At 35.8% G+C, this 120534-nt stretch overlaps 7 protein-coding genes across 7 annotated transcripts; 5 read left to right on the forward strand and 2 right to left on the reverse strand.

The window, feature by feature from the left end:
• The first annotated feature begins 2472 nt into the window (after nucleotides 1–2472).
• Nucleotides 2473–10653, forward strand: LOC123523199 (cytochrome c oxidase subunit 5A, mitochondrial-like). Its single transcript, XM_045300896.1, has 5 exons — nucleotides 2473–2635; nucleotides 2823–2980; nucleotides 4894–4998; nucleotides 8307–8461; nucleotides 10474–10653. Exons 1-4 carry the CDS (start codon nucleotides 2557–2559, stop codon nucleotides 8454–8456), a joined length of 492 nt encoding a protein of 163 aa, XP_045156831.1. The 5' UTR covers nucleotides 2473–2556; the 3' UTR covers nucleotides 8457–8461; nucleotides 10474–10653.
• An 8695-nt stretch (nucleotides 10654–19348) lies between these two features.
• LOC123523197 (DIS3-like exonuclease 1) lies at nucleotides 19349–54446 on the reverse strand. The gene is made up of 24 exons (XM_045300894.2): nucleotides 54416–54446; nucleotides 50843–51016; nucleotides 49607–49740; nucleotides 47593–47744; nucleotides 47037–47118; nucleotides 46224–46368; nucleotides 45699–45828; nucleotides 45424–45575; nucleotides 44632–44753; nucleotides 41773–41885; nucleotides 40566–40719; nucleotides 38960–39108; nucleotides 34533–34724; nucleotides 33611–33713; nucleotides 33159–33253; nucleotides 29969–30125; nucleotides 28127–28222; nucleotides 25774–25926; nucleotides 24988–25137; nucleotides 23841–23945; nucleotides 23404–23546; nucleotides 21786–21957; nucleotides 20753–20887; nucleotides 19349–20234 (listed from the first exon to the last, which is right to left on the reverse strand). Exons 2-24 carry the CDS (start codon nucleotides 50982–50984, stop codon nucleotides 20076–20078), a joined length of 3135 nt encoding a protein of 1044 aa, XP_045156829.2. The 5' UTR covers nucleotides 50985–51016; nucleotides 54416–54446; the 3' UTR covers nucleotides 19349–20075.
• On the forward strand, nucleotides 54421–65224 carry LOC123523198 (ATP synthase subunit s, mitochondrial-like). The gene is made up of 5 exons (XM_045300895.2): nucleotides 54421–54536; nucleotides 55869–55969; nucleotides 59799–60010; nucleotides 61858–62020; nucleotides 63692–65224. Exons 1-5 carry the CDS (start codon nucleotides 54501–54503, stop codon nucleotides 63813–63815), a joined length of 636 nt encoding a protein of 211 aa, XP_045156830.2. The 5' UTR covers nucleotides 54421–54500; the 3' UTR covers nucleotides 63816–65224.
• A 5583-nt stretch (nucleotides 65225–70807) lies between these two features.
• On the forward strand, nucleotides 70808–79599 carry LOC123523196 (ceroid-lipofuscinosis neuronal protein 6 homolog). The gene is made up of 7 exons (XM_045300893.2): nucleotides 70808–71658; nucleotides 72195–72288; nucleotides 74289–74387; nucleotides 76004–76192; nucleotides 76899–76954; nucleotides 77414–77542; nucleotides 78607–79599. Exons 1-7 carry the CDS (start codon nucleotides 71573–71575, stop codon nucleotides 78866–78868), a joined length of 915 nt encoding a protein of 304 aa, XP_045156828.1. The 5' UTR covers nucleotides 70808–71572; the 3' UTR covers nucleotides 78869–79599.
• Nucleotides 79600–87235: 7636 nt separating this feature from the next.
• Nucleotides 87236–93219, forward strand: LOC123565895 (uncharacterized). Its single transcript, XM_045359663.2, has 2 exons — nucleotides 87236–87520; nucleotides 88763–93219. The coding sequence occupies exons 1-2, from the start codon at nucleotides 87467–87469 to the stop codon at nucleotides 89735–89737; spliced, it is 1029 nt and encodes a 342-aa protein (XP_045215598.2). The 5' UTR covers nucleotides 87236–87466; the 3' UTR covers nucleotides 89738–93219.
• Nucleotides 93220–94084: 865 nt separating this feature from the next.
• On the reverse strand, nucleotides 94085–105636 carry LOC123565552 (tripartite motif-containing protein 59-like). The gene is made up of 3 exons (XM_053549245.1): nucleotides 105472–105636; nucleotides 99030–99160; nucleotides 94085–98173 (listed from the first exon to the last, which is right to left on the reverse strand). Exons 2-3 carry the CDS (start codon nucleotides 99100–99102, stop codon nucleotides 97149–97151), a joined length of 1098 nt encoding a protein of 365 aa, XP_053405220.1. The 5' UTR covers nucleotides 99103–99160; nucleotides 105472–105636; the 3' UTR covers nucleotides 94085–97148.
• A 1176-nt stretch (nucleotides 105637–106812) lies between these two features.
• On the forward strand, nucleotides 106813–116016 carry LOC123523195 (tripartite motif-containing protein 2-like). Its single transcript, XM_045300892.2, has 4 exons — nucleotides 106813–106969; nucleotides 109053–109165; nucleotides 109565–109685; nucleotides 114645–116016. Exons 2-4 carry the CDS (start codon nucleotides 109084–109086, stop codon nucleotides 115675–115677), a joined length of 1236 nt encoding a protein of 411 aa, XP_045156827.1. The 5' UTR covers nucleotides 106813–106969; nucleotides 109053–109083; the 3' UTR covers nucleotides 115678–116016.
• The last annotated feature ends 4518 nt before the right edge of the window (nucleotides 116017–120534 follow it).

The raw sequence follows: 120534 nt of genomic DNA on the forward strand, positions 1-120534 counted from the left end.
AACATGGAGAAACTTACTCCGCGTAATGATAAGCTAGTTTTATTTGAGAAATAGAATAGTTATGACTAAAAAGATTTTAAGAATTTTGTTCATTGTTGAGAATAATTACTGCTGTTATTGAGTAATTAAAGTTCAAAATCTTTTTGTTGCTAAACAGCATAGTAAAGAGTTGGCAAATAAATCCACTATTAGAAGTAGAATTATTTCATGTGAGGAAGCCATCCGACTGATATGAGGAAAGTCGTTATACATATGCCCAGGTGTCCATCCGTGCCAAAAAAAAATCACCTAGGGTCTTTTTCCACCATGAAAAGCTTATAATTTGCAATATGGCCTATACCTGCGTCAGTTTGACGACAACCAAAGTAAAAACAAAACCAGTCCTCCTGGAAATTCAAAATGAGTACAGTTCATTCGAAATTCATTGCCCTGATTTCAATATAATAAGTCCAATTTTGTAATTTCATAGTGCTCCATCTCCCAGAGCAATACAACTTTAACATTTTTTTTAACTTTTGTCAATTTCGCTCTATCTCCAAAGTGAAAAATGTATAATTGCAAAAAAGTTAAATTGAATAGTATTAGAAAGCATTATAGTCAGAATAAACTTAATGTATGGAACAAGTAGATATAGTTATTATCGTTTTCGCCCAGAAATAAAGAAACTAGACATGTGTTAAACTTCGGAAGCGATTTTCTCCACGTTCAAAAAATGGTAGATAGAGCATCGTTCCACTCAGGCGATCGACGACAGATATTTTCAATCGAGGCAGTTTACCTCGATTAAAGTGTTACAAACGCTTAAAATTCGACTTCCATCGTAAACAGTAGTAAAAGCAATTAATTCTCATGTGTTTCCTTAACATATAGTCTGTCAGTATTGAATAATTTTCAAAGCATTCTTAAGAAATATAGCATTAATTCCCAGATATTTGAAAATGTCTTTATTTTCTTGTCGGACGATCTGGAGGCCAGTGCCGTCTACATCTACATCTACATCTATTGTGTACTGCCCAACAATCAATTCTGATTATAACTGGGAGGCGCTTGTCTGGGACAGACTGTTAAAAGATGAGCAAGCTCATTAGGTGCAAAGTTAAAAAGAACTACAATTACTAAGATAAAAACATAGATACAGATTAGAGGGTTACAGTTGCCAGCCTCTCAGTGAATAGAATCAAACTTGGGCTGGACTGTATGTGTAGGGGGAGACCATTCCAGGAACGAATTGTTCTTGGAAAAAAAGAGTTAAAATGGCATTGCGTATGAGATTGTGGGATCAAGTAGTTCAGGTTCTTTGTAGCAGGGGTGTAGGGACGATTTGAGCATTTGGGCGGCGGAGGGGGTGGGTGGGTTTGGGAGGGGCATACCCCCTCCTATCCCCCTCCCATGAATTGGGGTCCGGGGTGGCCCTGTGAAAATTTTGCATATAGCTAGAGTAAAAAGTTTGAGCTGGCGACTTCTTGGACTGCTCAGTAGCCGATTTGCGTTTGTGCTTTACTCAATCGGCAGAATTTGAGACACAACATTAATTGCAAGTGTCTATAATGCAATTAAATACGATTGACTTTCATTAATTAATGTATCGCCTATAATCTGAGTCTGCGGGGTGTGAAAATACAATGAATTGTGGATTATCGATTTTGTACAATACCCTGTCAACATGGTGATCTAGCAAGGTGTCAGCAATACAAGTACAATATTCTGTGTACATATCAGTCGCCGATGCACTTCGTGATAAATTGACAATTGGGAAGACCGCTGTATTATTCTCAATTACGTTTTCTAGCTTTTTCAAAAATTACAAGTTCGGCATTTCACTACTCCTCAAAATATTGTTTGCCGCTCCAGCTCGTACGCCCTTGTGTAGGTGTGAGGTGGTTATGGTCAACTGCAAAAAGACTGTACTTTATTTTTTAAAATATAATAAGGGAATTTTTAATGCGGCATTGTTCAAGGGATTGCCAGTTGAGATCTTTAAGCATTTGGGTAACGCTGCTTGTTTGACCATAGTTGTTACATACGTATCAAGCTGCAGATCCTTGAACTCGTTCAATTTTGTATGTGAGGGATTTTTGCCAAGGGCCGGTGCCATATAGTGGAACAGTATTCAAGCTGTGGGCGGACATAGGTGTTGTAAGCTGTTTCTTTTACTTTTTTGTTGTTTGTTTTGACATTTCTTTTGATGAATCTAAGTGAATTATTTGCTTTTGATGTGATGTTATCAATGTGTTTTGACCAACTGAGATCTTTACAAGTTAGTGTAACGCCTAGGTATTTAGCAGCTTCTGTAGTTTTAGAGGTATAATTGTAGATGATAGGTTTTTTCTTTCGAGTAATCCTCAGCACCTCACACTTATCCGGACTGAACTCCATTTACCAGTCCTTTTCCCAGGCTTCTAGGGAATAGGTGCCTAGCAGAACATTGTCCCAAATTCATGGAACGTTATTCCAGGATTCTGTTCGAACACCGAATCAAATCCGCCCGGCAGCTGGATGCGCGTGCGCGACACAGAGTAAAATAAGACCTTGAAATCGAAAGAAATAAAGACAAAAATGTTGCGGTTCGTGGCATCAAGGGTTGTTGCAGTGGCAAAGACAACATCAAAAACACAGTTGTTGAAAAGTTTACCAGGTACACGCGGTCTTTACTTGCTTCTATTATTCAAAGTCATCTAGATTCTATTTACAATGTAGTGGGTGGGGTACATGGGACTGACTGAGCAAGTCGTCACGTATCATGTGTACGAAATGGTAAGTGCGGGGACAAGCTAACATTAACATTTACAGACAATAAATATTTTGTGCTTGAATATTTTCAGTGGTTGGTGTACAGAGAAACTGCCATACGCTAGATCTACCAGTCCGGTTACCAGAAGAGGTGAAGGAGGGAACAAATGCTGAAGAAAGTTTTCTGAATCTTTTGAAATCGGACCAACTCACTGGTTATGATATCCGTTCAGTAATGAATCAGATCCAGGTAAATCAACATTTATGATCAGGCCATTTTGCTAGGGCTGTTTTTTTATGTCAGCTAACTAGGTGGAAAAACTTTTGTATGTGGTTTTACGGAAATATTATAGTTTGCCACGAACACTTGTTGCGATCATGCCGCGAAGATCAGGCAAACATGCCGCGAACATTTGATACAATTGATATAATGTTAGCGGGATGTTCGTTTGATTTTCACTTTTCACATGCAAATTAATTTTGCCACAAACTTCCCGCGACAGTTGCTGTGGTCATCCCGTGAACGTAGTTGCTGCAAACATCCCGCGAGGTAGTTGCTGCGAACATGCCGCGAACTGGCTGAAAACCATGACTACTAAGCAGAACCAGGCCAGATATTGTGCACAGAAAAATGCAAAAACAAAGAAATTAATAGGAATCAGGGGTATAAATTTATTGAATAAACTTGAGTACTCAGGCTGTAAAAAATTCAAATTGTCAGTGTCTGAGCTTTTTCATATCCTTTTTGGTGCATTTTGAACTTTAATGAAATACACTTGAATTTTAACTGTTAATTGTATTTATTCAGTAACAACTGGTGTCTCAGTGCATGTATTTATTTCATTCCAATGTTTTTTCTTCACACTGCTTACAAGTTATATGTATGACTACAAATCTGTCATAGTTTTACATGTTATTGTTAATTATAAAACTAATGAAGCTTAGAAATTGTCATAATTAGTTCTATATTTATTTTTAGATAATCTGTTTCAGCTCTGCAAAAGTTTAAGCATTTATTTCATTTTCAAAATTCCTCATGTTTATCCAGATATATGAGTATAGATATTAAACATAAATACTCTGACTTACAAATAAAAATATATTCCTATCATCCTTTAAGATTCACCATTCACTTATTTATAAATGATAAAGGTCTGTAATGCATACAGATTCCCTCAAAACCTGTCCAAAATATCTGGTTGTAATTTAGTTATCAGACTCATACTGTGGCCTTACAGATAATGTTACAAATTAATTGATCTACAGTTACCTGCTCTTATCAAAGCCCTTCATAACAGTTTACCAAAAGGTTATAATCTTCTAAGTTCTTCTTGCGAACATGCCGCGATCATTGGTCTTCCTGCGAGTATCCCGCGAACTAGTATCAAATCAGTCGCGGCATGACCGAGGGTAGCAGCGAATGTCTTGCGAATACTTCCTGAGAATAGGTATGTTCGTGGCATGTTCGCAGCTTTTTGACCATTTCGTAAGGGTAGATGGAAAAGCTTTTGTATGTAAGCTGGTATTAGTTGGAAAAGGCTTTTGTATGTAAGCTGGTATTAGTTTGAAAGGGTTTTTATATGCTGTACCAGTTTTGAGACCAGCATACCCCATAGATGTTGTCATGGGACGACTGTTTGTAATTAAGTACTCTTTATCTGTTACCAACACAACTACCAAATGTATTTTGAGAACTTGCAGTAATAAGGTCATAAATAAAGTCTGCAAGAAGAGGGGCTTAAAAAGGACCTACCCTTTACAACAGAGCCCAAAATCATCCTACAGGTATGTAAGCTGGTATTTGTTGGAAAAGGGTTTTGTATGTAAGTTAGTATTAGTTGGAAAAGACTTTTGTATGTAAGCTGGTATTAGTTGGAAAAGGCTTAAATTGTAAGTTGGTATTAGTTGGAAAAGGCTTTTGTACAAGTATGTAAATTGGTATTAGGTGGAAAGCTTCAAGTAGTTGAGCGCACTCATGAAACAGCTGTTATAAAGTAATCTTAAGATTCTTATACAAGGCAACTTACCTCATAAAAGGTGCAAATTATATATGTATTAGGGAAACATTACAAGCTTGAGATCGGTATTTTATTTTTGTGTTATTAATTTTTTTCATGAACATTTTCTTTTAAACTATCTTAACATTTTCTTTTTCGTTAACAGGGTTATGACGAAATTCCATCTCCAGATGTTTTAGATGCATTGATGCATGCATGTCGAAGAGTAAATGACTATGCTCTTGCTGTCCGCATCTTGGAAGCTGTCAGTGTGAGTGAAAAAAAATTCTGTTCTATTAGCTACTTAATGACTTGTTTTCTCCTCCTAAACCACTATGTCAGTTTCAGACAAACTTCACAGGATATTCCTTGGGTAGTCTTCATTTAGATTCCCTCAAATCTAGAAGAATTCTGGTTTGCTGTGGCAACCAAATGGAAAGAACTGTCCCAGATTTAAAATACTTTCACAGAAATATTCCTTGGATGATTGTTTAGCAAATTCCCTCAAACTCTGTTTTGTTGAAAAACATTGCCGCCAGGGTGAGGGACTAGTTTTCCCTGTATAACTTTATGGAAAAGTTTGAATGTCCTGATCTGAAAGTGCTGTCCCGATTTAAAATAATTTTACAGCAATGTTGCTAGGATGACACTGGTCCAGATTCATTCAGATTATTCTGATTTATTAAAAAGCAGCTGCCGGGGATGGGGGACTGGCCTTTCATATATGGCTGTATGAAAAAATTAAAAAATATTTGTCGCTGAAACTCTTGGCCCAATTTTAAAATAATTATAATGGAAAGTGACTACCAAATTCCCTCAAATAATTATTTTTTGTTGTAAAACCAGATCTCTAGTGGGCAAGATAGTTTGCTTTTAAAAGGTAACTGTATGGAAAACTTTAAACATCTTCTGTGAAAGCAGTGTTCTTTGGTAACCACTACATTCATTCATATAGAAAAACTAAAAAAAATTGCAGAATTATTTGACTGCATTGTTCTTTAAATGGGACAGTTTACTTATTATGAGTCACCCTCTGTCAGATTCATTTTGGCCATGTTCATTTGTCAGAAAGTCTAAAATAAACATGTAGTATTATTGTCTATAATATAGTAAAATAAAAGTTGAAGCTTTATGTACTTACTTTTAGCTATTCTACTCACCCTGGTGTCGGCATCATACCTTGGTAAAAGTTTTGCATGCAAGTACGTATCGCTATCATTTAAAGGCTTATAGCTTTGAAACTTACTTTTTCTAAGCTAAGAACCAACCTCACTGGGTCAAGTCCCATAACTCTGACATGTATTTTGGCCAAATTATGCCCCCTTTTGGACTACAAAAATCCTGGTTAAAGTTTTGCATTCAAGTTACTGTCTCCAAATCTAATGCAGATAATGATTTGATACTTACAGTTGTCTTTCGGGTTATAAAACTAGGTGATAGCACAAATTCCCATAACTCTGACATGCATTTTGGCCAAATTATGCCCCCTTTTGGACTTCCTGGAAAATTCTGGTGAAAGTTTTGCATGCAAGTACATATAGGTATTACTAAACAGCATGTAGCTTTGAAACTTATTTTTATGCCCCCAAAGGGAGGCATATAGTTTTTGAACCGTCTGTCTGTCTGTCGGTCTGTTCGCAATTTTCGTGTCCGGTCCATATCTTTGTCATCGATGGATGGATTTTCAAATAACTTGGCTTGAATGTGTACCACAGTAAGACGACGTGCAGTGCACAAGACCCAGGTCCGTAGCTCAAAGGTCAAGGTCACACTTAGACGTTAAAGGATAGTGCATTGATGGGCGTGTCCGGTCCATATCTTTGTCATCGATGGATGGTTTTTCAAATAACTTGGCATGAATGTGTACCACAGTAAGATGACATGCAGTGCGCAAGACCCAGGTCCGTAGCTCAAAGGTCAAGGTCACACTTAGACGTTAAAGGATAGTGCATTGATGGGCGTGTCCGGTCCATATCTTTGTCATCGATGGATGGATTTTCAAATAGCTTGGCATGAATGTGTACCACAGTAAGACGACGTGCAGTGCGCAAGACCCTGGTCTGTAGCTCAAAGGTCAAGGTCACACTTAGACATTAAAGGATAGTGCATTGATGGGCGTGTCCGGTCCATATCTTTGTCATCGATGGATGGATTTTCAAATAACTTGGCATTAATGTGTACCACAGTAAGACGACGTGTCCTGCGCAAGACCCAGGTTCGTAGCTCAAAGGTCAAGGTCACACTTAGATGTTAAAGGATAGTGCATTGATGGGCGTGTCCGGTCCATATCTTTGTCATCGATGGATGGATTTTCAAATAACTTGGCATGAATGTGTACCACAATAAGACGACGTGTCACACGCAAAACCCAGGTCTGTAGCTCAAAGGTCAAGGTCACACTTAGACGTTAAAGATCATTTTTCATGATAGTGCATTGATGGGTATGTCCGGTCCATATCTTTGTCATTCATGCATGGATTTTAAAATAACTATGCATGAATGTTTGACACAGAAAGACGATGTGTCGTGCGCAAGACCCAGCTCCGTAGGTCAAAGGTCCTATACTCTAACATCGGCCATAACTATTCATTCAAAGTGCCATCGGGGGCATGTGTCATCCTACGGAGACAGCTCTTGTTTTCTTTTTATCAGCCAATAACAAACCTCACAGGATCAAGTCCCATAACTGATTTGTATATTGGGCAAATTGTACCCCGCTTTAGAAAATCCTGGTTAAAAGTTTGCGTGCAAGTTACTAGCTCCACAACTAATGCAGATATTTATTTGAAACATCACATGTCTTAAGGGTTATAAAACTAGGTGACAGCATCAAGTCCTATAACTCTGACATGCATTTTGACCAAATTATGTCCCCTTTTGAACATAAAGTTTTGCATGCAAGTTACTATCGCCAAAACTAATGCAGGAGCGTTGGTCTAGTGGATAAGGTGCCGGCCGCTCAATCCAGAGGTCATGGGTTCGAGCCCCACTGGGGTCACGACAATGACTTCTCATATGACACCAGTACTGGTTTTTCCAGGAAGCGGACTCGAGAGTGGTTACAATAAGCATGAAGCTTTCATCACAATCGAGCGAAAACAAATTAGTATGAACTAAAACTAATGCAGATACTGCACGGACTTGCAGGCTGATCATGAACTACACTGGTCGCAAAGGCAGAATCAAACATATGTAGCATGATAAGGATAATAAATAAAACTAAATTCCATCAGATAAGATTTTCCATTTCTTACACATTTTGTACTGAAAAATAATGAATATTTGTGTGTGGATGGGGGTAGATTTCATAGTTGTGTTAGTACACAGAATTGAATTCAAACAAACAGAGGTTTCAGCCAGAATCAGAAATTGTTATGCTAATGAAATGAAATCAACAAACTGAAATTTACAGGTATTCATGTTTGTATAAGTTGATTTTTTTGGTTAAAGTAAAGTTTTATGCACATGAAATTAAGGAATTACACAGTATCCTGTTTAACCTGGTTGCTGTCATTTCTCTTTCTTTTTGTGTCTGTTTTAGAAATACATGTACTATTGTTTGGATGATATTGTTTTCAGTTTAAATGTGGCAAATCAGATGACACCTTTTCACAACTGATGCAAGCCATACGACCAACACTGGATAAACTAGGAATTCTTACTCCAGAGCAAATGGGATATGATAAACCAGAGCTTTATTTGAAGAGTGTATTTGATATACATAAATAGTTCAGGTGAGGAACTACTTTACATTTACCTGCCAAAATGAACAGTATTTCCCTTCCCAGTAAAAGCTCATGGATGATATGCAACCATGTATAACCTTTACCCTAATGAACTTGTCCATCTTCCAATTTTGACAGTACAATTATTATTTATTGACTGTTAAAAGGGGAGTACAATTAACTGTTAAAAGGGGTGCTTACCAAAAAGATACTGACTGAATGGCGAATAGTGCAGTGTAGAAAACATTTTAACAGTTGATCATGAACCACTTGATGTATCTTTGTCAAACTTGGCACATGAGCCCCAGAGACTGCTAGCACTAAAAATAGAAATGCATTTAAACAATTTCTTTTTGCGAACCACTTGAAAGATCCTCAGCAATCATAGTAAGACTGTCTCCCAATATTGTTTAAGAAGAGGAACTTGGCTCCCTAAGGAGCTGTTAACTCTAAACAAGTACGTCTAAACAACTTGTTCTCAAATAGCTTGATAGATCTTCATCAAACTTAGTCTGTAGCATCATTATCAGCTCCTCTAATGCTTGAACTTTGCCTCTTCTTAGAGCCAATAGGGCTAAAATTAGCAATAATATTTTTTGTCTTGTTTGATGGATCTTCAAAACTTGGTCTATAGCATTGTCATAAATGTCTCTGTTAAATTTCTTCAAAAATGAGCACTTTGCCCTTTAAGTGGACACTGGAGCTAAAAATAGAAATACATCTGTTTACTTTTTCTTCTGCATTTCTTCAGGGATCTTCATTAACTTGGTCTCTAGCATCCTTGTAAGGTCCTTTCTCAATTTTAATCAAATGGGAATAGTTGACTTGCTTTATTTTTTTTTAAAAACAAAAAAGTTGTTACCATTCATGATTCAATGTCACACATATATTCAAGGTCAAATATTCCAGATCAGGTGGTGCTGCCCGCTTGGCTCAAAAGGGAGAGTGCAGATCTACAGAAAGAAGGGTCGCGAGTTCGAGGCGGCCCGTACCCTTTGACAAAAGACACTGTGTCTGAAATCATTTGTCCTCCAACTCGGATTTATGGTTACGAAAAACAGGTTCCTACTGGTACAGAATCCAGGAACACTTGGTTAGGTTAACTGCCCGGCATTACATAAGTGAAATACTGTTGAGAAATGGCATTAACCCCCCACCCCACCACACACACTGTACTGAAGTCAGTAGGTCAAAGTCACAGTGACCCGGAATAGTTAAACGGTTTCCGGATGATAACTCGAGAATGCTTGGGCCTAGGATCATGAAAGTTGATAGACAGGTTGATCATGACCAGCAAATGACCCCTATTGATTTTGGGATCAGTAGCTCAAAGGTAACTGTGACCCATAACAGTTAAACAGTTTCTGGATGATAACTCAAGAATGCTTGGGCCTAGGATCATGAAAGTTGATAGACAGGTTGATCATGACCAGCAGATGACCCCTATTGATTTTCAGGTCAGTAGGTCAAAGGTCAAGGTCACATTGACCTGGAACAGTTAAATCGTTTCTGGACGATAACTTGAGACTTCTTGGGCCTAGAAAGGGAGATTGATCATGACCAGCAGATGACACCTAACGATTTTGAGATCAGTATGTCAAAGGTCAAGGTCACAGTGACCCAGAACAGTTAAACTGTTTCCAGATGATAACTTGAGAACGCTTGTGCCTAGGATAGCGAAACTTGATAGGGAGGTGGATTATGATCAGATGACCCCTATTGATTGGTGTACAGTGACAAAATAATTTCTGTTTCTTTTGCAATTACTGAATGCATCAAGGGGGCATTTCGTGTTCTACGAGCTCTTGTTATTTTCTGATTCTTTGAGTCCATCCAGTGTGATTGTAAGGAGTTCAGCATACATGTAAGCTGGTACTAGGGGGCATGGAGTGCAATATACATATTTCATTACCTTTCGTGATTCATGAATAGAATTTAATCAAGCAGAGTTTATTATTTTGTGTGGTTGCATTCTATTGTGTGAATTGCCATATTAAACAAATGTTTTTTGTTATTTTCAGATTGTTTCAGACTCATGAAGACAGTTTTTAACACACTACAGACATTAGGAGAAGATGATTTCAGGACTTTATCAAAAGAACTTAAAATTCAATTAATTATTGTGTCGTCTTACCGAGTGCTAAAGAAATGTGTTTGTAATTGATCAGGTTTCTTTACATATAAATTATATTGAAGATGTTGGTGTAAGTTAACTTGTTATTGCTTCCTATTTCCAGTTTGAGTTATCTGCAGCAGGCTTTTACAGCTACTTGCCCAGTTTTGGTTAAATTTTTCAACATGTTCATTTCCACCCAAGTTTGGCATAAAATGTATATATGACACTGAAAAGTAATAATGTGGGTGAATATAAAAGTAATATTGGTAATAATGTAAGAAGAATGTACATTTTGAAAGCGTTGCAACAGTTTACTACTCCTCTTCGTCCCTATTTGGTTGTTTTGTATGTAAGCTGGCATCTCCGGAACCACTTGTGGGATTGGATAAAAACTTCAAAAACATCTTCACGGTGATAAACTGACTTTCATTGCATATGTTTCATACCTCTATTTTGCTTATGTCCCTTTTTGGCGCAACTATTCGGAGAATATGGGTGCTATTCTACTCACGTTGGCGTCGACGTGAGCTTTCTTGGTTAAACCTTTGTTTTTCTGTCATATCTTTGTTACTATTGCTTTTATCTTGCTGTAAGTTCACATAAACATTGTCCAGCATACAAACAAAGTACGAGCCCATTATACCCAAGGTCAAGATCTCCAAGGTGTTATTTTTAAGGTAAAGTTTTTCGGCAACCTTTGTTTTTCTGTCATATCTTTGTTACTATAGCTTATATCTTACTTTAACTTCATATAAACATTGTCCAGCATACAAACAAAATATGTGCAGGGGCTGGGCCCATTATATCCAAGGTCAAGATCACAAAATTTACTTGGAATTATTTTCATATTAAATTTTTTCGAAACCTTCGTTTATAGACATATCTTTGGTACTTTTAAAAGATTATGACTTGAAATTTAAAATATTTCTTTATAAGCATCATCTGCATGTGTGGTTACAATCCCCATAACTCTTAATTGTATTTTTGACAGAATTATTCCCCTTTCATACTTAATTCTTTTGGCAATCTTTGCTTTCTGGATATAACTTTAGTACAATATAAGATAAAGATGTAAGATAAAGACTTGAAACTTAAAATCTTTCTTTATCATCATCATCTGCATGTGTGGTAACAATCCCCATAACTTTGATTTATATTTCTGACGAAATTATTCCCATTTCATACTTTAATTTTATGACAAACTTCGTTTTCTGGACATAACTTTGGTACTATACAAGATAATGACTTGAAACTCAAAATATATCTTTACCATCATCCAAATAACTCTTAATTTGTGTTCTTGACAGAATTATGCCCCTTGGTGCATCTTCCTTTTAAAGAAGAGGTCTCTTATTGAGACATATATTCATTTTACTGTCAGATCGCCGAATAGTGGAGCGCGCTATCTTATGGACAGCTCTTGTTAACTTTTTAGCTCACCTGACCGCTTGATGTCCGTCGTGCGTCAACAGTTTCTAAAAAAACCTTGAAAACCACTGGGCAGAATTACACCAAACTTCACAGGAATGATCCTTGGGTGGCCCCCTTTCAAAATTATTCAAAGAATTGAATTCCATGCAGACCTCTGGCCATGGCAACCGAAAGGAAAAACTTTAAAAATCTTCTTGTCCAAAACCATAGGGCCTAGGGCTTTGATACCTGGTGTGTAGCATCATCTAGTGGTCCTCTACCAAAATTGTTCATATCCCCCTAGGGTCAAATATGGCCCGCCCCGTGGGTTACATGGTTTATATAGACTTGTATAGGGAAAACTTTGAAAATATTCTTGTACAAAACCACATGGCCTAGGGCTTTGATATTTGGTATGTAGCATATCTAGTGGTCCTCGTACCAAGATTGTTCAAATTAATCCCCTGGATCAAATATGGCCCGCCACGGGGGTCCAAGTTTTATAGACATATATAGGAAAGAAAAGTTTAAAATCTTTTGTCTGAAACCACACTTTAAGACCTTTGATATTTAGTTTGCAGCATCGTTCTTATGGTCCTCAACCAAAATTGTTCAAATTGTACACCCTTGGGTGAAAAGGCCTGCCTGGGGTCCCAAGTGTTATATAGACTTACATAGGAAAAGCTTTAAAAATCTTTGTCTGAAACATACGACCTAGCTTTTTATTTGGTATGATACATTGTCTAGTAGTCCTACAAAATTGTTCACATTATGCCCTTGGTAAAGAGGCCCCACACTCTGTGGTCATATTATTTTGTGAACTGTATATAGGACAAAATACTTAAAAAAGATGTTCCATAGGATACACATGCCCCCCAGGGCCACGCTGTCGTTCCCCAACTCGAAGCCATTTGGCGAATCTGCGATAAAGTGGACGAAGAAAAATCGCGAGTGGCGAAAATGAAAAAAATGTTCGTAATTGGACGCCATTTGTTTCAGAGTTCAAATGTAACCTCGAGAAATTATGTTAAAAACAGTTGACACTGGTTCCGATAACTTTACCTTATAAAATTAACTTGATTTCGGAAAATAGTACACCCAGTCTGCTTTACTTTAACATATACAATGTGTAATAACATCTTGACACGGAGAAGATGCAATTGCAATCAGTAGCAACGATTATCGGGTAATAATCTTTTTGTTTCGTTGTCATACGGCAGATTAATGATTGATGCCTTTAATTTCCATGATGAATATATTAATAATAATATCGGCAAAATTATGAATGTTTGTTTGAATTTTTTAACGATGTCGCCACGTCAGACAGTATCTTAGTCACAGCACGGGTCCAGTTATTTTTTGTTTAATAAAAATCCTTTTTTCAACAAAAATATTTATTATATGTTGTCCAATGAAAAAAAAAATTGATGACAAAAATTCTGTCAAAACATAACGACACTGTGACGGATTTTGTATACTTTTTGTTTTTTCTATTTGACTACAAGAATGCATATTGTGGAAAAAAGGTTGTTTTTTTTATATTAATAAAAAATAAATACACGTGGAACTGTCTGATATCTTAGTAATAATTAGTAAGGTGTTGCCAACTTTTATGTGTCATTAAAGTTAGAAGATTTTGAAATGTAATCCCGTCAGGGTAGATTCGAAGACAGAGCACCAGAACCACAGCCCGGGCCATGATTTACATAGTAGGCCACAAACAAAAAGAAGCTTTATGGAAAAAATTATTTGACAGTTGTTCAAACATCCCACAACATTTTAAATTACCAAAACCTGCTTTAGAGGTATACCCACTTTCATTCATAGAAAGCCCCTATAAGCTAGAAACTACCCATTTGCTATTTGGGAATGTAACAAAAATTTTCAAACGCCCGCTGAGGTAAACCTCTCCACACCTCTCCTACGTTCGAGAAAAAAGGTCTCCAACTTTTTCACCCAGTGTGGGCACTGGCCCCCGATGGCACTTTGAATGAATAGTTATGGCCGATGTCAGAGTTTAGGACCTTTGACCTACGGAGCTGGGTCTTGGCGCGACACGTCGTCTTACTGTGCCACACATTCATGCGTAGTTATTTTAAAATCCATGCATGAATGACAAAGATATGGACCGGACACGCCCATCAATGCACTATCATGAAAAATGACCTTTAACGTCTAAGTGTGACCTTGACCTCTGAGCTACGGACCTGGGTCTTGCGCGCGACACGTCGTCTTACTGTGGTACACATTCATGCCAAGTTATTTGAAAATCCATCCATGGATGACAAAGATATGGACCGGACACTCCCATCAATGCACTATCCTTTAACGTCTAAGTGTGACCTTGACCTTTGAGCTACGGACCTGGGTCTTGCGCGCGACACGTCGTCTTACTGTTGTACACATTCATGCCAAGTTATTTGAGAATCCATCCATGGATGACAAAGATATGGACCGGACATGCCCATCAATGCACTATCCTTTAACGTCTAAGTGTGACCTTGACCTTTGAGCTACGGACCTGGGTCTTGCTCGCGACACGTCGTCTTACTGTGGTACACATTCATGCCAAGTTATTTGAAAATCCATCCATGGATGACAAAGATATGGACCGGACACGCCCATCAATGCACTATCCTTTAACGTCTAAGTGTGACCTTGACCTTCGACCTACGGACCTGGGTCTTGCGCGCGACACGTCGTCTTACTGTGGTACACATTCATGCCAAGTTATTTGAAAATCCATCCATCGATGACAAAGATATGGACCGGACACGAAAATTGCGGACAGACCAACAGACGGTTCAAAAACTATATGCCTCCCTTCTGGGGCATAAAAATCATCTGATCCTATTTCCAACTGTTTGATTATAATTACCTGATGACCCCAAGTAATATGATGTCACTTGACTGTGACCTTGACCTACTTTCTTGTTTTTTAAGAGACAGCCTTGAAATTTTGATGACATACACAGTTTTGCACACAAATCGTAAAACTGAATTTCATTGACCATGAATGTGACCTACTGACTTTCTAATTATTTTATCATCAGTTTGACATTTGAAACATGTAGCTCATATTACTCAGGTGAGCGATCCAGGGTCATCATGACCCTCTTATTTTGGTTAAGTTTTTGACACATAAAGTCCTTCAAGGTAGAACTTTCTGTTAGGTGGAACAAGTTCAAGTTTATTCAAGCAAATGTTAAGTCCCACTTATGTGGGCAGCATTAACAGCATATAATATATACAAATACATACATTTAACAAACAGTGACACATTGGAAAACGGCCATTGTTAATGTCTTCCATAATTTTTTTAACTCTAATTCGATAATACATCTATAATGAGTAATAAATGAAAATTTTAAACTACATGTATAACAGTTACTGGAGAACAGTAGCAATGAAAATTACTGTTCAGTATGATTAAAGGAAACATATTGCTGGAGAACAGTAGCAATGAACATTACTGTTATAAGTATGATTAAAGGAAACATGTTGCTGGAGAACAGTAGCAATGAAAAGTACTGTTCAGTATGATTAAAGGAAACATGTTACTGGAGAACAGTAGCAATGAAAATTACTGTAATAAGTATGATTAAAGAAAACATGTTGCAAGAGAACAGTATCAGTGAAAATTACTTTTATAAATATGATTAAAGGAAACATCAGATGAGTTTTTATAACAGTTTGTGTTTTTCACAATACTGATTAATGGTTAGAAACTGTAGAGTTTTAAATATGGAATATATTGTGAACTTTTAATGGAGAGAGATATCATTTAACATAAAACTCTGGTGAAACATTACTTAACTCTGATTAAGGAGAACTTACTCTGGCAAGACAGAACTTACTCTAGCAAGGCGGATCTTACAACCTTTTGAGGTGGAACTTTAAACTCTGGCAAGGCTTCAGTTCCACTGTGTTCATACAACACTTGCAATCAGTGACAACCCTATGTTAAAATTTATCACTTTTTTGGTATCACCCTTATATAAATCCTTTTTTTTTTTTGGTTGGGTTTAACGTCGCACCGACACAATTACAGGTCATATGGCGACTTTCCAGCTTTTGATGATGGGGGAAGACCCCAGGTGCCCCTCCGTGCATCACGAACGGGTATCTGGGTAGAACCACCGACCTTCTGTAAGCCAGCTGGATGCAGGGGTCACACTGGGAATTTTTTTCTTTGAGCCACTGCTTTTTCCTTAGATAAAATTATGAGGTCAACAACGGCGAAGCGCATAGCATTGACATTCTTGTAGGACTACATTATATGTACCAAAGTACTCATACTACTCAAGAAATTAATGTAGTTAAACTGTTATTACATATTTCTTAGTAACCCTTTAAAAAGCTATTTAGAAAATCAATTTGTGTTAATTTCTAAAATTATCATTTTTATAAACATCTGCCATTTATAAAAAAAATTCTGAAAATCACATTTAAAATAAAGATGTCAAAAAAGAAAAAAAATTGTTTAAAAAAAAACAGTGTCTTATTTGCACATCTGCTGTAAGTGGGTGGGGTTCGATGCCTTTGCAGTTTATTCTCGAAATCATACTTCAAATATAGAGTCCTTTTGCAACAGTTTTCATTTTTTTTCTAAATGTAGACTTTTATTGGCTTTTTATTAGTTCACGTCACAAAGTGACAAGGTGTTTCTTTTTGTGATCCGTGGGTCCGTCGTCCGTCCGTTGGTCTGTGCGTATGCGTGCGTAACTTTTGATTGTGACCATCTAGAGGTCACATTTTTCACGGGATCTTATGAAATTGGTCAGAATTCATTTTGATGATATTCAGGTCAAGTTCGAAACTGGGTCACGTGCGATCAAAACTAGTCGTAGATTAAAAATAGAAAAAACCTTGTGACTCTTAGAGCATATTTTTCAAGATTTCATGAAAATTGTCAGATGTTCACCTTGATGATATCTAGGTCAAGTTCGAAAATGGATCACGTGGGGTCAAAAACTAGTCAGTAGTCTAAAATAGAAAACCTTTGTGACTCTTAAGAGGGCATATTTCCTAATGGATCTTCATGAAAATGGTCAGAACGTTCACTTGAAGATATCTAGGTCAGTCGAAACTGGATCACGTGGGTCAAAAACTAGGTCAGTAGATCTAAAATAGAAAAAAACCTTGTGACCTCTCTAGGGGCATATTTTTCATAAAATCTTGATGAAAATTGGGCAGAATGTTCAACTTGATGATATCTAGGTCAAGTTCGAAAACTTGTCTAATGTGGGGTTCAAAAACTAGGTCAGTAGGTCTAAAAATGAGAAACCTTGTGACCTCTCTAGTGGCATTTTCTCAATGGATCTTCATGAAAATTGGTCAGAATGTTACCTTGGGTATACTAGGGAAGTTTGAAATGGGTCACGTGGGTTTAAAAACAGGTCAGAGTTAAAATATAAAAAACATTGTTGACCTCCTCTATGAGGCATATTTTCATGAGTCTTCATGAAAATTGGTCAGAATGTTTCCTTGATGATATCTAGGTCAATTCGAAACTGGGTCAGTGGGGTCAAAACTAGGTCAGTAGGTCTAAAAATAGAAAAACCTTGTGACCTCTTAGAGGCTATATTTATCAATGGATCTTCATAAAATTGGTCAGAATTCACCTTGATGATATCTGGTCAGTTTGAAATGGTCACAGTGCGGTCAAAACTAGTCAGTAGGTCTGAAAATAGAAAAACTTTGTGAACTCTCTAGAGGCCATATTTTTCATATGATCTTTATGAAAATTGGTCAGAATGTTCACCTTGTGATACCAGGGCAGGTTCGAAACTTGTCACGTGCGGTTCAATAACAAGTCAGTAGATCTAAAATAGAAAACTTGTGACCTCTCTAGAGGCCATATTTTCAAGAGTCTTGATGAAGATTGGTCAGATGTTCATCTGATGATATCTAGGTCAAATTCAAAACTGGTCACGTGCGGTCAAAAACTAGGTCATAGGTCTAAAAATTGAAAATATTGTGATGTCTGAGCCAATTTCTCATGGATCTGATGAAGTTGTGCGAATGTTCAGTTGATGATATCTAGGTCAAGTTCAGAACTGGACATGTGCGGTCAAAAACTAGGTCAGTAGTCGAAAAATAGAAAAACTTGTGACCTCTAGAGGCATATTTTTCACGAGATCTTCATGAAATTATGGAATGTTCACACGTTGATATTAGTCAAGTTTAAAAGTGGGTCACGTGCTTGAAAACTAGGTCATTAGTCAAATAAAAGAGAAACCTTGTGACCTCTTAGAGGTCAATTTATTTTTTCAATGGATCTTCATGAAAAATTGGTCAGAATTTTTATCTTGATGATTCTAGTCAATATGCTCAAAAACTAGGTCACTTTGTCAAATATAGTAAATACGACGTCATACTCGGTTCAACACTGGGTCATGTGGGGATAGGTGAGCGATTCAGGACCATCATGGTCCTCTTGTTAAGATTGCACTAAAAAATCTCGTCAGAAATGACAGAAATATCCGAAAATTACGGTCGTGAAAACGGGTGACAAATTCGGAAAACGTAAGTTAGAATTAAATATTTGATAAAAATACCTATGTTTTATTGCTTTTCTATCATCATAGCTATTCAATACTTACAATTTCTGCTTGTCTAAAGCATTTTAATTTGTTTTTGCCCAAACTATACCCTCGGCAATCATAGAAAATTTGTCTAACGGCCGACTGTTCATAAAATCGTATCAAGTGCACAAAAATGATGATTATAATTATCCAGTTTGTTATTCAATAATCTTATTATCGCCAATTAACTGCCTGATCAAATAAAAAATTTGCAAATTGGCTCTCTCAATAACGGATGTTGTGTCTTACACAGATTATCGATTTTCACACCTTTTGGTTCGTAAAACTGGCAATATTCGTAGTTTTGCAGACAGACATAGCTTCGGGCCATTTTCGCCAATTAGAAAATTTCGGAGCCACATTTAATTTTTTGTCGCAAATGGCTCAAGTGGCGATCGACAGCGTGACCCCTGTGGATGGCTTCATCACATGAAGAATTCAACACCCCGAGTGAGGCTCGAACATGTAACATTTGGTTACTGGATGGCTTCCTCACAAGTCAGCGACCTTAACCATTTATGAGCATAGCTAATGGTTCAACAATATCATACACCAAGCTTCACAACTTCCATCAATATCCACATGTAACATTTGGTTACAGGATGGCTTCCTCACATGAAGAATTTAACACCCAGATAGAGGCTCGAACATGTAACATTTGGTTACAGGATGGCTTCCTCACATGAAGAATTCAACACCCCGAGTGAGGCTCGAACCCACATCGATGAGGGACAAGTGATTTGAAGTCAGCGACCTTAACCACGGAGGCCCCTCTAATATAAATCAGGGTACAAATTTGATTTATTAACACTTCAATTACGAAAGTCTTCATTTATGAGCACAGCTGATGGTTCAACAATATCATACACCAAGCTTCACAACTTCCATCAATATCCACATGTAACATTTGGTTATTGTCTTGTCAATGGAAATATTCATTTAAATTGCTATCATACTTCATGTCTCGAAAAATAATCAATAGTTTTTATCTGTAACTTCAAAGTTCCAACTGACACATTCTATCACCAAATGGAAGCTTTTAATTTAAATCCCTGTTTACCACAGTCACATGCTTAAATCCCAGTTTACCACAGTCTATTCACATGCTAAAATCCTAGTTTACCACAGTCTGTTCACATGCTAAAATCCAAGTATACCATAGTCTGTTCACATGCTTAAATCCAAGTTTACCACAGTCTGTTCACATGATGGATGGTTATTGCTGCATTTCTGCTAAAGTTTTGGACCAGTATTGAAGCTTAATCTGTAGACCAGTCTAAGAACTCTGGCATCTGATTGGTCAGTTCTGAACATAATTTGAAATCTACCTAAAATTTCATTATGAGACTGGTTTCCACATTTACAATCTTGGAACAAAGGATTATAAAGCTTACTATGGAAACCAGTCTTAAAAATCTTGTACACCTCCATTTGTAAATTCTTAACTTAGTCTTGAAATTGACCAACAGTAAATTTTCATGGAGATTGGACACTTTTATAACCTTTCATTTTATGTGTCACAGTTTAAAGCAGTCTGTTTAAATGATGTAAACAGATGGTACATGCTGTCTTCAGATTGTCCATACTTATGTTTGAGCTGCAGGAAGTTTTCACCAAGATCATAAGATTCTAACTGTAAACGTTTTTCTACAGCTTCTGATGATACCTCCTGGAAAAAAAGATGAAACAAGTGCTGATATTTGTGAGATTCTTTAAACACTGAAAATGGAAAGGACTTTAGGCATTTTCATATCAGTCTAATGGTGTTCAAGGGACTAATATTTAAGATTTCCTGGTTGCGCCAAGCAATGAACTTAAGTCCCAACATAGACATAAAATTCTTCTTGGTTGTTCTTTAAAAAAGAAAATATTATTTAAAGAATCACTTGACTGAACTAATTTCTATCACTTCAACAAAACAAGGCAAACATTTTATCAGTAGTGCAGACTTGCTGTGTGATTATACCATACCACAACAGAACTAGTCAACAGATAGTAAAATACAAACTCGAGTGTCTGCTCCAAACAAATTGATTTCATACTTTGATTTTAATAAGATTTTTATTATTTTTTGCAAGCATTTCTGTTCGCAGAATGTTATTCCTCAGTCCTTCACAAACTGTAACAAAAAGATTCACTTCTACAATATTCGTGTCTAAATGTATAAAAAGTAATGTCAGTATGCACCTGTATGATTGAAGCTTTCTGTTGCTTAGCAACATCTTCCATGTCAGTCAGAGGCTTTTTATGTGGTTTGTTTGACAAGAGTTCCAATCTTAGAGAGGAGGCATGTGCCCAAGAATCCTGCAGACTTAGTTTTACCTGAAACATGAATGTATGTTTACATCAAATACTCCACAGAAATAGTTAATTGAACACAGAATGCTTTATGCTTCTCTCTTGGCATGGGTAAGCAACAAAGAACCACCACAAACCTTCCAGGTGCCAGCTTGATGGTTTCTTTATATCACATAACAATACTGCACTTAAACCAACAGCTTACAAAAGGGCATTTCCGACAGTTTTACTGTGCAGTTTTACTGTGCAGTACAGGACCACAACTTTCAGCTCTGTTTTTCACTATATGGAAATTTGAATTATTTTAAGATGACATTAAACACTGTGTTAATGGAAACAAACCCCTTGTAAACTTGTTTTTGCCTGTAAAAAGCAAACGTTTCAATATAAAGAAATGGCAAATGCAATGAGTAAAGAAGAGAATGTTGGTAATATAACTACAAATGCATAAAATATTGTTTAATTCTTATTGTCTAATCCATGTTTAAGCATGATCAAGCATTCCATTAGAAACGCATGAACAAGACATTTTTTTTTAATTAGACGCCCAATGATGATAGTAGAGTTGTGGCCCCTGCCAAAAATGAATCAAACTGATACCCATGGTTTTATGGTTCATATACATAATTAACACAAAAAGGAACCAAAAACATGGTCTCTAAATAGATGTGGTCTCTCAAGCAAGTTTGAGAGACTGACCCTTTGAGCAATATTGAACCAGGTTAGCTTAAATAGCACTCACATATCCAAGTGCTGCAGACATATTACAATAGTGACAGGGGCTGTGAGGTTAAATGCCTCAAAAACAGACTATGGAAACAAGTCTGTTATCAATTTGCTTGTTTGTGTTTATGATAAAGATCTGATCTTTCAGACTTTGAAGCAATATCTTAACTACTGGTATATTTTATTAAATCATTACTGTTATATGTTGCAGTAGGCAGTATTTTTGCTGTCCGAGGGTACTATCTACAACACAGTATGTATCATGTTTTGTTACATCACCACTCGTCCATTCTGCCTCATCTGTAGCAGTTACATAGAGCACCTGCCCGTCTTTGCTCTTCAAGTATACAGGTCCCTTTATACCATATCTAAATAAAGCATGCACACACTGTTTTATGAAAACTTGAAACTAATTAACAAACGAAGAAACTGCAATAAAATATAGTTGAAACTCGTTATCTTAAATTCCAAGGGATCAAGGATTTTACTTTCAGATAACCGAAATTGGACTTAAAATGTTATTTTGTGCACATGTTTTCATGACTGGACTTGAAAATGTCTTTGGAATAGCCAGAATTTTAAGATAAGCAAGTTCGAGGTAGAGAGATTCAACTGTAGATTACATCTTGTACAATAATTTACCAGTCAAAATTCATAGGTTTCCCTAGTCTAAAACTTAATAGCAACTGCTGAACATTACAAATCAAGAGTTTGCAAATACAATGCAAGGTTGAGACAAAATTAAATGACTATTCTAACATGGCTCGAATTGATTTCCAGTTAAACAAAGAAGAAAATCTAACGCAATATATCCTGCGATAAACAACGGTTGACGCACGGACCGGTAAGACAGCATTACGACGTCAATTTTGACGTCCCGATACATTACTCCTCGCGTAAATGAATTCCAGCATAATATTTATTGAAATTATATCAACGTGCATGTCAGAATGAAAACAATCAAGGCCTTCTTGTGATTTATCGTCTAATTTACCACGGTTCATCGTTCAGATGCTTCAGTATTTAACCACTCGGGCTAACGCCCTCGTGGTTCAATTCCTACGCATCTGAACTCTGATCCGTGGTAAATTCTACGATAAACAACGCGAAGGCCTTGATTATTTATTAAACAAAGGTAATTTTCCATGAGATATTCGTCCTTCCCTATTTTCCAAGTAAAAAAGAATAATGTGAACTATGTATGATATATAGCTCCTGAAAATGATCAGAGAACAGACATAACTTAAGACAAAATACAGTTTAACTTCGTTTCCTCAAACTCGACCAGACATGCAAAATTTGTTCATATGCTTTATATAGCCTAATAGGGATTTGCTGGGGCCTCATGGTTGACTTTGAGCGAAAAGTGGCGTTTGATTAATCCAAGTTCGAGTGAATGAAGTTTGACTGAGTGTCTACTTCATCATGATGTGTAACAAGTTTTATTTGAACTGGATGAAAACTGTAGGAATTAAGTGCACAAGATGATGTGGTTGACAGCCAGCCAGATCAAACTTTATATGCTCTCCAGTTCAGGGACACTCGGGGAATAAAATCTTTACTTGAACATCAAGTGTTTGTAACACACTTTCGGTAACTCCAAGCTATTACACAACCATAATACAATCAGAACAGTGGTACACTACAACTTTCTAGGTCAGCACTAATTCTCCCACATTGACTGTACACACACACTGAATGGTACACTATAAACTAGGTAACACCTAACCCTAACCTTTAGTCAGCATATTGTACACTCGTGCATGTGTCAGTCCAATAGTGGGAATTAATGTTTGCCCAAATTCCTAACCTACCTTGGAACAAACACAAACAATCCATTTGTGCGTAGCTGGAAGATAACAGCATCTACAATACAGTTCTCATCCTCTGTTCCACGTCCACGGAAGTACAAACACTGGAATAGTTCCTGAGATTCTCTTTGGGCATACTGGGAAGACTGAAAAAGCATTACTTACTGTATTTGTTTTTGGGGTTGTAACATAAACACGTACTGGCTAATTAATAGTTTTAAGTATTTACATTGTTAATTATAAATTAACATACACTAACAAGATCAAGCTTTAATGGTGATGAACGACGATCATTTCTGGCACAGCATGGTACCTAGGTAGAATGGCCAAACTTCCAGGAGCCAGCTTGATGACTTACTCAAATGATGACCATGCAGAGGGGCAAAGGTGAGAAACCTTAATTTCTTCACAGAAGTTCACCAAACTATACATATAGTTACCCTATGTTTCTTGTTTATATGCTGACTAAGATCCTCTAGCTGTGTACAAGTTGGTAGAGATATTGTTCTGTCCTTCTTCACTGCTTCCAACAACTGTCTATGAACCTAGAAAAATATATTGCTCAATAAACATCCTTTGAGTTAGCATAAAATTAGAACACAAAAACGATCAATTAAAACAAAAAATACTATTTTAAATGTCTGACCTAACAATTTTCCTCAAATTATTTATTATCTCTAATCTGGTATACTGTCAACCTTCAATCACTCGAATTTGACAGGACCGTCAAAATTGGTTTGAATTACTGGCAGTTCAAGCTATCGAACAATATACATTATATAGGGATATTGCCGGGACTTGATGATGTGTTTGAGCAAAGGTTGGTGCTCAAATTATCCGAGTTTGAGAGAATGAAGTTTTACTATAACTATCTTTATTTTGGTTCTTTCATTCATCATATTTTCCATAAACTTTAAGTATAATATATTGTCGTTTATTTCATCCGAAATGCCATCAATATCTGAGAATCTGTCTGAAAATGTTCAGCACATCAATGTCAATATTTAACCTTTACCCTGCTTAATTTCTAAAATGGACTTGTCCATTATTCAATTTGGACAGTACCATTTATCATTCAAAGGGGTTTTCACTGAAAATTTACTGACTGAATAGCGAACAGTGCAGACCATAATCAGCCTGCATGGATGTTCAGGCTAATCATGGTCTGTACTGGTCGCAAAGGTAAAATCACTTAACTGCTGCCAGCTAGAATATTAACCCAGGGCCTTTATAATTATGGCGCATCAAGCACACTGCACCACTATGGATCCACCAACGACTGCAGTAATGACTGTTTTCAAGGGTGTATCTGTTACTATTTATAGTAATCTATGTAAAAGCAGAAATTTTCACGAGGGTTTATTTTTGCGAGGCCCTACAACTGGCAAAAAAGTAATCATCGCGTAGGTATTCACCATTAGTATAATTCAAATTCAAGTAGGATACCATTTTTACAATTCTGCGAATATTAAACCTCACGAACATATTCAAAATTTCAAATTCACAAAATTTTGACCCAGCGAAAATATGATCTTTTACAGTAATACTGACAGAATGATTACAATGAAATACTCTTGTAATACTCACTATAACATCAGCATATCTTCTTATAGGAGATGTAAAGTGTGTGTACGCATCTAGAGCTAACCCATAATGAAAGAACTGGTCACGTGGCAAACATCCTGTGCAGAAATACGCCGCATTTGACATCGCTTGTGTTGCTAGAGATCTTAGTAGCTGCAAAAACAAAATGACATGCTTATGCGAAATAACAAATAACAATAGACCTGATATCTGTAAGTTTCAACAATATTTACAAATATGTCTTTAATTCTATACAAACATAGACCTATATCACAGAAGAAGGATGTATAACAAGGCATTAAACAGTCCTGCACTTCATGGTGATCACATGTATACACTGGAATTCATTTAAAACTGTTTGAAGTAATTCGTACCACAAACAATGCACCCATGCATGATCATGTGACAGACTGTGATATGACACCTGTTTTTTTATTTTTTGCTTTTCTTGGGTTTGACATCGCATCAACACAATTTAAGGTCAAAGGTCATATGGTGACCTTCAAGCTTTGATGGTGGAGAAAGACCCCAGGTAACCGTCTTTGCATAATTTCATCACAGGCAGGCACCTCGATAGAACCAACAGCCTTCAGAAGCCAGCTACACGGCTTCCTCACATGAAGAATTCCTACACCCTGAGTGAGGCCTGAACCCACATCAGGGAGGGGCAGGTGTTTCAAAGTCAGTGACCTTAACCATTCAGTCACGGAGGCCCCGATGACACCATACACCCTTCAAACTTTCTTGCTGTACTATAAATATAAATATCCAATGTGTATGCACACCTACCTTATTTACAACAGGATCATTTGCATCCACACATCTGTCTAGAGATTCTGCAAGCTGCTTATTGCTTGATGTTTCTATATTGAAACCCCGTGATGACGCACAGCTTCTCAAGTTTCCAAACTGTTCATCTTTAGGTAACGGGTGATGTCGAAGCTGAAAATATTAATACAATCTATGTTATAACAGCAGTGTCTACATTTGTACCTGCATATACTAGTATCCAAGTGTATCAAAACAGTAACTTAGAATAAAAGGGACATAATGCATGGAATATTTCTGCATGAGTATTGCACCACAGGTCATATCATGTGAGTAATAAGATGAAACAACTAAGTTTAATTCAAACCCATATAGTAATAACTGAGATAGAACACATCAAGTGTATCACAACTTCAACCTGAAATTCTAAGTATAGGGGGCATAATTCATAAAATACTGGTACTAGAGTTACAGACCTTGTGTCCTGTGTTGTGGACAACCATTTTAATCTTGAATCAAATCAAGTTAGAAATTGGTGTGTGTGTGAAAATTCATCAAAATTAAACTGTAATTGTAGGTAAAAAGGGGACATAATTCATGTAGTATTAGTGCAGGAGTTATGAGCCTAGTATCATATAATGAGGATGATTTGCAAGAACAGTTTAAGTTTGAATCAAATCCAGTCTAAGTTTGATTCTAACCCCTTCTGTATTTTAATAACAGATATGCAGTAAAATGTAACAAAACTTTAAGTCAAAAGTGGGGATAATTCCTGAAATATTGGTGTGAGAGTTATGACCCCTATGTCATGTGATGTGGATGATGATGAGGAATAACTTTTCTAAATTTGAAGCAATCAATCAAGTAAAACAAAGATACAGTGAGAGTGTATCATTTAACCAAAGAGTGGATGAGTCATGAATGCAGATGCGGGGGGGTAGTAGGACAGCTCTCCATATACTTTGTATAGTCAAGCTAAAGGGTAGTAGTTTGTATTAAATTGAACTTAGTTATCTAACTTGGTTAATTATTGTAAGCAGTTGCTAACTGCTTGTACAATAGCTCATTGTGGACAGCTGCTAACTGCTTATACAGTAACACTGACTGTGGGAAGTTCCTAACTGACTGTAGTTACATATTTACTTTGCCTATTTGTTGTTTGTACAGTTACATTTAACTTGGCAAGTTCCTTAATATTTGTACAGTTACATTTACTGTAGCCAGTGCCTAACAGCTTGCCTGGTTACAGCCAGTTTTTTGACAAGGGTTTGAACATTTAATAATGTGAAGTTAGAAAAAGAGGGTCATGATGACCCTGAATCGCTCACCATAGTAATATGAGCTACATGGCAAACTGATGCTAAAATATTATAAAGTAGGTCAGTAGGTCAAGGTCACAGTCAAGTGAACCCTAATCGCTTGGGGTCATCAGGTAATTATAATTAAACAGTCTAGGAAATATGATCTGATAATTTTTGAAGTAATTATTCCTATATAACTCATATAACAAGTGATCCCAGGGCAGGGCCTCTTTTCACCCCAGAGGCATAATTTGAAAAAAATATTGTTAGAGATCCACTAGGTAATGCTACACACCAAATATCAAAAGCCTAGGCCTTGAACTTTCAGACAAAAAGATTTTTTTCCCTATATAAGTCTATGTTAAATTTAGGACCCCCAGGGCAGGGCCTCTTTTCACCCCAGGGGTATAATTTGAACAATTTTGGTAGAGGACCACAAGGCAATGCAACATACCAAATATCAAAAGCCTAAGCCTTGCAGTTTCAGGCAAGAAGATTTAAAAAAAAATTTCCTACATGACTATGTAAAACTTGAGACCCCCCGAGGCAGGGCCTCTTTTCACATCAGGGTTATAATTTGAACAATTTTGCTAGAGGACCACAAGGCAATGCTACATACCAAATATCAAAAGCCTAGGTCCTGTGGTTTTAGACAAGAAGATTTTTAAAGTTTTTTTCCACTATAAGTCTATGTAAAACTTGTGACCCCTGGGGTGGGGCCTCTTTTCACCCCAGGGGCACAATTTGATGATGTCACATGCCAAATAGTAAGGCTCTATGCCTTGCGGTTTTGGACAAGAAGATTTTTAAAGTTTTTCCTTTTGGTTACCAAGGCAAAACCAGAGTTCTGCATGGAATTTAATTCTTTAAACAATTTTGAAAGGGGGCTACCCAGGGATCATTCCTGTGAAATTTGGTGTAATTCTGCCCTGTGGTTTTCAAGAAGAAGATTTTTTTTAGAAAATGTTGACGGACAGACGACTGACAACACACGACAGACACTGAGCGGTCACAAAAGCTCACCATGAGCCTTTTGCTCAGGTAAGCTAAAAAGAGTACAGTAATTCACTTACAAGTGCCTGATTTGGAAACATTTCTGCTATCTTCTTGGCAACCCAATGATTGGCAAATATCATACATTCTGCAATAGTGTCATGGATCTCTAAATGCTGAAACAAATAATAACAAAACACTCTTACATCTAACGGTTAAATCTTCGATTCTTTCTTTCATCTTGAAATTCACATTAGTGCTCCATTTAAAATATGATTATATGAAGAGCTGTCTAATGACAGCATATTTGACTACTGGAAGGCTTGTCATTTTGTCATTAAAATGGATCTTGTAACTAAGAAAAAGTATATTATCCAAATTAATGTAAGAGAAACTTGATGCTATAATCTTGCTGAATTACACCTAACACCTGTGAGAAGTTTCAACCAATTACCTGCATTAGTTTTTGGAGATGGTAATTTCCATGCAAAATTTAACCTGAATTTTTTCAAGTCCTAAGGGGGCATAACTTTACAAAAATACAGTTCCCAGTTATGGGACATGCACCTTTCACTATGTTTTATCCACCTAAATGAATTGTGTAAAGTTTCAATTCAATATCTGCATTGCGTTTTGAGAAAGCAATTTTGTGACGCAAAACTTCAACCAAAATTTTCTAACTCCAAGAAGGGGCTGGGGGAATTTTATTAAAGTTCATGTTAAGAGTTATGTGACTTGATTCTGTAACTGTGTGTTTTTACCTGAAAGATGACAGTGAAGTTTTACGGTAGCATCTGCAATGGTTAAAAAAAACTGCACTGTACTCAACTAGATGAGAGTCCATAGGACACTTCCGCCCCCAGCCCTTACCCTCACTGTACATGTTTTCATGACTCTAAGTGAAATATTTTTTAAGATAAATGCAACATAATTAAATATCTTAAATAATGAATAATATATTGGACTTCATAAACAACTCTCACCCATGCAGACAAAAAATACTGCTAGGTTAATTTTTTGTTCTAACATGTCTTAATATGATGTTTTTTTGTTTTTTTTCAAGAAAGAGAGTTCTTTGTAAAACAGGTATGCCCCTCATGATGGCCTGTCAAGATCAAAGATCATGCTGATCTTGCCCTTTGACCTATTGACCCAAATTACAAAATGTGTCATCTACTGACCACAGGCAATGAAGTTTCATCCTTCTAAGTTTAGAGACAGTAGGCAAAAGCATTCTTTAGTTTTGAAACTACTTTCAGTTTCATGTTCAGGGCCACGGGCATAATAACTAGAGCTATCCCTTAATGTGATTATTACTCTGAGTTAGGGAAGGTAAAATGTTGCTATCAAGACATCTGGCCTTTAAGTATGACCTTCAACTTAAACATAGTGACCTGGGAGGTTCATGAACCTAGTCATATTATGATCGTAAACATTTATGCGTAAATATTTCAAAGTTAGAGCAATCTGACCTCTAAGTAAGACCTTGACCTTGGGACATAATTGACATGAATTTTGTGCTCTGCACACAGGCTTGAGGAGGTATTTAACCTTTCACAACCATGTGTAACTTTGACTATACATGATTTTTGTCACATAATGTGCTGTTCTTGAAAATACATCAGTATTTGGGAGATATACTTCTGGAAAAGAATACCATCAGAATTTGTTTGCTCGAATTAGATAGGACCGGCAAAATTTGTTTAAGATATAGGTAGTTTGAACAATCCAACTATATACATCATAAAGTAATTTTGCTGGGACCTGACAATGAGTTGAACGATGGGTGATGTTCGAATTACCCCAGTTCAAGTGAACATAGTTTGACTGTACATGTACAGATGAACAACCAACATGCTGAACTCCAATTCAGCCCAAATATACTATCTATCTGAGGGTATAAAAATACTGAAATAACACACCTGTTTTGGATTAAGATTTTCTATGCTCTTTGTTTCACTTAGCTGAACTTGCACTTCAACACTTTCCAGCTCCAGAGCTCCACTCTTGACACGTCTGGCCTTCAACCCTCGAGCAACGGCCATCAGTTCATCAATTGCCTCCCGCAGTCCTTGCAATCTTAAATATACCAAAAATAACCTTTCACCATACAACTCTAATCTTGAACAAGTAGTTCTGTTCTCCACATAGTCTCTTATCAAGTTTTTATATAACCCTTCAAGGGAGTAAAAATATACGAAGCAAACAGATTGCATAACTCTTGTATATTCCTTACCTGATTTTAAGCTCCTCCCTCGCCCCACAGATTGTATAACTCCTGTATATTTCCTTACCTGACTTAAAGCTGAGACTTCTCCCCAGGGCATGTATAACTCTGGTATATTCCCTACCTGACTTAAAGCCCTTCTCCCCACAGACTGTGTCATTCAGGTATATTCCCTACCACATTTCAAGCACCTCTCCCCACAGACTGTGTCACTTAGGTATATTCCCCACCTGATTTCAAACTCCTCTCTCCACAGACTGTGTCACTTAGGTATATTCCCCACCTGATTTCAAGCTCCTCTCCCCAAAGACTGTGTAACTCGGGTAAATTCCCTTCCTGATTTCAAGCTCCTCTCTCCACAGACTGTGTCACTCAGGTATATTCCCTACCTGATTTCAAGCTCCTCTCTCCACAGACTGTGTCACTCAGGTATATTCACTACCTGATTTCAAGCTCCTCTCTCCACAGACTGTGTCACTCAGGTATATTTCCTACCTGATTTCAAGCTCCTCTCTCCACAGACTGTGTCACTAGGTATATTCCCTACCTGATTTCAAGCACCTCTCCCCACAGACTGTGTCACTTAGGTATATTCCCCACCTGATTTCAAGCTCCTCTCCCCAAAGACTGGGTCACTCAGGTTTATTTCCCACCTGATTTCAAGCTCCTCTCCCCACAGACTGTGTCACTCAGGTATATTCCCCACCTGATTTCAAACTCCTCTCTCCACAGACTGTGTCACTTAGGTATATTCCCCACCTGATTTCAAGCTCCTCTCCCCAAAGACTGTGTAACTCGGGTAAATTCCCTTCCTGATTTCAAGCTCCTCTCTCCACAGACTGTGTCACTCAGGTATATTCCCTACCTGATTTCAAGCTCCTCTCTCCACAGACTGTGTCACTCAGGTATATTCACTACCTGATTTCAAGCTCCTCTCTCCACAGACTGTGTCACTCAGGTATATTTCCTACCTGATTTCAAGCTCCTCTCTCCACAGACTGTGTCACTAGGTATATTCCCTACCTGATTTCAAGCACCTCTCCCCACAGACTGTTTCAAGCTCCTCTCCCCACAGACTGTGTCACTTAGGTATATTCCCCACCTGATTTCAAACTTCTCTCTCCACAGACTGTGTCACTCAGGTATATTCCCTACCAAAGTTCAAGCTGCTCTCCCTACAGACTGTGTATTCCTTACCCGACTTCAAGCTCCTCTCCCCCACAGACTGTATTACTCTGGTATATTTCTTACCTGACTTAAAGGTGCAAAATAAAGACAAATGAATAGACATAAATCTTAAAAAAAGACTACACATTTTGAAATATAGTACTAAACATTACGATAGCCGTGCAATATTCCCTTGAAATCAACACATGTACAGAGAAACAAATGATTGTTTCTGTATTTTCTTAGACTGACATGGGGGGTCATTTTGTCCTACTTTCATGTTTATCGCTTTTCCGTAATCGGTCGGAAATTCTTCAGGATCACATGATTTTAAAATTGTTTCAAACGAATATCCATTTAAGACGCGCAACAAAATAACTGTATTTCCATGATGGTAATTATGCACGACTTGCACGAAAAATATGAGATGTACAAAATTTAAATTTAAAATTGACAGTGACATATATTAGGCCAAGACAATGTGTTTAATGTCTAAAATCTTATTAAATTAATGTAGCCATGTGTACATAAATAAGTGTATTTAGGTAAATTTCAATCATACTTTGTTTCTGCAGTGTAAGACAGTTACTCATTTATATTCTTAAAATTATACTGAAAAGAGATTAACTGAAAAAGTTTACAGACGAAGTTGTAAAAACACTTTTATTTGGGAAGGGCCTGAATTGTCCTTATGAAAACTTGTAGTATAGCTGTATGTTACCTGTATTATAAGAATGATTTTCATGAAGTTTTTGTGAGTTACAAAATTGTTGAATTCCATGTGCTAAGTTTGTAAAAATCACGTTATCGTTTGGGCATATGATATATTTTGCACCTATTTATAAATTATAGCCTCGTTTCGGAGGATTCTTCCGAAAAAGTCCGAAGATGCTCGAAGGGTTCGTAAGCAGTCTGAAAGCATACTTTCGGTTTGACATAGGCAACATTTTTTGTTTATTTGTTAGTTATTCTTGAACATATTCATGACTATTTGGTCAGAACCAATGCAGTGGGCCATATTTTCAGTAAATAGGAAGTCTCAGCTACAAACTCTGGTTTTCATATAATACTCGCTCGGGTTTTAGTAATGGACCTTTAAAGCTCTCCCCAACAGACTGTATAACTCTGGTCTATACCTGACTTCAAGATCCTCTCCCCACAGACTGCATGACTCTGGTATATTTCTTACCTGACTTCAAGCTCCTCTCCCCACAGACTGCATAACTCTGGTATATTTCTTACCTGACTTCAAGCTCCTCTCCCCACAGACTTTATAACTCAGGTCTATTCCTTACCTGACTTGAAGATCCTCTCCCACAGACTGTATGACTCTGGTATATTTCTTACCTGACTTCAAGCTCCTCTCCCCACAGACTTTATAACTCAGGTCTATTCCTTACCTGACTTGAAGATCCTCTCCCACAGACTGTATGACTCTGGTATATTTCTTACCTGACTTCAAGCTCCTCTCCCCACAGACTTTATAACTCAGGTCTATTCCTTACCTGACTTGAAGATCCTCTCCCACAGACTGTATGACTCTGGTATATTGCTTACCTGACTTAAAGCTCCTCTCCCCAACAAACTGTATAATGCTGGTCTATTCCTTACCTGACTTCAAGATCCTCTCCCCACAGACTGCATAGCTCTGGTATATTTCTTACCTGACTTAAAGCTCCTCTTCACCACAGACTGTATAACTCTGCTATAATCCTTACCTGATTTCAAGCTCCTCTCCCCACAGATCATGTAATTCTGGTATATTTCTCACTATTTCAGCATCTATGATACCCTCATGCATGGCCTGCGCAAGCTGTAAGTATATCAATAACACTGTTCAGTTTTTCAGTCAACATCATTTTTTTGTGTATCTAAGTTTATTTAAAGTTGCCATGGTAATCCATTCGGGTGTGGTGCTCTAACTCTGATTTTATAATCTGAGTCCTTCAACAGGACAACTGAGACTAAACTTGTTTACATTAAGGCTCCATGTCTGCATCATGTCTGACTGGTAAACATTTAGAAAATTTCTACTCAGTTAAACAAAATGATTACCTTTGAAACCATCAATATCTTTCTCAAATCCATCATGATGCTGCCACTAGGGTGAGTAGGATAGGTCACAATATACATTGTACAGTTGGGTTAAAAATTAACACATTAGACCAACCTCATAAAACAGTTTGTACTGTGAGCGAATAACTGTTCTTCCATACCAGACATCAACAACTTCATAACTTGGGCTAAGTTCCCAAATAACACTGACTGCATACCTAAAACATAATCATATTGTAAATGCAGTTTCATTTTATGCTAACAAAGTATTAGTTTAACCCTTACCATACTGGACACAATTGGTTTTGCCTTTGCAACCAGTGTAGATCATAATCAGCCTGCACTTCCATGCAGTCTGATCATGATCTGCACTGTTCACTTTTCAGCCAGTATCTTTTTGGTATTCACCCCTTTTAACAGTTAATGGTACTGTCGAAATTGGAAAATAGTCAAGTTCATTATAGAAATTTAGCAGGGTAAGGATTAGTCCATGCTTAAATGTAAGTAATTTCCAATGCAGATTAGAAAAAGAGTCAACTGAACTGTGCTTGATGCATGTCTCATGCCTAAATACTTAAGGTTTAATCAGTTTTTTCAGAAATTTAAACTGTACGTTCATTTGATTGTAATTGTGAATTAAAGGAAAATCAAGACAGAATAAAGCTGACTTTAAAAAGATGTCCAAAGGTATGAATATATTGTTTAAATGGACAGTACACTGAATATGGGTCAAGAGGAAAAACCGATGATCGATTCCTATTTTCAAGACAGCATAAATCCTGTATCTGGTTACCAACTCAAGACAGAATACATGCTGAATCTGGTTACCAACTCAAGACAGCATACAGCCAGTATCTGGTTACCAACTCAAAACAGAATACATGCTGAATCTGGTTACCAACTCAAGACAGCATACATCCAGTATCTGGTTACCAACTCAAGACAGATTACATGCTGAATCTGGTTACCAACAGATAAATTAAGTATTTTATACGAGAAAACTACATTCCATAAAGATAAATAGTAAGTTACTATACCTATCAACACCACTAACAAGTGAACACAGATTGGCGCTGAGTACCCCTGGCAGCATGTCATAACGTCTATCTGCCAGATACACTGTAGTGGAGCGACTCTGAGCCTCTATATCTGTCAGAGAATTGGGAGCCACAAAGTGTGTAACATCTGCTATATGAACACCAAGCTCTAGATTACCATTGTCAAGTCTCCTGTAATAATATAAATTATTTCCTTAAAATAATTTTATTCATTTATTGAGAAATAAGGTTTTTCCGTTGCTAAGGAACTGGGATTAATTTGCTTTTATCCCCGAGTTAAACTGGTTCCCGTCTTATCAATGCAGAACTGTTGTGTATGTGTAGTGAGCCGAGAACATGGCTTGCTGTTCGATATAAAAGCAAAAATCCCGTGCAAAATCTTCACTGTATTTCTACACGTCGTTCAGTAAAGTTTAACTTACCCTCCCGCCACACCCCTATAATTGCTACGCATTAATTTTGCTTTATATATCTGGTTAAAAGAAAGAGAGAAACGCCTAAACATTTAGTGTTTTTTCTTGGTATAACATGCAACATGGGTTATTTTGTATCAGTTTTGCTGCTTTTAGTATTATCCTTTCAGGATCGTTCATATTATGACATTTGTTGAAATTGTCAGTGAGCTGGTAGTGCAACGTTATGACGTCTCCGATATCCAATTACAAACACATCCAAGGAAGTTACATTAGAACATTTGGTTACACAGAAACTAAGTGTAAGGAACTTCCAGGTACTGTAAATGTTACATGGCGATGCTTGGAAATTACACATCGAGATGAATCCCGTACATGGAACTGAACTAGAGAAAGTAAGTGAATTTGTGTTTTTGACTTGTATATCAGTGTCTGTTTAATAAGTTTCTTTCCAACTTTGTGAGGATATTGGAAGTTAGATGATTACTCTAGGACGTTTTTATTCTTAAGATAAATTGAGGAAAAGAAATGATATAAACTTGTGCATTACATTTTCTTTATTATTTCATTTATGTCTAAGTTTCATTGATACGTTAAAGCTCACTGATAATAATTCTTTGTCACTTCTATCAATCAGTAATTGTTTTATTTTAATTATTAGGATTGTCGCTCAGGTAAAGTTGAGGAGATCAGGCGAAGCATCTGGTTAACGAGGGTGATAAATCTAATCGGGTTGGTTCTTTCATGGTCACGAAGTAATTTATACAGTGAATGTCGAACTATAGATAAATATAGGCATTTAGCTCCAGACATTTGTTTCGTAACTGTTCAGCCAATTTGGCATTGTCGTCTGTCAGTAATGGACATAGTCAGCTTAGTTGTGCATATGTAGGATGCGTATATAGGGGCCTATCAGTGCTATTAGGATTCCTTAACCAGTACAGCTTGCTCACGACACCAAGGGTTGTTAATTTTGAAAGATGCACATTGCTATTTAAGGTTGGTTGACCCATGTTGCTTCGGGTCACTAGGTCTCGTCCTTATAGTACTGGCGAGTCCTAGATTGCATTGCATTGCGTTGCTTGCTTGTGAAGTGCCTGTAGTGCACCACTATTGTATTTGCGAGTCTGATATTGCATTGCTTTTTTAGCAAAGTGAAGTGTCCGTAGTGCATCACTATAGTACTGGCTATCTGTAGTTCTTTTTGCGTCTTGCACAAGTGAAGTGTCTGTTGGCATCACTAGGTTATTAGTGAGGCCATTGTTGCATTGGGTTTTGTGAAGTGGTGTCTGTAAAACATCCCTTGGTGATCGTATGATAGGCCCAAACAGTCTGGTCGGTACCGGTGGTAGCCATGAGCTGTGTCACAAATATTTAATAGGTGTCGTTTCTGGTGGATAATTTTGGATCCTTCTTTTTTGTTTGAAAGCATACTTATAAGCACTAGATGTTTGGCAGTAGCTCTTGACTTATTTTGAGGTACCACTTTGGTATGAAGCCGGAGTAAGCTGAGGTCTACGGTCATGCATTCGGGTTTGGTCCGTGTAGGCTACTATATACCATTTGCAGGTTTTTCAGGATTATCGTATCGTGTATTGTTTCATGTTTACGCCTGGTTTCCTCTCGCTCAAAGATTTTTAGAGCGGCCAAAACATGCCAACTTAATCTTTCAAGTTTCTCTCACACATATCAGTTGATGCATTTACTTTGGAAATGTAAAGTTTCTCTCATATCTATTGACGCATTTACTTTTAGCAAATGTTCCTTTAAAACTAAATTTTTAAGTCATTATATGGGTTCACCATAAATTTCTTATGCATGTATTACGTTATATGCTCTTTAAATATGTAAAATATAGTAATGAGGTAAATAAAACAATGAATGTTACATGTTCTTATTTTATTTCGAATAACATGAAATAAATGAAAATCATTCTCTATTTTAAAAAAGAGAAAATCATTCCCGATACAAATAAAGTGAAAATCATCCCCTATATTACTGTTTTCAAGTGTCCTGTAATAAAGTGAAAATCATTCTCTAGAATACTTTATCAAGTCTCCCATAATAATGAGAAAATCATTCTCTAGATTTTTTTTCAAGCTTTCAAGTCTCCTATAATGAAAATCATAGGGGCCTGAACCTTGAAAATGGTTTCTGCTCAATAACTAGAAAACCACCTGACCATAGACCTTCGAACTTGGAAGCATGAATAGGCTTATGTAGATGACTTCTACTGTTTTTGGGGTCAGTAAGTCAAATGTCAAGGTCACAGGGACCCAAACCTTGGAAACAGTTTCTGCCCAATAACTTGAGAGCCACCTGAACAGGGACAAAGTAGATGACCCCTATAGTTTTTGGGGTCTATAGGTCAAAGGTTAAGATCACAGGGGTCTGGTAGTATGGTTGGACATATAAAGATAAGCTTTAATGTTTTTGGGGCCAGATTGTCAAAGGTCAAGGTTAAGTGGGTCTGAATCTTAAAAAGATTTTATGTTCAATAATTTTCATCAACTCAGAACCTTCAAACCTGATAGCATGATTGGGCTTATGAAGTAGATGACCCTATTGTTTTGGTGGTCAGTAAGTCAAAGATCAAGGTCACAGGGGTCTGAACCTTGAAAACAGTTTCTGCTCAATACTTTGAGAGCCACTCAACCAAAAACCTTCACACTTGATAGTATGATTTAGCTTATGAAGCTGATGACCTCTATTGTTTTTGGGGTCAATAATTCAAATTTCAAGATCACAGGGACATAGACATTAAACACATGACTAAGAACCTTCAAACTTGATAGCATGATCAGGTTGAATTAAGTCAAGACCCCTTTGTTTTTGGGGTCAGTCAGACAAAGGTCAAAAACTCAAGGTCACAAGGGTCTGAACCTTGAAGACAGTTTTTGCTAAAAAAAAAACCCATTGAGAACCATCTGACCCAGTATCATCAAACGCGATAGCATGACTGGGCTTATGAAGTTGAAGACCCCTACTGTTTTGGGGGTTACTAGTAGTAGGTAAAAGGTCAAGGTCGCTTTTACCACAGGACTGAAAATGGAACAACCCATGGTGGGGGGCATACATGTTTTACAAACATCTCTTGTTAACACAGCATTTCTCTGGTAAATGTAAAACAATCAATTTACTGGTGAAGAATGCCTTATCAACTGAAAGAATTATGTATATTAAATGACTATGATCACTTTTATGGTAGGTCTACAAGAAGTCTTGTCCCTTCAAATAATTTAGATAAAAAAAACTAAAAAATTGGAACATTTTAACTATGAATATATGTTAACTTAAAAGAAAACAACCTATAAACTTCAACATGAAGTAAGCAATAACTATGTATGAAACAATCATCCCAGCATATTTTAACCAAATAAATACAATGCTTTAAATTAGCCAATTTAAACTACATGTATGCAGCTGCATATCTGCGTAAAGGCAACTATGTGCCTGATTTAAACAAGAGTGCCAGACTGTCACAAAATATGCCCGTCTAAATATTCAGTTATGTAACATAAAGGTAATAAAATGTTGATGTTGTATGCCTTGTTAACCCAAAACAAGAGTAAGAAGGAATCAAGGTATTTGTGAGGTTCCATGTGGGATGAAATTGACAATCGGATCAAAACTTTTTGAATGGACAAGGCTGATTTCGCAGATTTCGAGTAATTCAAGGGCCATAACACAAGAGTGCCTAGGGCAATTTGGGTGGTTATCGAGCTTGGCTGAGATATTATCCCCACAAACACTGTCAGCAAATTTGGTGAAGATCGGATGAAAACTGTTCGACTTAAGAGAGCGGACATGCTTTTGGACTAGTGTTCACATAATACATCCCTCTCTTTCAAGAGATGGGCGTATAAGAAAGTACAAACTATCTCAAAGCCCTAGGCAATGACTGTTTTTAACAATTAACAATTCATAGCATTTATACATATTATAGCAACAGGTAATGGTTGGTAAAGCTCAGCATGCCAGTCATTGACTTACTTTACAGATAACGTATCATCAACATCTTCACAACCTTTTGGATCGATACTGAAGATGAGATGAGAATCTCTCAGATCTCGACGACTGCTAACTTCCTCTTCCGACATCTTCCAGGGGTTCTGTGTCGTGTCTTGTGGCAATTCGTTCAACTGAAATTTTGTACCTGTTATGTTATTTCAGACTAGTATAAGCCTTTCTTTTTTACAGTAACAGTAAAGAAAGCTCTCATAGCTTGCTTGGTGACTGCTTCCTTTATTTCTGAATAGTGTTTGTGCCCTGGTAAGGAACTGTTACAGTAGAGAAATCAGTCAAACTCCGCTCTCACAACTATTTGAATCCTTGACCTCCAGATCAGCAGTCTGATACTCTAAGCACCAATGTGTCTTATTTTAGAAAATTACTGTTATCAAAGTAAAACAACAAATTGATTTTTGTCAAAGGGTAGTTTTTATAAAAAGAGCAAGTAATACAATGTCGAACTTTGTTCGCTCGATCTCAAAAGGACCAGTAAAAATTTGTTAGAATTATCGGTAGTGTGAGCCATCAAAAATTCTGCATTATATACAGATTTTTCCAGGACCTAGTGATGAAATCAAGCAAAGGGTAGCGTTCAAAATATTTAAGTTCAATCAGTCAAGTAAAATGAATAAGAGTAACTGTCCTCCATGAACAGTGAACACTGTATCATAGTTTGATCCACATAATCTGTTACAGAATTCTCTCTTCTTTATTTTGCAAGAAAAACATATATACAATACATAATTCTAAAGGTCTTCCCAAGTGTAGCAGTAAAATCTTTTTGGATTTTCAAAATAACTTTAATAATGACAATTTAATGGCCAATTAATAATAACAATTTATTGCCAAAAATGGTCAAAATCAGAATTTAAAACACTTATCTTTAAGAAATTTTACAATTTCCTTTTTTGCGAAAAAAAAATCCTTTTATGCTTATTTTGATAAATTTATAAAAATCCATTCACAAATAAAGTCAAAATTTAATTTTTAAAATACAAGGTGTCAAACCTGGCTGAAAGTGGAAAATACCCCATGAAAATTGTTTCTGACAATAAATTAAAAACTAATAATAATGTTTTTAAATTTAGGAATTTCTAATCAAACACTCTCAGCATTCTTCTGAATGGTGTACAATATAAATGGTACTGTCTTATATTCAAAGAGAAATCAGGACAAACCGTTGTTGTGGAAAAGGTGGATCTAACAGTAAGCATGCTGCAGTGTTTAACAAGATCTTAATTTCAGGGTGGTTTAACAAGAGCTGTCTAATCATATCATGCCTTTTTAAAACCATAACATTGATTTTGCAGACACATTCACAAAGCAGAGTGCAAATATACTAAGTCAAAACAAGAGGATATTCTTAAAACCATCCGATGAAGTAGCCGCAAAATAGAACATCCGCTCTCTGGCCGTGTCTTACCAAATACATGTACATGGAAATTGGTACCATCTGCTTTCCTGCTTAGAGCTCAACCTTAAGTGGGAAACTTGCTTTTTTACCAAATGGTGATGAATACCATTAGGAATCAGGTATTGAGTGATTAATGTATGCTTCTTAAATAAATTAGTGTAAACTAAAACCAACCTGAGCCTCTGAGAAAGGAGGTACACGTAGATCGTTCTCAACCAGGATGGCTGCCACCTCTGCCTCAAGGTCCCCGATTTTGCCCAAACTTCGCACAAAATGACCATTGGGATAAGTAGAATCTGGTTCCCAGCTGTCAATGCGTACAATTATTCTAGAGAGAAAAATATGTACTAACATTTTACAAAATGTGAAAATGTTTTAATATTTTGGCAACAGTTATGGTTCTGGTCAAAATGGCTATTTTGTGGGGTCATGATTTTTAAGGTCTGTAACTTAAAGACAAAATGGTAAGGAGTATTAAATGAAATTTTTACATGTTTTTTGGGAGGTTTAATGTTTCATGTACCAACAAAGTTCAGGCCATATGGCAATTTTCTAGCCTTCTATCATCAAGGAAGACCACAGGTGTCCCTCCAGAGATTATTTTTGGGCATGGATAAATGGCTTCCTCACAAGATGATCTTTTCAGGCTCCAACTAAACAGGTGCAAATGATTTAAAGTCAGTGACCTTAATTATTCATCCACAGTGGCTTCTTTGTTAAGTTGTAAGTCACACTGACACACTTCGGACCATATGATTACTTTCCAGCTTATGATGATGGAGAAAACCCAAGGTGCCCCTCCAGGCAGTAGTACAGCCACGAAAGACACCAGCATCAAACCACCAACGCTCTGTAAGCTAGCTTGTTGCCTTTATCACATGATAGCCGAGGTGATATTCAAGTGATTTTAATCCAGCCATTCTATTCAATTAGCCATTAGGGGCCCATGTTATTATCAAGGCTAATTAACCTTTGGCCTGCTGGCAGCATGTGATTCTGCCTTTGTGACCAGTGCAGACCAAGATCAGTCTGATCATGGTCTGCACTATTCACAATTCAGTCAGTAAATTTTCAGTGAACACCCATTTGAATAATAAATGGTACTGCCCAAACTGAATGATGGACTAGTCCATTTTAGAAATTAAGCAGGCTAAGGGTTAAACCAGTATAAACTAACTTGTTATCAAAGTCGTCCACATTTTGTATACTTCAGTGTAGAAATTTCTTTGTATTTTATCCTGATGAAGGTCATTATATGACCGAAACCGGTAGATTTTATTAAATTAGTAAACTATACCCGGTGTTTGATGTGTTCTTCCTCTTAACTCTCATTTATAAACAGTATAAACTAAGTCAAAAAAATGGAAAGTTATTTACTTACCTATGATCTCTAAGTGCATCAACTTGACGTGTACTGATCCTGATCTTAGGAATTCTGTAATCCCATGGTATAACCAACAGTTTCCCAGCTTTCTTATCTCCCCTTCCTGTCTCCTACAGTAACACAAGCAAAACAAATCTTATACAGTGAAACACCGTTCGCTCAAGCATCGGGGCTCGCTCGAGCAATTCATGTGGTCCCGGCCAATTTCCTTCTATTTTCTATGTGAAATTACCATGGCTGAGTTGAGCATCGATAACTCGATCGCTCGAGCATGACACCTGGTCCCTGTGTATTGATTTACTCTTTGTTGCTTCTGGCTAACTCGAGCAGAGGTTTCAAAATTTTTCGCAGCTTCGGCGATCAGAATGTATCAGTTAATTAACAAGAGGACCATGATGGTCCTGAATCGCTCACCTCTTCCCACATGACCCAGTTTTGAGTATGACGTCGTTTTTTCTATTATTTGACATAGTGACCTAGTTCTTGAGGTTATGTGACCCAGTTTTGAACTTGACCTAGATATTATCAAGATAAAAATTCTGACCAACTTTTATGAAGATCCATTGAAAAATATGGTCTCTAGAGGTCACAAGGGTTTTCTATTATTTGACCTATTGACCTAGTTTTCAAAGGTACGTGACCCTGTTTGAACTTTATCTAGATATCATCAAGGTGAACATTCTCACTAATTTTCATGAAGATCTCATGAAAAATATGGCCTCTAGAGAGGTCACAAGGTTTTTCTATTTTTATATCTACTGGCCTAGTTTTTGACCGCACGTGACCCAGTTTCGAAACTGACCTAGATATCATCAAGGTGAACATTCAGATCAATTTTCATGAAGATCCATTGAAAAATATGGCCTCTAGAGAGGTCACAACGTTTTTTCATCATTTGACCTACTGACCTACTTTTTGATGGCACGTGACCCACTTTGAAGTTGACCTAGATATCATCAAGATGAACATTCTGACCAATTTTTATGGAGATCCATTCATAAGTATGGCCTCTAGAGAGGTCACAAGGTTTCTCTATTTTTAGACCTACTGACCTAGTTTTTGACCGCACATGACCCTGTTTTAAAACTGACCTAGATATCATCAACATGAACATTCAGGCCAATTTTCATACAGATCCCATGAAAAATATGGCCTTTTGAGAGGTCACAAGGTTTTTCTATTATTTGACCTACTGACCTAGTTTTTGATGGCACGTGACCCACTTTCGAATTTGACCTATATATCATCAAGATGAACATTCTGACCAATTTTCATACAGATCCCATGAAAAATATGGCCTCTAGAGAGGTCACAAGGTTTTTCCTTTATTTGACCTACTGACCTAGTTTTTGATGGCACGTGACCCACTTTCGATCTTGACCTAGATATCATCAAGGTGAACATTCTGACGAATTTCCATGAAGATCTCATGAAATATATGGCCTCTAGAGAGGTCACAAGGTTTTTCTATTTTCAGACCTACTGACCTAGTTTTTGACCGCACGTGACCCAGTTTCGAACTTGACCTAGATATTATCAAGATGAATATTCAGACCAACTTTCATACAGATCCCATGAAAAATATGGCCTTTAAAGAGGTCACAAGGTTTTTCTATTATCTGACCTACTGACCTAGTTTTTGACGGCACGTGACCCAGTTTCGAACTTGACCTAGATATCATCAAGGTGAACATTCTGACCAATTTTCATGAAGATCTTGTGAAATATATGGCCCCTAGAGAGGTCACAAGGTTTTTCTATTTTTAGACCTACTGACCTAGTTTTTGAAGGCACGTGACCCAGTTTCAAACTTGACCTAGATTTCATCAAGGTGAACATTCTGACCAATTTGCATGAAGATCTTGTGAAATATATGGCCTCTAGAGAGGTCACAAGGTTTTTCTATTTTTAGACCTACTGACCTAGTTTTTGATGGCACGTGACCCAGTTTCGAACTTGACCTAGATATCATCAAGATGAACATTCTTACCAACTTTCATAAAGATCCCACAAAAAATGTGACCTCTAGAGTGGTCACAAGCAAAAGTTTACGCACGGACGCACGCACGCACGGACGGACAACGGACGACGGACGCTGCATGATCACAAAAGCTCACCTTGTCACTATGTGACAGGTGAGCTAAAAATGTTTGCACGTCGTGAAAATTGTGTTGTCTATTCCCCTACTATCTTAAATGTTTGTTTGTCGGTATATTTGATCTGATAATGAGATTAATTATTGATGAAAGGTTAAAGAAAAGTTTTATTGATCAAATATTGATCAATTACTGTTTGCTTTAGATTAAAGCAAGTATGTTATTACTTAATACATCATAGATACGTTTTTTTTTTAAATGGCACGGGTTTGTTATTATTATGCATCGCCGTTTCCTCTGCAAATGATACTGCCGACAATTGATACAATAAAACTTCATTTTTTTCTTCATATGTTGGTCAATGTTTGGGTCGCTCGAAACCATGGATAACTCGAGCATTTTGCTCATCCCCATGCGACCTCGAGCGAGCGGTGTTTTACTGTACAATCATCTTGTCAAAACTATACTTATTATCTCAAGTTAAAGAAAGTTCTATCTTATTCTACCTTAATGGGAACAATGTGCTGAATGTCTGACTCCCTCAAAGTCTATTTCATGGGATTTAAATGCAGGAATTGAGGCAACCACAAAATATATGAAAATATGTGTCACATAAATTTTCATCATTCTAAAGTATGCTAGTTGGTATTTGTCAATTTTTTATCCAACAGGAGTATTGAATATCGAAGTATTTCCTTGATATAAACCTCATTTAGGTCAACAGCAAAAACAGTCAGTTTTGTTATGACAATGTGAATACCTCATCTTGTGAGAAGCAGGCAACATATTCCCTCCAGTTCCTCTGAAGTATGCCCACAATCTTTCCTGTAGGCATTGTATCTGCCCTGTCTGATACAGCTTTATCTCCGTCACCTTTCTCCTCTGGGAAGGGAAAAATACTCATATACAGCATAATCAAGGGAGGTAAGCTTTACAGGACTACAGTGACATTTTTTCCAGGCTTTTCTAGAGGCAGAAAATCAGCTCCATTCACCTTTCTAAAAGTATGTTCTTTCCCTCATTATTGACCAAAAAAATCTCAATATTTTTATGTAACCTGACTAAAACTCTTACCAGATTACTAGTTATATAAATTATACAATTAAAATCACAAAACAATTTGCTTTAAAGTCAATTTCTTTTGAAGTGTAACATATTTTATGGAACTACACTTTTTTGTGAATTCTCCCTATTTTAGTCATTACAGTGCGATTTTCCCTCCCAACTAGCCCTGCCACCATTATCCCAAATCTGAGAAAACACTCATTTTCTTCTTTTTTTTCAGTCTAATCACAATGTTCCCTGTTGAAATACAATATTCTAAACCCTTCTCAAAGCACAATTCTCCTAATTTTCAACGACTAAAATACAACAATCCTAACTTCTCCATCCCTGAATAAACAAAATATTTAAAATTGGCATGGAAAATAACTTCAATCTTATTTCTTTTACAATGTCTCGTACAACCATATGTAACAATTACCTCTAAGGAATACATGTTTGATGGCTTATCATTTTGTAATCTTGTAAAAATTATCCACAAGGACATTACCTGAAGCAGGATTAGATATTGTGTTTGAGCGACTCTGCCATTGAGACTTGGGTAATATTTCCACAACAACAAGGTCTCCATGGATGGCTCGGTTCCTTGCTGCCATGCCAGGGATCAGTATGTCTGAACCACTGTCCTCCGTTAGATCTACCCTGAAAATACACACATAATAATTTTTAGTTATTTTATTGTTAGGTTTAACGTCGCACTGACACAAGTATAGGTCATACGGTGACTTTCCAGCATTGATGGCAGCAAAAAAAAAGTCAACTCACTTTGTTCTCCTTATGAAGGCCTCTTGAGATGCATTACTTTTGTTCACTTGCAGAAATCCTTGCTGATACTTGCCACATTTGATACCTTTCGACAGAATCTCTAACGGAAGGTAGCCCACATAATCTGTGTCTGAAAAAAACATATAACAACACATAGAGAAATATCAAAAGTTATCCAATATCAATGTTTATTCAGAAACACATAAAAAATATCTAAGACTTATCAAAATCAGTGTTTATTAAGAATACATATGACACATAGAGAAATATCTAAGACTTATCCAGTATCAGTGTTCATTCAGAATATATATAAAACTTAACTGTGGAAATGTTTAATTTCTGTACCAGTACAATCCAATAACATAAGAGAAGTGGCCAAAAAATCATAAAATTTAATGAATAAAGGGTTATAACTCTGCTGAAAATCACAGAACTGGAAAATGCTAAAGAAATCCATAACTAGGCTTGTTAATCACAAACGATAAGGCAATAAGTAATACAGTATTATGAAACTTAATCACAAACCTTTAGTTTTATGTACCGAGACCTCTTGCAGAGACGTAAATAAATCAGTTATTCCAGGAATGATCTCTGACCAAAACCCATCAAGATAATCTCTCAGCTTCACCACAAACAAGTTCCGTGTCTTATGTCCAAAATCATACACAAACTGAAAACAATGTGAAACTTTTTTAACATTCCAATGCACTGTCTGAAAAATAAATTTGCCAGATATACAAGCAGGACGTGTTAATTCTCAACATGATACTAAACGCCATAGACTAATTACAGAATCCAAGTCATTAATACATTACAAATGGTAACAGTAATTCTTATATGAGCCGCACCATGAGAAAACCAACATTGTGCATTTGCGACCAGCATGGATCCAGACCAGCCTGCGCATCCATGCAGTCTGGTGAGGATCCATGCTGTTTGCTAACAGTTTCTCTAATTGCAACAGGCTTTGAAAGTGAACAGCATGGATCCTGACCAGACTGCGCGGATGCTGGTCACAAACGCACTTATGTTAGTTTTCTCATGGTGTGGCTCATATACAGTTGTCTATAATAAAACTAAAATCAAACGATCTGAAATGAATAAATAGTTGTGCTGGTTAATAAATAATTTCACTAATACACCAGCAATGATTTAAACTGTAGTTTCAACTACCTTACTCCACAGTTAATGTACCTAATTTACAGATCTTGGCAAAAGTTTACACATATTAAATTTTCTGATGCATTTTAATGAAATTAACCAAAAAAGCTTTTGCTTCAGATATTAGTTAACATTATAAGATATTTTTTTTTTGTTGAGAAAGGAAGACAATGATACCTGGTCTTCATCTGTAACCATGACAACAGGGATAGATGCAGCAAGATGGTTGAAATACCACTCTGCAGCTTTATATGTGGCCCTGAATACACAATAATTATATATAAGAAATAATAATAATAATTGGTACTACCAAAAGGTGTGAGAGTTTTTTTTAGTTAAGGTGTGAAAAATGTGTGAAGTATTTTTAGTTAAGGTGTGTAGTTACTGAGATACTAACTTTCCGAGAACTGAGAACAGAATTTTGTTAAAAAAATTACTTTGTATAAATATAGGCATAACTTCACCAAATGAAAGCAAGAGTAACAAAACCTATGCCTTTCAGTTTGTATTATTATAGGGAAGTGGCATGTATGAAGTCCCATTCAGTTTGGACAAGTAATAACAGAGATATCAGCTTGGTGAGAATCCTTAACAGAATGTCTACAAACAACGCTGACACCAACCCTAAGGGTATAGCAATAGCTTTAATGACATTTGTCATGGACAGCTAAAAAGCTAATGCCTAGTGGCAGAACAATCATAACAGCTGAAGGGTTTTAGAGCTACTTCTTACCTGACATGCCACTGTGCTTGTTTCTCTCCTGGCTCTCTCTCACAGTGAGCATATGTCTGAAACTCATTGTGGAATATCACTGACCCTTTCCTCCTGTCTTTTACTACAGCTTTCAGCCTATTGTATAGCCTTCTACTGCCACCGTGCTGTATCTGGAATAAGCATCAACTACCCCATTCAAACCAAATTTCCATGAATTATAACAACAAGAGGGTCATGATGACCCTGGATCGCTCACCGAAGTAATATGAGTCACATGTTCCAAATGGCAAACTGATGCTAAAGTATTAAGAAGGTAGATCAGTAGGTCACATTCATGGTAACTGAAAGTCAGTTTTAAGATTGGTGTGCAAAACTGTACATGTCATCCAAATTTCAAGGCTGTATCTTAAAAAACAAGAAAGTAGGTCAGTAGGTCAAGGTCACAGTCATGTGATTCCTAATCACTTTGGGTCATCAGGTAATTATACTTAAACAGTCTAGGAAATTTGATCTGATAATTTTTTAAGTATTTTTTCCTATATAATTCATAATTATAACAAGTGATCCCCAGGGTGGGGCCTCTATTCACTCCAGGGGCATAATTTGAATAAACCTGTTAGATATCCACCAGGCAATGCTGCATATCAAATATCAAAAACCTAGGCCTTGAACTTTCAGACAAGAAGATTTTTTTTTCCTATACAAGTCTATGTTAAATTTGGTACCCCTAGGGCAGGGCCTCTTTTCACCCTAGGGATATAATTTGAACAAATTTGGTAGAGAAACACTAGGAAACGCAACATACCTATTATCAAAAGCCTAGGCCTTGCAGTTTCAGGCAAGAAGATTTTTAAAGTTTTTTTCCTATATAAGTCTATGTAAAACTTGAGACCCCCCGGGGCAGGGCCTCTTTTCACCCAAGGGGCATAATTTGAACAATTTTGAGAGGACAACAAGGCAATGCTACATACAAAATATCAAAGGCTTAGGTCTTGTAGTTTTAGACAAGAAGATTTTTAAAGTTTTTTACTATATAAGTCTATGTAAAACTTGTGACCCCCAGGGTGGGGCTTCTTTTCATCCCTGGGGCACAATTTGTTCAATCTTGAAAGGACCATAATATGATGTTACATGCCCTTTTAGGTTGCCATGGCAACCAGAGTTCTGCATGGAATTCAATTCTTTGAAACATTTTGAAAGGGGACCACCCCAAGGATCATTCCTGTGAAGTTTGGTGTAATTCTGCCCAGTGGTTTTCAAGACGTTTTTAGAAGATGTTGATGGACGGATGACACACGACACACAACGGACTATGGACAATGGACATTGAGCGGTCACAAAAGCTCACCATGAGCCTTTGGCTCAGGTGAGCTAAAAAGCAACATGGCCATGAATTACTTTGGCAGTACATGAGACATGAATTACACATGTGCTACAGATAGGACATGAATTACACACACTACATCAATTATAAAGGCATAACAGACATGGTATAAATTACTCAGGCATTAAATTCTGGCCATGAATTACACTGGCATTACATGATGCAGGCCATGAATTAAACTGGCATTACGTGCAGGACATGAATTAAACTGGTGTTACATGCAGGACATGAATTACACTGGTGTTACATGCAGGACATGAATTACACTGGTGTTACATACAGGACATGAATTACACTGGCATTACATGCAGGATATGAATTACACTGGTGTTACATGCAGAACATGAATTACACTGGTGTTACATGCAGAACATGAATTACACTGGTGTTACATGCAGAACATGAATTACACTGGCATTACATGCAGGACATGAATTACACTGGCATTACAAATTAGACATGACTTAAATTGAAATTATATGTCTAAGAATCAGAGAAGTTCTTTCACTGTTAAAACATCTGACCTTTTACTGAAATATCTGTGAAAAGTAATTGTTGTGACAGGGACACAATTTTACAATGTTAGCAATACAAAAATCTGTTATAAAAGGATCAGAATATGCAAATATTAAGTTCACATTTACTTACACTTTGAACAGCTGTTTGTGTAAAAATGATTCCCTGAATGTGAGGATTCTCAAAGATCTCAAGGTATTCTCGTGCCGTCTGTGGGTCAGGTATAACATAATGTGTTACATTTTCTGGCAGTAATGATGATCCTTCTGAAGAAATATATAATGAAATGGTCAATATTCCCCAAAAGAAAATCAAATTTGATTTTTAAAAACTGCAGTATGACAGTGGATATGTGGGCCGCTTTAGTCAAAAGGCAATCAGATGTCATTCACAAAAACATAAACAAAATGACATTGTCAAAAGAAATCTTTCCAAAATTTCAAAAAGAACATTAAATTATAGCTAAAACTTATTCTTCTTAAGATCAAAACTGAATCAACATAACTAAGTGATATTTTCTGGATTTAAGGATATTCTACATAAAAATCAAGACCCGTATTTTCATCGGAAGGTGAATTACATGTTACAATGTTACATGGGCAGGTATTTCTACTCATATGTTTGGAAGATTGATAACCTGAAAGATAACCTGATATTAAAAGAAGCTTTAACTTGTTGAAGGTGTCAGATTGAAATATCTGGCTCGAGAGCAACTGTTAAGGTGGTAATGAGGCTCTGCCAAGTTACCACCAAACAGTTACCTGAGAATAAGATTTTTCCATCCACAACTTCAACTAGTGACAGATTCTTTTTCTTGCATAATGTATTCTTCAGTTAATAGAAGAAATAAAATTAAACAAATACTTTTCTTTTAAGCACTTTCTTATTATAGTAGCATATGAATTTACGCTTTCATTCATTAATTTCAGCACAGGAGTCATCTTACACCCGTAAGTTGAGTTTTTCCAGCACTGGCAAAAACACTGGAAAGTCCTGTCTGGCATACAAGAATTATCTTGTCGGACGGTAATTTACTGATACTCTTGGTAAGAAAACAACATTTTGGCTGCAAACTACTGTAAAAATGTAATCAAAAGACTGAATGTTATTTTTTATGCATTCAGACAGATTGAAATAATCCAGCAAGTCATCTAAGAATCACTACTGTAATTCATAGACCTGCAAGAAGTCTTGCTGCTGTTACCGGTAATACCTATCTAAATGCACAAAAATATCAATTTAACTGCTTAAAAGTTTAAAATCCTTCTTCTACAGAATAGAACTGTTAGCCAATACATGTACCATGAAAATTTATGCCTATGAAATGAAACAATTTCACTAAATTCTGACAGAAACTTTGACATGTACCTGGGCACTGCTCATTGCATTGTCCTAAACATAGCTTGCTGAGGCATGGAATGTCTTCTCTCCGATACACTTCCCTAACAACACAAACATTTTTGCCATGAACATTCTTCAGCCTTAGATGTCTGTTACTTTTTTCCAGCATGCTGGTCTGTAAATGGTCTATCTAGCGTTCAGCTGGAAAAAGAAAAATTATAATTTAGCAAGGTTGGCTCTTACTTACTCTCATTAACCCTTACCATGACATACGCTATTGATTGGTATGAGTGGAGCCCACATATAAAAAGATAGATCATGGAAAATGTAATCAAACAGTAACTTAGGAAGTGGCTAGGGGTCCGGTATCCGGAGATTTTGGTAAAATAATCTGAATTGCAGTAGTTTCCTGTAAAATGTAGATTCCATTATTTCAACTTACGCCTTTTTTATCGGATTATAGTCAAAACATACCCAAACCAAAATGTACCCACAAAGAGTCTAAATTTGACAGTATGTTTTCTGCAAAAATATATACAGAACTGAATGTTGAATGAAATAAAATATTATCAAATGCCCATTTGCTGTTTTCTAGAAGGTAACAGCATTTTACTCAAGTATCGATTTTTTCTAAGTCTTGAAAATTCCAACACATGGGTTTCTTAATTATTGCTCTCAAGTAGCTAGCTAGCTAGAAATCTATTTTGATCTGTTAAGTTGCCCCATCTATTAAATGTCATACATGTTGAAATGAACATCAAAATTATTAAACAACAGCATCAGTTGCTAAATGGGATACTAATACATTGTGTATATCATATCTGAATGTGGATTACTGTAACATTCCAACTTTTCTGGGTACATTTTGACTTTAACATGTTACCATGTGGGTACATTTTGGTTTGTGTACGTTTTTATCTGAGGAAGAGTACATAATGATTCACTAGTTACTGGACACCTAGTAGTCCAACTAATTTGATGCGATCCTAGGAAATATTGAGATAATTTTTTCATATGGGCAAATTTCCCCACTCGCGTCAAACACTCGAAAGACCAAAATAGTTGAAGCAATTTCCGATGAAAATTTCATCGCTGCCCATGCTTTACATGCTATAGGTTTAAATGTTCATTATTTCATGAATTGGCCATATATTCAAATAAAACTCACATGTATCAAAAGGGGATTCAATTCCTCATTGATTTATTGTAAAAATTATCAAGTAATATCCAAAATTACAAATTTTCTGGTGATTTAAACCTATGTGTGTACTGTACATGATTAATGTATACCATCTACAGGGCTCCGGAAATTTTGATAACTCAATCGGTCCGAAACGAAAATCCTGACATCGGCGCTACCCCACCCACCGCATTCCCAATATTACATATTTTGTAAAACGTGATAGGGTACAGAAACAAGCATGTCATGCATTAAAACTGAGTTACCAGTCACCGCGCGTTACCATACAATGAAGACAGTTATTCAGTGTTATGTGTGATCGTTACTTTGTTTAAATTTCGATGTTTTTCCGAGATAATACGAGGCATTGACACCGTGTGCGTAACTAGTCTAAAAGCCAACGCACGTGACTTCGATACCGTATACACGGCAGATACTTTGTGATGTTTCCTCATTCTTTGACGGAATTCTATAAAATACAATGCGTCAAAGTGAGTTACACGACACATATTCTCTGCTAAACAGCCTCAGTATTTAAAGAATACTCTGCCGCGGACCGAATGTGTACGTTATTTGAACGCTGAGATCGAATTTCCCGCATGTATAGTACCAAAACGTCACGCGGGTTGGCCACGGATATTTCATTTCACTTACGTTGTACTTAAGCAACTACATTTTATAAAGTTATATGTTCTCTTCTGATGTAAACAAAATTTCATTTTGAAACGTTTTTTAAAAGACCGATTTGATAAACAGTGCCACTCCGGTTTTCTTTATCATTCGTGGTTGCCCGTCCATTTTTTTCTTTTTTGTACAGTCGCGTTGCAAAGACGATTTTCTGCATTTGTTTCAACTGGAGCCCCAACAAATGAATCATGTAATTTTTTTCAAATCAAGTAATTATAAAAATTATTTTTATCGGTTTTCCATGTGATGTCTCATTAAATCAAAGACCTATAATGTACAATTATAGCTCTTTGATTAAATGCAGCGACCATTTGTTTGTTACCGTGATCAAACATAGCCTTTTGAAATAAACCGGGAGACAATCAAAATCCCCTTGATCAAAATCCCCTTCACTGAAAAATGATAGGGTGTTACAAAATCCCCTTCGTACTTTTGCAGGGGGTATCATAATCCCCTCTGTGATTTTTACTTATTTCATCAAGTTCAAATACAACTATATACAACTTAAAAGTCTGTTGCATAAAGCACGTAAATACAATGCCTTTAGCAAACATAATATAATTTGGAGCACTAATATCTATATATCTATAATGTTAATCACAGAGGGGATTATGATTCCCCCTGCAAATGTGTGAAGGGGATTTTGTAACACACAGTCATTTTTCAGTGGAGGGGATTTTGATCAAGGGGATTTTGATATACACTCGAAATAAACCATCCGTCGGATTCTAAATAAAAGAAGTGGATCCCCGTTGAAATGATTTGGATCCAGTCAGAAACGTTAGGAAACCAGTCAAAAATGTTTAATACACCGCAGTCGGCTGTCTGCAAACATTAAAGGATGTGCCGCGCGAGCACTGATTGCGTCACGCGCTAATTACGGACCGATTATCAAAGTGACAATCAGACCGATTGACACGTTTATTGATTATCTGAAGATGCGACCAACAATTTCCTACTTGGCAGGTGATCGTGTATTGAGATATCAGACCGAAATTTATACTTTTCTCCATTTTTACGGGACCGATTTTTTTCTTTTTTTCACTTCACGAATCGGTCTGAAAAGTCAAAAATCGGTCCAAAACCGACAAACCGGCAAATTTCCAAAGCCCTGACCATCTATATACGCCAATATGCGCAAGCAGTAAAACCAACAACTTTACATGACTGTACTGTGATTCATCCTCCATCATTTTGGTCCTTCAAAGTTTTGACGTTTAGATTGCCAGTCACAAATATAAAACAATCTGAATATCAAATTATTTTGACTAGGACACCTAGCCACTGCAAATAGGTGGGCTTGATTAATACAGCACCAGTCATCCTGATCACATGATCTGTGCTGATATCTCAATCGGGCTCACGTGTGTAATGAATTGATGTAGCACAACTAGCCAAACTGTACATAGTCCAACTAATTCTATGCAATACTCTCACTAGAGGTTAGGGTTAGGTTAAACATAGGTATATAGAACAGGTTGTGGTTTGAATTTGTCGCTTGTGGTTTGAAATAATTATCGTGGGCTATCCGAAAAATTGAGACTTAGTAGTCGAACTGAAACCAGTACATAATATCGGGCGAAATCGGTGAACCAAGCGAAATCGGTGAACATAATCGAGCCCACCTACAAACTAAAATAAGAACAGGGGTACACATTCCAAAAACTAGGCATGACATGTTTAAAACATATAGAATTTGTCTCATTTGTGATATAAAAAAAATCATTCTTTACCTATCCGAACATCAGTGAATTGCCGGTGTCGTGACACCGCCATGTACAGATTATCCGGGACGAAATTTCCATGAACTAAGGAAAAATGATGTTGCACAGATTTTCCCGATTTGTTCATTCAGTAAATATACAGTGAAGTAGATAATTTAGATAAGCATCAGAGACTGTTATGTTAGATAATTCAAAATATGAATTGTTTTTTTAAATTCCAAATAATTTTGAGGGTCAAAATTTTCCCAGAATGGACAGATGATTTTTTTTATTTTTCATGTAGATTCTCTACATTTGATCTGGATATTCTCATAAATTTGATTCGGCTGAAAAAGTTTAAACACTTAGTACATATGTCACAGGGTGAGAAAAATGTGCAGCCAGACTCGCCTCAGAATACCGTTCCGATGCTCTAGCTTCCAACTGAGCTACCCAATCGCCTACACTCTTCCCATTTTAATATTCAAGTTCTGTGTAACCGTGACATACTCCCATGCTATATAAAATTCATCCTCGAATTTCTAATGGGACAGAGAACAAGGTAAACATGATCTCGGAGTATTATCAGTCATGCAGGTCCCAAATTGGGCGCCAAATGTAACTTACAGGGTGAGAAAAATGTACAGACAGACCGGGACTCGAACCAGGGGCCTCAGAATACCATTCCGATGCTGTACCAACTGAGCTACCAAATCGCTTTTACACTTTCTCCCCATTTTAATATTCAAGTTCCATACTGTGACACATAATTTATTCCATTTTTAACTGCTCAAATTAACTCACTCAGCATTTCTGAATTTGGAACTGAATGAGTGTTTCACAGAATCAAAGCTACGTACAGTAAATAATTTTAATTTACTTTTACCATTACCTTTCTCCTGTGCATGGTTCTTGTTGTTTTTTTGAGGTTTTTTTTAGCTCGACTGTTAAAAAAATAAGGAGGGCTAACTGTATTTACCCTTGCACCTCTGTTGGCATCGGCATTGCATTCAGGAATATCTTCTTAAATACTGCCCCTATTTAATTATCATCAAACTAAAAATAAGGGTTGGTCTTGGTATTAAAGATGTAGTTTAAGGTAATGTTTTAGCGATACTAATTTATTTTAGGTCAGTTGTGAAATAAGTTCTACAACTTAATACATGATTAATCACTCTCGACACCTCATCCTGATAGAGTCCATTGATCGCCACAAGGGTTTTAGAGAAGAGGCCAGTTTCCCTTTTAATGCTGAGTACCAAGCAAGGGAGCTACTGGTACCATTTTTCACATCTTTGGTATGACATGGCCGGAGATAGAACCTACAGCCTTCAGTACTTGAAATGGACGCTCTACTGCTAGACTATTGGGGCGGTTAAACTACTTAATCCTAACCGTAACAGGCATCAGCTCTTCCCTATCATGGCTGTTGTCATTTATTAGTGATAGTAGACTGATCTGTCTGCCGTTTATGTGATTTCAGGCTGCACTGTTGGTAGATGTTGGGAAAATATCCTCAATTCAACCACAAACCTATCAGATCAGAAGACACTTTTTCAAATATCTAAACAGAGCTTTGAACATGTAAGAGTTTTTTTATCATTTTAACCCTTAGCCTGCTGGCAGCAAGTACATGATCAATTCTGTCTTTACAACCAGTGCAGACCAAGATCAGCCTGCACATCCATGCAGTCTGATCATGGTCTGCAATGTTTGCCATTCAGTCAGTAATTTTTGGTTAAGCACCCTTTTAACAGTTAATGGTACTGTCCAAATTGAAAGATGGACAAGTTCATTATAAATGTTTATCAGGGTAAGGGTTAACCCTTTATTTACAACTGCCGGAGAATCATGCTTAGATTCTTTACTACTTTCTAAACATTTTACAATTATTATTTAAATTCTCTCTTTCTCTCTATTCATTTCATTAAGACTATTGAATGCACTGAAATTATGATAATGCTGCTTAGTATTTACATGCCACTATTTTGTTGATGCTCGCTCATAGGCAGAGAGAATGTACCTCTGCAGATGTTGTAGTTGTTCTGTCTGATGAACAAAATAATGGGGCTGCCGACAAATGGAAAGGATATACTAGTAAATATAAGAAATGAAGTTATTTATTGCAGAATTTGTGTGACATTCAATTAAGAATATGATCAACCATGGATTCCAAGCGCAATTCATGGATTTGCCAATCTTATTCTCTTGTTCATATCACATGAAATTCACCCAATAAAAATGAATACATTTCATGAATGTATATGCTACTAAATAGCACAACATTGGGAATGGCTGAACAAGCATTGGGAATATTAGGTAATATAACTGGCCAATATATTGTTATTGACACTTTGGTTATTTGAAGCAGTTCAAGGCCTGGTGCACAGTAAAGTGCCCAATTCAGCAAAAAATCATGTACATAGCCCCATCTTTCAAACAGTACATGATAGAACTATGAAATAAAGTTTATAAGTAAGGTATGATACAGATGTAGATGTGGAGGTGAACATTTATCATGAAAATTTAGAAATAAAGTAGTGCGACAAGTTTAAGTAGGCAAAAATTAGCCATTTTTGCATGTAACGGGTTAGCATCTAAAATTTCATCATTTTTGTAAGCTGTCTCACAGAAATTCTGTTCGTTTTTACATCTTCACTATTAAATTTTGTGAAAGAAAAATATCTTTGCTTTCATTTGATATATAACAACATGTTCTTCTGTATTTCTTGTTCTGAGAATCATGGTTTGAACCAAAGTTGTATGGATGTAACGCCCTAGAAATCTGAAAATGTTATACTTAAAAATGTGAAGAAAAAAGTAGTATCTTTTGGTGCTAGAACATGTGGGATGGCCTTGAAAAGTTTGAAAAATATGTAAGTTGAAATAGTCAAAGTATCATTTCTGTACATCAAGTCTATAAATAAATATAGCCGAATATCTCGTCAAAAGTTAGTTTGTGACAAAAAATCCGTAATGTCCGTCCCCCTACCATAAACTTCATTAAGTGTTATAAAACTAGAAGTTTGCAGCACATTTTTATTACATATGATGACATGAGTAACATTTCCAAAAATTGTTGAAATCCATCAAGCAGTTTTTAGATACTGACAAAAGTGTAAAAGTTATATGTAATGTCCGTCCCCGTAATGTCCGTCCCCACTTATCATTGATTTTAAATGTTGTATATATATTGTTATTTTCTATCAAATTCAATTCCTTTTATTTCTGATTTACCAATAAGAACTGAAATTTTTAAAAAATGCATTTAAAATCAGTAAAATACATTGTTTTGTGACATTTTTTCTTAAAAACACAGTGTGTGTAAAAAAAATGTCAAAATTTGTTGAAATCTTCAGCAAAATGAATCAGTTTCATACATGAATTTTACTTTCATATAAAGAACTCATGAAAAAACATGAAAAAAGACTAATGAGTATATATATAAAGTAAAACTTTGCCAAACATTATCTATAAGCACATTTAAAGTGTTGGGGACGGACATTACATTTTTGTACTAAAACTACATGTTGAAAAAAGTAAGTAGAGTTTTAGTCATCTGTCTTCTTGAAATTTATAGTGTTGTAATTTATAAGTTTTAACATCATATCCAGAAACCTATGCCCCCCTTTTGTCCCTTAGTAATTACAAAAACGTTTTGAAATGCTACCATACTGTTTAAACACTTGATCCCCCTCCCCTAGTGCCCTACTGTATATTTCTTATCTTTTACATTTTCTCTTATATTTTCATCAACACAATAAAGGGTCATAAGATGCATCAAAATCATTCCTTAATTAAAACAACATAATTAATTAGTGACCTATTGAGATGGCAACAACATGCCATAAAACACAGGTGGCCATAGAAGATCACAAAATCACACTTTCTCAACAGGGTGCCAATATACAAGGGACCATAAAACCCCTAAACTGGATCTTAATTGATCATTATGGAATCTTTACCTAAAACAACACTCTTTGATGTAAGTGTTATAATCCAGTGTATTGTATAAAATTAAAACCCCTAGTAAGGATATATTTTGCCTTTTTTGCCAAGGACTTCCCCCTTTTAAAAAAAAAGTATTATATTAAATTAAACCGTGAAAAATAAAAGACTGGTACAAGTATACAAACAAGTATACAAAAAAAAAAAAAAAACAATGTGTTGAAGTGTTATATTTTTTCATAGACAGAACATTATTATGTTATCATTATTTCTTTTTGTACCATAAACACAGCACTGATAGAAAGCTAAACTGATACAGTAATGTTATGGTCATCTACATTTAATATGCTTGTATTCTACTGGAAAGTTGTTAGATATGGATTATTTTTATGGGAATGCATGTACTGCATGTATGTTTTTTTCTTTGAAACAGAACAGTACTTGCATACATATGATAATATGCAGTAAAGAATTGATTGTAAAGCTGATTTTGACAAATACTGCTTAATACTAGCAGAATACTTTTTGAAAATTAGTAAAAATGAAATACTTCAATCTTGCTCGCTTTTTAACTGCTATTTCAATGAATGTCTGAAATGAATTTCCTTTATCATTTAGTAAAACCATTTATTATATTTATAGACATATTACCTATTGAAATGACACAAATGTTTCCTTAGTTAAGAAATTTGAATTTCAGAGTAATATATGTTCCAAAGTAGTTATAAAAGCTGAACCAGTCATTTTATGTAATGTCCGTCCCCCGTTTCCGGCACTATTTATTTATGATATTTTCTGCTTAAATGTAATATAAATAAGGGTATTTATGTTTCTACTTTGTTGTTTGTATTAATTAATTGCTTTAAAGGTGTTTTCCTGCTGTAAATGTTCCATTTTCCAAATTTTATATTAAAGTGAATTTTACAATTAACAGAAAATAATCATAATTTCAGAGAAATTAGCTATTTTTTTAAAAAAAATGGAAAAGCAAAGAGTTAAGGCATATATTTTCGTTATCTGTGACCTCAAACTATTAGAAAATACACATAAAAGAAGTGGTTTTGCATAAAACATTTACAGTAGGAATCTAATTTGAATGACAGTGTAATGTCCGTCCCCAACCCGACATGGCAACTTAAATCCACTTTTTTGAAAAAAATTCCCAAAAAGTTATCTATTTGGGTACTGATCCTTGTGCACAACATGTTGAAGTGTAGAAAAAAGGTATTTTTCAAGGCAAAGTAAAAACTTTATTTTTTGACTTAGATGCTAACCCAATTGGGCACTTTACTGTGCACCAGGCCTCAAACAGATTTGTTCAAGGAAATTTTGGTCAAATTTATCATTATATTATATTCAATTGCTCTCAGTTGCTTCATTTAAATAACCAACCGGGTACCTTTATATAATGTATTTTCAGGCTTTAGTCATTTTTCTTTAAATTTATAATTTTACTTTTTTTCAGATTTGATCGTGAGAGGTATGAGGAAGTAGGAGGTGATAGACTGTGTGCTGAATGGGTGCTTAAGTGTGGCGGGCGACTTCGCTGGGCTGGTTCCCATTCATGGTTATCTGACTACAACAGTCTGCCATCAGAGTCAACAGAAGCAAAGCTGAATGTACAGGATGTAGATGTTTCTGGAACAGTTGTCATGAGTCAGGGGTTTGAGCATTTTTGTAAGTATATTTGGGATTGTAATTTTTAGTAGGCTTTTCAAAGAAAAACTAGAGCTATTGCACTCACCCTAGCATCGGCGTCGCCATTGGTTAAAGTTTTTGATAAAGTCAAATATCTCTATTACTATCAAAGCTTTTGACTTGAAACTTGAAATAATTATTTACTATCAAAGTCTACACCAGGAGAAACAATCGGATGAATCCCCATAACTCTGATTTGAATTTTGACAGAGTTATACCCCTTTTTAACTTAGAATTTTTTGGTTAAAGTTTTTGATAAAGTCAAATATGTCTGTTACTATCAAAGCTTTTGACTTGAAACTTAAAATAGTTATTTACTATCAAAGTCTACACCAGGAGAAACAATCTCCATAACTCTGGTTTGAATTTTTACAGAGTTATGATCCTTTTTAACTTGGAATGTTTTGGTTAAAGTTTTTGATAAAGTCAAATATCTCTTTTACTATCAAAGCTTTTGACTTGAAACCTTAAATATTTATTTACTATCAAGGTCAACACCAGGAGAAACAATGCCTGTAACTCTGATTTGAATTTTGACAGAGTTATGCTCCTTTTTAACTTAAAATGTTTTGGTTAAAGTTTTTGATAAAGTCAGATATCTCTATTACTATCAAAGCTTTTGACTTGAAACTTAAAATAGTTATTTACTATCAAGGTCTACTACAGGAGTAACAATCCCCATAACTCTGATTTGAATTTTGACAGAGTTATGCCCCTTTTTAACTTAGATTTTTTTTTGTTAAAGTTTTATAAAGTTTTTTTACTGGCAAAGCTCTAATTCAGAGTCAAGCAATGAAGTCGAGCGCGCTGTCAGCTCTTGTTATACAATACACTAAATTACTAATATTACCACAACAGAAATGTTGGCACATGAAGCCATTTCAAATATTGGCATTTAATCAGCCTGTTCTTTCAGGATCTTTTTGATCAGGGGCAGATATTTCAAAAATTAGCCCACTGACCTGCACAGTGTATTAAAACCTACCAGAGGCAGTATTTTAGTTTACTGTTGTTGGAAGTTTGTTCAAAATCTGCATTATGGAAAAAAATTTGTGCAGGTATGTCATCAAAACTGTGCACTGTGCAAGGACCTCAGTTATGAAAACTTGCTTGAGGTCCAAATATTGTAAAAGTAGAAATTTTTACTGTATTTGCGAGGCCCTACATCTCGCGAAAATTAATCCGCAAACCTATTCAAAATTTCAAATTTGCAAATTTTGACCCAGTGAAAATAGTGCTTTTACAGTAATGCATGTCAGTCAAGCAAAAAGTCTAGCACACAACCCTATCTTTTTTATTGGCTGAATTTCTTAGTATGTCTTTAAGTTTTGAAAAATCATAGTCTAATTAATATTACACTATAGACAGTAATGAACTTGCAGAACTAGCACACAGAAACAATATACAGTATTTATTACATACTCAATTATACATTCCGTTAAGTTACCGTTGAACCTGACATGTCAATATTTTTCCATATTGACGTTCAAATTTGATATCGGGTGCGTGACGTCATTTGTGACGTCAGTTTCATGCATGTCGCAACGTTTAAAAAGATTTTAACGATGATATTTTCAGTTTTACTCAGGCTAAAAACAAGTTTATATCATTTATATGATAACTACAAGAGTAGTATGTGTAATACTATGTAATAAAAAGATTATTAGATCAGCATCGAGAAATATGTACTCTTTCTTTCGCGGAATAATATTGTGCTCCTAAAGTCGTGCAATATTTCCGCTGCAGAAATCATGTTCGATACAAATCGAATAACCTATAAATGCAGATCTATGGCCATGTTCTTGTGATAAATATTTATTTTACAGGGTATGTAAAAAACCTGAAGTCGTTAAAGCTACATGACTGTAAATACGTAGATGACAACTGTTTGAAGCAGCTACAGATCACAGCTTCTACTCTAGAACATCTACAGATCAGTGCCAACAAACAGATAACAGACACTGGCTTGTTGCATCTTGTAGAACTTGTGTAAGTTAATATGGTCCATACACATGTTGTAAATACAGCTGAAACTCAGTATCTCGAACCCGCTTCTCACAAAATTTAAGCTATCCCGAATTTATTTTTGAACTCATCCTGAAAACACATGCACAAAATATCATTTTAAGTTGAATTCTGGTTATATTCAAGCAAAATGCTTGATCCCTTGGAATTTGAGATACCAAATTTCAGTTGTACTGTACCTAGAAATTTGAGGCCAGTCCTTTAAAAAGTTATGAATTTAAAGATAAGATTCACGGGTTCTTGAATGTTTCAAGACTTAGTTGTTTTTTCTTTACCAAAAGCATACTGACTTGCTTTCTTTCTAAAACTTTACATATAAGTTATGTACAAGTTCATTTGCAATCTGAAATACACTTTAGACTAGAAACATAATGTGATGAATGTAGATGAAATATACAAGTTTATATGGAAAAAGGGTTTGTAGTGTACATAATAAATGTGAGTTACTTCAGGACTGTTGATGATTTTCCATTCACAGTGCAACAAAAACGTTTGTTTTTTGGAATTATTTAAGGTATAAAATTAAGATGATAATTTATAATTGTGTTGATTTTGAATTTTTCTATACTGTATGTAATTTGTTTTAACTGAAAGGACTATTGCAATACTTATTATTGAAATACGTACAACTGTTATTGAATTAAACAAATTATTGTGATACTATATGTGCAAGGTATTGCAATACTTGCTGGCACAGTCATAAGTTGTTCCAGTATTTCACTGATCATTTCCCATTTTACAATTGGTCCATAATTACTGTAAAATCATTGATATTCGTGGGGGACTAATTTTCGTGGTTGATTCAGTCCTCAAAATTTAATCCCAACGATCATGCTCCACCTCTGATTCATGTTGGGAAGTTGGCAGTTACTTGTGGAAAACAGGTTTGTACTGGTACAGAATCCAGGACCACTGGTTAGGTTAACTGCCCGCCATTACATGACTGAAATACTGTTGAAAAATGGCGTTAAACCCAACACAAACAAACAATAATCCCAATGAAGACGTAAAGCACCCATACATTTTATGTTCAAAAGTTGAAATCCACGAATTCATATCTCCACAAATTTGCCGTTTTGACCAAAACCACGAAATTTCATGTCCACGAAATTAAATGATTTTACAGTACATGTAGTAGGTTGAAGGAATTTGTTTGTACTTCGGGTCTGCTTCCACATAGGATTTGTATGTTAAGTCATTTTATAATGAAAGCACTTAAAAAGACAGTACAGTTAAAATATTTAGGCCCTTTATGGCAGAGTGAACCCAACAAAAACAAAACATACATCTGCAGTCTTTCCATAATTCAATCTGTTGTTACACCTTTGTTTGGAATAGTATTATTACAGTGGCTTAAAGTCACTTGCTCCCCACCAATGTCTGTTCGAACATCACTCGGGCTGTTGAATTCTCCATGTGAGGTAGCCATCCAGCTGGCTTTAGGAAGGTCGGTGGTTATACTCGGGTGCCAACCTGTGATGATATACGGTAATGCCTGGAAGGGCACCATGGGTCTTCCTCCACTATGAATAGCTGGAACGTCGCCATAATGACCTAATTGTATTTGTGTAACAGAAGTATTGTGCAAAAAAGAACTTATGTTATCCTTAAATGAATACTTGTTGATGTTTTCAGATGTTTAACAGACTTACATCTCAAAGATTTACCAAAAGTTAAAGACAAGAAAGAAACTTACGAAAAGCTACAGAAAGCCTTGCCAAACTGTGATATTATGTATCCAGATCTTGAAAATGTTTAAATAATAAAGGGAGACAATATGTAAGGATTGAATAGTGCTATACAGTAGATGATTTTCTTGTATTTTAACAAAAGAGAATAAATTTCATTATACTTCCAACAGGATATATCATGTGATGGTACTGGTTGTCCCTCTGTCCGTAGATTTGTTAGAAATTTATTTTCTGATCCATAACTTAAGAATTCTTTGATACATAATTTTTATTGGCACATTACTTATGGGCAGCAAATAACCCCTATTGATTTTGAGGTAATTGAATCAAAGGTCAAGGTCAGTGGCTGGTAGTACAGTAACAGTTTCCATTCTGTATCATGAGAATGTCTTCAACTATGACCTTCAAACTTTACATGCACATCTGGTGTAATATAATATATTGCACATAGGCAATGGTCCCTGTTGATTTTGAGGTCAGTGGGTCAAAGGTCATTGTGACTGTTTTACAAAACGGTTTTTCACTCATAGCACTAAGAATACTGTGACATAGGACCTTCAAACTTTGCAGGCACATTGCTGTTAGACAGTGGATGACCTATTAATGATTTGAGGTCATTTGGTTAAGGTCACAGTGCCTGTTAGTTCAAAAGCTGTTTCCATCAATACCTTGAAAACTCCTTGACCTACTAATTTTGCAGGCAAATTGCCAACTGTTACAGTCACATTGACTGTAAGTACAAAATTGGTTTTAGCTACGTATGCCAACAGCACCTTGATGCAGGATCCTCAAACTTTACCTTCACATTGCTAATGGGCAGTGAAGACTCATTTTGATTTTGAAGTTATTGAGTCAAAGGTCAAGGTCATAGTGAATGTTAGTACAAAACGTTTTTCTGTTCATTGTCTTGAGACTGCCTTGAGTTACCATCCTCAGTTGCAGGTGCATTACCCATGAGCAGCAGATGTCTCCTATTGATTTTTAGCTCTGTGGGTCAAAGGTCAACATCACAAAAAAAATCAAAACACATTCACAATGGATCCCTTTTAATTTTGAGGTGTCTAGGTTAAAGGTCATAATCACCATTATGCTAAGTGGTCGGGTTGGCATATTATGTAATGGTGCTGGTAGTAAGTATGTTTGTTAGCAATTTAGTTTCTGCTCAATAATTTCATAATGCATTGATCTGTGATCCTCAGACTTGACAGGCTCGTTGCTATTCGCTAATTTTGTACCTCTCAGTGGTGTTTCTATAACTGAAGTTTCATTATATTGAAGAAATAAGTAGAAAAATAGGTAGCAAAGGATTAAAGTCAGTTTTTTGCAACATTTTCAGTTTAGGCATTTTGTCTTGTATCAGTGTTCAGACATTCATTATGGACATACTGCAAGATTTTCTTTGTTAACATTTTACCAGATTTTAAATTTTCATGTCGATATACATTTTTTGTATCTTGAATAAAACTCTGTTAACATATATTTATTATCTATGAAACTGATGAAATATCCAGTGTATAGGGAAATACCTGACATAACTTAGGGGGCGTTGAATTCTTCATGACTGTGAGGAAGCCATCCAGCTGGCTTACGGAAGGTTGGTGGTTCTACCCAGGTGCGGGCTTGTGATGAAATAATGCACGGAGGGGTACCTGGGGTCTTCCTCCACCATCAAAGCTGGAAAGTCGCCATATGACCTATAATTGTGTCAGAGTGACGTTAAATTCAACAAAATAAATATAAAAAAAACTGACATAATAACTTAATCAAATGGTTAAAAACAAATACATCATAAGTTGTTTGACTTCCACCGCCAATTCCACGGGCAAGTTGTTGTCAGGTACTTACTGAGAGCAGAATGCAGGAACACTAGTTAGATTAACTGAGCACTGTTATGTAACAGAAACACTTTGAAAAAATGGTGTTTAACTAAGTTTGAATAACTGTTAAAATCAAATATATTGCTTATGATATATGTATAGTATAATACTTCTGTATGATCCACACAGTGTATGTTAGTATTGAATGTTATTTTTTTTTATGTTTATACTGGTATAAACCACAGTGGAACTACTGGTATAGTGCCAGTCATGCATGAATTGCCAGAGGTGTCCCATATAAATGAAAAAAGATGGCATTCAGTATATATTTACACTTTTTATGCCTCCTTATTTATCTGGGGGGCATATAGCATTGGTGCTGCCCGTAGATACTTGCATATGTACGTCCTGAAATCTTGTGAGTCAAACTCCTCTGACACAATAAGCATGATTTGCTTCAAGCATACATGTACACAGATGAACAAGCTTGATGTGCAGATGACCATAAAGGAAGGAACTGTTTTTGTGACTATTTTTACCCCAGTATGGCCCTTTGATAGTTTTGCTTTACAGAATATAGAGAAAAATATCGTGTGTCCAATTCTTGAAACATTATTGAAAGGATATGCTTGAAAGTTTCACAGATGATGGGCCTTGATGTAAAGATGAACGAAAATTATGGACTTTATTCTTTAGCTATTTTTAGCTTGACATTTGAAAAATAGCTTTTCTATTCACCCTGGTGTTGGCATTGGTGTCACACCTTGCTAAAAGTTTTGCATGCATGTACGTATAGCTATCATTTAAAGGCACATAGCTCTGTAAGTTTTTTTTTCTAGATCAATTACCAACCTCACAGGACCAAGTCCCATAACTTGGACATGTATTTTGGGCAAATTATGCCCCCTTTTGGACTTAGGAAATCCTGGATAAAGTTTTGCATCCATTAGTTACTATCTCCAAAACTAATGCAGATATTGATTTAAAACTTCACTTGTGTCTTTGGATTATAAAACGAGGTGATAGCAGTCCAGTCACATAATTCTTACATGTATTTTGGCCAAATTATGCCCCCCTTTTCTTACTTTTACAAAATAGGCCATAGAGAAGAAATTTGGTGTGTTCAACTCCTCATACACATTTTGAAGGAATGAAATCAAGTTATTCAGATGCACAACCTTATCTGAATATGACCATAAAGGATCTGATGTGACCATTTTGACCAGTGTTATGGCCCTTTGTTAACTTCACTATATAGGGTATAGTAAAGAAATTTTGTATGTTCAACTTTTCATAATTATTCTTTGAAGGAATGGGTTCAAAGTTGCATAGGTGAAGAACTTTAATATGAAATTGCGCAGTATGTAAGGGCATCCATGTCCTACAGACACAATTCTAGTCTACAGTTTTTACTAGAGAAAAATTAGGTTTTTTTTTAAAAAATGCAAGAAAATCATAATAAATCTACAACTGTCAATTTTTACAAAAAATAAACAACAGACTGAACAGCCAAAAAAGACCCGCCTTCATTAAATTGTAAACACTGTTCCTGATTTTAATTTGAAATTTGAAAAAAAAAAATCATGTCCATTCAATAGTAATCTTTACTGGGAGAAAATGGAGTTTTAACTATTATCTAATGTTGGGATTGAAATTTTAATTGCAGATTTTTAAAGAATTTTTTTTTTCAGACAATATCATTTTGTTAAATTTTTGTGGACGATATCAGATCACTTGGGCAGTTTCGCAATATAGCACATTGAAACGATACAGAATATTATACTTTTATTTATTTATTGTCTAATTGCAGAAAAATTATACTATTTTCATCTGGCAAATTCTTATGTAAATTTGTCTTACATTAGCCGTGGAATATGTAGACAAATTGATGCACTGAATAGGTTATTTCAGTAGATATTACATAGTTATTACAAAACTCTACAAAGTCTCTAAATCATCTGTTAGTGTACTTTTAAGTTATAAAACAGAATATGTAAAGGCAGCAAGAATTATCATAACATTTTGAAATACAATAAATGGTAAGTTTTTGGTTTAAAAATAGGGAATACATTTAGACATTATTTTTTACTGTACAAATATTATTGACGCGGACTCTAGTATAGTCGAAGAAATTAGACATAAATAAAATAATAATATAACAAATATATATAATATTATATATGAAGTTAATATCTTAATGACACAAAGAGTGATACATGAATTTTATAAGCGGGAAAATATTTGACTGTGACCTTATTTTAAACTTTTGGTCATAACTTCATTATTTTCAAGAATCAAATTACTGTGAAATCATTAATATTCGTTGGGGACTAATTTTCATGGATTTTGTGGTTTGGTCAATCCACGAAATTTAATCCCAACAAACAAGTAAAATTTCCATTCATTTTATGTTCAAAAGTTCATATCCTCACGAAATTGCGGTTTTGAACAAAACCATGAAATTTCATGCCCACGAAAATAAATGATTTTACAGTATTGGCAAAATATTATCTGCATATTCACAGCCCTGTGTTTGTGTGTTTGCTGGTTCAATATTCATCATTAATGTTTCTGATATAAATTCAATATACAGTACAACTTGTTTTAGGAGACTCCCTAAGGTGAGGGCAAAAAGTAACCTCTTGACAGAAATGGTCTCTTGATAGGACATAATTTACTCTTTGTTTGATTGTTGCTTATTTTGAATTTGAGAAAGGAAATTGTAACGTCACCATGATGTTACCCTTCTGACTGCCAATATCTTGCATGCAGACTTACAGTTTTAGATATGAATGAGATTAGTATTGTGTACTGCAGACAGGAATATTTTCTAGTTTCAATTTTGATATATAGTAAATGTGTCATTAATCTTAGATCACACCACCTACTTCATACAGTCAGTCTAAAATGTGTAATCTTTTGTTATCATGTAATATAAACACTAGCTAAGCTAAACATGATGAACATTATGTAAGTCCATTTTTATCAAGTATTTAACAGTTAATGATAGAAGTAGTTGTACTGTATTTACTCTTAAATGGCACTTTAATGGGTAAGGAATGACACTGGGGCCTACCTCGATTGTCCAGCTGTCACTGCAGTGGTTGCTGTTATGGAATTAACAGTCCTTCCATGTGTAACAAGTCTGTCAATGATAATACTGGTTATTGTAAGGATTTTCAAACACAACTGGGAACAAACAACCCTGATCTGTCAGTGCCTTTGGGAAGTGCAGAACCAACATAACTTAACAACCTAACACACAAACACAGATCTGTCAGTGCCTGGGGGAAGTGTTGAACCAGCTAACACAAAAAAACTGGTCTGTCAGTGCCTGGGGGAAGTTTTGAACCAGCATAAGTTAACAAGCTAACACACAAAAACTGGTCTGTCAGTGCCTGGGGGAAGAGTTGAACCAGCTAACACACAAATGCTGATCTGTCAGTGCCTGGGGGAAGTGCGTAACCAACATAACTTAACAAGCTAACACACAAACACTGATCTGTCAGTGCCTGGGGGAAGTGTTGAACCAGCTAACACAAAAAAACTGGTCTGTCAGTGCCTGGGGGAAGTTTTGAACCAGCATAAGTTAACAAGCTAACACACAAAAACTGGTCTGTCAGTGCCAGGGGGAAGTGCGGAACCAACGTAACAAGTTAACACACAAACACTGATCTGTCAGAGCCTGAGTGAAGTGCAGAACCAGCATAAGTTAACAAGCTAACACACAAACACTGACCTGTCAGTGCCTGGGGGAAGTGCAGAACCAGCAAAAATTAACAAGCTTACACACAAAAACACTGATCTGTCAGGGCCGTGGGGAAGTGCGGAACCAACATAATTAACAAGCTAACACACAAACACTGACATGTCAGTGCCTGGGGTAAGTGCGGAACCAATATAAATTAACAAGCTAACACACAAACACTGATCTGTCAGTGCCTGGGGGAAGTGTGGAACCAGCATAAGTTAACAAGCTAACACACAAACATTGGTCTGTCAGTGCCTGAGTGAAGTGTGGAACCAGCATAAGTTAACAAGCTAACACACAAACACTGATCTGTCAGTGCCTGGGGGAAGTGCGGAACCAGCATAAGTTAACAAGCTAACACACAAACATTGGTCTGTCAGTGCCTGAGTGAAGTGTGGAACCAGCATAAGTTAACAAGCTAACACACAAACACTGATCTGTCAGTGCCTGGGGAAGTGCGGAACCAGCATAAGTTAACAAGCTAACACACAAACATTGGTCTCTCAGTGCCTGAGTGAAGTGTGGAACCAGCATAAGTTAACAAGCTAACACACAAACACTGATCTGTCAGTGCCTGGGGGAAGTGTGGAACCAGCATAAGTTAACAAGCTAACACACAAACACTGATCTGTCAGTGCCTGAGTGAAGTGCGGAACCAGCATAAGTTAACAAGCTAACACAAAAACATTGGTCTGTCAGTGCCTGAGTGAAGTGTGGAACCAGCATAAGTTAACAAGCTAACACACAAACACTGATCTGTCAGTGCCTGGGGGAAGTGCGGAACCAGCATAAGTTAACAAGCTAACACACAAACACTGATCTGTCAGTGCCTAAGTGAAGTGCGGAACCAGCATAAGTTAACAAGCTAACACACAAACATTGGTCTGTCAGTGCCTTGGGGAAGTGTGGAACCAGCATAAGTTAACAAGCTAACACACAAACATTGGTCTGTCAGTGCCTGAGTGAAGTGTGGAACCAGCATAAGTTAACAAGCTAACACACAAACATTGGTCTGTCAGTGCCTGAGTGAAGTGTGGAACCAGCATAAGTTAACAAGCTAACACACAAACACTGGTCTGTCAGTGCCTGGGGGAAGTGCGGAACCAGCATAAGTTAACAAGCTAACACACAAACATTGGTCTGTCAGTGCCTGGGGGAAGTCTGGAACCAATATAGGTTAACAACCTAACCAACACTGGTTTGCCAGCATCTTGGGGAAGTGTTGAACCAGTGTAAGTTAACAAGCCAACGCTCCAACACTGGGCTATCAGGGCCATGGGGAAGTGTCTTACCAGTGTTAGTCAACAAGCTAACACACAAACATTGGTCTAACAGTGTCTGGGGGAAGTGTTGAACCAGTGTAAGTTAACAAGCCAACGCTCCAACACTGGGCTGTCAGGGCCATGGGGAAGTGTCTTACCAGTGTTAGTCAACAAGCTAACACACAAACATTGGTCTAACAGTGTCTGGGGGAAGTGTTGAACCAGTGTAAGTTAACAAGCCAACGCTCCAACACTGGGCTGTCAGGGCCATGGGGAAGTGTCTTACCAGTGTTAGTCAACAAGCTAACACACAAACATTGGTCTAACAGTGTCTGGGGGAAGTGTTGAACCAGTGTAAGTTAACAAGCTAACACACAAACACTGGCCTGCCTGTGTCATTTGGAAGTGTTTTACCGGTGTAAATTAACAAGCTAACATAGAAACACTTGACAGTGTCTTGGGAAAGTGTGGTACCAATATAAGCTAACAAGCTAACACACAAACATTGGTCTGACAGCACATTAGGAAAGTTGATCAGTTTACAAATTTTAAAGTGTAGCCTGCATGAAGATGTAGAAAAGCTATACTTGATAAAATGCCATTTCTGCTCTCCTCTGGTGCTTTTTGTAAGGTTGCTTTTCTGTACCTTTCATAGTAGTATACTAGTACGAGTAATTTTATGTATGGAAAAACTAAGATGTGAAAGGAATAATACATTGACCTAAAGGTTTTATCAGTATGTCCAGGGGTGATTTTTATGATGCATATGACAAAAACAATGTACATGAGGATAACATACTTTGTGTTTGATAAAATAAATTTACTGTTATAATGAATGATAAAGTAATTTTGGGTAATAAGGTTAGGGTAAGGGTTTGATGAAATTTAGTATAAATCATCACTTTTGGTAATGTTATACAAAACATTTGGTTGCTGACAATTCTGTTATAAAGAAAGTTGAAAGTGAGTTATATAAAGCAAATAATTTGGAAACCATGGCGACTCGCAAGCGTCGTACAGACTACCCAGAGCCGGTTATTACAGTAGAGTCGGGATTTGATTCTGTAGCAAAACTTGATAAGTAAGTGTAATCTAAGATATTTATTCATTGAGTGCCCACATATTTAAAATGTTTGCACAACTACAAAATATATTGCTTAAAAGATAACATATAATCTATGACATTTACATACAAATGGAATAAGGAATATTTGTCATAATTTAAGCACAAAATTAATATACCTTAATTTTGCCTGTTACCAAAGCTTGAATAAAATTCATTTTTAACCCTTATTATGCTAAACACGATTGATTCTGCCTTTGCGACTAGTACAGATCATGATCAGCCTGCACATCGGTGCAGTCTGATCATGATCTGCACTGTTTGCCATTCAGTCAATATCTTTTTTGGTAAGCACCCCTTTTAACAGTTAATGGTACTGTCCAAATTGGAAGATGGACAAGTTCATTATAGAAATTTAGCAGGGTAAGGGTTAATTTGGAAACATCTGCATGAATGTATTAAGAGACAGGCGAGTCTTTTTAAATTGTTCCTTCTGAATTGCTTTCTTTTACATTATCAAGTACAAGTTTTCAGTTTTCTGTTTTTACTTTAAGAAAGTTTCATGGAGCCAACAGCTTTCACTGGGATATCTGGCTGTTCCTGGCACTTGATAACTGGATATTTGACTTTGGAAGACCTATAGCAGCTGTAAGACTTTACTTTCTATAAAACATTTCTGAACCTTTTTCATGCAGACACCATTGATTCTGCTTTTGTGACCAGTGTAGATCATAATCAGTCTGCATATCTGTGCAGTCTGATCAAGATCTGCATTCTTCACCAGTCAGTATCGTTTTGGTAAGCATCCCTTTTAGTAGTTAATGGTACTGTCCAAATTGAAAGATGGACAAGTTCATTATAGAAATTTAGCAGGGTAAGGGTTAACATAGAAGCACCCTATCAACAGGGATGTTTAAAAGTTCATGGTATGCTATTAGTATAAGTAGATTTTATGCAAACTGTGTCAGTCTTGGCTTTATATCTAGTTATTTTTTTTTTTATTCTGGCAGATAATACTTATTTCTTAAGTCTAGTGTATGAGTCTTAATATTACCTGTTCAATGTTGAGCGACTTTCTGTAATTATTTAAGAAATAATTTATAGCAAGAGTGTTTTATCACTATTTATGCACGATGGGTGGTTATAGACCGGGTGTAATAATATCACGAGGACGCAGCCCGAGTGAAATTATTTGTACGACGTATTACCGCCCGAGTGTATAAACAGTGTTAAAACATGGTTTTGCTATAAATTATTTCGATTCTAATATGCCCTTAACCTAAAACAGTGGATAAAATATATAAGCGCTCTTTCTTTGTCGCAACAAAAACTTTGACGTCACTGCACGTTAATGTGACTTTATTCTAGCGTAAGAGTGTTTTAACAGAGGCAAGCATATCAGAATATAATATAAATGTTAAAGACATGTCCTATGTAACTTTAACCTTCAGCCTGCTGGTGGCAAGTGGCTCTGCCTTTGCGACCAGTGCAGACCAAGATCAGCCTGCGCATCCGCGCAGTCAGATCATAGTCTGTACTGTTCACTATTCAGTCAGTATATTTTCAGTGAACGCCCCTTTGAATAATAAATGGTATTGTCCAAACTGAATGATGGACCAGTCCATTTTAGAAATTTAGCAGGGTAAAGGTTAATGCAACATGTGCAATACTTGATTAATTTGCCTTTCAAAGGACCACAATGGAAATAAAAAAGCTTTATGCTCTCTTTTTGTATTATCCTTGGTATTGATTATATGTCATCTACAATTGCATTTTATAGTTCACATTTATTATGTTCATGTTGAATTTTTATTTGTTTTATGATATATTGCCTATCTTACCACAATAAATTCTATCTATCTATCTAGATGATCTGTCATCTGTTGTCCATCATGCATTTAACAGTTTTATCGTTAACACAGTTTGGATCAGATTTTTGGACCAATCTTCATGAAATGTTTGTATCAATAAGATATTGGACAGGTTTGATACTGGGTCATTTGGAATCAAAAACCAAACTAGTACGTAGTATCATAAAAAACCTTACTAATTTTTGTAATGTCATAATTTTCTACCTGATTCGCATGAAATCGCATGATTTAAATATTGACAGAGTTATGCCCCTAATTAACTTAGAATTTTTTATTAAAGTTTTTGATAAACTCATATAATCTCTGTTACTATCAAAGCTTTTGACTTGAAACTTAAAACAGTTAATTACTATCAAAGACTTCACCAGGAGAAACAATCCCCAAAACTCTGATTTGAATTTTGACAGAGTAATACCCCTTTTACTGGCAAAGCTTTAATTTAGAGTCAAGCACTGGGAAAAGTTGAGCGTGCTGTCTTAAGGACAGCTCTTGTTTATTTATGAATTATGAATCAAGAGGTGGAGCACAAATGACAGACTGTTCATTGACATTATTTGTTATCTGTAATGCAGATTGAAAGCACATTGTTTCATAACCAATGTCAAACTTTAATATACCTTCCCTCACACCACTGGAAAAGGTTGATTTTTGAAGCATTTATCTCCCTTGACAGTACTGGCTAGCAAATTTTGCATCAATATTGTTGCCAGGGGAGGTAATCTGTATTATGTAAACATCTTTATAGATCAGTAATTTTGTTGTTGTTTTCTTTTTCAGTTGTTTGTACCTCTTGAATGGTCTCCCCTTAACAAACCGAGTATAGGAGATTATTTTCATATGGCTTATAACGTCATTACACCGTTTTGTATCCTTAAGGTATGTATTATCCTTAGGCCTTTAAACATAATTGAGCTGCACCATGAGAAAACCAACATGGTGGCTTTGCGACCAGCATGGATCCAGACCAGCCTGCGCATCCGCAGCGGTTTCTCTAATTGCAATAGGCTTTGAAAGCAAACAGCATGGAACCTGACCAGACTGCGCAGGCTGGTCTGGATCCATGCTGGTCGCAAAGCCACTGTTGGTTTTCTCATGGCGTGACTCAATTATGTTTTCAAGCAATCAAGTTCATTTAAGATTTTTATGTTTTCCTAGGTAAAGGATGAAGGGCACTTTTTTTTTGCCAAAATTGTTTTTCTATCCAACTGTTGGCTTGTTTTTTCAGTTTTGATATTAAGGCTTGTATTATTTACAATTGTGTTTCCTTTCTTGACATCTGTTAATCAGTTGTATGCAAGATGTATCTAGTACCCACTAACGGGAATGGATTGAAACTTCACACACTTGTTCCCTGTGATAATCTGACATGCAGTGCACAGGTTCCATAACTACATCTTTAGCTTGACTATTCAGAGAATCGGTGAGCTAGTGGACTCACCTGTGCATCGGCGTTTTAATTTTTTGTATGTAAGCTGGTATCGCAGTAACTACTTCTGGGAAAGGATTGACACTTCACACACTTATTCATTGTGATAAACTGACATTACATTGGTCCCATAAATCTGTTTTGCATTTTTACAAAATTATGCCCCTTTTTCGACTTTTATATTCATTCAATTGACAAGGCTGTTGAATAGTCCTGCGTTGCTGTCCTCTGACAGCTCTTGTTTTACTAAAATATATTTATCTATGAAAAGATTCATTAAAATCTACATTGTAGAAAATTTTCTGTTCTCAAAAATGTAATTTCCTACAGTCTCTCAGTTTGAAAACTTGCTCGAAGTCCAAATTTTCCACATCAGTCTTGCAAAAACAAATCAAGCATACTACCCTGTGTTTTTTTTTATTTTCTGAATATTCTTGGTATATACTGAAGTTTTAAAAAAATATAGGTTTAGTCAAATTCTACAATCTAGAAAAAAAATTGGTCCAAACATGCAGAACTACCTTAAGATAGGTGCTTAGCCAATATAGGATGTTTACATGTTGAGAATTGCATAGTTTCATGTTAAGTATAACGTGCAAAATATGTGTAGCCTTTATGTTTCTGAAATCTTGTATAATAAATATTGAATAAATACCTGATGAAAAATATTATTCTGCCTTGCTATAATCTGTAATTATAAACATTAGAGAATATCACGGAATCGTTTTATGTTTTATGGTTTGTTACAAGGCCTGTTTTAAAACAAAGTTTTAAGTAACTTGTGAATTTTTGCTTGATCATTGTTAAATTACAGAAAGTCATAAATATCGTGAAACTTAGCACAATGTGTCTTCTTCAGCTACTAACTAACAGCTGAGCTTATTTTCAAGGATCATTTTCCCATGTATGGAGTTTTATTGTAAATTTGAACATTTTGGGTCTAGATTTCAGAATTGTCAAAGTGATGAATGTGGGCCCAGTGTGTCCCTTCCTAATATAAGAGGGGATCCAAAATTGTGCAGATATACTTAGTAATTCTTTTGTTTCTTCAATATTTGGTTTTCAGCTGTTAGACCGGTGTCCTCGTAAGCCGTCATCTACCTTGGTATACCTGTGTATTATAACATTTGTGATGGGAGCCAGCATACATCTTGTTGGTGACAGTATAGATCATCGTTTAGTGCACCTCGGGTACCAGCTACACCTGTCTGTCAGGGACAATCCCATGATGCAGAACTTGGACCCACCAGGGCTTGTATGTTGCCTTATACTGTAAAATCTCAAATATTTTAAATATAAACCTCTATTTATTAATTGAAAAATTAATGTCTGGGGATATTGGGGTGCTTAGCACTTTTAAAACTGTGTCCTAGGCCAATTGAGAAAGCTTTGGCTGTTGTGAATGCTGATTGACACCAAGTTGGTTGATAGTTTACAATTTTATTTTTTCCATGAAGTTAAAGATATCACAATGTCAAATCTGTTCAATATCTAGTTTATAATTCTCAGTTAAGCCAAAGTCCTAAAGTTCACGAACGTTTGCATAAAGTAGATCACAAAGTTCTTGATAAATCCACACAGTTTATCACATGAACATTAACTAAAAAATCTTCTTGTCTTAAACAGTAATGCACTGAGCTTAGATATTTAGCATGTAGAATGGTGCAGTAGTTCTTTGCTCATGCCTCTGTGGTCAGAATTGGTTCTGCCTGGTGTTCACTAAATGTTTATGTATGAAAACCTTTAAAAACATTGTATTCCTGTTTGAATGAAGTCAGCGATATAGGGCCACCATGGCCCTCTTGTTTACTTTTTCATTGAAAATGAGACTATAGGATCAAAATTTATGATGGAAGTCAAAATATTGCCCTCCAATTTGAATGTTGATGGGGAGGTCCCTTGCTCATACGCCTCTGTTTGAATAAGGTAACACAAACATAGAACTTTGTTTTTTATTTCAGGTTGACTCGTTTGAGTTGTTATACTTGTATGATGAAGAAATTGGTCATCTGATGTGGTAAGTTATATTCTGAACACTTCTGATATAAAAGTACAAAATAACAGGTTTCGTTTTTGCATGTACTTTGGAGAAGTTATGAATACTTTAGTTGATTTGCCTTCAGGGCAATGCACTGAAGAGATGAATGATTTAGTGGCCCAGTTTGGAGGTAATTTTGCTTTTGCTTTTCAAGGTGTCTAGTTTAGGGTTTTGACTTTTCAGGTGAAGCCAGTTTGGAGGTTTTCAGCTTTCCAAACGTCTCAGTTTGGAGGTTCTTTGGCTTTTCAAGGTGCCCTGTTAAGAGAGGTTTTGGCTTTTCATAGGGTCCCAGTTAAGAGGGTTTCTGCTGCATTCAAAACTTTTGACAAACTTGTTTTAATTTTAAGTATTTGTTATCTATTAGCTTAACTTTTATTACCCTGTATAAATCATGTGTAATGGTAATCCATAAAACATTTACATAATTTTCTGTTGCAGGTATATTCCATTTTTTGCCAGCCTCATTTTGTACTTCTTTGGGTGTTTCCAGCCACGACATCAGACTGAGGCTGCAAAGTCTAGTCTGGCTTGGTGGCTCTTAATGGTGGTTAGTGCAGTATATTACTGGTAAGAGTTGTGTATAAATGTTTGTTTGTTTTGTGTTTAACTCCGTTTTTCAACAGTATTTCAGTTATGAAAAGACTGGAAGTTAACATAAACAGTGTTCCTGGATTCTGTACCAGCACAAACCTGTTTTCCACAAGTAAAAGTAACTGCTAACTTACCCACATGAATCAGACGTTGAGGACGAATGATTTCAGACACAATGTCTTTTATCAAATTGTCTTACCTGGGGATCAATCCAGAACCCTGCGATGCATAGATCTGCTATATCCCTTTTGAGCTGGTATGAGTACTATAAATATATAAGTTCTGAACCAGACTGTCTGGTCTAGGGAACTTGTGACTCTGTTGTGTGTGTTTGAAATGCTGACATGTTAAAATGACTTTTTGGATTTAAAAAACTTTCTGTTATTTAAAAGAGAACAAAATATTACAGAACCAAGACATTCAGAATCAATAACTTAGTGAAATTTTACCTGTTTAAAAATACCTGTTTTGGGGGAAATCCAGAGAAATAGTTCATTCAACACAATATTAGTGGCAGAACCAGTCAGTTTGATATAAAAATTTTGATGATTTTATTTGTAATTAAGTTTGTTCTGCCAAATAAAGTGCCTTGAAAGACTGTATGAGAGATGTGATAGTCACAGTGACTCAAAACATCAAACAAGTAAAGAGAGGTACATAAGATCAAGGGAGATAATTCTGATAGGACTATTTTGTTCACCATTTAGCTATGTTTTAATAAAACATAAAATTACCTGCTAATGAAGAAACAATTGCAAAATGCCAAATACTGATTGAAAGTTGTGACCCCCTATACACGGTTCAAACCGAAGACCTCAGATTTACTGATTAAAGACCCAAAAGTTTCATTCTTACTTCACTAAAATCATTACCAAGGATTAACGAGGAGGATAAGTACTAAATTGTTTCAGTTATAGGAAAAATTGAGAACCTTTTTTTGTGTTAAATGTAATGAAAAAATTTTATTTTCCATTTGAAGCTTTTAAAGTAACAAGTAACATAGTTGTAGTTATTTTATGTTTTCTGTATATATATTTCAGGTACCTGGTGACTGAAGGCCAGATATTTATAGTGTATTTTATTACATGTGTAGCCATGTTTGTGATAGTTCTGGTGAAAAAGTCCAGAAAACTTGTACTAGACATTAATGGAAGATTTCTGTTCTATACCTTCCTGGCTACAATGTTGTTAACTATTGTGTGGGTAGCAGTGTTGTGGAATGATTCTGTACTAAGGAAAAAATACCCGGGTGTAATATATGTACCGGAACCATGGGCTTTCTATACATTGTATTTGAAATAAGGTGAAATAGAGTCAGTAGGGGTTTCAATACATTTAATTCGAGCTAAGGTGAGATAGTGTTTCCTGTACATTTTATTTCAGGTAAGGTGAAATATTAAAGGGTCTAACCCACACATTTTGGGCGAAAAATAATTAGAAGATAAATAACTGTTGCAATGCTTTTGAAATAATGCAGACAATTTACATTCTTCTTGCATTTTTACCAATATCTGACTTTTATTTTCACCCACTTTATCATGTTTCAGTGTCATAATGTACATTCTATATCAAACTTTGTGGAAATGAACATGTTTAAAACTTTCATCTAAACTGTGGGCGAGTAGCTTTAATAATGTAATTTTCTTTACAGTTAAATCATTTCACGGGCATGAAATTTTACGGTTTGATCCAGAATGGTTATTTCATTGAGAATTAAATTCATTTATATTTCAACTTCAAGAGACAAAATGAATAAAAATTTAGTGTATTCCTTGTTCATGAATTGATGCAGTTGTGAAAACGCACAAAAAGAAGTCTGCCATGAATATTTATGATTTCACAGTATATTATGTTTTTACATTTAAGTAAAAAATGGAATTGTAGTTTATACTGTAAGCACAAGAGTACGTACACCTGTAATTTTGGATATTGAGCTGTGTGTGTGTTTGTAATTAGTAAGGTTGAAAATCAGTGATTACTAATACATGTTATAAAATTTAATGTACTTGAATGAATTAAATTTTTGTAATGTTGTTTGATCTTATTTATTTTCAAATCCCTAAACGTCTTGACTGCTGTTTGGTTATTCAGGCAGGCTTTGCTAGGGCCATGTGAAAAAATAAACATTTGCTTATTTTAACTCACTTAAACTTTGTTCAGGAACGCTAAAAGTAAAGATGGCTGGTCCTGCGCCTGCGGATCATCGTCCTGCATCAACAATTTTACTGTAATATTTTCTTCTCTGAAACTATTGGTCAGAATTATACCAAATTTGGTCATCTGCAGCATCCTGCCATGGACTTTTATAAATGTTATTAAAACCGTTCAGTTTAGCTCCTTTTAGGGGCTGCCAGAGCTAAAAATAGAATTTTTGTAAAATAACTTCTTAGAAAGGGCTAGATGGATCTTAAAAGAATGACTGCTTCATGGATTTTCATCAAATTTGGTCTATTGCATCATTTTTAGGTCCTGTCCTAATTTTGTTCATGTAGTTGCTGCTAGAAACACATTTAAACAATTTCTTCCCATTATCTGTTTGACGGATCTCCATCAAACTTGGTCATTAGCATCAATATCAGATTTTATCTTAAATTTATCCAAATGGAGGAACTTGGCCCTTAGAGCAGCCACTAGAGTTAAAAACAAAAATACCTTCAAACAACTTCGCATGAACCACTTGATTGATCTTCACCAAAACTGGTCTGTAGCATGATTTTAAGGTCCTCTCTCAAATTTAATCAAATTGGGGAACATGGCCCCTTTTTGGGCCAAAAGAGCTAAAAATAGAAATTTCCTTTAATCAACTTCTTCTCGTGAACACCTGGATGGGTCTTGATCAAACTTGCTTTGCAGCATCATTACAAGGCCCTCACCCAACTTTGTTCAACTTTGGGCGCTCGGCCCATTTTAGAGGCCACTGAAGCTAAAAATAGAAATACGTTTGAACAATTTCTTTTAATGAATCCCTTGATGGATCTTAATCAAACTTTGTCTGTAGCACAATAATAAGGTCCTCTCCCATTTTTGTTTTCAAATCAAGGCACTTAGCCCCTTTTAGGGGCAGCTAAAGCTAAAAATAGAAATACATTTAAATGACTTATTTTCATGAAACCCTTGATGGAGTTTCATCAAACTTGGTCTGTAGCATCATTATAACTTGTCTTCTCCCAAATTTATTCAGACAGAGGCACTTGACTTAAATTGAAAAAAAATCTTGCAACTTTTCTTCTCATTTACTACGTCATTTTGTCTTGGAACTAAATAATTTTTTTATAGAATTTGTATCTCTATACAAAACCAAGGCCAGGTTTGATAACCAGCCAGATCGGATAAGTATCTCCATAGTTACGACCCTTGAATTTATCAATGTCAGCTCAGTTACTATAGATTTGTTTTCTTTGATCTCGATCATAATTATACAGAATGAGTAAATTTGAGAAATGTGACCATTTGTCTGCTTATTAATCTCTTGCCATTAGTGGTGGGGGTTATAGGATGGTCTCTGTCCGTCCTTCCGTCTGTCCATCCGTAACATTTCGTGTCCACTCTCTGTCTCCTAAACCCCTTGAAAGATTTTCATGAAACTTGGGTCAAATGATCACCTCATTAAAACAATAAGCAGAACCCATGAGTCAGCCATGTCGGCTCAAGGTCAAGGTCAACTCGAGGTCAAAGGTTTGAGCCTTCCATTTCGTGTCCGCTCTGTATCTCGTAAACCCCTTGAAGGATAATCAAGAAACTTGGGTCAAATGATCACCTCATCAAGACGATGTGCAGAACCCATGAGTCAGCCATGTCCACTCAAGGTCAAGGTCACAACTCAAGGTCAAAGATTTGAGCCTTCCATTTTGTGTCCACTCTGTATCTCCTTAACCCCTTGAAGGATAATCAGAACCCATGAGTCAGCCATGTCGACTTAAGGTCAAGGTCACTACTCGAGGTCAAATGTTTGAGCCTTCCATTTCGTGTCCGCTCTGTGTCTCCTAAACCCCTTGAAGGATTTTCATGAAACTTGGGTCAAATGATCACCTTATCAAGAGGATGTACAGAACCTATGTGTCAGCCATTTCGGCTCAATGTCATGGTCACAACTCGGGGTCAAATGTTTGAGTCCTTCCATTTTGTGTCCGCTCTGTATCTCCTAAACCCCTTGAAGGAATTTCAAGAAACTTTGGTCAAATGATCAACTCATCTAGACGATGTTCAGATATTACGAGTCAGCTTAAGGTCAAGGTCACAACTCGGGGTCAGATGTTTGAGCCTTCCATTTTGTGTCCGCTCTGTATCCTTAACCTCTTGAAGAATTTAATGAAACTTGGATCAATTGATCACCTTAACAAGACGATGTGCAGAACTCACGAGTCAGCCATGTTGGCTCAAGGTCAAGGTCACAACTCAAGGTCAAAGATTTGAGCGTTTCATTTTATGTCTGCTCTGTATCTCCTAAACCCCTTGAAGGATTTTAATATGACTTGGCTGTAATATTTCCCTTATCAAGACAATGTGCAGAATTCAATATTCACCCCTGCTAGCTTAAGGTCAAGTTTTCAACTCAAATGTTTAATGCTTCCACCCAATACCATCAACCCTTTCACTATCCATAACAGTGGTAGGGGATATAGCTGTCTTTAAGACTGCTTATGAAGTAGAGTATTGTAATTCTTTTAAAAGTTGCTAAGCTCAGTAAGGAGTAATCAGATCTATGGATCTTGCGTTCGATCCCCGAGTGAGGCGCATGTTCCCTGTAGCACTTTGATTGAAGACATTATCTCTAAAATTATGAAATTATTGTCCTTCACCTTCATGCGGAGAAGCTGGCAGTTACTTGGGGTGAATATATAACTAAGATACTGTTGAAAAAAACTGTGTTTACCTTGGCACCTTCCCGCCCCCAACACACAAACACTCCACAAAAAAGTGAATATTGTAACAAAATGTTTGAAAAATATTATCCCATTTATGAACTTTGAAGGTTTTCAGTTCATATAGGTAAATTATTTGCTCAAAACTAGAGAAAAAGTCTGCTTTGTGTGTGTTGGGGGAGCAGTGGTCATAGTTTAAAAAAAAGAGGACGGTTTTCAGGAGATTGCACTGTACATGAAGCGATTAGACAGGAATGGATGATATGATCATGTCCTTGCATTCCCAAAGATTGGAGTGATGACACTCGAGTAATGATATACATGTAATAAAGACGACAGAGTCATGGACACTCCTTATTTTATCTTCCATTTCTTTTATTATAGTTCTTGTTATCTTTGTACATTCAGATTAATTTGCCTGTTCAGTTTATCTAAAAGGTCATGATTTCTACCGGGAGAAAAACTTATTCCCTGTATTGTTTATTTTTCTGGTCTTTTTTTCTACAGAACAAGACTTTCAAGACTGTCAATGGAATACATGAATCCACCAAACATATACACAAGGAAATTTGATTTTGTTTAAAGAAACTTTAGAATCACAAAGTAAGCAAAATAACTTGATAAATATTAGCTATAAGTTTTAGATGGACCTTTTTAGCTCACCTGAGCATAAATATTGTTGTCGCCCGGCATCCAGCAGCATCCTTCATGTGTCATCTGTCTTCACTTGTCAACAATTTGATGTTAACACTCTAGAGGTCACAATTTTAGCCAAGTCTAAATGTAACTTGCTCGGAATGTTACTCTCGATTAAAACCTTGGACATGTTTGTTAATGGGTCATCTGGGGGTGTAAAATAAGTAGGTCACTAGGTCAATTCATAGGAGAATCTTGTTGACTCTGTAAAAATCTAGGTCTCATTTGAAACTTGATTACCTGAAGTCCTAAACTAGGTCATTAGGTCAGATCATATAAAAACCATGTTAACATTCTAGAGGCAACACTTTCTAAAATTATCATAATTTGTTTTCAGAATGTTTGTCTCCATAAAATATAGAATCAAGTAAGTTGGTTTACCCCAGATAAAAAGCTAGGTCACTATGTCAATCATAGAAGACCTTGTTAATACTGTAGAGGCCACATTTTTCATTTGATCTTCTTAAAACTTTGTCAGAAGGTTTATCTCTATAAATTCTGGTTTAAGATTAAAAGTGCTTTACCTGAGGTAGAAAACTAGGTCACTAGGTCAAATCATTGAAAAAATCTTGTTAACCTCTAGAGGCCACATTTTCCATTCATCTTCATTAAAAGATTGTCAGAATGTATGTCTGTGAAATATAGGTTAAGTTTAAAACTGGGTTATCTGAGATCTTAAACCAGGTCGCTAGGTCAAATCATAGGAAACCCCTGTTTAAATAACACCCTAGAGGCCACATTTTCTACTTGATCTCCATAAAACTGTCAGTTCAAAACTTGGTTATCTGACTCCTTATACCAGGTCATTTGGTCAAATCATATAAAATCCTTGTTACCATTTTAGAAATTAGAGACAACATTGTTGACTTGATCTTTGTAAAACTTTGTCAAAATGTTCGTATCTGTGAAATCTAGGTTAATTAAGTTAAAACTGGTTTACCTGAGGTAAAAAACTAGGTCACTACATTTTCCATTTGATCTTTATTAAAAATTGTCAGAATGTTTGTCTCTATGAAATCTATGTCAAGTTCGACACTGGATTATCTAGATCAAAATCTAAATATCTAGGTCAAATTATAGAAATACATTGTAAAGCTCAAAAATTTCAAATTTTCTACCTGACCTTTATGACTCCTGGTCGGCATTATTGTCTGTTTATAATTTAGGATAAATCTGTAACTAGGTCATTAGGTCAAATCAGAGAAAAATATTTGTTAACACTTTAGAGACCACTGTTTCCACTTGATGATCACAAATCTTTGTCAGAATGTTCGTCTAGGTCAAGTTCAGAAGTCGGGTACCAGAAGTCCAAAACGCTATGTCCCTAGGTCCAGTCATTGAAAAACTTGGATAATGATCTACCTGATTTACATAAAACATTTCCATACCTCGTGTTTTTATTTCGATGTAAATGAGGTGTGAAACCAAAATTTGTAGTCTTGTTTGGCGCCATATAACCTATACTGTGTTGATGCGCCATAAAACCCAAAATAACTAAATAAATTACATAAAACATGGTCAAAATGTTTTTCTCTTTGACGTCTAGGTCTAATTAGATAACTAGGTTATCTGGGTTAAGAACTTGGTTAGGTGAGCGATACAGTTCCTTGAGGGCCCTCTTGTTCAAGTTTTGTTCACTATGTTTCCGCTTGATCTCACATAAGGGCCACCAGGATCGCTTCTCATGAACCACACGATGGATCTTCATCAAACATGATTAGAAGTTCTCTTCAAATGGTTACGCTTGAGTGGGAAGTTTGACCGTCTCGTATACACTCGAGGTCAGTGCAATTGTTTCGGGTTTAGCGCCGATTTTCAACAGTATTTCAGTTACGTAACAGCGGGCAGTTAACCTAAATATTGTTCCTCGATTCTGTTCGAGTACTTACCTGTTCTCCGTAAGTAGCTGCCAACTTCTCATGGAGGACGAATGATTCCATGTCTTTTATCCTACCGTGACGGAGAAAATACGCCTCGCCTGGGGATCGAACTCTCGACCCTTGGATTGTAGATCTGGTGGGGGGGGGGGGGGGGGGGAGGGTACTAGTATCTGAGCTCTCTTTGTAGAGCTAATCAAGTGGTTGGGTAGTGCGTTATGCAGTGTTCTAAAAATTGAAACTACAATGTCCCAAAAGAAGTCGCACACCAAGTTACTTTCAACTTAAATTTCAATCATTTAATGGTACGCCTGTATCTGACTTGGGGAAAAAAACTTTATACTGGCTTCAGGTAATATATTAAGCTTTCCAAAGGTGTTTGCAAAAATGCAGTCTGAAGTTATTAATTCATAAATAAATCCCGCCATATATATAGGCTATGTTGACCTAAGATACACTGTACCCGATAAGGCATATGAGGAAGTTTTAAGCGTGATGTTTCTCTCTGCCAAAAATTGCGAAAAAATGTTTGAAACCTTTTTTCTTACTGATATGTTTGCTAGTACTAAGACAACTTCCAACTTCTAAAAAAATATTATTCCAAACATCAATATTATAATAGGAAAATGTGCCTTTAAGATAGTTTGTACTACGTCTTGTACATGATGCAATGTCTTTGAGTGAACTTGTTCTCCAAATACACTGTGTCTTAAATCAGCCGTCATCCGCCACCTCTGATTCATGTGAGCAAGTTGGCAGTTACTTGCGGAGATCAGGTTTGTACTGGTAGAGAATCCGGGAACGATGGTTAGGTTTACTGCCCGCCTTTACATAACTGAAATACTTTTCAAAAACGATGTTTAACTCAAAACAAACAAACAAATTACGTGAACTTGATCTCAAATTGGCTAGTTTATAGTCATAAGTTGAAATTGTCGCCAATTCCGACATATAGCTAGATGTCATATTATTTACTGTTTCGAGTAATAGTAACCAGTTAAGTGTTTTATACAGCTAAGCTAACGGAGATCTTTCAGATTTCTGTAGAACTTACAAACCGTATTTATATATATTTTGCTATCTTTCGCCTATACTGTACACTACTAGTACACAATGCATCGTTCTACGCGTAACTCAATATGAAATTCATAGCTTTAAACCAGAAACGTTATTTTCTAAGATTTGTTTTCCGAGATGTTTACGAAATGCTTATGTAATTCATTTACAATATTTGAAATCCCGTATACTTCGTTTTCCTATTAGAAGTTTCTGTTATTTTCTATCAATTGACTCTATGACATGCTCCCTAACTCCAGGTCCGGTCCCCTGGCATACTCCGCAAGCCTGAACATCTATGTTCAGTCTAGTCCGATCCGTAACTCTGGTTACCTCCCCTTACGGCCAAAAGTGACTGTTACGTCACGAGTTTGACGTCTTTTAAAATCCCTTCTTTTACTACAGTATTTGCCCATTACTTATAAACCATAACAGATCTTCCTGAACTTTGGTACATATGTATTATGCTCATGTTGAGGCGTTTGTGGCAAGGACGGTATTACACATGTATAAGTAGTGTCTGTGTCCACGTATCCAGTACTGTTAAAGTTTCTATTCCCCGTCAAGAAAAGTACGCCTGTGGAACACCCTCCCAAGCCGTCTTTAGTACAGCCTAGGCCTTAGTCCTGTTTTCCGAGCGACGGCCAACTTCTCTGAAGACACGCCCCGTGCTACAATCACACTGCGTAGAAGCGGAACTTCTAAATTAAGAAGTCAATTTCTTACAACATTAAAGGTCCATTACTAAGGGAAAGTGAGTAGGCAATTTTTTTCATAGCCAGTGCATAGACTTCTGCAAGACACTAAGTAATGAAGATTGGCAGGTCAAAATTTACAGAAGGTCTTTGGAACTCAAAGAAATGTATGTGTATTATGTTGAAATTTCAATGAATCGACAGAATGACCCCCCAGGTCTTTTTAACTTTCTTCATACTTCATAGAAAAATAATTGTACATATACTGCGATTTATTTCGAATTTCTACATACCAACTTTCATTTTCAAATAAAATGAAATAGTTTCCGTGCTTTTTAAAAGAAATTAAAATGTTCACTTTCCTTAGTATTGGACCTTTAAATATCGAAACTAATATTTACAAGCCGACTTAATCAGAATATTACACGATAAAGGGCTGATAAAGAAAGGAGTGAATGACGGAGTAACAATCCCTACATTTGGTTTAAGGTCTTTATCTTTCACGTTATCTTCCTCTTTCATTACGTATCAATCGTATCTGTAAAACGCCTCCCAAATATCAAATATGTAAACTTGTAAATGACTGAATGTTTCTGAATAATACATTAGATTAGTGAATTTAACAATTGACAATGTTTTGTTTAAAGGTTAATCCAGATTTCGTGATTTCTGTAAAGTTTCTGTTATATATTGACTGACAATCCCGACAGAAAGATGTGGATATGCTGCGGACCTCGGAGTGTTGTGTTTATGTTATTGCTACATACGGTATGGTTTCATTTATGTATAATTTAATTATTTAGGGATTTTTAACTAAAAGGTTTTATTAAGTGATCATTCTTGCTTTTTTTAAAAAGGGAGTATTTTTACAAACAGAGCTGACAGACATCACATGTGCAGTAATCAAAATACGAAGTATTTCTTTTCTGATAAAATGAATAATTTCTGGAAAAAATCGAGAAAACGCGGATTTGGTAGGATTTTTATTCAGTATTAAAGTTAAGCACCTTTGGTTTTGTTTGGGATTTTAGTCCGTAAGACCAGAGTTATAGCTCTTGACAGTAAAAGTAAACTTAAAGGTCCTAACATTTTGTGTTACAAGTATCCCAAAAAGTGTTTGCCCAAGAGTCATAAAACAAAGGATTGTTATTCAGCATGTAAAGTCGTAAGTCTGGGGTTTTGTTTGGGATTCCACTCGGCTAGATTAGAGTTATGACTCTTTACATAGTCAGAATTATACCGTTAAAGTTTGGGAAGAATGCTTCTCAAAACAATTTACTAGTACCCTGTCATAGAACTTTAAGGAAAAGTTGAATTTACACACCCTCCCTACCGCCCCATTACCAAAACAACAACAACAAAAAAGAGAGAATTTTTTCTTTACTTCAGTTTCTTTCATGTTGTGTTTATTATGATGTTTTGTGTAGGGTCTATACACTCCCCACCCACCTTTGATGACTCCCCCCCCCCCCCCCCCCCCACACACACACACCATCATCCCCAACCCAATGTAATATGAAAGTTTACTTAGTCTTACATTATCAGCAAGAAACTTGGGTGAGGGGGTTTGGGAGGTCAGCACTGTTCTAGTTTAACAATGCGATGCCAAATTGTCATCTTCTCAAGTGTTAATACTGTGTCGATTCTCCAGTATACGTTGAACACCAAAACGGCCTTGTAATGTGTATTTGCATCATTTTTTACAACGGTATTTTTGAAAATTTATCAATATCAACCTGAAATGAGTTTCTGTAAGTGGGGAGTCAAATTCATTCATGTGAAGAAGGTACCCGCCTGTCTTCCGCCACCATATGAAAGTTACAATGCCCATATATCCCCCATTGTATACACCCACAACAAGCAAACCAATATGGGTTAGGAAAGCAATAGTTTCTATCTGTCATTAACGTTTTAAGTACACCATCTTAAATTTATAGTTTCCACCAGTATTCTTGAAACTATTACCAGTGACCGCTGTATTCGTATTTTTCATTCTGCACAATTCTGCAGGTGACTGCGAGTTCGAGTACGACTGATCTGCCCAGTACAACAACAACAGATGCCACAACTGCTACACTGGTAGCACCAAATACAACCACGGTGACAGGGACTCAGACAACAACATCAACAGTTATGCCAACAACAACTTCATCACCATCAACAACTTCATCAATAAATATGTCTACAACAAATTCATCACTATCAACAACTTCATCAACAGATATGTCACCAACAACAACAACAACAAAATCATCATCGTCTACAACAGCATCACTAGCGACAGGCTCACCCACAACTACGAGCGAAATTTCCACCTCACTGAAAACAACTGAAGTGTCAAACCAAACACAAATCTCATTAACAGCTAATCCAGCTATGCCAACAACCAGTTCATCTTCAACTCACATGGTAAGCACTGCACCAGAAAATATTTCATCATCAGTAGTCAGCGGGTCGTCTGCTTCGACAATATCCAATCGCGAAAGTACGAAATCATCAGCTGCAAGTGACGCACATACAGCTAAAACGGCAACGGGAAATGTAACAACTAATATTAGCACAAGTACATTAGCAACAGTGTCTACGTCAACTTCTATTGCAGCTGCTGCAATGACGTCGACAACCACGGTAAAGTTGACAACATCTAATTCATCTGATCCGAAAACTACTAAAAGAGCTACAAATGAAATAGGTGCGACAACACCAAAACCATTAGATAATGCAAACATTAATGAATCTTATTCAACCACAGAAGGTTCTGTAGTGGTCTCAAAGAGCACAACGAAAGACTCAAAAATCGGTCATGGAGCATCTGAAAAATCAACGGGGTATGATCGTGAACTGACGATAATTTTTGGCTCGGCGTGTGGACTAATGGCGATCATTATAATCGCGTTGTGTATTTCAAGACGGCGGCATATTAAGAAACAGGAGCAATTTTTGACGGGCGGGCAGGATATTGAAATAACGTCATCCAAATTCTAAATAAGCTTTAGATTGTTCTCGAAATGATGTTTTAGGCATTTTCACGTTTTATAGTTGGATTGAATGATTGAATATGATCATGTTATCATTTTAATCTGTCAAGGGAGCGTCATCTGGTTTCTATCTAGAGTCGATCTGCACGCTCATCGGAATAAAATTCATATTTATTTATAAATCGCGTGAATATAAATGGTTCTGAGAGGGATTGTTGCAGACTTTTAAACAGTGCCAACGGTCCCTTGCATTTTACTTTCTGATGTTGATGTTACATCGCTTTTCATCATTTCATCAAGTTCTTTAAAACTTTATTTATGTTGGAGACAGTGTCATCGACATATTACATACGGCTTTTTTTTTTTTTTTTTTTGCTTTTTAAAAGAAAACTTAGAATCTTGATTGTAACACCGAGTTCGAAACCCAGTCTTAACTTAAGTGTCAAATCGGATGGTTCCGGGCCCATTCTTGAAATTGGCTAGATACAAAGCTGCATTCCGGGACCTCGGAACCAGAACGACTGGATGACGTTTTTGTGTAACATACTTTGGCTTTCCCTAACAATTCGGGTGAAAATTTTGATTATTTCATTTGCAGATACTAGTAAATTGATGGGTGGGAAATAATACTTTCCTTTTCCGTTGAGAAATAAATAGAGAAATGAAAACTGGTATAATGTTACCATTGGTGTCGTGTTTTTTCTGCCGTCCGTCTGTGCATCTGCATTTAGCTTGCGTGTACGACAGCAACGTTCATTTCTTCATTTTATTTTTATCCAGACTTGTTAACAACTTGTATCTCTGTAAAACCTCAGTTCTTGTCGAAAGTCAGCCGTATCAGACATAGGGCGCCGCAGTTATTTCCTTTCAAATGGCAAAAACTACTGAGATTAGTCTTGTGTGTATACTAGGCCGTGAAGTGCATCTTTATCAATATTTGTATATGCATCAAATAAGGTCAAGTGTGAGATGTAAAAAAGATCCCGATACCTTTCGATAACCAGCCATATCATGTACTTCGCAACTTAAAATTGCAAAAATAAAAGTACACTTTGGCGCCTTTATTTATCATGTTTTGGTCAGATGTTAGATAAGCAAAATATCTCAATTCATTTTGGAAACCATACAGCTAAGGACACATGCCCTTGAAATAGGAAAAAAATGCAGATTTTAACCTTGTTCCCATCCTAGTATGTTTTTTTTTTGTGTGATTTGATTTACAGAGTCATTTGCTAGATGAACAAACATTCACTGTTTCTTGCTGGAACGAGCCAAGCCTTATAATTCGCGATAAGTTTCAGTTCAATCGAGTGTATTTCTTTAGTTTCTAAATTGCTATTTCGGCTGCAGATATAGGCCTTTGATAACAGATACTTGCAAATTTCTCAGTTCATCAATCCAGTTAGTGTATATTGGACCTGTACAGGGTATCTTAATGGAGTCATGTTGGACTCTTATCCAGAATCTACCCGTATGCAAAGCCAATATGAGTACCGTGTTAATCTCATCTGCAAACCACAGATCTGGCCACAATGTCAAAGGTCAAGGTCATAGTTCAAGCTCATATGTTAAAAAAACCACGTATACGGGCCAAAACCGTAATTTTTGGTTCATTTTAAAATAACTGTCACTGATATTCCTCATGAGAGATCGTCCATGTCCCTCAAGTGAGCGACCCAGGACCATTTGGTCCCTTTTGTTTTAGTGTAGAAAGCCCAAATCAATTTTAGACTATGTTCATCATTCCAGTTTGAAACATTGTTGATGTACTTTGAAGGGATGTTATTCAAAAAGCCAAACAGCCCGTGAAAAAAAAACTGTTATAACAAATTTTAAAAGAACATTATTTGTAATGAAGCTTTAAGTAAATAATGTTTTTTTTATTACAATGTCAGATGTTTGGTTTTGTACAAACACTTCTGCCGGTTACAAATTTGATAGAAATAAAACCAAAAAGGAGCACAACTCCATGATCACTGATTTCGGGGTGATGTTCGATAAGTATCAATGACAGTTAAACTCTGCATCTCGAATTTCAAGGGACCCAGTCTTTTACTTCGAGATAATCGAAATTCGCCTCAAAAGGATATTATGTACCGGGACTTGAAAATGTTTTCAAGACAGCCGAAATTTTGTGATAAGCGAGTTCGAATTACAGGGTTTCTGCTGTATTTGATGTACAGTAATGACACCGTCTCTCTACAAGCATAGGTTTTTTTCCTAGTAGACAATCTAAACTTACCTCTACAGAGCAACAACTTCTGTACAACAAACTTATATCAGCCTCCCAGAAATGTTGCCTCGCAGAGGTTTTACTGAGGTTATATTTCTAACAAATACCATGAAAGAGAAGAAACAGATCAGGAAAGTATAGACAGACGGAGCATTAATTACTAGTGATAAACTGATTTGAGCCCATACATTTCTTTACAAAGGACACTCAGATGGGAAGCCTTGAAATAAACTGAATTATAAGATATATGCAAGTGTGAGATGTAAACAAGAGCTGTCGGAGGACAGCAACGCTCGACTATTCAACAGCCTTGTCAACTGAATGAATACAAAAGTTGAAAAAGGGGCATAATTTTGTAAAATGCAAAGTAGAGGTATTGAACCTCTGTACTGCATGTCATATCATGACAGTGAACAAGTGTGTGAAGTTTCAATCCTTTCCAATTTGTGGATACTGAGATACCAGCTTACATATAAAAACTTAACAAAAAACTGCTAAGTCAAAGGGGCATAATTTTGTAAAAATGCCAAGTAGAGTTATGGGACCTTCACAGTGCATGTTAGATCATGACAGTGAACAAGTGTGTGAAGTTTCAATCCATTCCAATTAGTAGATACTGAGATATCAGATTACATACAAAAATTTAACCAAAAACTGCTAAGTCGAAAAAGGGGCATAATTTTGAAAAAAAAAAGAGAGTAGAGTTATGGGACTTGCTTAGTGCATGTCAGATCATGATAGTGAACAAGTATGTGAAGTTTCAATCCATTCCCATTAGTAAGTACTGAGATACCAGCTTACATACAAAACCTTAACCAAAAATTTCTAAGTCGAAAAAGGGGCATAATTTTGTAAAAAAGCAAAATAGAGTTATGGAACCTGTGCAGTGTAGATCAGTTCATCACAGTGAATAAGTGTGTGAAGTTTCAATCCATTCCCACAAGTGGTTACTGAGTTACCAGCTTACATACAAAACCTTAACCAAAAATTTCTAAGTCGAAAAAGGGGCATAATTTTGTAAAAAAGCAAAATAGAGTTATGGAACCTGTGCAATGTAAGTCAGTTTGTCACAGTGAATAAGTGTGTGAAGTTTCAATCCATTCCCACAAGTGGTTACTGAGATACCAGCTTACATACAAAACCTTAACCAAAATCGGGACGCGGACGCGGACGCCGACGCCGACGCGGACGCCGACGCATGGGCGAGTGCAATAGCTCACTATTCTATGAATAGTCGAGCTAAAAATGAAAATGAATTGGAGAGGGATGGGTGGGGTGTTAGTGTGCGGGAGATAATGGAAAGGGGCTGTAAGGGTAAGAAAAAATATATATAAAAGCAGCTTTTGGGTGGGAAGGGAGAACGGGATGGGGTGAAATGTAGGTGGGCATAGATGGAGACAAGGGGTATGAGGGGATCAAAGAATTGTATGAAATATAAGTTAAGTGTGAGTAATGTAAAACAAAAGTGATGGGAGAAAAGCTGCAATGGATAACCAGTACTAAGAAACATTTTAAATCTACTTGAGAAGCGTGAAATAAATCTTTAACCAAAATTATTACAAAATGTAACCCCAGTGACCTTGACCTTTGCGGTACCTGACCCAACAAACCAGTAAATGCCTGCCTTTTTCTAAGATTAGTTCTAATGTGAGGATTGATAATTAGCGGCATTTGTCAGGACGATATAGAGACATTGAGACAGTTGCAAAAAGCTTTAACCGGCACAATTAAAATGCATGACCGCAGTGACCATGACATTTAGGATACGTGACCCTAAACTGACAGATTTTATCTCTTACCAAGATCAAACCGCATGTGAAGTTTCGTGATACTAAGCACAGCATTCAAGAAGATAAAATGAAGTTGGTAAGCTTACCAGCACTATTTTATTTGACCCCAGTGATCTTGACTTCTAGGATACCTGACCCTAAGCTGTCAGATGTGTGTCCCTTATTAAGATCAACCCTTTTAATGAAGGTTGATGACAACGTGGGTTAAGAAGATATTATGTTCCACCCTACATCTTAATTGTGAATGCGACGCCGACGGCGACGTCAGAGAAAGTAAAATGTCCAGTTCTCCTTATTCTTCTAACCGCCGAGATAATAAAAATAAGCCTCCTAAGCATAAATATTTATTTGATTGATGCCATTTTGTAGTGAATTTCTCATTAAAATAACAATCATCTATTGTCTATCATAAGATTTGCATATTTTATCGATATATTCTCATTAATCTTATAACCGGTACATATTTTATCAAAATAATTACAAAATCTTGACATATTCTGCATTTTAAAGACCTTGCCTCAAAAAATGTCAGGTAATTATGATTTTCAAAATATATGAAAAAAAAAACGATGAATATTTAGAATCATCAGTCAGTACTGTATCATTTAATTTTTGTAAGTAAAGTTTTTTGGTAGCTTTATTCTGTATATTTTACAGAGTATATGTGCGTTTCTAGAATAGATAAAGACTTTAAATACAGAACCCATGTTTTTTTAACTACAAATACTATCTTTCTAAATTTCGGAAGATTTGATATAAAGCTGGAGGCAAGCCCTTTTTACAAACGAACTACGTACATAGGCCTGTAAAGATAACTTTAAACAATGGTGAAGTCCACTTCATTCGACTATACAACAACAAACATTAACCTTATCACAGACAATCGTTTTCATGTATAGCGTATTTGGTAGCAAATGCTTCGTGCAAATGATCTATACGTATTTGTCTATTTTCTAGCAATATTAACTAACCAGAAATTATCCAAAATACCGAGCAAATTATGTGCCATATTTATCAACGCAAATCTGTCACAGAGGAGTAAAATGTTAAAAGAAAATGAGAACGAGCGAGGTTGTCTAGATACATATTTTATACAGGCACATATGCGGAAAGATTAACCAAGCTCTATGCCAGCAGAATATTTGGATTTCAAAAGTATATCAGTCAGTATGCAACATACATGTTGATTTATGAACCCAGACAACTCATAACGAACGTACTCTTCATCCGGGATTCGAACCTTCAGCTTCGTGATCGCAAGTCTTTAGTTCTTCCTTTTTATACCAATCAATACATTGATTATTTTCAAGCATATACATGCAGACAGTATTCCTGCCCAGTGCAGTACACGAAAGTCTCTACTAACATTGAACAAACCAGGAGAGCATGTATCTCCCCTACAAAAGCCGATATTTACTTTCTGACTAAAGCAGTGTCTTACAAAACCTCCTCTATAAAGCAACAGTTGAACCTGTCCAATCAAAATACCACAACCGTCTTGCAGAGATGTTCAACAGAAGTGCACTGAACAACCTTTGTAGAGAAACCATTGAATAGGAAAAGCCTTTTTACAAATGTAGCCAAGTCTATTTTTTCTGTATAGCTAGGTCAGTTTCTTTGTAAATAATTTTTCCAGAGCCTGTCTTTCTTTTTCCGATCTATATGTGTTCTCAAAAGTACTGACAAAATGGTAATTACAAACAAGAGGGCTCACCTAAGTGAACAATTTTGGTAGGGGGTTAGGCATGGAAAATATATGTGAAATTATTTTGAAATTGGGCTAATGTTTTCTAATAAGAAGAATTTTTAAATATATTTCATAGAAACAAACATTATGACCATGTAAATTGGACAGATCATTTACCAAATGATTTGACCTGGTGAACTAGTTTTTCACCCAAGTGACCAAATAACACATTTATCCTAGATTTTAAACAGGAAAACATTCTGACCAAGTATCATGAATATCAAAGTTTTTCTATGATTTGACCTAGTTTTGACCTCATGCACCTTACTTTTCAGAATGACCTAGGTTTTATAGAGAAAACATTCTGACAAAGTTTTATGACGATCAAATAGAAAATATGGCCTCTAGAATGTCAACAAAGATTTTCTATGATTGACCCGGTGACCTAGTTTTGACTTCGGGTTATCTAATTATGAATTTATCCTATATTTCATAGAGACATATCATATTTCTGACAACCAAATAGAAAATGTGGCCTCTAGGGTACTAACACAGTTTTTATCTACAATGTGACCTACTTTAAGACCTCAGTGATCCCAGTTTCAAAGCTGACCTAAATTTCATAGAGACAAACATTCTGACAAAGTTTTATGAAGATTAAGATAAAATGTTGCTTCCAGACTATTAAAAATGTTTTCCTATAAACTGACCTAGTGACCTAGTTTTAGACCCCCAATGACCCAGTAACAAATTTGTCCTAGAATGTTAAGGAGACCATTTTAGGGCGAAATTATCTACAGCTTAAGACTGGGCCAAAATTTTGACCTCTCGAGTGTTAACAGCCAAACTGTTGACGGACGACGACGGATGGCGGACTAATGGTGATCACAATAGCTCACCTTGAGCACTTTGTGCTCAGGAAAGCTAAAACATCTGAAGAACTATATTTAGAATCATGTTAGATATTTGAATGGTGACCTGCAAAATTAATTACCAACGAGCATGTAAATAATAAAAATGTTGTTACATATAATAGCGTTATTGTGATACACTGTACATACAGTAGAACCTGTCTTAGCAGCTACCTGTATTCAGCAGCCACTTGTCTTAAGTAGCCTGTCAGCTAGCTTACTTTCCAAATTGAAGTTCTATTATTACTTACACATGCGGTCACCTGACTTAAGCAGCCATAGTGCGTCACTCCTCTGAATGGCTGCTCAATACAGGTTTGACTGTAATAGTATAACTGGCATAACAGTACACAAGTTAATAGATACAAAAATATGTAGATAAACACGTAACAAATCTAGTTGGTACAAAATGTATCTAACTTACACTCTTTTGAATACTAGTATACTTGCTTTAGGTTTTTTTCCCCCACATGATACGGATACAACCGCTAAATTTGCATAATGAACTATAACTTCTAATCCTATCGCGTATGAATTTAGTTTTTTTGTGAAAAGAGCGGATGTGAACGATGACCCGATGAGAATAGACAGTATTCTAATATCTTCGCACTTCCTGTCGTTTTATTCATTAAAGCTCATATAAAATATGTTTTGACTTTATAAGTATATCATGTTATGAAGATTGTATGTACATTTTTTGTGTGCACGGCAAGTTATAGAAGCATTTTTTGTTATATAGCTTGTTTACAAGCGAATATTAATAAATGATTTCAGCCCAAACTATTCAACATGTTTTCTCAATCAAACTTGAATGTGACGTCACCAAAGTTGGCAATGTTTTGTCGTACACTGTTTTCCTGTCTACTGTTGAACTGGAAACTAACTGCGAAATCTTCAGACGACTTTGAAACCGGAATTTCCGGTTTTGTTTCTAGACATTCACGTGCATTCTTATTGAAATCGAACATATTCACCAGATCTTTGTTATCTTTTGTTTGTGAAAGTTTTGCCGTCTGCTGCTTCAGCTCAGTTTCTCTGCTGGTCACCATTTTCATGCAGTCCCGAAGCATTGTTCTTTTCCTGTCTATCTCGCGTTCGGATATTTCAAACAGCTCCCTTTCCCTCTCGTCCACAGAATCACGAATGCGATCAAACGTCTGGCGAATCTGGACCGCAAGCTCGCGCTGAATCTGCTCCACATTATCAAACGCTTTTTCAAGCGCGTGTCGTTTATCTTCCAGCGATTTCTTCTCGGAGTCAATTTCACAAAGAGTTTTGTCAATTGCTGGGGAGTACTTTTTCATCGCTGCATCTACGCTTATAACAACATGCCCGTTAATTTCTTTATGATCTATAACCGTGCAATCGCAACAGACAGGTTGCATGCAAGGTTCGCAGAAAAAGTTCAAGGGCTGCATTTGATGTTTAGAACAATACGAAACTTTTGCCTTTCCGATATGCTTTATAAAAGCAACAAGTTCTAGAACAGTGTGGTCGTTTGGCAATTTTTTGATCTCCATAGCAGAAGCTATAATACTATCCCTGCATGTAGGGCAGCTGATTTTCACAGCAACTGGCATACTACGAAACGCGGAGGTCAGAGTTTGACGAAACTCGCCCTCCACGCGAAACATTTGTTGTAGACAATCAAGACAAAAGGTATGGTGACACGGAAGCATTTTTGGAACCTTCTCGTCATCGTCGTAGCTTTCTCTACATATAAGACATTTTAGGAATGTATCTTCAAAACGTTCCTCGTCAAGAACCAGATTTCTTTTTCTTTGTTCTATCGGGTCATATGGTACAAGGGCCCGCATATTACCTGTAAGGAAAACAAAAAAAAATAATATCTTATTCAAAATAAACAAAGAAACAAGCAAACAAAGAAACATCTGTTGCAGATGTTTATTTGAACATGCATAAATATCATGTCGGGTTCAGGGTTGTTTCACAGTCGAGCTGTTTTTTGAATATATCGTGATTCATGATGCAGAAAAAGTCTTAATTCGATGCACAGTGTGGTTTCTTACTTTCAGTCATCTTTGCACTTTAATGATGAATTACACGAAACAAACCCATATGCTGTCTTTGTTAAATTGGGTGTTCATATGTGACAATTTCTTGATCAAATACTTGAGTAACGCTTTTCTTTCACAGAGAGAATGATCATTACTGTTTAATGTCCTTATTTAAACATATACTTCTACTCGCAAATAACCACATTTAACATATGTTATCGAATTTATCATCTATCCTCCGGCAAAAATGTTTGAATTATATCCCTGTTTTAAACAAAACTATAGAGACAAAACAGTACATGTTTAACTTATAATCGGTAAGCACCCTTCTATCCCAGCAGTTGCATTGTATCGTAGCATTTCTTATATTATCAGTCTCCTATTTTATGGTAGGCTGTCTTCATAGGCTATGATCAAAGGACATCGGGACCAGGAGACGTTTCCGGTATATCCTGACGAAGCTAATGGCTCTAAAGTATATGCTCTACATTTTCAATAATCCGAACGTTAAAAAATTACTAAAAACGATCAAATAAGCTGAAGGAAAATTATGAATCGTATTCTTTTCGGCCGTCAGCTCCGTGACACAAAATACCAAAACCATTCTGGAAAATTCATTATCTCGAGCTACTATGTATATCATACTTAAAAATGGCGCACCTTTTCCATCATCTTTTGTTTCAAATTGTTTCAGTTTTTCTTCCAGTCTCTTCGCTTCTTCCGTCGATGACATTTTGTACTGCAAACACTCGTTCGTCCACTACTTTGCTGTATCTATATCCCCGTTTTTGCTGCAAAAATAAAAAAAAATCCAAAGTTTGTATTAAGGTCATAAAGCCTATACATGTATATGAATGTTGAGATACAAGCCAATTTCGGCATGTACTCTCATATGGAAAAAAAATTCAAGTGAACGAAATGTATATGAGTATGACGAGTCGAACTTTCTCTTACATACAGCTATATGGATAATTTCGCTTTGAATCCGGCGCCTTAGGTATTTAATCTGACATGTGATTAAGCATCTCTATTCGTGTAACAGTCATACATATGTTACTCATCCTTTCATCTTTGTATCTATGCGTCCTGGTTAAAACATAAAACTACAAATTACGTAATCAGAGAGCGCGAATTTGGGCGGGATAATCAAAAATATGGTTGACACGAACTTCCGATGTACTACCATCCTGTTCATTTCATATTAGTACTAGTTATCGAATATAAGAGTGTTATTTTCATGTGTATCCTTTTTTTGAAACTTTGCATTTTTATCTATAATAAAAAGTAAATACCCTATTTATAAGTAACTTCCTCCTTTGCCTGTTATATATATTTTTTTAATTTTTAATATTTTTTTTTTTGATAACTAAATGTTTGTCTAAAAATATTATTTCGATGTTAGATCTACTCCATTTAACATCTCACTATACTCTGGTTTAATGTCGTCTTCATTTATAGCTCTTTAAAACTCCCCCAATAAATCAGTTCAATATATTACACTGCAGAACTTTAATAACGTGCATTTTACTCGTTCCTTTTTTTTTTTCATAGGGAAAGTGGACTTTGTGAGAAAGACAGTGATCACTTAAAGGAAAATATAGCGGCGTATTCTATTACAATGCTTTAAGCTTTAAGTAATTTTTATTACATTATTATGATCACATTGAAAAATGTGTATTGCTTGATAAAATTTATTTAATATATTGTCTAATACTATGGAGACAAAAGCGTCTGAAGAAAGTACATGTCCCTTTTAGCTGACCTTAAAGTGACACACCAAAAGGCTAAAACGAGAAAACTTACAAGAATATAACTTTTCATGCAAGGACGTTTAGGCGTGCTGTAAAATTGTTAAATGTGACAAACTGATAGGATAAAAGTTCAGAATAATCAGTTATACATACAAAATCATTAAAAACGTTTTGCAACCGTGAGATGATGGAGTTTTCCATATATTCGCCATTCATAATTAAACTGTTTGAAACTCTTTTAAAAGTATCGGTAACGTTTTTGAAGTCTGTGAGTATACTCGAAAGTAAGTAAGGACTGGCTACAACTTTTAAACACCCACAACAATTAAATCCGTTTAAATATTTTACATAAAAACAAGTTAAGATATAAGTAGGCATTTCTCATGCCGGTTGACCTGGAAGGCAGTCGGATTAAGACAGAGATATGCTGTTTTACAGCGTATTATGGAGTATTAAAAAGAGTTATTTTATAGGTTCTAATCCCTCTATTTGTCATTTTGAATCAACATTACATTCCCAGTATTATATAAATGCCTATTTGTCTGAAAATAACTGATTGTAATCATATTTATGTTTTCAATAATGTATAATGAAATCATAAGCCACTCGAATGGCCTCTTTAAGTAAGCTCTTATCATTTTCGCAAGGAAAATCTTTGAGGGGGTGGATGCGGCATGGGTAGATCTATATTACGGTATTTATTTTCAGTCAATTTCAAGGTAAAAGTATTTAAAGCATGACATGTCAAAACGTAAAACATGCTGAAATTCAGAAAACAGGACTCACATTCAACATTTTCAAAACGCATGCAAGTTCTCTTTTAGTATACTATATATTTTGGCTGCCACAACAAATTATACACACATTTTTTATAAAAGGGTTTAGTATTCTGCTGAATCCAGTTTAAAAGGACAGATTAAAGAATTTTTACAATCTCAGGTTTGTGACCAGTCTCAAAATGCAGTCTCTCCACTGGACAATTTCAAATTCACCCTCAAAAACTGCCAATCAGATCTTGGCTTTTAAGACTGGTCTGAAGACGGAATTTTATAACATTGTAACCAGATACCATAGATTAGGAACCATTCTAGAATACCAAGTCATAAGTGAATGCTTGACTCCGAGCGGAATCTCAAAATTGACCAATTGTGGGGTTAGATTTTGAGACTGGTCTCTAAAATGTATATTTATAACCTTGAGGTTGGAGACCAGTCTGCCAAGAATGAACCAGTCAGATACTGGAGTTATAAGACAGGTTCGTTACCTTCGGCCCTGGTCTTAAGTTGTGCAGATAGGTACTCGTGTCCCTTATACTATCAGATATAAGTAAAACCTGAACAAAAACATAATAAAAGCGATACTTAATTTTAAAAAGAGACTATATCTATGTCTACTATTATATCTACTATTATTCGGCTGGGGACTATGCCAATCCTCTGATGGAAGACAGCAGATAAAAATTATAACATTTTTAATCAATAGCGGCAGCTAATGAATATGCCTCCAGTTTCTGAAAGCTTTAGGTTATGCATGTGCAGGATAAAGTGCAAAAACCTTCCATAAATATTGTTTCCATAAATATGTAACAAATGAATGTGCATAAAAGCGATGCATGTGTAATATATTCCGCGAGATAAGATCGATCATCGTATGTAGTGTATAATAAAATCCATCAATTACCGGCCTATAATGAGTTCATTTCGCCGTTTTATCCTTTATCACTGTTTTTGTGGACATTGTACCACCCACGTACATAGCGAATCGGAAAGAGACTTTTAATTGACATAAATAAGTAACCGATCGGCACTGGACGAAAAAGAACAGCTTAAATCTTGAAGATTTGAGACTGATCTCCGCCAAAGCTGGAAGCAGTTCAGCACATCTAAACACGATATAAGAGGTCAGAGACCATCATTTTTATAAAGTACAGGGTTTATGTTAAATGAATATGACCTTCCTCTGTCTACCTTGTAAACTTTCCGTACACTACGGAGCGAGCAGTCACTCGGTCATAAACGATTTGCTGCATTAAAATTAAATAGCATGTATTGTTATTGTTTAGAAACTGCATTGTTTACATTGCGTGTTTGTGTGAAGACAAACTAATTTCACTTTTTACGCATATTTAGGATGTTCTAAGTCAAAGATAGAGAAACTAAATGGGGTTACCCCACCATAGGGATGGGGTTCAAATAAAGCATGGAAGAAATGTTAATAGCTATAGGGTACACCCTGCAAGTTTCCGATAAATATATATAGTGCTGTGAGTGACCATCAATTCAAAAAAGTACAGGGCACTTACTGAGAATAAGATAAACGTATACCCGAGAATAAGGTATACTTTAGTCAATTCTGATTGGTCAGTTATGTAAATACTCCCACAACTTGATTTTTTTCCAAACTGAACTTTTATAAATAACATGTTTTGACTATATTTGCTACACCTGATGTATTTTTGGTGTTTTCTTCGATCTTATTTTGGGTCGAAATTCGGCCCTTTCCCTTTCCGAAAATGATACATTTCCCCCCTATTTTGATTTTTAAAAATGTGGAACAAAACATAGGGACTTATTTCAACAACTGTTGGCTAGAATTACCATGAGAATGTTAATTTACAACAGAAACAGTCGCAACAATTGTTAGAATCACTGGATGTGAAATCTTCCGTCGAAAATCTCTTTTTTTTCTGACAAAACAACGCTAAATGCCCCTCTTGAATGGTCCCGTCACCCTTCCCCTCAGGATGAAAAAAAATCACTGGATTATTAAAATGCTTCATGTGAAATGTTTTGGGGGTCATGTCACACTGAAATTAAGTATCACTTATCATATTCTGCCAATTATTTTGGTGAAAAAATATGATAGTTCTTGAAAAAAATGTATGTGATCATATATATGCATGTTTCGACTTACGGAAGGTCGTACACGCTATAATGTTATAACTGACATCTATTTGAACTTGAGAAATTGGTAGTCTGTAACCTATAACGGACTAGATAATATAGTTAGAATATAGGCCTTTGTTAGTAGCTGAGCTGACAATTACTAGAATAGAGAATGCTGAATAGTAGGAACAACAGCCACATCTCCTGACTATAACATGAAAATGACATTATATCACGTGGACTCTGAAATAAACTTAACTCTAATCAAATACTAGCTCAGTCAAAAAAGCGTACATGCCCCTGACTTTACTCCTTTCACCATATATGCAAAATGAGTAACTTTAAACTGCATTATTTGGGTTTTAGAACTTCAAACATGTAATACCATAGTGTGTCCTATTTACACATTATATCTTCTTTGTTTAAATGATGATTTATAAACAAAAGCTATCATTACCATTCAATCTGTACGAAAATTGCATAATAGCCTTTAGACACATGAAAATGGTAATTGTGTGTGCAATATTGTATTGTGCAGATGAATATCTTTATGCATAATACAACAAATATTGTTATTTGTTACTGGCTCGCAAAAATGGTAAAAATGTAATATAAACACTATAACTGAAAACCAATTTTGGTCTTCTTTAGCCTAATTATTTATGCTTGGATGATATGAATGAATATCACTGGAGATGTGACTTTATGAAGTGTCGACTTCCTATTTATTCACTGTTCTGTGATCATGAATATTCGAAATTCAATTATTAATATTGTTGTTTCGTTTTGTGATATCATTTAACGATATCATTAAATAATAGTACATCACAAAACAAGATATTAGATATCTCTAAATACGTATACTATTTTCATATACATGAAAATACATTAAATGACACCAATATATCATTTAAAGATATCCCAAAATATGTTTGTTTTTATGATATCATAAAATTGATTCATGGATATCAATAATTCATACTCAGTTTAATGATAACATGAAACTGATTTTAAGATATATAAAAAAAGTAATTATCTTTGGATATCAATAATTAAGTTTATGATATTATAAAACAGATTTAGTTGTGTTACAAAATCGATCTATCTATTGATATACTTAATTGTTTATCTTTAATTCAATTTGTGATATCAAATATTCATTAATGATCATAATAAAATAGAAATAAAGATCTCATTAAATTGAATTAAGGATATCATAGACATTGAATAGTCGCACAGCAGATATCTATAAATCATTCTAAGATACATTTAATCCGAAATTTATCAATAATATCATAAAGTTAATTTGTGATATCCATAAATGAATTAAAGAATACCACACAAATGAATGAATCTGTGACATCCATAAATGAATTAAAGAATATCACACAAATGAATGAATTTGTGACATATATAAATGAATTAAAGAATACCACACAAATGAATGAATTTGTGATATCTATAAATGAATTAAAGAATATCACACAAATGAATGAATTTGTGACATATATAAAAATGAATTAAAGAATACCACACAAATGAATGAATTTGTGATATCTATAAATGAATTAAAGAATATCACACAAATGAATGAATTTGTGATATATATAAATGAATTAAAGAATACCACACAAATGAATGAATTTGTGATATCTATAAATGAATTAAAGAATATCACACAAATGAATGAATTTGTGACATATATAAATGAATTAAAGAATACCACACAAATGAATGAATTTGTGATATCTATAAATGAAATAAAGAATATCACACAAATGAATGAATTTGTGACATCCATAAATGAATTAAAGAATATCACACAAATGAATGAATTTGTGACATCCATAAATGAATTAAAGAATACCACACAAATGAATGAATTTGTGATATCTATAAATGAATTAAAGAATATCACAAAAAATGAATTGATTTGTGATATCCATAATTGAATTTTATAGTATGTCACAAAATAGTGAATAATAGTGAACCGGCATCCATATATCAAAAGAGATTTATATGACTTTTCCTATTGAAATAGCTGAAGTAGCAGTCATCTCATGTAAATATACAAGATTGCTAATAATCTGGTAAAGGTTACATCATGTACAAAACAAGGCAGACAGTATGTAGATTTTTTCATTCGGTGCTTATATTCATTCTCACATTTAATACCGGTATCTTGACTGAAGGAGCTGGACCAATCATGATCTTTTAATATATCATTAAAAACCCTTCTTTAAAATATGACATGTTTTGTTAAAAAACACAATCTATTCAATACATGCATATGTCGTCTATCTTTGTTATATCTAAAACTGATGTGTATCTGCTAAAATGACAGGAAATTGTCGAACATCTTAAATAAGCTGTTTATTTCTATTTGGAGCAAGATCTGCCTATGTAGCAATTTGCATATCGATAGCTTAACCCGTTTCGGTTAACATCTAATAGCATAAAACTTACCTGGGTAGGGATCGGTTTATCATTCAAAAATACTCCCACGAAAATATTACAACACAGATAAACAGCAAAAGTGCAAAAGCTACGAAAAACTGACAAAATATTTACTGATTCAAAAGCATTAAACGACATGTACATACACACACCGAACTGTATTTGTAACCGCCATTTTCATTGGCTCGTTGCTAAATAAATGGCTGCCATAGTTGACTGGCGATTAATAATTTAGCATAAATGTGGAGGTTCGACGTGTTACAGAAACTTGATACTGTTGCCTTAAATTGTCTGCAGAAAACAAATCGATTGAGATAACTTTGATACGCAAGGCAGAAAACTGTCTCAAAGTGCACTCTCGTTTTGTTTAGTTTTCTTTTGTGTTCGAAGCCTTACTGAGAGGCAAGTACTGATTATACAGGTGTCGTTTTTCAATGAGAAAAGGCTCTAGAACGAGATGAAAGGATTCTCCCTCGTCTTGGCTGGGATGTTTCGATGATATTTACACGTCTATCGCAGAATGAACAACCGTACCGAATGACTGGGTCAACCCCGACCAAAACAGCCTGGAGCAAAGAGCTATAAAAATATATATTATTATGTATTATACTTCTTTGCCCGGAGACACCTCGAAGGAGATACACTGCTGTATTAAACAAAACAATGTTCAAATAATAATACTAATATAATGGTTTAAAAAGTCAAGTTAGTAACATTTTATGTTAAAATTATAAACAGATCTCTTCTTGTCTTACTGACCTTCACTGTTTTCATTTCGATGCGCTTCATTACTGTTAAAGTTAATTTCATAAAGTCAATAAATGATATAACCTCACAAAACTGAGTTTGGAGACCAGACTAGTTTCCAACCAGGGACCAGGAAGGTCTAGTCCAAATAATTGTGCTCGAGAGTTGAATATCGTTATATTTTTTTTGACTTGTCGATATCCGCCTCCAGGTAGACAACGTAAAATATCAAAATGTAAAATCGGTCTACCCGGGGTCTCATTATTTAGACTACAGGAAGGTCTAATACATAAAGTCGTTCCAGCAGGGACCAAAATATTCAGCGACCAGGGAGACGGATAGACCACGATTTTAGTTTAGTGTGTCATACAGTAATAAAAATTAAAGTCGAAACATTTCACTTATTTTGAATATATCAAATGTCAGGTAACTGTTTGCATAAACTGATCATTTGATAAAAACAAACATTCTATTTAAAATTGGAGAACACCTCGCAGGTACCTCGTATTAACCGTCAAGGTGTGTCATTATCAGTGAACCCAAAGGCGTTAACGGTCCACCAAATAAGTAGGCAGACGACATATTGTATTATTTGAATTTGCGCATGCGCCAACATTATTTCCGTCATTTAAGCTATCTTAAAGCTGTTTTGTTTTGCTTACGGATAATAGTTAAAACAGTCTAATTAATTAAGAAAGAAACTTGCCAAACGGTTACTAAGGAAGGTGACACATTTGGACAAACGTTGCTAAGGAGAAAGGTAAACGGCTACTTACTTGTATGACAAAAATTAGCGTGAATAATTGAAAATGTCATGAATGTCGTTTTTATAAATCATGTATATAATGTAGAGAAGTAGCACAAACATGATGAGCATATTTACAAAAGATTTATCTATTCTTATTGACGTGAAGTCAATGTTAAGTTCTTCACAAAGATACAGAGGACATTGAAAACATATTCTATATACATGTTTGTGATCAAACGTGTGTTCTATAAGATCGATGTCATTAAGTATTAATGCATCCTTGCATTAGATAGTATTGTTCAAGTGCATTAACAAATTAAATCGTTCCATTTACAAAATTCCGGCTGCTTTTTTGTTTATATTTGGTGTTTTCATTCTTTTAGATGCAATAATATATTTTGTATGATAAAGCAAGTATTAAAATGAACATAGTTATCTATACACTGTCTTATTTTATCAACATTGATATTTTCTTTCCTTCGTTTGATAAACACAGAAAAACCACACCAAACAAAATTTGTGTGGGCATACTTTATGGTTTTTGGTGAGATAAAAAAGGATTTAGATATGTTTGTCATAACGCCATAAGTACACAAATATGTTTTATAACCTATTGACTGGGTCATGACTTCATTATCGGTTAACTTGGACCGGAATCGAAGGCTAAATTGGTCCCAGTGGACCGTATAATTGTATGGTCAGGTATTTTATTATAAGCAGCTGTCAAATGTAAGGTAATTTGAGAAATGACAGCTTAACATAATCAGTAAATGATACAAAATTGATTCATTTCATAAATTAAAATGGTTTTATAGTAATATGGAGCACTTCTTTCTTACTGTTATACCAATACTCCCCCATCCATCGCAGTGGGGCTCTCGGTGCTACTAAGACAATTAAATATTGTGCCATTATAAATAAATATATAATTAATGTATTTATGCAAATAAATGTAAGAAAAAAAGCTGTACCAAATATATATATTGTATATGTTATTGTGCTACTTGTTTATCACTGTATATGACTATAATGTTGATATCTTTTTATTTGTGATGTTTCGGAATCGTAGCGTGAGGGTGACATGATATGGGCAGCCTCATAGGGTTCCAAGCTTCCCATCTGGCATCTACCTATCTACCCCTCCCTCCCCCCGCGCATACACACAGCCACAAACAAACAAAAACTATATATCACATCTTTATATAGTATTACCAAATTACGAAAAAAAAGTAATAAACATTCCTTTCCCATACACAATATTGTATTGTATGGATATTTACGGCTCAATCAGTCTTATTTATTTTAAAACTTAATCACCGTATACTATTTTAAAAGGCCATGCACTTAAGCCTTTTATAAAATCGAAAACTGCATACCCAGCGATTTAAAGTACAATGTTAGTACTTGTTTTATATTCTCTGGCTGTTAGTTTTATCGAAGTTTTAGAGCATGAAATTATTCAAAATGATGTAGTCATTTGTAACCGATCTCTCCCAGTTTTACATAAAATTACACTTAACTAGTTGTGGTTTCAAAAGAAATATAAAGTATATTGAGTAGGTAACTGACATTCCTTTCTCAAATTACACATACAATTTATGGTTTATATCCCATATTTTCCGAACCACTGATTAATGCACATTTGTGGTAAAAAGAAAATGAATGTTTAAGGAGTATGAAATACGTCGTGTCACAAATAACGTTCACTTTTTTTTCAGAAGTTTATGCAAAAAGGAAACAGTTACCACAATGAATTCAAGCACAAAACTTATGTCCGGCACACTCTTTAAATCAACTTTAATTAGAAATGATTTCCCTTCTGTAATACTTGCTAACAATCCGTAATATTTGCTAAGAAGACATCCTACTCAACTTTAAACGTTTAAAATCTTAGTTCTTTGGAATGGTAAATTATGACTTCATTGAGAATGTCCAGTTTAATCAAAGTCATTTATAAAATGCCGAGTAGATAAGTTAACTGAACTAAGCAATTATTTCATTAATATCTTTGACCACCACTAAGCAGTTTTAGAAATGTAGTTAGACTCACTAATTAGTATACTAGAGGCAGTTTTTATCTTACGTTACCTTATAGGTTGTAACAGCTCGTTACGTACGTAACAAGAATGGCCGATACAGAAAAAAGCACAGAGGACCCAAACTTCAAGGGAGGGGTTATGAGTCCAAACTCACAGCAGACATTTGCAGGTTAGTGTTCTTGTTTTTATAAGTTTCTAAAGACTAAAGACCGATAACTTCTAGATTTACAGACTTCAGTTTGTGTTGATAACAATTACAATATGTCGTTACAAATTGTTATATAATGATTGCATTTTCCGTTGTAATCATTGCATATGATGTATGCTGTACATAATAGCCTTCGCGTGCTTAGTTCATCTTACAATTTGGTATTAACTTAATGTGCCGTATATGCGTTAATACAACGGTTGCTAACCCTGTAACCTCAGACGGTTTTTATGCTAATCGAACCTATGGCAAATGAAGAATGTCACTCGTTCGTTGCGGCGACAGATATTTTGTTGTACAAATGCATGGTAAGGGCTGCTTTAGATATAAGTTGATTTGTGTATTTATATCCTGTTTCAGCAATGCGGTACACAGCGCCACCTGTCGCTCCCAGGCAAAAGATTGTTCTGGACGAAGAATCATTTGAATATTCATTTCTGCGATGTATGGTGTGCAAGGAGAAATATAACATGGAAGACAGGTGAATAACATGATTGTTATAAACTGTACAATAAAGCATTATTAAGATATATGGTCTGTGGGCCAGTTTCTGAAAGTCCTCTAGTTTTTCGATTTCGTAATCCAGAAATTAGGCAAAGGTTCATCCACTTCAGCCATTAATACATTCATTCCGGGATTGTTTAAGACCGGATGTCGCTTTCTACCGTATGTCAAATAAAAATTATACTCATTTTAGTAAACCTTGTGTATGAAAAATGCGGAATTCTCTCTCTTTGAAAGTATTGTTGGCTACACACGAATTCTTAACTGATTGTTTCAATACTGACTTTCAGATATTAGAGTTTTGCTTATGTAACTGTTCTAAATCAATTAAAGCTTCACTGTAACAATGTTTTCCAAATTTTGACGATTTCTACCAAAATTTAGGGGTCAAAATACCCCACCCACCCGAGCTTAATTTTTTGCCATTTTAAATAACTCATAAAATTATCAAAATTACTATATTTTTTAATAAGACATCATCAAATAATTGTGTTAAGATTCACAATTGTATATATTTTCATGAGAAAATATAAAATATTGCAATCACTTTAGGTTATAGACAACGTGCATACAAATGTAATACATATAAATCACATGCTGTTTCTCAATAAATAAAGCCTATTTGTGTTTCATTCAGAAAGGTTTTGGGTACCAATAATTTTCTTCTATTTTAGATGTCAAAGTAAGCTTACATGTATAATTTTAACCTTTATTTGATAAAGATACTTTAAAATGTAACATACGTAACAGTCACCACTCAAATTTTCCACCTTGAAGAATTAGCAACATTGAAAATACTCCAGCAATTGCATTTGTATGCTTTTAATTAAATCATGCTTACTGGCATCGCGAAGCACCAACTCAGTCAGTTTTTACAGCATTACAAAGATGAAATGAATAATATATTATGAAACATACGTTACCAAGATTACACAGAACATTAAGTAATATTAAAGCTACATTAAGTAACATTAAAGCTATTATAGTTTTGGGGTTTCGATGGACTTAGGCGGTTTCAAGACAGAGGATTTTATATTTAAATGCGTTGTTTTGATATTCACGGAAGGTAAGATTGTATTCATCACTGAAATTATCGGTTTATATGCATTATGTGTTCAAAGTTGCTGATATAATTCCCGAAGTAAATAAACACGGCACATTTTGAACTTATGGAGCATCATACATATACAGTACAACATCGGTACATGTAGTGATTCAGAAACAAATGACACTTTTTGTAAAACATGCTTTTTAAAATAGTTCTGTTTCTGACCATGATGATTTTCAAATATCACTTAAAATGTGGGACAGAATTACTGAACTACGAATTCATATTACATTCCCTTAACGGAAACATAGATAAGACTCCTTGTTCATATCCTGGTTGTGGTATCATTATTGTCAGTTCTGCGTTCTTACTAAAATTCAATATTATATTTTCAAAACTATTAACAAATACAAAGAAACTAGTTCGTTCAAAAATTGGTGTATTTCAACTGTTACATTTAGATTATCTTGGTATGAAACTGTGTTTCAACCATTAAGTCTAGTAACTACCTTAATCTAATTTCGGTAACGTATGTTTCAGAACTACACAAGAGGACACATTATAACACCTATGTACACCATTTGACAGAAATATACTCTAAATTTTGATATGAGAGGTTGCGGGGAGTCACTTTTCGGTATCAGTATCAGAATAAGTTCATCATACACGTATAAATGCATATGTACATACTTACAGAGTCTGTACTATTTGCTTGGAAAATGCCAGTGGTATATTGATATCTTCATGACATATCTGTAAAAACTCTTTTTAGTTAAGTGCTTTATTCCGTAGTAAAATCATTAAGCTAATCCTAAAAGGGATTGAAACATACGTTACTTTAAATATTAATTACAACAATACCAATAACTATTGCTCATACAACCAACTTAAAATAACAGATACGATACACGACTTTTTGATTCCAGGACTTGCTCAATTTATAGCTGCGAAGCTCTGTACTACCTGTTCATTATGTCAAGCAAATGCATGACTACAGATATATTCATAACAGTTTGGCACTATTTCAGAGGAATACGCATTGAAAGGATTTTGTTGAATGATGTATGATATATCTGGCTATTTCTGTTTCAAACAAAACAGATAAAACTTTCAAGCACAACCTTAAGGTACATCAATATATATGCATCTTAAATTGCTTTGATAGGTTTAGAACTGTATATGCTCATTTTTAGGAAACACTGTATATGTAACATCTATCAGGCAGCCATTCTGATACAAATTAATGTTACATTTTAGCTACATTCAAAATCCTTTGAATGAAAATTGGGAGTAACATGTTTAGTTTTAAAAGAAATAAAAGCAGTATTTAAATCATATTACTAGTATGTCTTTTAAGGTACGCATTTTGAAAATGGCGCCATCTTGATTAAAACAATAGAAGTAGTTCATATTGGTAACGTAGTTTTCAATTGAACATTATAAATCCTTTTAAATGTTTAGAAAGACATAAGTGTTTGTACAATGATCTTTTTCACTACCTCAGAAGAAAGTGACAATTTCATTATATGTTCCATTCTCCATTTCTCATTATTCTACTAGGATACACTGTATATGTAACATCTATCAGGCAGCCATTCTGATACAAATTAGTATTACATTTTAACTACATTCAAAATCCTTTGAATGAAAATTGAGAGTAACATGTTTAGATTTAAAAGAAATAAAAGCAGTATCTAAATCATATTACTGTTATGTCTTTTATGGTACGCATTTTGAAAATGGTGCCGTCTTGATTAAAACAATAGACTGAAGTAGTTCATATTGGTAACGTAGTTTTCAATTGAAATTATTTTAACTTCTATTACAGCAATGATTACTTAAATCTTATCCATATGTATGTTTGCAAACTTACTTTTGGCGACCAGTTTGAAAATGACAGGACAGTATCTTTATTAGATTGATCTGGATAACCAAACTTCAATCCTTGGAAACTTATTTGGTTTGTTTTATAATACTGAATATCTAAACAGTAGTAGCTCATCACACCGATTTCAGGTGGTCATTTTGTGAGCGATAAAATCCTCTGTAACATGTTTCAATCAATATCAAGTGATTCGTGTTATAGTTTTGACTTTTAAAGAGCTACGCCTCTTTCATATGTGCATGTTTGATCAAATTTAAAGCAGTTATTTGGAAATTTGGAAAGTGGTGGCCGTCTTAATTTGTATAGTCTGCGTAACTAAATAACCTAATTTGTTGGTAGTTTAACAAACATAAATTTTGGGTGATTTAATAACTACGTACAAAATGACTACTAAGAAGACCTAAGCTAGCATAGAAGAGAACTAAAGTCATCAAAATATAGAAACTTTTGTTGCATTAACTCATATGTATAATAATTTTGGATTAATTTGAAATAGCTGTCATCTTGAATAAATACTTATATTGCTGGATCTGCTTCCATTTTGATGTTCTCCATAGGTAACTTCCATAAAACGTTTGCGGTCGTTTTAGTTTTTGCAATACTTTCGTCATTTCTACTGCACTAGCAAAGAATAGGTCTGTCAGTATGCAATTCGCCCAGAAATAAAACATAAACCATAGGTTTAGCCAACTGACATTAAAGTGTAAAGGTGTCTGAAATTTTAGTTAATTATTCATTCATTTCGTTTTCTTTACTGTAAACATTAGGATTCTGTTCCTTTATAAAGGATTAAAAGTTCTAAAGATTTCCTGCATAAATATATGTACTAATGTGGTGGGTGGGGTACATCAACCCCTACTTTTTACATTTTATTCAGTATACATGTATAATACATATCGTAGCATTCTTTGACAACAAAAGTAAATTACTGATTATTTCAGACATTAAAAGATAAGATTTGTTATAAGAAATGTCGCATAAATGTCTCTTTTACCATCCAAATCAGCGATATCCCTATGCAATGCTAAATCGTATTTTTTAGACACCAACGTTTTTAAAATCGTCATTAAATTTTACTGACATGTCGCTCAGACCGACATCCACCCTAAAAAGTTTCCTGAATGATAGTATAACATCATGGTATAGCTCAACCTTTGCCTAATTTCTGGGTTACGACTTTCAAATTTTTTGGCCTTGGCCCACAGACCAATACGTATGTAATTCGTTTCTTAAAGTATTTATATCTTTTGGAAATTTAAATTACAGATATTTAATCAAAGACGAACGGGATTTATTACTTACCAGTCAAAAATAAATACACGGTGTTTCCTTTAGTTAGATTTCAGCCATGAAACATATTTAGCTACAACCTTAAGGTTTTCTTTTTCACATGATCTGGAAGTACTTAGATAGTAATAAGTACAGTAATTTAGGTAAAGTCTGGCAACCTGTCAATTAACTTGAAGTCTCCAAGATCACTTACAGAGGTCTACGGTGGTTCGTCGTGGAACTATGCCGAACCTCTGAAGGATAATTTTCACCTTTGCCAGGACGTACATTTGTCACTGCTTTTCACTGGTTTTGGTAACAGTTTTACTGTTTATCCGTACTTTCTCTTCCAGCCAGTGATACGCATTTGTATCTCGTGACCGTCCAATATATTACCGTATTGAATACAATGTATTTCGTATTGCACGATTTCCATGTTAACTAAACGATAAAAGCCGTTGGCCAATAAGTGTCCGCATGAATATCAACTTGATGCGATGTTTCTGTAAACGTTTAAAAGATGGAGTCGTTGACTTGTACAATACGGGATATATCTGATTAATGTCTGTCCGAAAAAAAACATACGGTTCGTATAAAATGCTTCTTCGAATGGGCACTTGTCCAGATGTATCGCCGTATTATACAGAACAACGATAGATAACCTAATAGTGCTACCTATTTATTTCACCATTATGGAAAATTTGATTGCATAGTTAACAATTACTTTTTTCCAGGTCTCCACGGCTACTTCCCTGCCATCATGCCTTCTGCATGAGTTGTCTGTTAGCCATTTACCAACGTGAAGAAAATTACAGACAAAGTCTTGCTCCTACCAAATCCGTATCCGGTATGTCGTTTGCTATCCCAGTCTCCTGTCCAAATTGCAGTTCCAACTTTATCACCACTCTAGAAGGGTTAAAGCAGCTTATGATCGACCACCGAGTTGTTCAGCTCATGGATTTCGTTGGGCACACTGATAAACAGACTATCACGTTCTGTCCGAATCACGCTCTCCAGCCGCTTAATTTTTTCTGTGAGAAATGTGTTCAGCCAATTTGCAGGGACTGTACGGTACTAGATCATAAAGTGTGTTCACAAGAACAGTTAGTCATAGATCTTGCAAGTGCAACAGAGAAATACACACCTGCCTTAGATGAAGGGATAGTAAGTATGCGTGAGGAGATTAAGTCGTTGACGGAAAAGAAAGAGGATTGCCAAAAAGCGTTAGATAATTCTCAGAAAGGGGACGACAGTCTGACCAAATCTATAAAAGAATCGTTTGATAAAATCCGTAAAGCCTTAAATGACCGAGAAAAAGAAATCCTTGAAATGACAAACGGAAATGGGGGTAACAGTACAGAATCAGTAGAAGAAAAGTTAACAAAGTTATCTGACAAGGAAAAAGAGGTTGAAGAAATATTAGAAGCAATTAATAACGCTAAGAGCGCAGGAACAGTACAAGAAATGTTCATTGTTTACAAAAAGATTCGAGAATACACAACTGAATCGGGAATAGAGAAAGACGTTCTTCAAAAAAGTGACCAGCCTTCGTCAACGTTTGTAACACGTGACGAAAGCACGATAATATCCAGGATCTCTGGCTACGGCGAAATTCAAAGTTTGCAGAAACAATCAAACGGATATAGTTCGACTTCCGGTCTAGGCTACACAAGTTCCGGAAGTTCGTATCTAGGGAGCAGCTCAAGATACACGAGTTACACACCATCATATACAAGTCGGTACCAACCTAGAACATACAAGTACTGATATCTACTATCGAAACGCTCTACCATGTGTAGGACATTCGCTATCCTGATGGCGAGGGAATAGGGGTGCGTGGGCGGGGCAATGTCCAGATCCCAAATCTAACAGCGTTTTACATGCCATCTGTAAAATAATTTTAAAACTTTCACAAAATACTTGCCTCTTTGCATTTACATGACTTTTTGTTCACAGTGTATATCGATATTGAAGGAACAGGGGAAGCTAATCTGTGTTTACACTCATAGTAGCGATTTCAGATTAATGCATACTTTCCTATACAGTACCTATATATATGCAGCTTTTTTGTAAAATGCATTTAATAAACAAACCACTATACTGAAAGCTTGTCTTCTCATTTATTTTGTGGCACATAGAAAATATAAGTGCATCAAACATAACTATTATATAATATTGCTGTCCTTGCAAGAGAAATCTCTAACACGCCTGCTATGTAAACAACATATTTTTTCTTCAATCTTTATGTCAATTCCACATTTTGGCAGGTGGTTGCTGTAAGGGAAACACCGCCTATCGAGGTCGGAATGTCAGTGTTCAAGGTCACAGTCACCTCAAGGTCATACTGCTATTTCGCTAAAACATTTGCTGCTGACAGAACGTTAGGGGAAAAAGAACCACACAGCCCCTATATTTAAAATAATACCACCAATTTAAGAATATTTTTAAAACACAGAATAAAATCAGTAAGAAGATCCAGTATACGCATAGAATACAACCAAGCAAAATACTAGCAGATATTTGTAGTCTGTTCTCGAGAGCTTACGAAACTTATAACACCTCTCAGTGGAACTCTCTTATCCATAAACATTGAATGATACCAAAGGTCCAGAAAATATAACAGCACTGAATCCAAGTACGGGAAGCCTTAAAGTATATAAGGTCTGTTTAGCATAATGGACATCATTCTAAAGTTTGCGAAATGGAATGCATGTATCATCTTTACATGAGTGATTAATAAGGACAGTTCACAACATTTTCATTATTGTTGCAACCTTTGATAGAGTTATACGCAGCTTAATTGATGGAGCTATTTTTCTCGTTAAGTCGGAGTCCAACGCAAGATGCGATGATTTCGAAGTAATGTTGATAGTAGAAAACTTGCGAGCTGTCCTGAGTTCATTGTATTTCTACCACAACTTATGTCCTTGTGGACTATACCAACTGAAGGTTTGCATTAAAGCAATGCAACTAGAGAAACGAATCACCCGTCCGCCTAGGGTGTCAACATGAAATAGGCAGGGAGTACTACCAGACAGATGTTACACGAAGTAACGAGCAAAACATTGTTCAACACAGCCCATGTGTAGATGGAATACAGAAATACCGGTATACTGCTTATCAAACCCCTCGAAAAATCGTGTAAAACCTTTATTTATATTGTACACGCATCAAGGTAGCCACTCCAAACTGTGTGGATGATGTTACCCTGTTATAGGTTTATATACCTAACAAAACTTCTAACTCCATCGTCAACCCCCTCTTCTAGGTTTTGGAAATCTCTTCCATATTATAAACAGTACATTTATGACAGTGACTCAAACAGCGTGTCTCTTACAGTAACTGTTGCAGTAAAGCACTAGAGAGCAATAAACAATATGTAATTAACATAGAGTACTTCATTTTCTACCGAATTGTGAACATATGTCTCAACTTTTTATGCAATATCTGAAACAGTACTTAACTAAAGACGGCATTAAACGAACATTGAACTGAGTAGCGATTCACCCAAGGGACATATCAACATTTCAAAACATATGTTTTTGGTTGGAAACAGTCAGACAATTCATGACGCACCGCTTCCATATTTAACATCCGAAAGCTGTAAAGGTTGGCTGAGGCGCCACGCTAACTCCCAAATGCTAAATGCAATAGTTAATGCGAAATGCTAAAATGTCAAATATTTCAAACGGTATTTGTCAAACGATAAACGATAATATTGTGGAAGGGACGCCATGCTAATTCCGTAATGCTAAATGCAATAGTTTTTGCCAGATGCTTATTGTCAAATATTGAGTGTCAAACGGTAATTGTCAAATTATGAACGGTAACTTTTAATTGCGTAATGCGGAACAATAAAATGCCAAATGCTTATTGCTGAGTGATTTTTCAGATTAACAGCTGAATATCAGTGGACAGGTTGGCAAATTTCTTTGCATTCATATAGAATATTAAAAAACCTACTACGAATAAAGTTCCGTTTTAAAAGAAATTGCATAAATATTGTAATATCTATTGCTAATACCTGCTAATAAATGCATGATAAATGCTGATTGTTTACTGTGTAATGCGGAACAATAAATGTCAAGTGCTTATTCAGATCTGAAACAACTGATACGTATTAGACCTTCCTGTTCCGATAAAGGACTGACTATATTAGTGGATGAATGCATCTTTTAGCCACTGGCCTTCATTGCATAACTTTTAATCCATCAAAACTTTTTCAAACATTTTAGTGTATATAATTTCGGTCTTATGTCCCCTTGACGTTAGGACATGTTATTGCTCCAAGGCGGACTGGAAGAATATTATATGTTTTCAAATAATTAAAAGTTACACTAATTAGTTCAAGAGATGCTATGGAAGGCTGGTGCGCCATGCTAATTCAGTGCCAAATGCTAAATGACAAATAGTTAATGCAAAATACTATTTGCCAAACGTTGAATGTCAATTAATGACTGTCAAACGGTATAATAGTCAAACGATAAGTACTGCTAAGTATTAAGAAATGCTAAAAACACATGCTAAATGTTTTTGCTAAGTGCTTATTAAAATAGAGCTGAATATGTCAGTATATGATTGCATCCTTTAAATTCACCTTTGTTACATAACTTTGTCTGAACATTTTAAGAGTTTACAGTTCCGGTCTAATATTCTTATGGCCGGCAGAACATGTTATTGGTAGAATATTATATACAGTCAAGCCTGTGTTAAAGCCTTAAATTCTAAGGTTCACCTGGCTCTAAAGACCACATGTTTTGTTTCCCATTTTAACATTTATAATAAAGATCACCTCCCAATAAAGACCACATTTTTGCTCTCCCAACGGAGGTCTTTTTAGACAGGTTTGACTGTATCTTCAAATAATTATAAGTTACATTCATAAGGTTAAGAGGTTCGTAAATTTAAAAATGTTGACGATTAGCATCAAACATTAGCTATTTGACATTTAGCGTTTGTCGTTAAGCATTAAATATATGGCATTTAAGCATTTGGTATGAAACATTTAGCTTTAAGTAATTGGCATTTAGCATTGAGTTTTTGGCATTTGCTAACTAGCATGGCGCACCGCACCGGCCTTACATAAGATACAAATCGTTGATAAGAATTTTACGATTAGCGTTTATCATTTAGCAATAAACATTAGCTATATATCACATTTAGCATTTGTTATTTTGAAGTAAGTATATGGCATATAGGACTGGTATTTAAGTATTTGGCATTTAACATTATGTAATTGGCATTTAGCTTTAGATATTTGTCATTTAGTATTTGTCAATTAGCAAGACAAATTTACCTTAAGGAATAAGGCGTATAGCATTTGGTATCTAGCATTAACATTTAGATTTAACTAATTGGCATTTGGCATTACCTATTGAAATTTACTTATTTTGTTTTGTTTTGGGTTTAACGCCGTTTTTCAACAGTATTTCAGTCATGTAACAGCGGGCAGTTAACCTAACCAGTGTTCCTGGGTTCTGTACCAGTACAAACCTGTTCTCCGCAAGTAACTGCCAACTTCCCCACATGAATTATCAGAGGTGGAGGACTAATGATTTCAGACACAATGTCGTTTATCAAATAGTCACGGAGAACATACGCCCCGCCCGAGGATCGAACTCGCGACCCCGCGATCCGTAGACCAACGCTCTTACCTACTGAGCTAAGCGGGCGGGCGAAATTTACTTATTAGCATGGCGCATGCCTTCCATATACATGTATATCCAACAGTTGTTAAAGTTAGCTTTTACAATGATAGTTGGAACACTGCTGTCGTATTTAAGCATAACCCCATTGCATGTCCAAGGAATAAACGCTACCCATGTGTGGTCATTTTTGTTAGTTTTACACTGGTCACAGCTCTACAGTGGTAAATCGGACATTCGACAGTGATAACCTGTCATTTGGCAGTGGTAATCTGTCCTTCAACTGTGATAACTTGACATTCGGCAGTGGTAAAATGACATTCAGCAGTGGTAAACTGACATTCAGCAGTTATAATTTGTCATTCAGCAGTGGTAACATAACATTCTGTAATGGTAACTTGTCATTCGGCAGTGGGATCCTTACATTCGGCAGTGGAAACCTGACATTCGGCAGTGGTAACTTGTCATTCGGCAGTGTAACTTGACATTCGGCAGTGGTAACTTGTCATTCAGAAGTGGTAACCTAGCATTCTGCAATGGTAATGTGACATTCGACAGAGATAACCTGTCATTCGACAGAGATAACCTGTCATTTGGCAGTGGTAACCTGTCCTTCAACTGTGGTAACTTGACATTCGGCAATGGTTAAATGACATTCAGCACTGGTAATCTGACAATCGGTAGTGGTAACTTGTCATTCGGCAGTGGTAACCTTACATTCCGCAGTGGAAGCTTGTCATTCGGCTGTGGTAACCTTACATTTCGCAGTGGTAGCTTGTCATTCGGCTGTGGTAACCTTACATTCGGCTGTGGTAACCTTACATTCCGCAGTGGTAGCTTGTCATTCGGCTGTGGTAACCTTACAATCCGCAGTGGTAGCTTGTCATTCGGCTGTGGTAACCTTACATTCCGCAGTGGTAGCTTGTCATTCGGCTGTGGTAACCTTACATTCCGCAGTGGTAGCTTGTCATTCGGCTGT

The sequence above is a fragment of the Mercenaria mercenaria genome, chromosome 8, assembly GCF_021730395.1.
Source record: "Mercenaria mercenaria strain notata chromosome 8, MADL_Memer_1, whole genome shotgun sequence".
NCBI lineage: Eukaryota > Metazoa > Mollusca > Bivalvia > Venerida > Veneridae > Mercenaria > Mercenaria mercenaria.

Coding starts and splice junctions, on each gene's coding strand:
- LOC123565895 (XM_045359663.2), top strand. CDS start 87,467: ATGTGGATATGCTGCGGACCTCGGAGTGTTGTGTTTATGTTATTGCTA. Junction 87,521..88,762: donor TTATGTTATTGCTACATACG/GTATGGTTTCAT, acceptor ACAATTCTGCAG/GTGACTGCGAGTTCGAGTAC.
- LOC123523196 (XM_045300893.2), top strand. CDS start 71,573: ATGGCGACTCGCAAGCGTCGTACAGACTACCCAGAGCCGGTTATTACA. Junction 76,193..76,898: donor ACTTGGACCCACCAGGGCTT/GTATGTTGCCTT, acceptor TTTTTATTTCAG/GTTGACTCGTTTGAGTTGTT. Junction 76,955..77,413: donor GAAATTGGTCATCTGATGTG/GTAAGTTATATT, acceptor TTTCTGTTGCAG/GTATATTCCATTTTTTGCCA.
- LOC123523197 (XM_045300894.2), bottom strand. CDS start 50,984: ATGCTGGAAAAAAGTAACAGACATCTAAGGCTGAAGAATGTTCATGGC. Junction 39,109..40,565: donor CTCCTTTCTCAGAGGCTCAG/GTTGGTTTTAGT, acceptor ACAAAATTTCAG/TTGAACGAATTGCCACAAGA. Junction 23,946..24,987: donor GAAGATATGCTGATGTTATA/GTGAGTATTACA, acceptor ATATTTTTCTAG/GTTCATAGACAGTTGTTGGA.
- LOC123523198 (XM_045300895.2), top strand. CDS start 54,501: ATGATGTTGCACAGATTTTCCCGATTTGTTCATTCA. Junction 54,537..55,868: donor TTTCCCGATTTGTTCATTCA/GTAAATATACAG, acceptor ATGTGATTTCAG/GCTGCACTGTTGGTAGATGT. Junction 62,021..63,691: donor TTGCATCTTGTAGAACTTGT/GTAAGTTAATAT, acceptor TGATGTTTTCAG/ATGTTTAACAGACTTACATC.
- LOC123523199 (XM_045300896.1), top strand. CDS start 2,557: ATGTTGCGGTTCGTGGCATCAAGGGTTGTTGCAGTGGCAAAGACAACA. Junction 2,636..2,822: donor GTTGTTGAAAAGTTTACCAG/GTACACGCGGTC, acceptor GAATATTTTCAG/TGGTTGGTGTACAGAGAAAC. Junction 2,981..4,893: donor CAGTAATGAATCAGATCCAG/GTAAATCAACAT, acceptor TTTCGTTAACAG/GGTTATGACGAAATTCCATC.
- LOC123523195 (XM_045300892.2), top strand. CDS start 109,084: ATGGCCGATACAGAAAAAAGCACAGAGGACCCAAACTTCAAGGGAGGG. Junction 109,166..109,564: donor CTCACAGCAGACATTTGCAG/GTTAGTGTTCTT, acceptor ATCCTGTTTCAG/CAATGCGGTACACAGCGCCA. Junction 109,686..114,644: donor AAATATAACATGGAAGACAG/GTGAATAACATG, acceptor ACTTTTTTCCAG/GTCTCCACGGCTACTTCCCT.
- LOC123565552 (XM_053549245.1), bottom strand. CDS start 99,102: ATGTCATCGACGGAAGAAGCGAAGAGACTGGAAGAAAAACTGAAACAA. Junction 98,174..99,029: donor AACAAAAGATGATGGAAAAG/GTGCGCCATTTT, acceptor TTTTCCTTACAG/GTAATATGCGGGCCCTTGTA.